This window comes from Gouania willdenowi, chromosome 5 (genome assembly GCF_900634775.1).
Source record: "Gouania willdenowi chromosome 5, fGouWil2.1, whole genome shotgun sequence".
NCBI classification, from domain to species: Eukaryota; Metazoa; Chordata; class Actinopteri; order Blenniiformes; family Gobiesocidae; genus Gouania; species Gouania willdenowi.
The window spans coordinates 39,869,891-40,014,069 of NC_041048.1; the positions used below are offsets into that span (position 1 = coordinate 39,869,891).

Here is a 144,179-nt window from a genome sequence, read left to right on the forward strand (position 1 = left end):
AAAAAAAAAAAAAAAAAATTATAACATTTTTTTGTAGCAATAGATGTAAATATGCCAGATTGTAGCAAAAAAAAAAAAAAAACAATAATAAAAAAAAAAACAAAAAAAAAAAAAAAAAAAACAAAAGACTGTTCTCATTCTATTAGATCTAAGTGCTGCATTTGACACTGTGGACCATACAATTTTGTTGCACAGATTGCAATCGTGGGTTGGACTAAATGGAAAAGTACTGCAAGTTATTTTGTGAGCATTGGAAACTTTGAATCTGACAGATTATCAATGTCCTGTGGGGTTCCTCAGGGCTCTGTTCTTGGACCTCTTCTGTTTAGCCTTTATATGATTCCTTTAGGACAAATTTTACAGAACTGTGAGGTTGATTATCAACTATGCAGATAACACAAATCTATGAGTGAACCCAGATTACTATGGTCTCATTGAGGTGATTTGTGACTGCTTAGAAAAGCTAAACTGCAGGATGAGTGAAAACTTCCTACTAATCATGACAAGATGGAGATGAAGTCAGCATCCAATGTGAACATTTTAAATCCAGGTTAAAGGCTTTTCTTTTTCTCTACTGAGAATTTCTCTATTGAACCATTTTATTGTTGATTTAGTCTTTTAACTACTAATTTTAATGTTCTTATTGAGTTTCAAACTGTCAAATGTTTTCTGTTGCACGTTTTAATACTGTAAAGCACTTTGAATTGCCTTGTGTATGAAATGCGTTATAGAAATACATTTGCCTCGTCTTGCCTTGCATAAAAATGCTCATTTGCATCCACAGTCTGGAGGTAAAATATAAACTTGGTAATAAGACCAAAAAAAACAAGGTAATAAATCACAATGAAAATACATGACAAAACTAAATCAATAGATCAGTAGATGAGAAACAATGGAACAGTGGTAAAAAAATGTAGAAAAAAAGAGTAACTTTTATAAACTGTAGAAATTGACTCTTTTCCCTTCGCAAAACTACTGAATAAACTAAAGTTACTTTTCCTCCTAAACTGGTGGAAACATAATATGAATGTGAGGACTGATTTGTGCCTCTGTGTTGGTTTTAGTTTAGCCATTAGCAATGACGCGGGAGGCTAAAAATATGACTACAAAAGAAGGGAAGAGGTTGAAATGACACGAGGGTCGTGGAGTGTTCTGATGGGCTTAGAGAAAAAAACACTTGTGCTTCCTGTGGAGAGACTTTAGAGTGGGTTTTATTTTTACATCCATTCACAATCAGTTATTTGTAGATCTTTACACAAAGAAACACAAATTTGATAGAAATGGGCTAATATGTTTGTAAAAAGAAGCAGTGTTGTAGTAGCAGAGCAAATCTTTCTCTTTTCTTCATTTCTCATTTGTTTGGAATTAACATTTTTAGTGTTTTTGTGCTCTGTGTTGGTGCTTGTTACTTTTCCCTAAAAACAAAACTTAATCTCAATGGTCACAAAATGGGAAACTAATAAAAACCAAAACTGTTCAAAGAAAATGGGTTTTTACTTTTAGGAAACAGAGATTAATGTTATCTCAACTAACTACCAAAATAAAAGAAATAAGAGTACTGGAAATGCTTTACTAAAACTATTTTCTCCCACAACCCAAACACAAAGGAATCAAACTGGAGACAAAGTTCAGCTCATCAGAGACGCTTCGTTCTCCTCTATTTCTTGACTCTTCACCAGCTGATCCTCATCATATCTGAGCTGAATAATCAGAAGTGTCTGTAATTAGTCTGAAGAACCAGGAGAAGCTCGATTTCAAAACCTGATCAACTCACATTAAAAGATTTTAACCATTTAATCTATAACAATACATTTAAAAAGTAACTAAAGCCCAAAACTATATATTTGTTTCTGCTGAAAACAAATATATTAGCTATAAAGTTGTGTTGTTGATTAATTATTGTCCAATTAAAGTATTTGAATAAAAATATACTAGTGACTTCCCTCTACAGTTTTTAACCTTTTTATGACGTAGGTGTGGGACGATAATTTCACGAAACGAAAATAACGATGGTTTTATTTAACTCATATTAACATATACTCTGGGTATGACCAATTCATCTCAATAGGAATATATGAAAAACTGAATAAACAACAACATAGATATTTCAAGTGTAAAAAGCGCCACAAAAACAGAAAATGACAATTCATGGCAGTTTGAAATTTAAACCAAATCATGTTATCATCATAAGATTCTTCAATAAAGTATTTCTGCCTGTGCATGTACCTTGAATAACAAGGTTTTTTCAAAACGTCAAACTAGAACAGTCGATACTGCCCAGATTTAAGATTTAAATCAATTTGCCAAAGTACATGACACGGAAGTGAAGCGTTACACATTCCGAGATATCTTTAGCTCTGCAACACTTAAAAGTCTCTAAATCCTCTGAAATGTCCGTGAGGAGGTTCTGTGCCCAACACCAGCTAAAGCGAAAAGGACACGTTTCTGATGCACAGTTGGAAGCAGCGATCTTGTCATGCCAAACTGCCATTAGCATAGCCGTTAGCGTAGCCGTTAGCGTCGGATGAGAGTAAAATGGACTAAATGGACTTGATTTTATATAGCGCTTTATCACCACACTGAAACAGTCTCAAAGCACTTTACATATCAGCTCATTCACCCATTCACTCTCACATTCACACACCAGTGGGACAGGACTGCCATGCAAGGTGCTAGTCGACCACTGGGAGCAACTTAGGGTTCAGTGTCTTGCCCAAGGACACTTCGACACATAGTCAGGTACTGGGATCGAACCCCCAACCTCTCGATCAGAAGACGACCCACTACCACCTGAGCCACGGTCGCCCTTACACTTCCTGGTCAAGTACTTTGGCCAAACGGTAATGGAGAAAACGAATAAAGGGATTTGTTTTTCCGTTTTTTGTTTTCTGTACCGATGCAAAAGAGCTTGAATTTGAAAAACAAGGCGTTTTCTGATTTTTAATTGTGGTTTTGGAAACAAATAATAATAATAATAATAATAATAATTAGTGTTTTTTTTTTGTTTTTCACATTTTTGTTATGTAATGAAAAACTAATGAACAAATGAAACACGGATTCACACTGCACCCTGCGCCCCTCTACGAAGTGTGCACTTGTTATAAGTGCACGAAGGGTGCGCACGTTACAAGTGTGCAAAAATTGCAGAATTGGGACAACGCGGTTTACGTCATCGACTTGCGCTGCTGCGCCATATCTGCGACATTCTGCCCAGGTTTCTGACACAAGCACATCTCTCTGAACATGATTACATTTAGTTTTATGATTAGAATTTATTTGTTGTGCAGTTTGAGCGTGAAATTTCAATACTGTGACAAAAATCAAATCAAATATTAATTAAGTAGGGATGCATATTTTGTTCAGTTTGTTTATTGAATTAAATGGTGATCATACTGAACAATTATCGATAAAGAAGTGGTTCACAGTTTATTTCATTGTACAAATTATTTTATAGATTTTCTACAGGTAGCAGCAAGTCAGATTTAAGGTTTTAATGCCCGACTGTTGTATTTTTAATGCCAAAAATAAATATAAATTTGAATAAACATGATGTAAACATTCCATCAAGCAGAGGAATGAGGACAATTTCAATATTAAAAAAAAAATTGTAACAGAAAACTTTGGAGCAAAAAAAATTGTACAATTTCAGCCAAAAACTGCAGCTTAAACATCAAATATAAAGATACAGTACATGCACTTATCATTTGAAAAAATAGAAAAAAGCCTTTATTACAGGGTCAGAAATATTTAAAAGTACACCAAATAAAATTGAAGACAATTTCGTCAGGCCCTGTGGGGAAAAAAGAAGTAGTTAATATGAGTTGATCCACACACATTAAAAGAAATGCATATTGGTTATTAGTCATTTATTTGAGGTAGCTACATAATTTTAATTTTAAATGTAGAGTAGGTAACTAACTGGTATCTGGTAAGTTTTATGTTTTTATAGTTTAGTTTTTATACATACTAAGTTTATTGTACAAGTGTAAAGTTTAAATTGGATGTTATATGAATGATTGCACAAAAAAAGTTATGAAATTGTTTGCATAGTTACCGGTACATAAATCACCATCATGCTTCATCAGATATTTATGCTTCTTTCCAAGGAACATAGCAAACCTTGATTGTATTTACACATATAGAGTAGGGATGTAACGATTCACTCAACTCCCGATACGATTCGATTCACGATACTGGGTTCACGATACGATTCTCTCATGATTTATTTTACGAAATGAGACTGTAGAAAAATGATGACTGAAAAATATTCCTTTATTTTTTTGGGGAAAAAACTATAAAAAACTATACTGTTTTCCTTTTATTTTTCATCGTCAAAAGAATCCCTTGACAAACTATTCAAACAATGCAATTTAACTAAAAATAAATCATGAATGAAATAAATAAAGGAATAATACAAATGAAGAAGCCTATTAATACAAATTCTGGTTCTATAAACAATGCAAAACTGTATAATAGTTAGTTTTCTTTTTAAAAGTGCAACTGAAAATGTATTTTGTGTCTTAACAATTGGACTTTAAAAAAAAAAAAAAAAACAGTCATTTCACTGTATTTAGGTCAGATATCTGTTTGGACCAGCAGAGGGCGCTGGTAACCCAGTGGCCGATTGGCATGCAGATATCTTGCGGTAAAGAAGAGACGCTATGCTAGCAGACAGAGCTAATAGAAAAACGTGACTTTTACAAATATTCACGGCACAGGACCCGCAGATGGATAAACAAAACCCACATGATATCAGTGACGTTGGTGCAAAACCTCTGTACCGCAAAGAATTATGGGTAATATGTTTCGCCAAAGTCCGCTTAGATGCAGGCTTTGGCAAAGTGTGGATCAGAGGCGCATAATGGGCGTGGCGAAAGACAACTCTGGAAAACTGAGACAACCTACGCACTCGCACCCTCATCGGGAACGCGCAAATGAGGGGCGCAAGGGTGCAATTGTGAGTATTGGGACGGAGCCTTTGCCTCCTGAAGCTAAAAATATATGTTCGAATGGGACACATTATTATAATACTACTCCTCGTATCATCAACGATATCTTGTGTCATTTTAAAATTGCAATATATCGTCATCACCCTTAGAATTTTTAAATTTTTCAGGCAACTTTTGTCACAAACCACTATTGTTCATCTTTTGGCCTTCGTACAGACAGCAGGACTAAAGCGAGTAATTACTGTATGAAGGCATCTCAGCTCTGTAAATATTAATTCATTTCAACACCTCACTCTCCTTCCATTATCCACTTTCCACTCTGTCCTCCACATTGGCTGCTTTATTTTACCCTGCCGTTCCTCCTGGGATGCAGAATTATGACTTTTATCACATTTCAATGATGTAAAGGTTTGATAAATGTGACCGAGCCGTTAAGACACACTGCAGAATATTGGATATGCATCAGATTTAGGAGCACGTATGAAAGTGGCCGAGGCTGGATTTAAAAAGATCAGATTGTGTTGTTTGAACTGTCTTCAGCAGAACAGATAAAGAAAAAAGAAAAATTAGATTTGGTCAATGGGTCACATTTGCCTTCAGTCTCACTGTAGTTTAAGCAAAATATTCCACTGGATGCATACAGTAACTGCAGCTCATCTCACAGCGATCATTGATGGTAAAACTGTGTTTCTGAGACTCAGGAATGTGGATTTAGAAAAACTTCCTCTTCCATGTCAGAGAAAAGTGTGGAGATGTTTTAATATGAAGACAATGTGCATATTTCTCCTGATTCTGAAACTTTTATTGTTGCGATGCAACAGGAACAGGGAAGTAAAGGAAGAGATTCTGCTTCTCCTTCCTTTTCTTTTCTTTTGATCTCTCGTACGTTGGCATGAGATTATGGCTGTTTTGAAATATCCACGATATATCTGATGCATCTTTAAGTAAGTTTTCAAAGGAAAATGTCTGTGTGTAAAATTAAGAGGAACTCCAGATATCACAGCAATCCTTTGTGAGTCTACGTTCTAAAAATAAACCGCAATAGGCGAAACCCGCGAAGTAGTCTTTTCTAAGACAGGAATTAACATTTCTCTCTTGTTTAAACATTCTCAAAGTTCAAACCTTCGTAGATTTTAAAACATAAACCTGTTTTCAAACATACAGCACTTCAGAGTCACACTGCTAGCGATCAAACAATGATGCCAAATGCATTCAGAGTCTTTGTTGACGATGAAGTCAGGTCGTCAACACTGACACCGGCCTGTTCACCCATTCAACCATGGAGTAGAGCTGCATGACACAGCCTTTATAACCGGGAATGAACTAGGAAGGATTAGGCGCGGAGGAGAATCAGTGAGGAGGTGGTAGTAGCAGGTAAAAGTTCTCTCTGTAGCACTGAGCTAGGATAACATTAGCTGCTAATCACACCGGCCTTTTTCACTGATGGTTTATGTTCATGAGAGGAGAAAAAGGAGCACAGCTCCTCGCTTCAGCAGGCAGTGAAACTCACTGAGTTGGATGTGTCGCTGGTGGGTGAACGCAGCATTAGCCAATCAGGACGCAGAACACAATGCGCGTTCATACGCTGTAAAAAAATCCATCCAAAAATGCACTGTAAAAAAATCCGCGAAACACCGAGGCCACAAAAGGTGAACCGCGTTATAGCGAGGGACTAGTGTATACAGTATATTTAGGGGCACTAAAAAACTAAGAATTGACAGATAAAAGTCCCTGCAGGAACTTCACTTAACAAAGTCTTTGATTTTTAAACAGATTTTTGTCTAATTTACAGAAATTCAAATGAGAATTGGCAGAATTTTAGAAAAATTGAGAGTTTTTTCCACAACTTGCAATAAAAACACATATAAATAAATAAAAGAATGAGACAATTACAGATATTTTGTAGTTTTATTAAATTTGAGACTGAAATACCTAAAACTGAATTATTTAGTAATTTAGAAATTATTCATGTTTTCTCTGTCATTTTTATTCCCTCATGTGGGACAAATCGAATGTTCTAAAGGGCCCGATTTGGTCCCCGGGCTTTGAGTTTGACCCATGTGAGGTAAAAGTAATATTAGGTGAAATAGACATATCTACTGCTGTGCTTTCTTTAATTATTTGAACCATTTTAGTGAATAAATAATAACTCTTTATGAAACAATTATCCCTCAATCACTTTCTTGCTGTTGATGCCTGCAGCAGTTACATGTTCTCCTTTGGGATCATCTCCATACATGATGATGACTTTACATCCTACAAAGACGAGCAGAGGAAACCATTCATGAACCCGTACGTCCACGTTTTCCACAAGCACAGGGTATAGATATTACTGTAACAACAACAGATTCAGTCGCCTGAAATGTTGTCATCGCCCCAGGGAAAGTAATACTATACTACCCTGATGATTATAAAATAATCCCCCCCCCAATCATCATCATCTCCTCAATATGTTCAGAGAAACACAGAAGAAGAACCCCTCTGATAACTGGTTGCTATAGCAACCCCAGTTTAGGCTGTAGCTGCTCACAGTGAAACAGCAGCACATTTAGTCTGACACCAGCAGGACCTGGCAACAAAACAGTAGACGAGAGTACAGATAGTACAACTCAACTCAACTTTATTTATATAGCGCAGAATACAACAAAGTCATCTCAAAGCGCTTAACAATATAAAATATATAAAAGAAAGAAGGAACCCAACAAGATCCACATGAACAAGCATTTAGCGACAGTGGGAAGAAAAAACTCCCTTATTTTGTTGTTATAACAGGAATAAATGTCGGGCAGAGCCAGGTTCAGAGGTGGCAGTCATCTTCCTCGACTGGTTGGGTTCAGTGAACAGAAGGACGTTCAGAAAACGATAGAGGGATAGACCATCAGAGTGTCTAAGACTAGTTGAGCCATGAACCATCAACCAGGAACTGCCGGATCCAGCATCAAGACACCTGAGAGAGCGGAGGGCGAGGAGAAGGCACAGACTGCAGGAAAAACATGATACGCTATGATACACTCGTTCCTAGTGGTTAGGTTAATATTAATATTAAACACCACTACAGACGAGGTTTCGTCTTGTACTGGTTGCACGTAGTGATCACGCAATCACTACAGAGGAATGCTTGTCCGGTTTAATTATCGCAATTATACGGTGTACGCTTTAGTAAATAAGTAGAATAACGATACCATGTTTGTTTAAGGTTATTGCAGAGCACAGAGAGCACAGAGAGTAAAGAGAGTACAAAGAGAGTGCAAAGAAAGTATAAAGAGAGTACAGAAAGTTAAGAGAGTAAAGAGAGAGTACAGAGCGAATAAAGAGAGTAAAAAGAGTACAGAGAAAGTCAAGAGTGTACAGAGAGAGTACAGAAAGTACAGAGAGAGTAAAGAGAGTAAAAAGTGTAAAGAGAGAGTACAAAGAGTAAAGAGAGTACAGAGAAAGTACATAGAGAGTATATAGAGAGTACAGAGAGGGTAAAGAAAGAGTACAGAGAGTACAGAGAGAGAGAGTAAAGAGAAAGTACAAATAGTAAAGAGAGAGTACAGAGAGAGTAAAGAGAGTAAAAAGTGTAAAGAGAGAGTACAAAGAGTAAAGAGAGTACAGAGAAAGTACATAGAGAGTATATAGAGAGTACAGAGAGAGTACAGAGAGGGTAAAAAGAGAGTAAAAAAGAGTAAAAAGAGACTAAAGAGAGAGTACAGAGAGTAAATAGAGTAGAGTACAGAGTACAGAGAAAGAAAAGAAAGTACAGTACAGAGTACAGAGAGTAAAAAGAGTACAGAGAAAGTAAAGAAAGAGTACAGAGAGAGTATAGAGAGAGACCGTGGGCGACCGTGGCTCAGGTGGTAGTGGGTCGTCTTCTGATCGAGAGGTTGGAGGTTCGATCCCACTGTGTGTCGAAGTGTCCATGGGCAAGACACTGAACCCTAAGTTGCTCCCAGTGGTCGACTAGCGCCTTGCATGGCAGTCCTGTCCCACTGGTGTGTGAATGTGAGAGTGATTGGGTGAATGAGCTGATATGTAAAGCGCTTTGAGACTGTTTCAGTGGTGATAAAGTGCTATATAAATCAAGTCCAGTCCAAGTCCATAAAGAGAAAGTACAGAGAGTGTAAAAAGAGAGTACAGCGAGTACAGAGAAAGTAAAGACAGTAAAAAGACAGTAAAGAGAGTACAGAGAGAGTAAAGAGAGGAGAGTAAATAGAGTACAGAGTATAAAGCGTACAGAGAGTAAAGATGGTAAAGAGAGTACAGAGAAAGTACATAGAGAGTATAGAGAGAGTACAGAGAGGGTAAAAAGAGAGTAAAAAAGAGTAAAAAGAGACTAAAGAGAGAGTACAGAGAGTAAATAGAGTAGAGTACAGAGTACAGAGAAAGAAAAGAAAGTACAGTACAGAGTACAGAGAGTAAAAAGAGTACAGAGAAAGTAAAGAAAGAGTACAGAGAGAGTATAGAGAGAGACCGTGGGCGACCGTGGCTCAGGTGGTAGTGGGTCGTCTTCTGATCGAGAGGTTGGAGGTTCGATCCCACTGTGTGTCGAAGTGTCCATGGGCAAGACACTGAACCCTAAGTTGCTCCCAGTGGTCGACTAGCGCCTTGCATGGCAGTCCTGTCCCACTGGTGTGTGAATGTGAGAGTGATTGGGTGAATGAGCTGATATGTAAAGCGCTTTGAGACTGTTTCAGTGGTGATAAAGTGCTATATAAATCAAGTCCAGTCCAAGTCCATAAAGAGAAAGTACAGAGAGTGTAAAAAGAGAGTACAGCGAGTAAAGACAGTAAAAAGACAGTAAAGAGAGTACAGAGAGAGTAAAGAGAGGAGAGTAAATAGAGTACAGAGTATAAAGCGTACAGAGAGTAAAGATGGTAAAGAGAGTCAGAGTGTATATACGCCCACTCTAAAACAAAGTCCTGAGGACACGGAGACACACACACACACTTTAGCTTTAGCATAGACAGAGATATTCTATAGGAGTCACTCACTCCTGTCTACCGTCCACCACCAGGACCTTCTGACATAGCTCACTGCAGAAGCAGCAGCACATGTAGCGTTAGCTCGTTAGCATTAGGTGTAGGTAGTCACCCAACGTGACTACTGTCGCTTAAATCGGCCGTGATGAGTTGTTTGAACAGTGTCGCACTTTTTGGTCTTTTCATCGCTCCAGTGACATGACAACCATGGAATAGTATGCATAGTATAAATAGTGTGAATAGTATGAATAGTGTGAATTGTATGAATAATATACATAGTATGAATAATATAAATAGTGTGAATAGTATGAATAATATGAATAGTGTGAGTAGTGTGAATAGTATGAATAATATACATAGTATGAATAGTATAAATAGTGTGAATAGAATGAAGTGTGAATAGTGTGAATAGTGTGAATAGTATGAATAGTGTAAATAGTGTGAGTAGTGTGAATAGTATGAATAATATACATGTATGAATAGTATAAATAGTGTGAATAGTATGAATAGTATGAATAATATGAATAGTATGAATCATGTAAATAGTGTGAATAGTGTGAATAGTGTGAATAGTGTGAATAGTATGAATAATATACATAGTATGAATAGTATAAATAGTGTGAATAGTATAAATAGTGTGAATAGAATGAATAGAATGAATAGTGTGAATAGTGTGAATAGTATGAATAGTGTAAATAGTGTGAGTAGTGTGAATAGTATGAATAATATACATGTATGACTATTATAAATAGTGTGAATAGTATGAATAATATGAATAATGTGAATAGTGTGAATAGTATGAATAATATGAATAGTGTGAATAGTGTGAATAATATAAATAATATGAATAATATGAATAGTGTGAGTAGTGTGAATAGTATGAATAATATACATGTATGAATATTATAAATAGTGTGAATAGTATGAATAATATGAATAATGTGAATAATATAAATAATATGAATAATATGAATAGTGTGAATAGTGTGAATAGTATGAATAATATGAATAGTATGAATAGTATGAATAGTATGAATAATATAAATAATATGAATAGTGTGAATAGTGTGAATAATATGAATAGTATGAATAGTATGAATAATATAAATAATATGAATAGTGTGAATAGTGTGAATAATATGAATAGTATGAATAATATGAATAATATGAATAATGTGAATAGTATGAATAATATGAATAGTGTGAATAGTATGAATAATATAAATAATATGAATAGTGTGAATAGTGTGAATAATATAAATAATATGAATAATATGAATAGTGTGAATAGTGTGAATAGTATGAATAATATGAATAATATGAATAGTGTGAATAATATGAATAATGTGAATAGTATGAATAATATAAATAATATGAATAGTGTGAATAGTGTGAATAATATGAATAGTATGAATAGTATGAATAATATGAATAGTGTGAATAATATGAATAATGTGAATAGTATGAATAATATGAATAGTGTGAATAGTATGAATAATATAAATAATATGAATAGTGTGAATAATATGAATAGTATGAATAATATGAATAGTATGAATAATATGAATAGTGTGAATAGTATGAATAGTGTGAATAGAATGACTCAAAATATACTTAGAATTTAAGACTTATTGAAGGAGTTTTCCACTTTCTTTTTGGCCCAGTAAGTCAAGGACATGTACAGTCCTCTCAGTGCAGCTTCAGCTGTACAGACAGTGATGACCAGGGGAGTGATGGAGAGAGAAACTCTTTACCGATTGGATGATGCGACACAGCATTACTCGATGTTGCTTGAAAAGTTCACATTTTTCAAGTTTGAGCGACTTCCAGCAACTCAGGATGAACAACAAAGTTGCGAGAATCGCGCGAGTCGCGTCGCTTGAAGGGAGGTCGCGTAATCATTTACATTGATTTTGAATATAATCTAGTCACCAGTCGCTGAAGTCACGTTCAGTGTGAACGCATCTAATGGCTTCACTATCATGTTAAAATGAAGTATCATGTTTAACCACTGCTTATTTACACTTGCACTTCATTTTTCACGTTAATATTGTCTTATGTTTATGTATAAAAACAAGCAGAAGAGTCAAGTAAACCTAATATATTGATGTGTTTTTATTGAGAATGAGAGCAGAAAAGTGAACATTCTGTTCATTTAAACTGAAGTGTTGGTTGGACTTTATTCAAATACAATGTGAATACATTTGTCATTAAATGTTGTTTACTTGATTGTTTACATCCACAATTAATTAATAGATGATTCCCTTACAAGAAAAAACAGGAATCTATTTCACTAAATTTATTTCACTCACACTGGTTACATTATTATTTTGGTTAAAAAGTCACTGAATCATTTTGGATTGAATCCTTTTAAATGAACCAATATCATTCATGAATCGTGATGCGAATCGAATCGTTGTTCTAAAACGAATCGTTACACCCGTCATAGATATCTACAGTATAAAATGTTAGAAGCCATTCTTCATAAAACAGGTGAAACCATTATCAGTAGAAATGAAGATGAGACCGTACTGGAAACAACATGGTGACCCATTGACTCCACCATCCCTTCGACCCCCCCACTGTGAGCTCCATCACTCTTCCACTGCACTAATGCACGTGTGACCCAGCCCGACGGGCGCACTGAGAACAGCTGAAGATTCGCGCTCCCAGTTGGCAGGATGCGTCAAAACTGCCAGTATGGCACAGTGTTTGCATATGGTGCACAGCAGCATGGGCATCAAGGGTCCATGTGCTCACTGCCAACGACACGCCTCATCATCGAGGCTTGGACGTATGGAGAAAAAACATCAATGTATTAACAGAAACGATTCATTTTATTGTTGTTTTGATATCTTATGTATTATCTTATAGTAAAAAATGTGGAAATAGTGAAAGAAATCTTCTAAAAACCCATTACAGTCCTGACAGACGAGCTGCCACTCACTGGTTTTATTAAAACTTCAATAAGAAGCAAATGAAAATCTTCAAATCAAGTAGTCATTCCATTTCATTTCAACAAATATCCCACGCACTTCAGTCTAAAAAAAGTCTGAAATTTTTACCAATTGTTCCGTGATTATTCACTTGCACACACTGTAAATTTTTGGTTAGATCGGATGAACACTTTGAGATATGGGGGTTCTTATGAGTCCCTATTTTTCTTCCATTTTCAGCTTCCAATATCTCAAAAAATACATAACATAGGAAAGATAAATGTGGTATAGTAATACAACTCCACCTACTCTCTCAGAATCTACAAACAGATCTGCTATACATCCTATCAGCTAGACATACCAATTATTCAAAAGCTTGAGTTTGGGTCTGGAACATGTTTGGGCCTTCAGTAAACAATTTAGCATATGGTTCAGCTCCCTGTCATGTGATCAGCTTAAGCTATGTACATAGACTGTTCACATCACTAATGATTAGTCACATCTATGCATTGGTTCTTGACTCATACGCTCTGGAAATCATTTATTTTTAATTTTTTCATTGGTCCATAACTGCATGTGGGAATGTAAGACAAAATCTGATCTCTGCTTTAATTTATCATATAAAGATGACTCTTTCTTGGGACTTAAAAAGTTTTTTTTTTTTTTCATGTGACTTCATTTTTATTTTGAACCCCAACTTTGCATTATTTCATAGGGAATGTTGCAAATCTTGCATATTTTATATTCTGAGAGAGTAGGTGGAGTTAATATATATATATATATATATATATATAATATTTCAGTTTCCTGTGATTTAGTTCCTGAGATATTAGAAGCTGAAAATGGAGGAAAAATAAGGACTCACAAAAACAAAAATCGACACATACCCCCTCACTGAATTGTCCATATCTCAAAAAGTATTAATCTAATCAAACTATACATTTACAGTGGGCCTATTTAATTATTGAGGAACAAATGCTAAAAATTAAATTTGTTATTTTATTTTTTTGACACCAAAGTGCTTGGGATGCCCTGAAAATGTGTTAAAATGACATGGAATGACGTATTAATGTGTTTGACCACTGACATTTATTTTTCTGTATTTTTGTGTTTGCTTTTTGGGGGCCGTAAAAAATGAGACCGAGAGCCGCATGTGGCTCCTGTGCCGCATGTTGCCTATTGTATTTCCATTGAGCTGAACTATAGTCACATGTTGATCGTGTTTAAATCCTTCACTCGCAGACGTATAAAAGGAGAAATCCTATTGGTTTAGAGTTGCTCCACAGTGACGCAAGGTGTGCGTGTGTCCAAACCTTTACTCTTTCCCCCAGCCGTGCGCCCCGTGCACCGCCCTCCCCGGTCCTCAGTGCGCGCGGGTACAACAGATGGTAACAGTAACGGTAACAGTCACAGCCACAGGCAGCGGGAACGGGAACGGGAACGGGAACGGGAGCGCATGCACGGATCTTTACACGAGCGTCCGTCTCCATCTCCAAACTTCACCGCACGGACACCGGGAGTCTGACACGGCTCTACTGTCCCTGAACCTCACGGTTTTATCCACACTTTGGACTCACGGTAAGTTCCCATGCTTTATTTATTTATTAAAAACATGCGCGTTGGTTACGCATCCCTTCACTTCGACTGATTCTGATTTTTCTCTCATTGATTCATGATTCTTTGTGCATTTTTATAGCTTTGTATAATTTTAGTCACATAACAACAAAAAGAGCCACCGTTTGAGTGTAATCAGATTACAGGTGAATACTCATCTTCTGTGATAGAGAGAAAACGAAGCTCATCATTCCCTCAAAAAAAAAAAAAAAAAAAAAAAGTTCTACATAACATTTGTATTTGGATTAAAAATAGTTGTCAAAGTTAGAGTGTGTGTGTGTGGAGGAGGAAAAAATCAGAATGAATGGAAGCACTCCTTCATGAATCTGCTCCTCATCTAAATAAATAAATACAAATAAAACAAGACATAGTTAAGTGATATGGACCAAAACTTATGTCTACATTTTTTCTGAAGGTGAAGTCAGACCAGAAAGACAATTCTGGGTTAAATTTACTGATGCAAAATACCACACAGGCACATTTATTAACAAAATTCTGCACAACATGTGACACTTTACTATTTTCCTCCTATAAGGGACAGCACATGTGAGTGAGTTCTGTAGTTAGGCTTGTTTAGGGGAAGGTCTGGGTTAGAACGCACTCAGAAATCTGTGCTTTTCTGAGAATTAGTGAAATCAGCAACTCCTAAAACAAGTATTTTCATACAAAATAAGATGTAAAATTAAAATAGATTAATATAGGCGATATTGTAATTTTCAATATCATCAAAATAGAAAACTTGATATATCTTGAATCTCGATATGTTGTCCAGCCCTATTGTTTAAGGTTGATTTCCATTCTAAAAAGTTCCTACACAAACTGCAGCCACGTACAGTAACAGTAGAGCAGAGCTCCATGATCGTTATCAGGCAGAGGTTCTCAAACTACGACCTCCAAAATAAAGGTTCCAGAGAGTGGGGACCCCCTCTGTAGCTGAAGGTGGTTGAACACAGACATGAACATTGAAGAACAGTCATGAGGAGACAGGATCATCTATCAGGGAGAATGAAAGTGTCAATACTGGAACAATTAGATTAAACTGGCAAAAAATGGGCATGACAAATTGAGAATGGGGTTGAATTGGCAAGAAAAGGGCATGAAATATGGTGAAAAATTACAATAATGGCTCAACATATGAGAATAGGTGGAAAAGTGGTGGAAAGGGTTTATAAGAGCTGAAAATGTGCACCATAGTATATAGTTATATATATTTTAAAGATGTAAATCCTCATTTTTATCAGAAATAAAACTGGTGAAAAGTGACCAAAAAATGGTGGAAAAGGTGGTGAAAATGGATTTAAAAAAACATAGAAATTGATTAAAAGTTGCAAATTAGAGCGGCCAAAAGCGGACAGAAAAAGGGTTGAAAGTGTCAATATTGTAACAATTAGTTTAAACTGGCAAATAATGGGCATGACATATTGTGAATGTGGTTAATTTGGAAAAATAAGCATGGAATATGGTGGAAAGAGGTTAAAAGTGACAATAATAGGTCAATATATGTGACATTAAAATGTCTTGTAAGTGGAAAAATGTGCAGAAAAGACATTGACATTTGATGTAGAAGTGTCAGAAATGGGAGTAATGTAGCAAAACTACATTAAAAGGAGCAAAAATATGGCAAAAAAAGTGATGAAAATAGGTTAAAATATTTAGTAGTTGCAGAAAAAGGGTAAAATAAAGCAAAAAGTTTGCTGTTTGATTTGTTTAATAAATATTCATAGGTTCTTGAGGTTGAGATTCGCTGATATCAGGGATGGTGATGTGTGTGTGTGTGTGTGTAGCCTGCTCTAAGTTTTGCCTGAGAAGCTGCAGCACGTCTAAGGTCTGAAATGTCACTGTGACACCTTGTCTGATGCTGTTATTCATGCACCAAGGAACCAGACTCACGTACTGCTCGTGATGCACCATATTTAATCCCTGCTTTCACTCCCAGTGCGTGTGTGTTCTTTTGTTCCATGTGATTCTTCATTTTTTTCCTTCTATTCGCAGTGAAACCCGTGTTTTACTGCATCGATGTTGTGAGTTTGAGCAGATGAAGCTTTTTATTACAACCTCTGTCACAGCGACTCTAATCTCCAACGAGCCCCTGCTGCTTCTCAATCTCCCAGTTACACTCAGAATAATTAGGCTTCTGTCTACGTCTAATATTAATATTCTACCTATAGAGCCACTAGAGCCCCCTGACTGTGAACCACGGGGACCATACAAAGAGTTCACGATACGGTAACAAGATTTTTTGGAAATGGAACACAATAAGAATGACATGAATAAGGGTGTACTCACACTGGCAACCAGGGCCGTTCCTAACCAGCTCTGTGCATGTGTGAAACCATGGGGGGCCATTGTCTGGCCTGCGTAGGTGTGAACTGCACCGCAGGGGGGGTTAACGGCCCGATGGTCCTGCTGGAAGAGGTGGTCCAAACAGCGTGCCAGACTGGCACGGTTGGCCGCGCATGCGCACGCACAACTCAACTCGACCCGCGCGCAAAATGTGATGACGTTGGTACCGCGCGACGCTTTACGGCAGATAAACATCCGCATTCCGCAATGATATCGGTGTCAGAAGTGCTCGTTAGCTGATATACATGAACAACACCACAGAGAAGTCATGGAGGAAGAGGACAACATGGCCGTCAGGACTTCTCTTTGTTCAGCCGATAGCGGGACAGTAACGGAGTGTAGCAGCTCATCATCAGGTCCGGGTATTTCCGAGGGTATAAATTAGGGATGTAACGATTCACTCAACTCCCGATACGATTCGATTCACGATACGATTCTCTCACGATTTATTTTACAAAATGGGACTGTAGACAAATTTTTTTTTTTGGGAAAAAAACTAGAAAATACTGTATTATTTTCCTTTTATTTTTCATTGTCAAAAGAATTTTTTGATGAACTATTCAAAACAATGCAATTTAACTAAAAATAAATCTTGAATGAAATAAATAAAGGAATAATACAAATGAAAATGAAGCCTATTAATTTAAATTCTGGTTCTATAATAAACAATGCAAAACTGCATAATAGTTCTTTTTCTTTTAAAAGTGCAACTGAAAATGTATTTTGTGCCTTAACAATTGGACTTTAAAAAAAAAAAAAAACTGATTACATTGATTTACGTCATATTTGTTTGGACCAGCAGAGGGCGCCGGTAACACAGTGGTCGGTTAGCATGCAGCTATTCTTGCAGTGAAGAAGAGAAGCTATGCTAGCAGACAGAGCTAATAGATAAACATGACTTTTACAGATATTCAAGTAATATTACAGATATTCTTTCGGTGCTAAAGGGGCAATGAATCATTTATTAACATATTTAAGAGTAGAAGGCGGCCAGAAAGAAAGTATTAGCAGACTCCGCCCGCCGCCTACACTTGTGGATAGCGCCCTCTGCTGGTTAAAAAAATACTGCGCTTCAATTTTCAGAAAATCGATATCAACCTTGATACCTATGAATCGATTTTTAACTGCCTTACGATTAATCGTTACATCCCTAGTATAAATATACATACAAACACATATTACTGGTATATCAATCAATCAATCAATCTTTATTTGTATAGCGCCAAATCATAACCAATGGTATCTCAAGGCACTTTACAGTAGAGCAGTCTTAAGGACGGACTCTTCATTTTATGGATACACACATATGCATATATACGTATATACACATACATATGTATCCCACACCCAACATGAATTCATCATGGCGGCAAGGAAAACCTTCTGTTAAGCAGCAGGAACCTTGTGTGGATCCCATTCCTATGATGAACAGCCATCCACGTTATGCTGTGTTGGGTGTGTGCAGAGAAAAGGGTGGAGACAGAGCCGCTGAGTCTCTGTAACTCCACACTGAGGATCCCACGGACCTGCAAGACAAAAGCCAGAAGGAGTACAGGAGCAAACACACAAGGGAGTAAGCAGACATAGAGGGAGTGTTTGAAAGAGGAATGGGACCCTCTCCGGTCCCTCTCTAACCTAAATGACCTCTCTCTTAACGCCCTCTCCAACCTCTCTCCAACCGAGCATGCCAGACCCCCCCCCCCCGGCAGTCTATGCCTATTGCATCTTAATTATGAGCTATGAGCTGGTTCCTAACTAAAAGCTTTATCAAAGAGGAATGTTTTGAGCCTAACCTTAAAGGTAGAGAGGGTGTCTGCCCCCCGAACCGTGGTTGGTAGATGGTTCCAGAGAAGTGGGGCCTGATAACTGAAAGCTCTTCCTCCTATACTACTTCTAGAGACAAATGGAACAACGAGTAGTCCAGCATTTTGAGAGCGTAGTGTTCTGGGGGATTGTATGGCACTACAAGCTCCTTGAGATAGACTGGTGCCTGTCCATTTAGGGCTTTATAAGTGAGAAGAAGAATCTTGAATTCTATTCTATATTTTATGGGAAGCCAATGCAGAGAGGCTAATACAGGAGTAATGTGATCTCTTCTCCTAGTTTTAGTCAGTACACGTGCTGCAGCATTTTGAACCAGCTGAAGTGTCTTAAGCAACTTGCTCGGGCAGCCTGCTAAAAGAGAATTACAATAATCCAGTCTAGAGGTAACAAAAGCATGGACTAGTTTTTCGGCGTCGCCCTGAGACAGGATAGATCTGATTTTAGCAATGTTACGGAGATGAAAGAAGGCAGTTCTTGAAGTTTGTTTTATGTGAGAGTTGAAGGATAAGTCCTGATCAAATAGAACCCCAAGGTTTCTAACAGTTGTGCTTTGTGCCAGAGTAATGCCATCTAGGGCAGTTAGGCTAGCATAGGTTTCTCTAAGGTGTCGCGGGCCCAGTACAATGACCTCAGTCTTGTCTGAGTTGAGAAGAAGAAAATTTTGGTCCATCCAGGCCCTAATGTCCTTTAGACAGGCCTCAAGTTTAGATAGCTGATTTGTCTCACCTGACTTCATTGATACATACAGTTGGGTATCATCAGCATAGCAGTGGAAGTTAACAGAGTATTTTCTCATAACATTACCAAGGGGGATCATATAGATACAGAAGAGGATTGGACCTAGCACAGAGCCCTGAGGAACCCCGTAGCTTACTTTAGTGTACACAGAAGACCTATTATTCACGTGTACAAACTGGTACCTATCAGATAGGTAGGACTTAAACCAGTTTAGGGCAGTCCCTGTGATTCCAAGTAATTTCTCTAATCTCTCTAGTAGAATATAGTGATCTATAGTGTCAAAAGCTGCACTAAGATCTAATAAAACCAGCACTGAGAGTCGTCCTTCATCTGAAGCCCAGAGTAGATCATTAGTTACTTTAACTAAAGCAGTCTCTGTGCTGTGTTGAGCTCTAAAACCTGACTGGAAGTCCTCGAACAGGCTGTTGTTTTGAAGAAATTCACAGAGCTGAGCTGCCACAACTTTCTCAAGAATCTTTGAAATAAAAGGAAGATTAGATATAGGCCTGTAGTTTGCTAAAGTGCTGGAATCAAGAGTAGGTTTTTTGAGAAGGGGTTTGATTACAGCTACTTTAAAGGACTGTGGCACGTAGCCTATTGATAGGGATATATTTATTGTCTCCAACAAAGATGGGCAGACTAGGGGAACAACTTCTTTAAACAGCTTAGTTGGGATCGGATCTGAAAGGCAGGTCGATGGTTTGGAGGATGAAATAATAGAGTTAAGTTCCTGAAGTCCTATATGTGTGAAACAGTTTAGGTTAGGCCTATTTACATTTAATGGTACAGCAGGCCCAGGTGAAGGCAGGGAGTGGCTAATTTTATCTCTAATCTTGTGAATTTTATCGTTAAAAAATGTCATAAAGTCCTCACAGCTGAGGGCTAGAGGAATCATGGGCTCAATAGAGCTCTGACTTTGTGTTAGCCTGGCTACAGTGCTGAAAAGGTACCTCGGATTATTTTTATTTTCTTCAATTAGTGAGGAGTAGTATGTAGATCGACTATGTCGTAAGGCTGTCATGTATTTACTATGGCTTTCTTGCCAAAGTATTCGTGACTCCTCTGTTTTATTGGAGCGCCACATTCTCTCTAATTTACGGGTTGTTTGTTTGAGTGTGTGAGTTTCAGAGCTAAACCACGGAGCTTTCCTCTGACGTTTAATAGTTTTTTCCCTCAATGGGGCAATTGAGTCCAAGGTGGATTTTAGTAGACTAGCAGAGCTATCGACAAGCAGATCCAGTTGAGAGGGGTTATAATTAATATCATAGTTATTTATTGGATGGTGCACTGAGTTTAAGGCAGCAGGAATGGCCTCTTTAAATTTAGCCACAGCACTGTTGGATAGATTTCTACTTGTAACTATTTTATTGCACAGTGCGAGATCCTCTAGGATAATGTTAAAAGATATTAAAAAGTGATCTGATAGCAGAGGATTTTCAGGGTAGACTTTTAGTTCATTAATATCAAGGCCATATGTTAGAACAAGATCAAGAGTATGATTTAAACGATGAGTAGCTTCATTAATAGTTTGAAAAAAGCCAACTGAGTCTATTAGGGACATAAAGGCTGAGCTCAGGCTATCACTATCTTTGTCCACATGGATATTAAAATCTCCTACTATCAGTATTTTATCAGAACTGAGGACTAAGTTTGATATAAACTCAGAGAATTCTGATAGAAATTCAGAATAAGGGCCTGGAGGACGGTAAATTATCGCAAATAAGACTGGCTGGCAGGTTTTTGATTCGATATGAGATAAATTTAGAACCAGGCTTTCAAAGGAAGTGTAACTGGCCTTTGGTTTAGGATAGATTAGGAGAGAGGAATGATAAATAGCTGCTACACCACCTCCACGGCCTATGTCTCGTGGCATATGAGTATTTAAATGACTGGGAGGAGTGGCTTCATTTAAACTAACATATTCATCTTGATACAGCCATGTTTCAGTTAAACAGAATAAATCAAGGTTATTTTCTGAGATAAGGTCATTTACTAGTAGAGATTTGGATCTCAGTGATCTAATATTTAATAGAGCACATCTAATGGTTTTATGTTTTGGTGTTTCTAGATTTGAGATTTTAATTTTTTTCAGATTTTTATAATTGATAGCTCTTTTATTTGATTTTATGTTAAAATCATTGTGAAATATGGGTCGGGGGACTGACACCGTCTCCATAAAATAATATTCATCACCATCACAACAGTTGTCATGGCGATGAACACAGCTATCCTGATAGCAATGGGAGGGAAACTGTCCTAAGGCAAGCGCAGAGGGGCGTGGAGGACTCCCCCTCTGTAACATGGTCTCATTCATGAGATGTCATAAATGTGCCATGTTTTCTGATAGTAGAGATGCTCCCTCCAAAGTAGGATGGATTCCATCTCTTCCTATCAGGTTCGGTTTTCCCCAGAAGGATCTCCAATTATCAATGAAGCCCACCTCGTTTTCTGGACACCACCTCGATAGCCAGCGGTTAAATGATGACATGCGGCTATACATGTCATCACTGGTCAGATTTGGTAAGGGACCAGAGAAAATTACGGAGTCCGACATTGTTTTAGCATAAGCACAAACTGATTCAATGTTCACTTTGGTTGCTTCCGACTGGCGACGTCGGGAGTCATTAGTGCCGACATGGAGGACTATCCTATCAAACTTACGATTACTCTTTGCCAGCAACTTTAGATTTGATTCTATGTCGCCCGCTCTGGCCCCTGGGATGCACCTCACAATGCCCGCTGACTTCGCTAGCTTCACGTTTCTCACTATGGAGTCGCCAATTATCAGAGTTTGTTCCCCGGTGAGTGTGTTGTCCTCACGGAGGGGGGAGAACCTGTTTGAGACGTGAACATGGTGGTGTCCCGAGCGGCTTTTTGACCTTCGACTATGCTTACCACGGACAGTAACCCACTCATTGCTGGCCGGGGGGGAGGCTAAGCTAGAGCTAGCACGGTCCGCACCGGCTAGGTCCTGCTTGCTAGCTTCGGTTTTGGTATCAGGGGTGCGGAACCGCTTCTCCAGATTGTTGATCCTCGCCTCCATATCTAACAGTACGCTACACTTTATGCAACTACCATTGTCCCTAAAGGAGGACGAGGAGTAACTAAACATCTGACACACCGGGCAGGAGAGCGGAGGGGAGGAGAGAGAAGCCATAGGTGCTAAATTTAAGCTAAGCTAAGCTAAGCTAAGGACAAAAGGAAGTTTAAAGGAGATTGTACTGCCTATAAGGGGCGAGATTGCTTTTTACTTAACCTTCGTACGTTTAACTGTACGGTAAAAAATTAAAACAAGTGTTTTCAAGGCTAAAATATCAATGACAACAAGTTTGATTAGAGTTAGCAGAACACAGTAGTAGAGCGCTGCAAACAGCGGTAGAGTGTAAACAGGAAATGATCGATACGTCACCACGTCATCACGTCACCAGCATATTAACCCATATAAACCAGAAAATATGGAAATGGGACATTTTAATGCTGCAAATGTGTAACATATTACTGGTATTTTGTGGACAGGACACATGTGGTTGGCTATTATATAACCCAGAAAAAAATGGAAATTGGACATTGTACTGCTGCTGATGTATAAATAATATAAATATATATATATATATATATATATATATATATATATATATGGTGTTTCAGTGTTCTGGGACACATACTCACAAACTCTGTAGAATAAAAACAAACACACTGTCTTGGGGAGCAAAGTGTAGTGTATTAATTTATTCATCTAAATGTAACCAAAAACAGAACGTCACAAATACAAGCCCAAATAAATGAAATGTCTGAAAGAAAGGGTAATAATTTTCCAAACAAAAATCAATAAGCCAGAAATAAAGTGCAACCTTTTGCAAAATGTAACATGAACCTTAAAAACAAAACATTTAAACATTGGAAGTACAAGGATGGGAATATTATGACAGCAGAACCTGGAACAAGACTGCAAAATGTTGCAACTATTTATTTATTTTTAATCTTATTTTATTTCTCTTCTTAGGTCGTGTCGTGTTAGTGCACATGTGGCAATACCAATTTTCAGTATGTGGAGTTCCTGTTAGTCCTGCACAACTGTAATGAATTGCTCAGAAATCTACATGTGTCCTGTTCTCAAAATACCAGTAATATGTTACACATTTGGTTTATATGGGTTAATATACCAGTAATGTGTTTATATGCATGTTTATACCCTCAACATTACCATGGAATTTTGGGTTTTACTCGGACCCCTCATCATCACGTCTCTGCAGAAGAAGACCCTCCGCTGCACCTCAGCACTTTAACAACTCACTAATTTCATAATTTAAATAAACTATTTCTACCTTTGTTTTTCTGTTTGCATGTTGTTAGCTTTGTATTTAATAAAATAGTTTCTCCAACAGTTAAATCTACACATTTATAATGTATATAATGCACATGCAGGATGATGTGTAACAATAATCAGTAAAATTAGCTGTAAACACATTTTGTAGAACTAAATATAAGGTTATGCTGTGAACAGAAAGAAAGGAAGACGAGCCAGATAATTCTAAACTTTAGAATATAATACAATCATAACTTTTAATCATAAATATGACTCTTCTCAAAACAACAAACTTTGATATCTTTGTCACAGAATATCTAAGCTTCCAGTGAATAATTTACAAAAAAAAAAAAAAAAAGTTGACATTGAGACATTGAGATCTCAATGTCACCATCAGTGAACTTTTTTTTTTATTTGTAAATTATTCACTGGAAGCTTCTCTGGTGGTGTGTGCAGTGGTTATTATTATTATTATTGTATGAAGCTGATCATGATTTCATGTATGAAATTAACAGAATGTACTGTCAACAACAAACCCAGAGTCGCTTAATGGTGACGTAACGTCATACGTGTGTCATAAATTAACGTGATGATGTGTTTCTCTGTGGGAACCGAGTTGAGCTGGTGATCACGTCCGTTCTACCGTGTCAGAAAAGGGACAGGGAGGGGGGGAGTCCTGCTGTGAGCTTGGAACGGCCCCAGTTGCCAGTGTGAGTACACCCACATTTTTTCCTATTTAAAGTGAAAAACGATCCAATTAATGCCAGTCATCATCATGTATTCTTCAAAAATGAATACCTACCTGTGCATGTGGTTTTTTAATACGTACATCAAACTACACGTTTGTCCAAAATATTTAGAACAGTCAAATCCCGACTGGGCCGAAAAATACCTTTAATTTGGCCTTCAATGAAAAAAACGATCAATGAGACCTGCCATTGATGATATATCTTGATACGTTCTAAAGGGATCCTCCACCCTTTTTACAAATGTGGCCTAAGATATTTAAAATGTGCTTATTAGTTGATCTATGTCTAACAAAATATTATTTTGCACCATTATTCATTTAATTCTTTTAAAAATGGGACTACTTTACAGTTTTAGAGCCTGTGTTCCTCCATCTTGAAATCACATGATTGATGATGTCACACGGCCCCACTGCCTGTAAACATCCCATTGTTTTCTATTGGAGTCAAACATTCAGCCTGATTTTTAAATCATTTAGCAGTTTTTTTGATCAAAATGACAACTAGTGCTGTTCTAAATCAGGGGTTCTCAACTGGTCTCACCTCAATTTTTTTAATTCAACCAAACAAATCTCAGTTTTTCAAAAATAGCTATTCGAAACACACATATATAATATTTTTTTTTTTTAAACATAAATTTATATATTTTCCTGTGCAACATGTATTTCACAGCATGCCTGTCAAAAGAAAAGTTTCTTTCAAATTAAAAGGCAAGTCCAACATGAGTGACAGACTTTAGTTATTTATTTTTGACCAGCTGTCCGCAACCCACCCAGTACAGGTCCGCAACCCACTTTTGGGTCCCGACACACCAGTTGAGAATCACTGCTCTAAATAATCACAAATAGTTAAAAGATATCGATGTAAACCTCTTTAGTTTACAGAAAGATGATAAAAACAGTTCTGTAAAGATTTGTATATATTTAGCTATTTTTTTTCTCTACAATAGATTTTGGTCATATTTGTTATTCTAATACAAAGAAGCCAGGATTAGTGACACGATTGCGCCACCTCATATTTTTATACTTCTTTAATTTAATTAAATTTATATTTATTTACCTTTTATTTGAATTAGATTCATATTTGAGAAAGTAAAAGTATAGAATACAGTTGTTTGAGATTGTGTGTAGATGTTTTTATTTGAATAATAATAATAATTTAAAAGCATATTTTTATTCAGTATTGTTTTTATCAATTACAAGACATTTTAGGCGACCCCACATGGCGTCATGACCTCAAGTCCTTCAGCATTATTTACTCTCTAACTTCAGCCACCAGAGCATGTCAGCGCACTGTTTAAGGGAGAGTAAAGGTCCCTTAGTAGAGCTCTTCTTCTCTGCTTCAGTGTCTACTACTAAACCACAGAGTTTGAACCGTCACCCCCTGTGGACACAGATTTTCTCCAGTCATATCTGTTTTTATCCTCTTTCCATAAAAAAAGAGGTTTTCATCGACATCTTTAACTTTTTTTGGATTATTTACAGCAACCAAAAATGTTGTCATTTTGACTCAAAATCAATCAACTTTATTTGTCCTCAATAGGGGCGATTAAGAATGCAAAGCTATGGGAGCCTAAAAGACATACAAGCCACAATAAAACACAAGAGTACATAAAACATATAACATAAAAACACATAGCAGTGCAATTTGACCAAATAAAAACACAAGGTAACATAAAAACAATGAGACAAATATAAATATAAATCCAATGAAGAAATGGATCTATTAACTCATCACACTCGTTGAGTTAATAAACGAATATGACGACCATCTTCTTTTACTGGAATTAAGAAAGGAGATGTAGAAGTGATAAAGGAGTGTTTGAATCTGTTGGTTTTGGTCGTTGGAAGTCTGAGACGAGAATATGATGGGAGAAGCTCGAATTGGTGCTAAATGATCTAAAAAGTTACTAAATGATCTAAAAAGCTGCTAAATGATCTAAAAAGTTACAAAAATATCTAAAAAGCGGCTAAAAGAAATACAAAGTTACAAAAAGATCTAAAAAGCTGCTAAATGATGTAAAAATTAAGGCTGAATGTTTCATTCCAATAGAAAACAATGGGATGTTTACAGGCAGTGGGGCCGTGTGACATCATCAATTACCAGATGGAGAAACACAGGATCTAAAACTGTAAAATAGTCCCATTTTTAAAAGTTAATAAAACAAATATGGTGCAAAATAATGTGTTTTGTTAGGCATAGATCTACTAATAAGGACATTTCAAAGGTTTTAGGACACATTTAATACAACGATATCTTGCAGTGAGATACTGTAGATCGTCCAACCCTTAGTTCACTGCTTCATGTCACATCCTCAAAGCTCTTTAAAATGAGCGATGCTGGTTGGGTCACTTCCTGCGTTTCCTGTAATGATTTATTCAATCTTTAGGGAGCATGGGACCTCGGATCAGACCCCGCGTGGCCCAGGGTGGCAGCAGTTTCAGGGGCAACGCACGGAGCAATAGATCTCTGGGGAGAGCCACTGCTACAACAGAGAAGTGGAAGTATGAGGGCTGTACTGACACTGCAGATGTTGGAATGATGAATAACTGGGAAGGAAAGGAGAGTAAATTCTCCTGTCGCATTAGAAAAGCTGTGCCGGTAAAATGAAAAAGTTTGGTTCAATAACAAAGCGTGAGTTCACAGTGTCCTCGCTCTCTCGGGTGGTAAATAAATATGTGTACATGAAAATGAAAATGTTGTGGGACCACTGAGAGCCTTAACGCAGTATCACTGTTACAAGAACAACTCAACAAATTGGCTTCATACTGGAGTCTGAAACGGTTCCATAAGTCAGTGGTCCTCAAACTTCTCAGCCCTAAAATAAAGGTTCCAGAGAGCGGGGACCCCCACTGTAGCTGAAGGTGGTTGAACACAGACATGAACATTGAAGAACAGTCATGTGGAGACAGGACCATCTATAAGGGGGAATAAAGGGGAGAGATTTTTGGGGTCCATCCATAAAGTCAGCAAAATGATGGTCTATTGTTCTATGAATCTGTGATAACCACATTTATTTATTCATCTGAATAATATCCACTGTTATCCAGGAACGTTTATTATTATTATAGTCATCTTAAAGATGGAAATCCTTGTTTTAATCAGAAATAAAAGGGTTAAAAGTGACCAAAAATGGTGGAAAATGTGGTGAAATGGGTTTTTAAAAACCCCAGAAATTGGTTAAAAGTTGCAAATTAGAGGAAAAAGTGGTTAAAAAAGGTTTAAAGTTTCAATATTGGCTTAAAAGTGGCCAAACAATTACATTAAACTGGAAAATAATGGGATGACAAATCATGAATGTGGTGAAATTGGCCAAAATAATCATGAAATATAGTGAAATGCGGTTAAATGTGACAAACATAATATGCAACATTATGTGGGAAAAGTAGTGGAAAGGGTTTATAAGTGCTGAAAATGTCTTGAAAGTAGAAAAAAAATGTGCAGAAAAGCCATGAAATGAGATGAAGAAGTGACAGAAATGGGAGTAAAGTAGCAAAAATACATTAAAAGGAGCAAAAATATGGAAAGAAAAAGTGATGAAAAAAGGTTAAAATATGGCAAGTTTAGTGTAGTTGCAGAAAAAGGCAAAAAATGGCTCAAATTGTTAAAAAATATATAAAATGTTATTTTTATTGAATATATATATATATTCCTAGTTTCATGAAGGCTTCTGTTGCAGATTAGAGTGGCCAAATATAATTAAAATTTAGTTTAAAAAGTAGGAACAAATGGTTTAAACAAATAATGAACACAACAAATTGTGCATTGGGTTAAACTGTCAAAAGTAAGTATGAAATATAGTGAAAAGAGGTTAAAAGTGACATTAATAATAATAATAATTAGGTGGAAAAGTGGTGGTGGAAAGGTTTTATAAGTGCAGAAAAGGCAATGAAATGTGATGGTGAAATGTCAGAAATTAGAGTAATGTAGCAAAAAATGCATTCAAAGGAGCAAAAATATGGCAAGAAAAAGTGATTAAAATAGGTTAAAATATAGAAGTATAGATAAAGTTTGGTGTAGTTGCAGAAAAAGGGTAAAAATAAGTAAAAATTGGCTCAAATTGTTCATAAAATGTGCTTCATTTCTTGAAGGCATCTGGTGACCCCCTCCCAATGTCTTGCGACCCCAAATTGGGTCCTGACCACAAGGTTGAGAACCAGTAATAAATATAAACTCCAGATGAATTTTTGTACACATTTCTTGTGTTTCATTTAGTTTGCACATGTATTTAAACTGTCATTGGCTGCTGCAGCTGTTCATATCATAATATTGTTATATATCCAGTAGTTATATATTTTATTATTGGAGGAACAAATGCATGAATAGGTTCTGGATCAGAGGGAAAGACACAAAAAGGCTTGAGTTTAACAATAAAAGTCATGGACGGATATTCAGGGCTTGGATCTGAAGCTATGAACCCCGTCTGACTCTTTTATGAAGACTTTCCTGTGAACGCAGTCTTTTACTTTGAATAGTGGAATCAAAAGCTCGTAGATTTTCTGAGCCGCTGCAGAGGCTCGGCTGCTGTATTGACTTTACATCACCCGCGTGTAAAATACGCCTCATGAATGCCAATTTTTGTCCTGCAAACCGTCAATTTTATTTACATCTTTTCACAGGGCTTAATGAGCGCGCCTGTGAAGTAAAAAGTGCTTCGTCGCAGCAAAGAGGAAATTAAATACTGAGCTACGTGGTGGCTGCTCGTTAGCAAACATTTCCAAATAGCCTGCAGACGTACTCGCTTTCACTAATGTGATGCTTTTAAACATGATGCGCTTGTTTCATTCAAAACATTACCACAATCTGCAAAGCAAGCACGTGAGTAATGTGGAATTTTAACGTCTACATTTGTTGGAGTTTTGGTGCCAGTGTCTCAGATGTAGAGTTTCTACACATGATGATGATGTTTTACTGCTATAAAACCAACGCCGTCCTCAAACGCTTCCAGCATCTGAGCAGAAACGACCGACATCATGAGGTCAGAGACAGAACGGCACAGGACAAATGGTTTGTTGTAAGACAGATGTGGGCAACTGGTGGCCCTCGATCTAATTTTATGTGGCCCCCAGAGTAAATGCACAAAATGACATGAAAATACACAAAACAAAAGCAAGAATACATGAAAAAAAACATACAAAGAATTACGACATTGCAGGAAAATACAGTAAAAGACAAAGAAAACACAGAAAATACAACAGAAACACTCAAAACTACTACAAAAATGAACAAAATGACTCAAAAAATATACAATAATACAGAAAATGTCAACAAAAGTGCTCAAAAAGACAAGAAAAACACAAAAAAAATTACTCTGCAAAACCACAGAACTAACAAACAACAGAAATACATAAAAAGTACTAAAAAAAAAGCAAAATGACAGCACAAATACACAATATGACTCCAAAAAAATAAATAAATAAATAAATTTTACCGGAAAAATACACAAAATGACAACAGAAATGTACAAAATACATCATAACAAGCAAGACAACAACAAACATGCACAGAATGACAGAAAAACAGACAATTATTATCAAAACTCATTGTTGTTTTCTGTGTTAATGCTCAGATTGGTCATTATTCTAATGCTGACATGAATGTTGATCATGTGACCCTTTGATCAAACAAACACATTGCTGTGATAGATCTCTGATGTAATAAAAGGTAGATTGATATGTGTGAAGGAATATGAGGAGATTCACATTGACTGTAACACTGAGGGAAGGTTTTAAGTTTAGTGCATTGGTATTATTCAGACATGTTGTCAGGCTCCATGAACGTGAAACAACAACAGAATGGAACCCATCTGTCTAAAAAGATGGGTTCTTTTTAGACAGAACCCATCTTTTCTGTTTCAAAATGTTACAAATTCTGTTTCTGGGTTTTCAAACTCAAGGCTCGGGGACCAAATCTGGCCCTTTAGATCGGGGTTCTCAACTGGTCTCACCCTGGGACCCACATTTTTCCACGATCATTAAATGACGACCTACATTTTTTTTTCTAATTAAACCAATTAAATTTAGTTTTTCAAAAATAGCTGTTGAAAAAACACATACAATCTTTTTAAAAACACAAATCTACATATTTTTCTGTGCAACATGCATTTCACAGCATGCCTGTCAAAAGTTTCTTTCAAAATAAAAGCAAGTGCAACATGAGAGACAGTAAGTATTTATTTATTTTTGACCAGCTGTCCACGACCCACCCAGTACAGGACCTCAACCCAATTTTCATATATACAATATAATTCCAAGTGCTTTACATCATTAAAACCTCACATACAATAAAAAATACTCATCCATCCATCTTCCTCCACTTATCCGTTGTTTGTCACGGTGGTAGCATCCTTAGCAGGGAGGCCCAGACCTCCCTCTCTCGGCTACCTCATCCAGCTCCTCCGGGGGATCCTGAGGCGTTCCCAGGCCAGCTGAGAAACATCTTCTCTTCAGCGTGTTCTGGGTCTATCTCAAGGTCTCCTTCTGAGGAAAGTGTTCTGAGCGCCTCACTGGGGAGGCGTCCGGGGGGCATCCTAATTAGGTGCCCGAGCCACCTCATCTGGCTCTTCTCAATGTGGAGGAGCAGCGGCTCTACTCTGAGCACCTCGCCCTTTCTCTAAGGGAGAGCCTATAAACTCATTTCAGCCACTTGTTGTAACCATGATCTTGTTCTTTCTGTCATGATCCAAAGCTCATTACCACATGCAAACAATCCACAGGAAACACCACAATAAAATGCAGCTCAAAGAGCGCTCACAACACAAACACCAAACAGAGCATCCACCCCGTACAAACACGTCCACCGCACACAGACACACAGGTTCAAATAAGGACAATGGCACAATGGCAGGGCACAGAGGATCTGCACCAGGAGCAGGACACAGACCACGACCACAAGACAGAGCAAAACAGAGGCCACAGTCCCCTATGAACCTCATTTTTATTATATTTTTAATGTGACGAATAAACGTGAGCTCAGGTTTTTAACTCGTATAGAGGGAGTCACAGAGTCGAGAACTAAACTTCAGTTTTGTCCTGATTGAGCTGGAGAAGGTTTTCTGCCATCCAGAATTTTTTTAATCTAAAATACAGTTAAATAACATGTAGCGAACTGGATTAAATGGAATTATGGTGGAAGTAGACATACAGTATTTGCCCATTTGTCAAACTTTCTCATCATTCACATGGAAAATAACGTATAAATGCAAAATATTGTCCCAAAAATGCAACGTTGGCATTTGTGTGTCATTATGGGGCAGATATTAGATAAAGAGAGAGGGGTTGGATTGATTTTTTTTTTTGTTTCAGAACTGTAATTCAGTTTTTTTGTCAGTTTTCTAGGTCCTGCATTTGCTCATTTACTCCGTTATTAACTCTTTTCTCTCAACACGAAATACAATGAAACTATAACATAATCAATACTGTATTTACTACAGACTAAGAGGATGGAAGGAGTGATTATATATTCCAGTATTGACTGAAGCCTTTAGCCACACAGACACAAATAAAGGTTAAAATAAGAACTCACATAAGAACGACTGCATTAATGATTGGATTAAACCAGACTAGAGTGGAAATACATTATATTTCTATTAGGATTATGAGGAAAAGTGAAATAAATCATTACACGTTCTTTTTGGGTGTTGGTTTAAGTATAACTCAGGAGATTTGAAATGTGGGAAATGTTGATGAAATGATTGGGAAAGAACTGCAAGTTTACGAAGGCATAAAAATCAAAGCTTTGTCAAATGTGTGTTTTTTTAGAGCAAAAAGTCGACAGCCTGGAATGGCTTCATTATAATCACCTTTAAACAATTTTAACTCAGATTATTAACATGAAAATATGTGTTAAATGAAACTCACGACATTTATTTTAGTGAGTTTCATTTAACACACGCAAATGCCAATAATGTGTTTGCTTTACTTTTTAAATTTTCACTGAATTGTTGGTTTCGTTATCGCCTCGTTGGTGTCTTATGTGAAATGGCGACAATGCGCATTTTATTGGACAAACTTGTTATTAAACTTTGTTGACTAATCTCTTACAATCAGCTTTAGGGTTGGGCACCGAGAACTGGTTCCAAATAGGAACCGATTCCTAACGTCAGGTTCTGGAACCGTTACGAAGATGTTTGCATTTGGATTCTTTTTTTTCATTTCTAAATGCCCGCACTAGTTTGCATCTGCGGCTTGCTCTGTTTGTTTACGCGAGGTGTGTGTAAGGTACGTTTAGAACGTGACTGTAGCGACCGCAGTCTGTGTGTGTGTGTGTGTGTGGCTACGTTTTCGGTTTGTACCGCGGAACTAAGCACTGGTAAATAAATCCCAGTAAAACAATCAACAGGAATACATATTTTCTCCCTGGTATAGACAGTAGCTCTAACAACAGGTAAAATGATAAACTTAGTGATATTACAGGCTGTACATACAGTACGGGGACTCATTTACTCCGCCTCCAGGTCCTAGTGCTAGCCGTCCGGTGAAGCCTGTATCGTTAACCGTGTTTACCGAGGTCCGTGTGTGTTTAATAAGTCTGTGTGTTTCCGTCTGCATGTTTATGCCTCTGTCCATCCACTTTTTTCATTATATCCAAGGCTCTCATTAAATAGTCTGGGCTGGAGTCCGGGCTGCCGCCATCTTGGATTATGTCATCACCAGCGCGTCATTGCCACAAGTCGCACATTCGCAAAACGATACTAATTAACTTAAAGCGACTTTAACCAAGTTAAGTGTTTACAAGAAAGAGGAATGATTTAATTTGGAATTAAAAACGGAATAAACCAGCCACCTAATTTGGAATTAAATTAGCATTAGGAATTATATGTTTACTTAAAAAAAAAAAAAAAAAAAAAAGGAATTGTGTTTACAAGGACAGGTTAAAGAGGAATTCACTTTTATTCTGCTTTAAAGTGGAATTAAAACTCCTATGTAAACGTGGCCATTGTATCCAAGTCTTTTAAGGCTCCTGCGTCATCGCCCAAATTAACCTAATCTTTCTCAACAAGAACTGTTGATTGATTTGTCACATGACTGTTCAGGGTTTGAGTTTGTTTTATTTAGTTTCACATCTACCTGTAGCTCTTTGGTTTTTAGACTGACGACAACTTCTTTGTAGTTTTATTTTAGCAACTTTCAGTTTTACAGTTACCGTTTTTTTGGACCTTTGTAATTGAATATCCTAGTTACATTACAGCAACCAAATTAAACTGTACTAACTAAGTAAATTAATAAAAATTACCTGTGTAAAGGCTTTTTCACATGAAAAAATTTGATTTTAAAAGCTCCGAAAATGAAGTGTGCATGTGTGACTCTGTATGGATTCTCGAGCTGTGAGATCAGCTAAAATCGGTACTTGCAGGTCAGACTTTTAAAAAATCAGTGATCGGTGGTGCACCCGTAGTTTCTAGGTTTCTTTTTAGTGAGCGACTGCTTATGTCAGCATTTTGAGCTTTGACTAAACATCAGTTCTTGTTGTAAAGATTCAAATTGAAATGAACTCTTTTCTTCATTTAGTCAAATCATTATCAACGACTAAAAATGTGTGGTTTTTTTAGTTCCACATTTCTTGTAGTCTGACATACTTCCTATTGTTTGAATTATTTTTGATGAATATTATGAACGTGATTGATGTGTAAATCATTAGATATTTGTCCATTTGTGTGACACAGTGCACTGACACCACCTCACACTGTTTGTATGTGTCAGAGCTTTTCTATTTTTGGCCACATGTTAACATCCACAGACCAAGGAATGTGCCTTTGGAGCTTTGAATCATTGTTTATTCTGGTTCTTCTTTCTCTAGGATGTCAGTCTCCCTATAAAATATTCTCTCTTTCTGGTTAAGAACGTGTTTATTTTTTCATTCCCTGTTGGTTGAGGCTGCTTGTTTCCACATGAAACGAGTGAGTGACATCAGTGGCAATCCTCTCTGGGCCACATCAGCCTTTGAGCTCAGCGCTGGCTCCTGCTTTTATGGCGGGCGTGTGGAAATGAGTTGCTGACACCGACTCTGTCATCAGCCATTACAGGTTGTATATCAGAGGAAACAGAGGAGTAGTTATCTTTTAATGACACCAGGAAACCTGCGCTGTTTTAGGAAGAAGAACCAGTCCAGGTTCCACTATGTGTGTGTGTGTGTGTGTGTATAGAGAAAGAGTTAGTGATGCAGCTTTGAAGAGTCTCACACTCACAAATAGAACATTTGAAGGGGAATTTCAAATGAAAATGGATGAATATTTCACCTCAACATTGATTCTACTTTCCACTGCAGGCGTTTTCAGCTGCCACTGATTGGTTAATGCGTTCAATGACGTCTCCATCTTGGCTCATCCAGTGCTTTCTTTAATACATTAGAACTTTAGTCGCCTGCTTCCTATTCAGAAGATTGCTTTCATTGTCATCTAATTCATCATCTAAGCAGCCCCGTGTGTAATTTTCCTGTTCTCAATGAGGCTCAGGATGGTGGATGTTAATGTGGTGATGAACTGAAGGCGCCGTGATCGATGTGTCAGTGTTTGCTGACTTGGTTTTAATGAAAGTGACTGAACACACACACACACGCACACACACACACTAGCTGCGTTTCCATTACTCTTGGAAATGCGCAAAATCTAAATAGCGCAATAAAAACTGATGATGGAAACGCCTACAATTCGAAAAAGCACTCGATTATCAAATAATAAATGTGTCGCAAAAGCGCTACGGAAACACTTTTTCCGCAAACACACGTCACAGAACGTGACGTACCTGGTCACATGATCATTTCTCTCCGAGAAAATATGATACGTGAAAACAAAAGAGGATCCCGGGACATTTCTTAGTGTTATACTTTTATTACTGCAACATTAGACGTGAAACAACAAAGGAATGCAGAGTGTTCTAAGGAGGTACGTCTTCCTGCGCCGAAGTCTCGCAGGATGAGATTTCACGGGAGTTGTGAGGTTCCAGCCCAAAACAACGTTCAACGTGCAATTATACTTTGTCAACATTTAGAAATATCGCTTTTATTTTGCAAAAATCTGAAACCCAGCTTAACTTTATGTTGCAGAAATGAAACAGATTGTCCATGATTGCAGAAAATGGACGACAAAACCAGTGTTGATTTTGTTAATGAGGACGAAATTATTTCATTGACGCCCATTTTTCCACGAAACAGTATCTTACATCTTCAAATTGTTACACATCTCAGTTTACATTAACACAATGTTATATAAGTAAGTATAGTTAATGTATTTGAAAGGCGACAAAAAGTAACATGAATTTGATAACACATGATCATGTGATCAACACATGTTAATTACTAATTTCTTGCCACACATAAAACATACATATTTAACCTGTACATTGGTGATTAAATAAATCTGTTCCCACACAATTAAAATCTGTATTTTCTTCCAGAAATAGTGTTTTTGTTGGTTTAGTTATCTAACCAGGGATTTAAAACTTAAGGTTAGTCACAGGTGTAAGTAAAGTTGATGGTCTGTAGATGTTGTAGGAGGTGAAGTAGGAATGTGGAGTTAGGGCTGGGTGATATTTTCAAGCTATATTACTATATACGATATATGTCTGGATGTTTTGTCCTTGCCCTGAGATGATGCTTTGATGCATAAAATTGAACCAGAATGACAATATTCAATATATATTCATGTTTTCTCTGTGATGTAATTGGGGTTTAACTATTACTAACTATTATTATGGCATAATTAGTTTCATTTTTTCAGAGGAAAACCCTTAAAATAAGGAAGGTCAGTTAAAGCTACATGTCTAATGTCACACAGGGACCTTTAGTAACACAAGTATAGAGAACAATATCATAATTTATGTGCATTTGTGCACATTTTAAAAACAACTTCAGCTGATCACAGTGCTGTGCAGTTTTTTTTAATTATTAACTACAATTATTTATTTACTATTACTGACAATTGTGAATATAAACAGTTGCCACTGTTAACAACCATGGTAACGTAACGTCAGAGTTGAGTCAGATCTGCCTTCTTCCTGATTTGTGCTGAGCGCACGAGCACAGAATGTTACTTTTCTGTTTCCGTCCCGTCTGAAACGACAGAGCGTGAGAGAGGCGGGGTCAAGATAGACGGTGGAGAAAAAGGCAAACTGCTGTGTAGGGAAGAAACTGTTACGTGAATTATATCAATATTACGATATAGTCCTGTCTTATATCTCTTCAATAAATACATTCATATTTATTAAAAACTCGATATATCGCCCAGCCCAAGGCAGTCATTGCATTTCTTGATTTTATTTGTCATTAATTATTGATAACTTCTGTAAAAAAATAAATAAATAATTTTAATAGTTTTTTTTAAAGCTATAGGGAGCCATTTCAAAAAAGTCAAAGGGCCACATGAGGCTCCAGAGCCGCAGGTTGCAGACCCCTGTCCTGGGAGAACCACAGCTGAACATCTGGCCTGGTATCATAGTCCATCAGTTCTCGTCCCTCCGTGCTGATTCTGATGAGCGTGTACGCTCTATTGCTGAGCTCGGCACGTTCTTCCTTTTTTCCTGCTGCTCTCAATGTGAGCGCGCACTCAGTGAACGGCTCGTTATGCCTGGCTCCGTTTGCGAACCGCGCGCACTCCAAAGGAGCACGTTGGTGTTAATGCTCATTCACCGTTACATTACCCGCAGCCAAGTTGCGTGAGCGCGCACCGTCTCCTCACCTGCAGTGCGGAGTGTGAGAGAGAGAGAAGTGTACTCTGTGGGACGTGACGGGGCACTCAGCCGCTCCGTCACAAAATAAGGTCACCATACGCGCTCTCACAGATGCGACCAGATGAAATTTTCACTCGCAGATAATGAAAAAATACTCGCGTGGCATATGCGACCAATTTAGTCGCAATGTTGAGCCCTGCACTACAAACAGCTCCACAGTTGTGAGCGTTCACAAGGATTGCAGTGGATTTCAAACAGGGAGGGGTGGCTGGAGCAAGTCTCGTGATTCTACATACTGCAGCTTTAAGCACCTTTACAGGAGGAAGAAGAACCAATGCTAAAACTAAAAGATGGGAATGTATTTGCTAAAATAAATGTATAGCATGTTGTAGTTCTGTCTCAGCATCTTCATCATCTTTAAAGCTCAAAGCGCTGAAGCTGCAAAGATGGAGAAAGTGTTTCTTTCTTTACGCTCGACTTTACATTAGAAACATTCTGATACTGTGCATGCTCCAATAATTAGAATAAATTTTACTTTAATGAGAAGAAGACATTCACGTTGAATAAAATCAGTGTGTGTGTGTGTGTGTGGACAACAGCTGAGGGAGCAGGTGCTCGACATGAATGATCCGACTCAATACAGATCATTGCTAACAGCGTTAGCGCTGGCACGAGATGCACAATAGCAGCACTGAGACGTGCTCTAATGCACATTAATGTTTCATCTTAGAATTGTTGCTTTGTGACACAAACGTGCACATGCACACACACACACACACACACACACGCACGCACATGCACACACGCACACAGCAAAAAATATTCTAAATTTAGCTAAAATCATGCAACATTTAGCCTATAAGTGGAGCTGGGATTTGCATGACTGCATTGAACGAGGTTGGTACGTTACTGTACTATGATGCTGCCACACCGACTTTGTAACCATGGCAACCAACAACAGGCTCAGTGAATGGTCAGATTAAGAGTGCTGAAGAGAGGGAAAAAAGAAAGCTTTATTAATCACAAAAACACACATGAACACACATTAAAATGTATAAACACAAAAAAAAACACACATGAACTCTCAAAAACACACAAACTCAGAGATACACTTATAAACACAAAAGCACATAAACAATGAACACACACAAAAAATGCATAAATATACATGAATGCACAGCATTTTTATAAACACACAAAAGCAATGAACACACAATCACACACAAAAACACACACAAAAACACACAAAAAATACATAAACACATACATGTGTTTATGTTTATGTACACGCATAATCACAGAGAAACACTTATAAACAAATAAAAACACAACGCATAAACACATGAACACACAAAAAAAATCACAAAAAATTACATAAACGCACAATCACACACACATAAATGCACAAACCAAGCATAAACACAGAAAACACACAGAAACACAAACACAGCCTGTAACTGATTTGCATGACTGCATTGAACGAGGTTGGTACGTTACTGTACTATGATGCTGCCACACCGACTTTGTAACCATGGCAACCAACAACAGGCTCAGTGAATGGTCAGATTAAGAGTGCAGAAGAGAGGGAAAAAAGGAAGGTTTTACATCCATACACTTCAATAAACCACTTCTCCTTTAATGCACTTCTCGTTGCATTACATGCATCTCATCAGGTTTCGTTCCTGCATAAACTAAACCACATCCTGATTTCTGCAGGGATATAAATGAGATTTTTTTATGCAAAGGCACAAATTCACAAAAGAATATTTAAGCTGGAGCTGAAGAGGATGAGATGAGATGAGCTAATCACTGAGTTGAGTGAAAGGAAAAAAAAAAAGAGCTGTTTTGTAGGTGGATGCTTCCATTAGCGCTGAGGATTCACACCTCAGTCATTCATCTCACCACCACCTCCCACTGCGTTGACCCCCCTCATCACATGTTCTCAGCCACTTGGCTCCTCTCAGCATGTTACGTGAGCAACACGCTGCATGTTGTCCACAAACTGAATCCCCGCCTAGACGAAGCAAGACAAAAGAGCAGAAGTATATTTAGGTTCAGACTGCTACTATTGACTGGAGATGAGCTGCACTCGTTCACGTGGGAGGAAAAGAAGCAGGAGTCCAGCCTGGTGCTGGTTGATAGTAGCTTTAGTAGAACAGTCGTAGACATTAGCTCACAGAGGAAAAGGCCAAGCACGCTTCACAGAACTGAACCCATGAACTTTAAGTGTTACAGAACCTTTAACCCCAACGTGTCTCTGTAATGGACCTTCTGTCTACGTCTGTTCACGCTTGTTTTTGTATTTATTCAATACATCACGAGGGCAGAAGAAGATGACGGATCACATTATAAACATTCGTGTTAGCATTTAGCATAATGTGAGCATTAACACAGGAAAGAACAAAGGGTTTAGTCCGTTTATGTGGTTGTTTTATATATTTTTCTTTCATATTTCTATATTTTTGTTGTCCTTTTGTGTAATTTTTTGGAGTAATTTTATGCATCTGTAGTAGGGTTGTAACTAAATGGTCAACTCGCGATACAAAAATACGATATATGGCTCACGATACGATATAAAAATGACAAAAATTCTCAATGAAAGGTAACAAATGTGTAAAAAATATTTGAAATGAAAAACAGTTTGACTGCAAAAGTGTGAGACAGTGTGTGGGAGTGTTTAGCTTCACAAGTAAAGAATGAAAACAAATGTACTAATCTAACTGTTTTTTTCATTTTATTATTATTTCTCATTTCTTTAACATTAACATTTTGAAAGCTGTATTATAGACCTACCAAAAAAAAAACAGAATCCAAAATACAGTTTGAAATGTTCCATGCCATGTTTTCTCAGAGAGAAGTGGTCATGTGACCAGGTACAACAGGTCCTGTGACGTGTAATTGCGGAAAAAGTGCGGTTTAGCGATACATCTAAAAACCTCCTCATCAAAGCATAAAAACAAAATTCTGGTGTTTCCATTACCAGTTTTTATTGAGATATTTATATTTTGTGCATTTTCAAGGGTAATGGAGACAACTATTGTTGCCCTTTTGTGTATTTTTGTTGACCGTTTCGTAGTTATTTTGTGTATTGCATTTTTCTTCAGTGTTCTATGTTTTTTGGAGTCATTTTCAGTGTTCATGTTGTCGTTTTGTGTTTTTTTTTTTGGGAGTTTTTTGGTAGTTTTGTGTGTTTTCTGGAGTTTATTTGTGCGTTGGCTTTGGGGGCTGCACAAAATTGGGCCGTTGGTTGACCATGTACGATTATACCTGTTGTTCACATAAATGTATGAATACATCTACAAATATTAAAACAGTTAATACAAATGTACCTGTATATGTCAGTGCACGAATGAAGCAAAGACACATTGACATTTAAAGTGTGCACACTGACACACATTATAATATGAATAAAAGCAAAGTTTGGCAGAGTGACTCACACAACTGTGTCTTAAAGCCCCAAGAATAAAAACCTAGCTCATGAATACGCTAACACCTTCCCCAACGCAACAACTTCTAACACTTTATGAACAGCAGAGTCTGCAAACACCCATAGTTGTTGTTGTTGTTGTTGTCTCCTTCCTTTTTAAAGGGGGGAATGGAGGAGCTTTTACTGCCTCACAAATGATGCGGTGTGTTGTTGAGCAGCAGAGACTCAAACATATTAGAACTGAACATTGTTGTCTGTTTGAACTGAATTATTATTAATAATTTTAGTTAAGATTCAAGATGTTTATTGTTCTGCACACGGGCCACACGAAAACACACAAAAAACACAAACATACACATATGAAAACATAAAAAAACATACATAAATACATAAACACACACGGGGGTATTTCGTCAAACCCAGCTCAGGGTTAAGTCCAGGTTAAACCTGAGAGTCCAGCTCCGTTAAGGCTGGTTCTAACTGGAACAGCGGTTTCATCGACGAGAAAACATCTTGGTTACCATAGCAACACAGTCCGTGGGTCAAATCTGCTTCTGACCAGGTTTAAGCAGCAGGCTTGGCTTAATCTGCTGATTCACTCTCATGAAACCACGTCATCATTATTAAAGAAGTCATTTAGTGATAAAACGCTCAATAAAGATCTACAAAAATGAGTCAAAAAGACTTCTGTTATACGTTTTATTTTTTTAAATACCACTTTAATACAGTATTTAAAAAGAAATTAAACAGAATATATTACAATTTTTTTTTGTTTTGTACATGCCGAAAACGGAGACGAGAGAAGCAGTTTGCTAATCTAAGTCCCGTCCCCTGTTTTGAAAATTTACATCAAAGCTTGTCTCTCTGGTCAAACATTCTTAGGTTGTTCTGAACACAATATCATTTCTTTTTTTTTTTTTTTTCTTTATAGAAAATTAGAATATCATGGTAAATGTTTTAATATGATTTTAAATCCATACAAATGACGATATAATCATAGTTTTGTTACATGTTTAATGTGTAGCGTATTTTTAATGCCATAACAGTCTCAATGTGTTTAAACCATCAGTAATAATATATAAGCATATGTGCGTATCCATAGACTCCATTTACCGCACGGTCTAAATGTGTCCATTTATTGATCAGAGATTAATAATGAGAAAGCTGTGTATATACAGAAAGGGAGGGGCTTCAGGGACAGTCACAGGGCGGAGCACCAAGGTTAAATAAAGTTTCCAATGACAAAGATACACTATTGCTTTTTGGGATCAACGCTGACACATGTTAAAAAAATGTGTGTGATCACAACAGGCTTCAGTTGTTTGTTATGATAACTTGACTAAATAACATCTTTTATTTATTTTCACTGCTCAGTAACAGATGACATCACGTCCTGTTGGTCTCAGCATTGGTTCCTTTTGGCTTCTCATTCATCGTAAAAGCTGCAGTGCATGCGCCGTCACTCTTTAATCATTAAATCTGTGATCAATCTCGTGGGTCTGATGATGATGTTCACTTAAGATAAACACTGTCAGCTGATTGGCTGAGTTTGATGAAATGGTAAAATCCAGCGTGGTCACGGACGGCTTCGATGAACCAGGTTTAAAACATAAGCCTGGCTTTACTGAGAACACTTTGATCAAATACCCCCCTGAACATACAAAAGCACGTAAACACACGCAAACACACATTAATAAACATAATGTGTTAAACATATAAACACACAAAAACACGCTTAAACACAAAACACAAATATGCATAAACACACATTAACACACACAAACAAAAACACACAAAGCCACATAAATACATAAAAACACACAAATAAACATATAAATAGACAAAGAAAAACACACAAACATGTAAAAACGCATAAACACACAAAACCACATACATAAACACATTAAAACACACAAAAATATTCACATAAACACACAAACACACAAAAACACACTTAAACACAAAAAACATGTAGAAACATGCATAAACACACACAAAAACACTCACATAACCACTCAAAAACACACACAAACACATACCTGGACAAACAAAAACACACAATAACACGCTTAAACACAAAAAACACACAAACAAAAAACACACAAAGCCACATAAACACACAAACATAGACAAAGAAACATGTATAAACACACACAAACAAAAAACAAAGCCACATAAACACATAAAAACACACAAACAAACATATACATAGACAAAGAAAAACACACAAACACAAAAAACATGTAAAAACGCATAAACACACAAAACCACATACATAAACACATTAAAACACACAAAAACATTCACATTAACACACAAACACACAAAAACACGCTTAAACACAAAAAACATATAGAAACATGCATAAACATATACATGGACAAACAAAAACACACAAACACAAAAAACATGTAAAAACACGCATAAACACACAAAACCACATACATAAACACATTAAAACACACAAAAACACGCTTAAACACAAAAAACATATAGAAACATGCATAAACACACACAAAAACACTCACATAACCACTCAAAAACGCACACAAACACATACATGGACAAACAAAAACATGCATAAACACACAAAAAAATGCATAAACACATGAAAACACAAAAACGTATAAACACACAAAACAGGAGGTCAGAGACTATTTTAATTTTCCCTCTTATAAGCACTGTAACCATGGAGACCACACCTCTGCTGTGATGTGACAGTAAATCAACCCCAGTTCACCAATGTAACCTGAATATTTTAAAGCCATGATTAGTTAATGTTTGATTCATGGGAGTAATTCACCTGCAGAGATGCTGTGCTGCACTAATGTGAGTAAAGCAGCTGAAATATGTGCTGAGTCAGCTTCTCCCGTTAATGCACAGCAGTGACCTGTTCCTAATTTCCCTGAACCTCATGTCAACAGAGATTATTATTACATTCCTCGTCCCACTGGGTTTCCTCCTCCAGAGAAAATAGCTTGTAAATATAATTGGGCTCAGACACATATTATAGAAGAGCTTTAGTTACATAATAAAATGATGTTGGTTTTAGTCAATAATTACAGACAGAAACTGAAACTTGGGGTTCTCAACCTTGGGGCCAGGACCCCATTTTGGGTCGCAAGACACTGGGAGGGGGTTGCCATATGCCTTCAAGAAATTAAGAATATATTTCTTTTACAATTTGAGCCCATTTTTATTTTTTTTTTACCCTTTTTCTGGAACTACATTAAAACTTGCCAATATTCTGACCGATTTTTATCACTTTTTCTTCGTGATGTAGTTCCTGAGATATTAGAAGCTGAAAATGGAAGCAAGAAAAATAAGGACGCACAAAAATCAACACATGCACCCTTCAGTGAATTATTATATTAAGTATTTATCAGATGAAACTAAAAATTGACAGTGTGTCTATTGAATGATCACGGAACACATTTTAGAATTTTTTTAAACTGAAGTGCGTAAGATTACCTGAAAATGTGTTTAAATGACATGGAATGACCCGATTATTAAGTATTTTGTAGTGACCAATAATCTGTATTCATATGTGGGAGGAGCTTAAATAGAGTTGTCAATTATGGCCAAATGAGTATGTGTTTGAAGGTTGGACGTACAAAGAGGTGTACATACTCTGTACTCTGTAGTGTTATAAAGGGTTTATTTGTGGGTGCAAAATAAAATAGCCTGGGTTCATTCTATGGGACATGCGCATGATAAATGTGTGTTTTTTTTTTACTCATTTACATATTTTTTGTTTGGTGTATTTTTCACCAACTCTCTCTGTGGGCGTTCAGCATGTACATCCAAGGTGCGCATTAGGTTATATAGCACGTGGTGAAAATATCTGTTTATGATGCTGTATCTGCAGAGAAATTTGCATTTTTCGCCGTTCACTTTCAACACAGCTGCGACCATTGCCCGCCATTAACCTCCCGGTCCCGTCCGTCTGGTGTAAACAGCGAACGGTCAAACAAACATGAAAATAAACGTTTTGAAATCACCAAATAAATATAAAATGATGCATGCACACACTAGGGCTATATGCAAGCTGTTCATAAAGTTTCAGGTCGAACAAACACCGCTCCACAAACACACACACACACACACACACAAACACGCAGACCTTTCTTGCATTATAGAAAAACGTTTTCCCCATATTCGTTTAATATGAGCGTCTCAAGCACCATCAACTATGGAGGACATCAGTAGAATCGATGCTCTTTACCGTCTGTCAAAATGCTTAACGCCGACGTTCCTGGATTCACCAGCTTAACCAGCGACGCACCCAACTCCATGAGTTTCACTATTTTCTTCAGGATATGCAACAAATCCTTCCTGGTTCGGTCCCGGTAAAAAAAAAAAAAACAGTCCGTGTCAGAGCTCCGGGTGGTCACACACCGCCGCCATTATTTTCTCCTCCATCCGCGAATGGATGAAAAGACCGGTGTCCATGTAAACATCCTGACGTCATTGTCAACAAGGACTCTGATTGGCTTTCGCACCTGCGCGTCACACAAAACATTTGCTGGAGTTGAATATTTTCAACTCAGGTGAATATCACGTAAAATCAGGAGCGCCTTGGCGCGTGGATCAGACGCGATGCCCAACAGTAGAAGAATTTGCCTCTTACCGCGTCTATCCCATTGACTTTGTATGTAATCTGGTCGCGCAAACATTTCATGACACGTCCGGTGTGAACGTAGCATTAGGGGGGTGTAGAGTCTACGTCTAGAGACACGCCCACTGGTGCAAATACATGAAGGCCCCAAAAAAGCCTGTTTTTAGAAGTGGTCTGAAAGTGACTTTTCAGAGGCTAAAACTCTGGAAAACAGGCAAGTTTGGGAAAATAAACCTCAAATACTATTAGGGTTGGGTACTGACGCGGTACCAATATAGCACCGGTTGCGATAGTAACCAGACCGAATAAGAACAAACATTTCGGTGCCTCATTGACGTCACGTTGTTGATTGTGACGTCAACGTCGCTACTCATCAGATTCAGCACACCTGTTGCTCATAACTGATAGGATAAAAGACCACATGAAGTTTACTTAAAAGCCGAACAATGCAATGTGTTTGATAATCTACGTGAAACGGAGCCAAGCACGTCAACAACAGCAGCAGCCAGTGTCGGCCCCCTGCGAACAAATTGAAGTGAGTCCCGCTCCCAGCGTTGCCAGTGTGTTGGACATCATCACAGATGTTGACAGCAGTCTTTCCTCTTTAGGTAAAGTCTAGTAATTTAATGCCAACTAATGGCAGGCTAGCAAACACCGTTGCCAATGAATGTGTGACAACATAATGAGCTATGTCTATACTTCAACTCAGTGTTCGCTGACCATTTAAAGGTGCAGTCTGCGACTTTCAGATCCCTCTCTCCCCCTCCGCTGCTCTCTTGACCTGCCTCTAAACTCTCCCTCCCTCAGAGGAGCTAACAAGCTAACATTAGCCTGACAGTAACATCACAGTAATATAACATGCACTGTATTACTGCAGCGCTTCTCTTTCTCAATGTGCACACACCAATCTAGCAGCAGCAACAACACAGTGTCACTTACAGCAGCCCAAACGGAGGCTGTGGTGAGAGCAGCGCGCACACAAACAAACACATGCACTACAGAGTTCTAGTGTAACAATTACAAATCAAACACAATGTAAATGAAGCAGCAGTAATTACCTTTCAAGCAGAAAATTCCATCTTCTACTCCTCCTCGTCTGTTTTTTTTCACACAAACTGCTAGTTTGATGTAAATCTGTCCTTACATAGTGACAACTTTAGCAATTATGACACTTTTATAAGTGTTACAGACTGCACCTTTAATGTTAAGCTCATAACAAGTCATGTTTGTACACAAAATGTTGAACTTAAGCTTTAACAACAGATTTAAAAGGCACAGTTTTGCATTTACACAGGAACACAACAGGTTGGCTAGCTCAGGGGTTTACTGCAACCTGCGGCTCAGGAGCCTCAGGAGACTCTTTTGAAGAGGCTCCCTATAGCTTTAAAAAATATATATTGAAATAAAGAGGGTTTTTTTTTTTTTTTTTTTTTTTTACAGAGGCTGTTAATGATTATTAACAATTAAAATCATGATAACAATATTCATATCCAGTATATAGTTTATTACAATATTGTTTTATTCGATATTTAAATGTTTTATTATTACTTCCATATGTTACTTGTATATATATATTATTTAAGGTAATATTGTGTTCAATTTGGCCCCTAAAATAAAAGAGTATTGTATTTTGACAAAGTGTTTTCCTTTATTTATTTATTTTTTTAAAGTACCAGTTTAAGCACCGTTTAAGCACTGGAACCGTTTAAAAAATACAGAGTAGGCACCGGTATCGGACCCTAAATACTATGTTGTTTGGGTTCTTAGAACAAACGGAGACAGGTGAAAAATAGAATTATACTGGACCTTTAACACAACTGATTGTGAGCACATGGGTGCAATCCAGCATCTTTTCCTCTGCTGTAAGTTGAGAGGAGGATGAGATCAAAGTGATGGTGGCTGTCGTTCAGGTGATGTGTTGATGGAAATGGAGTTAATGAGACAACCATGGAGGCAGTGTGTGTGTGTGTGTGTGTGCTATTAGTGTGTCAGGTACAGGGACTTATTACATTTAAACCCAAGTGACTTCTAAAAGATGCATGAATAATGCTGTTGTTGTGACTCCCAGAGAGAAACAACAGTGTGGTGGTATTCTTTATAGTCTTTATACTCTGTGCTATTTAAAGCAGCTCCTTTTATGAGCTACGCTACATGCTAGGTTTTATATTGCAACGTTTGTCAAAGTAAAATGGGATGAATGTGAGGGAATTAGCACATGGAGCCGTTAATAGAGCTGTTCACTGGCTTCACTGAGACACAGTTTCATCTCACAGTATAGATCACATCTCTGTGTGAAGCCGTTATCAATAGAAGTCTGCTATCACTTTCATTTAATGACTTTTGTTCAATTGGAATCATTTGCATCTCTGTTAGTTCCTCTATTCCACTGTCAGCACTTTAAATGAGTAACAGTTTGACATAAAACCACCTTCTACTTTATTTATTCTTGTTTCAACCTTTGGGTCAGGACCCCATTTGTGGCCGTGAGACACTGGGAGGGGGGTCACCAGATGCCTTCAGGAAACTAAGAATATTTCTTGAACAATTTGAGCCCATTTTTGATTATTTTTACCCTTTTTCTACAACTACACCAAACTTTCCAAACTTAAAATTATTTTCATCACTTTTTCTTTCCATATTTTTGCTACATTCAATGCATTTTTGCTACATTACTCTTATTTCTGACACTTCTCTATCAAATTTTAATGCCTTTTCTGCACATTTTTACCACTTTCTAGACATTTTCAGCACTTATAAACCCTTTCCACCTAATGTTGCACATGTTGACCCATTATTGTCACTTTTAACCTCTTTTCACCATATTTCATTCTTATTTTTTGCCAGTTTAACCACATTCATGATTTGTCATGCCCATTATATGCCAGTTGAAACTACTTTTACAATTACATTACCCCAACCCCCATTGGTTTAATAGAGTCAACAACTGTAATTAGTCTTATTTGATTCAGATGATTAAACTGGGAGGTTTACGCTGAAATTATGTGGAATTATGTCAGTCTGACATGTCACTTTGCCATACTTGGAACCCATTTTATGGGAATAATACCAAACAAGCTGTCACTCACCACACTGAATTTTCATGTGTGGTAACCATTCCAAACTCGTGATGTTTGCCTGTGTACAATAATAATAAAATCTATCTATATGTGTGATACTGTCCATACTGTCCACAGAGCCATTTCCATTTTTGCATTAAATCCCGCGCAGAGTACGATTACGTATTGTGAGATTTTAAATGAGATTTTGAGAAAAATGTGACGTATTGATGTTCAATCACCTGTTTTCCAGGGAAAACTAGTGTGTAAATGTGTGATATTGTCCAAAAATACTGCAATATGAGGTAATTCTGCTTTTTGTGTTCTAGAATTTAGCAATTTCCATCTGTTTTCCACGATGATGGAAAATCAGAGTCTGTAGTTGTGTGAATCACAGCCTGGACAAAGCCTCAGTGTGAGCGTGGAGACAGAACACTAAACAACACTAAAGTGTGATTTACATCACCATCCAAATACCAGTAACTCATTATATCATGTGGACGAGTCACTGAGGACGAGAGATTTAAACCATCTCTGAACGTAATATGAAGTTATTTCTGTATTTAAAACTGAGAATATAAAAATGCGAGTGGAGGTGTTTAACTATCACAACTATTTCAACGAGAGTGTTTCTATTAACAATCACAGAAAAAACTGAATTAACTCACAAGTTTGGTGTTAATTTGTTTTTATTTTAATTAGCCTTTATGTCAAGTACCGTTTAAGAACACAATTAAACAAACAAGACAATCCAAAAACACCATAAAAATAGATGTATACTTAAAGTGTGTGTGTGTGTGTGTGTGTGTGTGTGTGTGTGTGTGTGAGGGGGGGGGGGTTTAGAAAGAGATAAATAAAGTGTTTAATGCTCATTATATACTTAGATGACTGATTGTTTTGGCTGCAACACGTCATCATCTGTGTTAATGGCAATAAACCTAAATGTATGCATGTGTGCATGTGTGAACGTGCGTGTGCGTGCATGTGTGTGTGTGCCCATCTGTTGCACCTCTCACTGCATTATGTCATCTAGGGGTGTGAAAAAATCGATTTCACGATATATCGCAATTTTTTGGGTACCGATTTTAAATCGATTTAAATTTTTTTACTACTACTTAAAGGTACACCACATACTTTTTGACCTAAAGAGTTGAGTACGAGTTATTTTAAATGATTATTCAGGCCAATATACAGCGATTGACAGTATCAATGCTCTGAGCGGGGGTTTCCTCTTCAAATACCGACTATGTAAGTTTGAAGAGACGGACCGTCTTTTGCCAGGTCATGTGACCCAGAGAATGCCTGGAGAATGTCACGTGACCACAGGCTTTGGATTTGGCCTGAGGCTTTTGCTACTATTTTTCCGCCTATTCGACTCCTGGTTAAAAGACGCCGCTTAGACCTGGCCCCCTCCGCCGACCCGCCCTGCACCAGATACCGCGCACGCTGGGTCGCCTGTCCCCTGAGAACGGCGGCGAGGCCAGGGAGTCGGGGGCGAGGAAGCCCGACCGCCAGGGCGACGGTTGCTCCTCCAGCCCCGGTGCGAGCCCAGCCCCACCGACCCAGCCCTGAGAGCCAATCATCACGAAGTTCCTGGTCAACGACTGTCTGCACACACAATCAAAAGACGAGGCTTTTTGAAACAGTGCTGCAGCGCTTGTGGGGCGCTTGGTGTGAAAGTTACAGGTCTAGCGCCCCTAGTGGCCAAAAGCTACACAGTGTGCCTTTAATCAATAATTACTTTGAGACTTCTACACAGTAGTTTCAGTGAAAATAAACTTGCTACACTTTATTTTATGATGGCAGCGTGTAACACTGCATTTTCGTTTTTTCAGTGAAAATGTGCAAAAACACTAATAATAAATAATAAATAGGATGTTTTGAAGCAAATAGTTTTGACTTAATTTGTCCTCTGAATGATCAATATCTTCTGATGAACATATTCAACAACTTGATTTTTCATCTCTACGTTTCATTTTGATATTAACTGGGTAGAATATCGCAATGCATCCTGATATCGTATCGTGATACTTATTGTATTGCAACATTCTTGCTAGGGCTGTGTATCGCCTGGCATCTGGCGATATGATTTGTATCCCGATACATAGGTCACGATACGATACAATACGATATATCCTGATATTAATGTATAAGGCGATTATTGCCATTTATTTATTTTTTTAATATATGACTTATGAAACAACTAATCTGTAAATTTGTACACCTTCATGAGAACATTCTGTATGAAATATATTTTATTGGCATATTTTTTAAAATAAAAAATAACACAATCTGCCGGTGGCTTTTAAACCAACTTTGACTTTAGTGCAACTTAACAGGTTTATGTTTAGAACAATAAATAAATGTAGGAAGTTAGAACTTTATTTTTAGATTTTATTGAAAAAACACAAATTGATCAACATGTCCAGGTTTTAGTACTTCTTTGTGTAGTTACAATGTCTCCTGTAGTGGAAAAGACTTTCCTGGTTAAATAAAGGTAAAAAAAAAGTTCATTTTTTTTTTTTTTTTTTAACTAAAAAAAATTGATATGGATGCATTTCGAATCAATCCGAGAATCGTGCGACGTAACATTGCGATATATATCGCCGAATCGATTTTTTTCAACATTTCCAAAATATTGGAGCATAAAATAAGAAGCAGTTCAGTTTAACAGAACATCAAAAACTCACATTTATGAATATCTGTAGAACTTTGTTGCAGAACAGGGACAGGAGGTTTTCTGGATAGAAATATTAGCATTTTTCTTTTTTTTTTTTAAATTTTGTTTAAAGGTATATTTTTGGCCGATCTGTGTAATGTCAATTGATTCTGATTCTGTCTTATATCGCTAGCACTATATAAACCCAGTCCATTATTATAGTTATTTAATGCTGGGAAAGGTAACTATAAGATATTAGAAGCTGAATATAGAAGAAAAATACCACCAAACATACCACCCTCACTAAATTATCCATATCTCAAAAAGTGATTATTCAAACAATTGGTAAAAAAAAATCAGAATTTTTTAGACATAAGTGTGTTGAATGTCCTGGAAATTTGTTGAATTGACCCATTGTTTTGTTTTTTTTCTCAATCAGTGAAATCATCAGAAATGTCTCTTTTGCAGTGATTTGGCGACACACTGGCATCATTAGTGGATGAGAAGAACTTTAGGATGAAATAAATGATATTTATCATCTACAGCAGCTTTAAATTTCTGGTGTGTGTTTAGTGTCATTATTATTTAACCCCTTCAGGGTCTTATAGTGTGTGTATCCGTATCATGAATATCCACAGTTCAGTGTTCTCTGTATGGATTCATGTTGTATCGTACATGTGCACGTGAGCACTGAGGCGTGCACTCCCTCAGGTCAGACTGTCTGCGTCTGTTTTATCAAAACAAGCTCTCACTGGTTCACCACACGCACGCACGCATGCACGCACACACGCACACACACACACACACACGCACACACACGCACACACACGCACACACACGCACACACACGCACACACACACACACACACACACACACACACACACACTCCATCTGCAGGGAAAGAACGAGTCACGAGCCTTCTTTCATGCAGTTGATTTACAGCAGGGGGTCCAGGGCCCTCTGAAGGCCCCTCAGGCAGCCATAGTGGAGGTAAACCATGGGCCATGATGTAGGAGGACTAATCCAGTGTAGGAGGATTTATTTATCTGGTTCAAACCGTCTGTTACTTTGATTTTCTGTTTGCTTTTCAGAGACCGTGGTTAAAAACCTGGTCCTGTCCTGTCGATCTTCTTTTGTTTGAGATTATTGTTAATAATAGCCACGCCGAGCACCTGAAGAAAGCTGGAGATAGATGGAGGTGAAATGGATGGAAATACCATCCACCTTGAATATGGAGTATTTTATTTTGAAAATAAACTGAATACCTTATCTTTGCTGAATTTATGCGTCTGTGTGTCTGTTGGAGGGCTCCAGACTGACAGACTTGTTACAGTGACGGATCACATACGTATGTGGTGGAAATGGACACATTGACTTTAATAGAAACGTATCAGCTCCGTTGTCGTTACGCTGCAGTTCCATTGGAAATTGGTTGTTAGCGATGGGTGGGCTTTTATATAATCTTTGCTGTCTGGAGATTTCCTTCAGTTCACTGAGTCACATGACACGTTCCCCGCTTTGGTTTAGGTTACAGTCTTTGGTGAACTAAGGCCAAAGAATCCAACACACGTTATTTACTGTAATAATCAGTCATAACAAAGATTTGTTCCTTGATTTGAACCCTATCGTCCCTTACCGCTATCCTCCCTCTTTGCCACTGTTTTCTCCATAGAGACGAGTAACAAATGTGAGAACTTTGTCTTGTGTAGGGCCCTTATTAAATCCATTTTATTTTTTCCCAAATTCTGTGTTTTCCACATTAACTTTTTTTAATTCCGTACATTTTTTTTTTTTAGAAATATTAATAATTTTTTCAGAAAATATTAGTTTTTAACTCCTGTGAGGAAACAAAACAAAAAGAAAACCATAATTAAACAAAAATGTCAAAAATGAAAATTGTATTTAAAATAATAAGTAAAATACAATTAAAAGGTAGATATAAGTTGAAATAGCGAGAACACGCTTGACTTCAATCGAGCAGCCAATAGTATTGTCCAAAGCAGCTCATGGAGCACTTGACTGGCTGAAAAGTAGTGTCACGCTCCTTGATTTCTAAAGCTCAAATACTGTGTATTCAGAACACTTTGAATTACAGTAAGCTCAAAGGTGATTATAGGTTTTGGACCCAATGACGCCCAAAAAAAACTTACATACTGCAGCTTTAAGTGTTGCATGCTGTGCATGACGGTTCGTTTTTAATAGTAACTGTTCTGTGTTGCTTTCCACAGGGTTCCCACACTTTTTTTACAATGATTTTTCAAAACATTTCCAAAATATTTTACCAAATTACCGTGACTTAGTTCTGAAGCACTGAGATCTTTTTTTGCGTATGTATTTCCTGGTTTTTAACGTACGCCAGATGAAGTGATCTTACATACGGACAATTTTAAAAAATGAGATGGGGAGTGAATTTGCACGAAATTGTGAGATCTTGTAATTCCCGCTCAATTATTACAATGACTTTCACTTCACGCTTAACATCTTTGGGGTTTAACATATTTTAAACATTAACATAAAATAGGCTATATTTCCAAAACAGTTAAAAATATTCCATGACTTTTCAAGACAGGAACTTAATGACGGTGGGGACCCTGATTCCAGTCCTGCCACACCCCCATTGGCTAAATATATAAAAACGTTTACATATATTTACACCACAAATGTCCAGAGTCTGAAATCACACCATACCACAAGCTTTTTTCACAAAATCAAACATAAATGTGGTTTCAATCTAAAAATGTGAGGCTGAACTCACAAAGTGTTAAATAAGCTTTGTGATTTTTTTATGACTTTTTGTGATCGGACAAAGAAGCTCGAGGAGTTAATTTTCTTCTTTTAGCATTTCGTAGTTAAGCTGAGAAATGAAAGTAACACAATCGAGATATCACACCTTAAAATATCTCAGGAAGTAGATATTGAAAGGCAGTAATGATGTTTTTCCCTCAGGTCGAACACGTCCAGCTCTCTGTTGTGCTTCTATCACCAGTTCTAGAGTCAGTTCATGGAGCGTGAACCACTTTAAATAATAAATGAAACCAAACTCCTGCAGTCTCAGCCTTCCTCTGTCCTCAGGATTTACAGCTTTAGATGGTCGGACCATGAATGCATCGCAGCAATCTGTGTGATTGATTTTTATGATGACGTCCAGTGTCAGAGGGTGAAGAGTGATCGTTTGTTTTACAAGTTTTTATGGCTACGTTATGGTTGTTGGCCGTCGTGTAGTGATGTAAATCCTTATGATGGCTGTGGCATTAAGTCCAGACCGCGCTGAGTGACTTCTTCCATACTTTAACAAACCAATAAAACAACATATCATTAAGTTGATGCAAATTAACATAGGGATTGTACTTTAATATACCAATTCAGTTAAATCTGCATTTTTGAGAAGATTTAATGGGTTTAAAAAAAGTTTATTAGGATTTATAAATTTCCTGAAGTCCGTTTTAGAGTTTACCCATTTATTCATCACCTTCAGTGATGTGCCGTCAGGGTAGGCAAGGTAGGCAGTGCCTACCCAACCCTAGTGGTCACGGCCCGTCACTGATCACCTTTACCTTTTTAGATGACTTTACTGGCTTTTAAAACTTCCAGAAAACGTACCAAACATGCTAGATATGGTTAATAGATTTGCTTCACATGATTTGGATGGTTAGGATGGTTACGCTGAGCTTTAACGTTTGATCCTCACTAACCCGTTTAAAGGGATTCTCCACTGTTTTTACAAATGTGGCTTAAAACCTTTGAAATGTTCTTATTAGCAGATCTATGACTAACAAAATGAATTATTTTGCAGCATATTTGTAACTTTTAAAAATGGGACTACTTTACAGTTTTAGAGCCTGTGTTCCTCCATCTTGAAATCACGTGATTGATGATGTCACACGGCCCCACTACCTGTAAACATCCCATTGTTTTCTATTGGAGGAAACATTCAGCCTGATTTTTACATCATTTAGCAGATTTGTCAGTCAAAATGACAACTTGTGCTGCTTCTGGTTGCTCTAAATCACGTGTAAAACTCCAGGCCCGGGGGCCAAATCAGGCCCTTTAGAGCATCTAATTTGGCATGCAGGAGAAAGTAAAATTGAAAGAAAAAACATGTCATTGGGTAAATTAAAAAATAATTCAGTTTTAGATATCTCAGCCCCTCCAAATACACATGAATACAAATTTTAAATGTTCCCATGCTTATATTACATGACGATGGCATTCATTTTTTTTATTTATTTTTTTTAATCTCATATTGATGAAAAAACATCTTGCAAATTTCCTCAAATTATTCTACTAAAGTAAATAGCAATTGTTCATAATATCAAATGTAAGTGAATTTAAGTTTACTGTCACCTAATGCTTATATCATCAGAGTCATATACTTTAAATGTAATTTATAGCTGGAAGTGCAAACTAGGACACATTACTCTTTTTTCTGCATAAAATCTGTGGCCCACTAGAGATCAAACTGGCCTGTATTTGGCCCCTGATCTAAAATGAGTTTGACACCCCTGCTCTAAATAACCAGGAAAAGTTAAATGTCGATGTAAACCTCCTCTGTTTACGGAAACACGATAAACAGCTGTGAACCAAAAAAATAATCTATAACTGCACGGGGGGGGGACAGTTCCAACTCTGTGGTTTGGTATTAGACAATGAAGCAGAGAAGAAGAGCTCTCCTAGGGACCTTTACTCTCCCTTAAACAGTGCGCTGACACACTCTGGTGGATGAAGTTAGCGAGTAATCACTCCCACCCAAAAGGACTTTTATGGTGGTTTTATGATCTGTTGGTGTGAACTCATCCTAAACCAGATCATTTTCAGATTTGAATGCTGACATAACAATCTGAACCAACACATTAAAAACACACTTCAGATGAAGCTCTGCATTCATTTTCAGTCTCAGTATAACATGATTATTACTTGGAACGTAACTTGTAAATCAGAATTTTGAACAGAATTATTGGTGGTAATTTGCCAAGTTTAAAACAAAACAATACAAGGAATTTGACTTGGTAGATGGAGCGAAAAAAGTATAAAAAGCAAGAAATCTGTATGTGGCTCAAATATCTCTGTAGTTCAGGGACAGACAGAGCTGAGACTTTCAACATGGCTGCTGCTTGGTTCAAAGGTGTGCAACATCGGATTTGTTTGGACTGCAATGAAACCGCTCATGAGTTATATCAAAATTGTCCACCGGGAGCGAACAATTTTATTAAATTTTAGAATTGATGACATCTTTACTGTGGATTGAGCCTTTGCTGGCTTTGATCACGCGGCACAGTTGGCCAGATTAGAGGCAGCCTGTGGGCGCGCCAGAGCCCCTCACTCTGTGGGCAGCGGGGTGGACGGTGTACGACCTTGCATGTCAGTCATTTCCGTGTCATGTTGAGACCTGATTTTAAAGAACCCGGGAAAGATTGTTTGGTTTTTTCCATCTGAGAAGATGAATTCTGTTTTTTATGTTCATTTTTCCACCATCGTGGAGAATCAGAGGCCGTAGTTTAGGAGCTGAACGTCTTCACTCTCCACACTGAGACAGCAACACTAACCATGAGCACAAAGCTTCCCATTAAACACTGATTACCAACTATTACGGTCTATTGTTTGGGATAAATGTTGAAAACTGCAATATTCTGTGTATAAAGTGTGTAGTTAGTGGCGCTGCAATCGTGTTGGAATGAAAAAAACTCAAGCAATACAAAAGGAAGTGGAGGAGAATCAATGTTTCTCATCTGGCTGCACAGCAGTATTATTCACTTCCAGAGCGAGGATGGAGTGAAACGAGTTCAGAGGCATGTTACACTACCATTACTGTGTGATTGATTACAGTGTGAATACAGTGGAATGAGGAAGGTTTGACTCAATAAGCCTCTACTAAATCCTCCTTTAACGTACGATACCTAAATAAAGTAGAAATAGTGTGTTGTTTAGAGCAGGGGTTCTCAACCTTAGGGTCAGGAAACTTTGAGCTCCTTTTTCCCTTTTTCTGCAACTACACAAAGCTCACCACCTTATTTTCATCACTTTTTCTTGCCATATTTTTGCTACATTACTCCCATTTCTGACACTTCTCCATCACATTTCAATGTCTTTTCTGCACACATTTCCACTTTCAATACATTTTCAGCACTTGAACCCTATCCACCACTTTTCCACTAATGTCACATGTTGACCCATTATTGTCACTTTTAACCTCTTTTAACCATTTTCACAATTTGTCATGCCCATTATTTTTCTGTTTAAACTTTTTCTACTACACCAACCCTCATTTCTGCCACTCTTAAGCCAATTTATCACTTTTCTGCCTGTTTTTGTATTTATGTAGTTTTTAAAATCCCATTTCATCCATTTTCCTCAATTTCTGGTCACCTTTAACTCATTTTATCTCTGATTCAAACAAGGATTTACAGATGAATCGATAAATGTGGTTATCACAGATTCATAGAACAATCATTTTGCTGACTTTATGGATGGGCCCCACCAAACTTGCCATATGTTAACCTATTTTCATCCCCTTTTCTTACCATATTTTTGCTCCTTTTACTCCTTTTAATGTATTTTTGCTACATTACTCCCATTTCTGACACTTCTCCATCACATGTCAATGCCTTTTCTGCACTTATAAACCCTTTCCACCACTTTTCCACCTAATGTTGCACATGTTGTGACTTTTAACCTTTTTATTTTATTTTTTTTACCATATGTCATCCTTATTTTTGCCAATTTAACCACATTCACAATTTGTCATGCCCATTAATTGCCATTTTAAACTAATTGTTTCAATATTGACACTTTGAATCTTTTTTTTTTAACCACTTTTTTTTGCAACTTTTAACCAATTTCAGTTTTTTAAACCCCATTTCACCAGCTTTTCTACCATTTTTGGTCACTTTCAACCCATTTTATTCCTGATTAAAACAAGGATTTACATCTTTAAGATGACTATATACTATAGGACGTAAACAATAATAGTAAACTTCCTGGATATTATTCAGATAAAAAAATAAATATTGTTATCACAGATTTTTAGAACAATGAACTGTCATGTCACGGGCTGAAAATGTTGAGAACTACTGTTTTACAGCAGCACTGTGTGTGTGTGTGTGTGTGTGTGTGTATGTGTGTGTGCGTGTGCGTGTGTGTAGCTGAACCTGAGCTCAGAATGTGAGCGTTGGGGGAGAAGAAGCTTGTAATTACTATGTCGCTAAATCTAAAGCTGCTGCTTCACTCGTAGCAGGAGCCTGGAGACGTTCCTCCATACAAAATAAGAGAACACACACACACACACACACACACACACACACACACACACACACACACACACACACACACACACACACACACACACACACACACACACACACACACACACACACACACACACACACACACACACACACACACACACACACACACACACACACACACACACACACAAAAAAAGACTGCTGAACATGAATAATTTACTCCTCTGCGTTTGCAGAAACTTGGAATAAACCTTTCCCATCATTCCACACGTGCTGCTAATTATTACACTTCTGTCTCTTCCTGTGTTTTCTCCGCTCCTCTGGCTCACCGTATATACGCTGATAAAAAACTATAAATAATGCAAGAAAAACGAATCCCAAAGGGACACAGCATGCAAAGTTTTATGTCCACGTTTTCCAAGAGTAATTTTCCTGAAAGTTAAGTGTGAAAAGCTGTAGTAAAGCAGAGATACTGTTGTTAAATTATGTTTTCCTTACTCTAATGAGTCTGTGGGAAGATTTTCTATCATTACACATAAAGAGAAAAAAGTGATCCACACTAAACTAATGTGTTACGTTACGTTCCATAGTCATCCCAGCTACTGGTGAACGATCATGCAAGATTTAGTATTGATCCAATGCCAAGTAAATACAGTACTTTTTAATGTTCATTGCAGCCCGATTCAACAAGCATTAATAGAGAAGTACTCATTTAAAAAATGGGGTGCCCCCGTGGCACATACGGAGTAATGGGCCCATTCATATAATTGTATGTGTCATTGATTCGGTACCAGCAACTGTTGCAATATTTGACTCAAAAATAAATGAGAAAACGACTTTAATGGAAATTGCCCCTTATGAAATTGTGTGAGGCATATTCATATTCTACGTTGAATTACCTTTGAAACGATATATCACACGACTATGTTCCTATACATTACGAAAAATACAATAAAACAAACCAATTCACCTAATTAAAATCATTGTCCTAAAATGAAAAAAAGTGATAAAAGATCATTTAAGTCAGGGTACTTTTTAATTTTTTTTAAAAATGGACACAATTTATCAAACTGGTTCAAGTACAATCAACATAAAAAAAAAAACGCTGATATGTTCTTTTAGTCACACAGTATTTTTACTTTGTTTAACTAAAGTGGTGTAGCATTAGCATTAGCATTAACAACACTTACTACATAACAAGGCAGCAGATCAGTATAGTGATTTCTATTTGTTATTGAGGTAACACAATGTTAATAGAATCCTACTTTAAACAGTCTTTTGAACGCCTCATTTCACACAGTTTGGACAATCATATCCTTTACAGGATAAAACGTTACTGCTTTGGTTACAGTAGACCTGCATGATATGAACCAATATTCATATCTCTATATTTTTCCTCAAAATGGTGGTATAAACTCAAACTTGTGATTTGTCGAGAAAAAACCCTTTGGATGTGTTGTGTATGGGCTACAGACATATGACAGACACGGCACCGCAAGGGTTAAAATGTGAACGACAGACGTTCTACGATCTCCGTGATTTGGCAGATCGTCGTCATGTAAAACCCTAACTCTGAGTATGTTTGGGCTCAAATGAGTGAAACTCTGAGTATCACAGTCCTGAGGTATGTTCTTCTATGAGTATGTCACCATGGTAACATTGTTTGTGAACTAAACCTGCTCGCTGGCAGGTTTTATTGAAAAAACCCGGGGTTTCTGCCTGGCTCCGCCCACCTGAACATCGTTTCCCAGGGAACACTTTTTTTTACTTTAACTTGACACTCTTCTCTGAAACACATTAGTAACATCACGTCATTACTAATGTGCAATCGTTAGTTTTCTTTCCAACATTGTGGATACAGATCATTAAGTGAAAGACACTGAGAGGTTGATCTGCATTAAAACATCTACTGACGTCTGTAGTAAAGTTCCCTGAATACAAACCTGTGGATAATGTAAAAGAGGAGATGATAATTTAAATGAATCCACATGTATGGCACAATTGTTGTTTCATACTGTAATACAGTTTGATCTATAGACCATGTAATTTTGAAGTTATGGTGCCACTGAATTATCACACCGCTCTTTGAAGCATAGGGTCACGGGTTGGCGTTCCGCTTCAATCTTTTTTCATGACATGTTTTGGCCGTCGAGATGATTCTGGCAACAATATTTCATTAAAAAACAATATAAATGATGTGATATCAAGCGGCAGTCACTGTGTTTATATCCAGTGTAACAGGAGGACTCTCTATGCAGACATCCTATGATGCTGCCACGTCTCCTCAGACACATTTTATTCATATTATTCACCACTCGTCACGTCACTAAAGCAATAAAGTGATGAAGTGACTAATCACGGGTGATTTAATCCACTATAATCACTGAAGGTGTGTTCAGTGTGAACGCAACTTTAGAACAGGCTCATATTCCTCAAACACTGGCTTATTTCACCCATCAGGGTGAATAAATCACTCTCCCCCGGTTGGTTACCATGGTAGTTCGTGAAACCTTCGATCCATTGATGATGGCTTTTTAATCGCACGCGTGCACGTAAGTAACCCAAGGTTTACATACTCAGGGTTGATTGACCCACTTCATACCAGCTGTAATGGAATCAGATACCCAGAGTTTTCCATTGCGGGGTTTGTTGACCCAGAGTTTATGGATAGACTCAGAGTTTCTCCTCAGATCATCCGTTGGTGACAATGTCTAATCCTCAGATAAACAAAAAAAAGGGAAATTGTGGCTCTCTTGGTTAATCCAAAGCAACTGTGATGGAGGAATTAAAGTGTGTCCACCAGATGTCCTCCAGGAGATGGAGAGATGAAGAGAGACTGAAATGATACTAGAGGTGATACCAGATATGATACTTGAGATGGTACTAGAGATGATAATACCAGAGATGATGATACCAGAGATGATGATACCAGAGATGATGATACTAGAGATGATAACACTAGAGATGATAACACTAGAGATGATAACACTAGAGATGATAATACTAGAGATGATAACAGAGATGATGGTACCAGAGATGATAATACTAGAGATGATAATACTAGAGAAGATGATACCAGAGATGATAATACTAGAGAAGATGATACCAGAGATGATAATACTAGAGATGATGGTACCAGAGAAGATGATACCAGAGATGATAATACTAGAGATGATAATACTAGAGATGATAATACTAGAGAAGATGATACCAGAGATGATAATACTAGAGAAGATGATACCAGAGATGATAATACTAGAGAAGATGATACCAGAGATGATGATACCAGAGATGATGATACCAGAGATGATAATACTAGAGATGATGATACCAGAGATGATAATACTAGAGATAGCCACGCTGAGCTTCTTCAAAGCACAATCATTCGTTTAATTTAAAACACTCCAAAGTGCCTCAAGGCATCCACTGAGTTTGACTCTCAAGTGTTTTTCACTGAAAACGAATGTGTCTGCTGTCGATTATTTTCCTCTAAACTTCATATCTTTCCCTTCGTGTATATTTACAGGAAAGGTAACAAGTGTTTGTTAAAGGTTCAGATAATCAGGACGTTCTAAACGTCTTCTGATTGAACACAGATTTTAGAAAGCTTGTGTAAAACAAGGTGTTGTATTATTTTAGACTAGGGAGGAATCCTGAAATCTCAAAAGGACAAAGATGATTTATGTGATTAAATATATCCCACTCACTCTAAGGCACCATTAAAAAATGCTACTTCATTTGTGTGTGGACGTGATGTTTTGACTCATCAGTGTTTTAAGAGAAGTGAGCCGTAAGTTAATGTTAATTCCACCGACCGTCAGCAGAAACCAAACATGTGAACACGAACTGAGCTCTTTTCATCTCTCTAGAGCATCACATGTTGGTGCGTTATTGGTCTGTAATGTATAATAAAGAGCAGATAAAATGATTTAATACTGTGAGCACAGTTTGTGTGTAACTGTTGGGGCTCAGCATCACTGTAAAGCCAAAGACGACTACAAATATACACAAAAATGATTGAAAAATATATAAGATGACAAAGAAAATACATAAGATGACACCAACAAGAACACATAAAAATGATGAAAAAATACACAACAGGACAACAAAACATACAAAATCACGAAAAAGTATCACAAAATACACATATTTAATGTAAAAAGACACATAAGAACTACACATTTACACAAAAAATGAAAACATATACAAATGACAGAAAATATACAAAACTAAAAAAATACAAATAAATGACCAAAAACAAAAGTATACAATATGACAATGATGAACACTTACATAACAGGACAACAAAAATCATTCAAAATCACAAAAGAATACATAAAAGGACAACAAATATATACAAAATAACTAAAATATGTACACAACTAACTCAGAAAAGACACAAACCACCACCAAAAAATACAAGTAAATTAATTATATGCACAAAAGGACAACAAAATACACAAATTTACTTGAACAAGACGACTACGAATATACACAAATATCACTGAAGAATACACATAACGACACCAAAAATACAGGTAAATGACTCCAAACATGAAAAATTAGAACAAAAATAAACAATATGACTCCAAAAACCCACAAAATAATGAAAGAATACATAACAATACAACAAAAAACATACAAAAATCACAGAAAAATGCATAAAAGGACAACAAAAAAACAGATTCACTCTTAAAAACTTACAAGATGACAAAAAATATATACAAAAAAACCTGGAAAATATAACAAAAGTACACAATGACTCCAAAAACACACAAAATGGAAAATTACAATTCAAGTAAATAAATCAACACAAAATACAGAAATGCAAAAAATTTAAATATACAAGATGACACAGAAAATACATACAACACCAAACAAATGACTCCAAAACACACAAAATGATGGAAAAATACACAACAGGAAAACAAAAAATATACAAAATCACAGAAAAATACACATAAATACACAAATTTACTTTAAAAAGTTACAGGATTACAAATATATACAAAATAATTTAAAAAAAATTAAAACAGAAAATGCACAAATCAACACCAAAATTATACAAATAAATGAAAATACACAATATGAAAAAAAATACATAACAAAAAATAGCAGAGAACCTTTTAAAAATGATGTATTCTTTGATACTGTGCAGGTAAACTCTATGTGAGCAGAGAGTGTGTGTGTGTGTGTGTGTGTGTGTGTATATAACTAACTGTTGGGGCGCCGCATCACTTGGGTTCACTTGAGTAAATGTGCGACGGCCTCCAGTCAACACGAGTATGATGCATGAGGGCTGAACTGTGTATTCTCATTAATGCTTTCCACAAAGAATACAAAAGAAACAGAGAGAGAAAAGGAGGTAAAAACTCAATAAAAAAGGAAAGATTTCTTCAGACAAGGGAAGACGATTTATACCTTTGAGGCATTTCATGGTGAGGAAAGTAAAACATTTACTACACACGTATGTCATGAGGGCGAGTCAGCATCACAGACACAAATTTCCCCAAGGTGTAACTTTAAACTACAGCACACAGGCAGGTAAAGTAACGGGTGTAATAATAAAAAATAAAAAAAAACAGAGTGTCGTCCTAAAATTAACCTAGGACGACTCAAACTTCTTCATTGTTTTTTCAGCCGACACAAACAAACAAGGAGTTCTTCCTCATGTTGGCGAGCTGGAGGAGGCAGAGTTTTTATATAAGAAGCCTTTATCACAACCAATCTGTGTCAAAGGAAAATATTTTTACCTGAACAAAAAAATAGCTTAAGGTCATCCTAAGACAGCAAACATCCTCCAATCAGGCAGATAACGTTCAAAAGAAGGATTACACAGGCTCTGGGGCCACGAGCGGCCCTCGGGTCTATTGTGTGGCAATAACGTCTAATGTAAACACACAAACTGACAGAAAAATACACAACAGGACAATAAAAAACATGTACAATGACAAAAAATACACAAATGTACTCAAAGAAGACACAATATAACTACAAATATACACAAAACATAACTGAGAAATACACAAAACACCAAAAATACAAATAAATGACACCAAAAACTAAAAATGGGAACAAAACTACACAATGTGACTCCAAAAACCCACAAAATACACAAATGTAGTCAAAGAAAGGATGACAAAATTTATTCTAAAGCCTATAAATGACTACAAATGTACACAAAAATAACTGAAAAACATATAAGATGACAAAGAAAATACACAAAATGACACCAAAAATACGGAAAACACACAAAATGACAGAAAATACACAAAACATAAAAAAATACACAACAGGACATTAAAAAAATCATGATAAGTGCACAAAATACACATATTTACTGCAAAGCCAAAGGTGACTACAAATACACAATAAAATAATTGAAAAATATACAAGATGACAAGAAAATACATAAAATACACCAAACATACAAATAAATGACTCCAAAAACAGAAAATTACAACAAAATACACCAAATTACTAGAAGAACAAAAAAATCACAAAATAAACAGATTTACTTTAAAAAGACACAAGATAACGATAAATGTACATAAAAAACTGAAAAATGTACAAAACAACACCAAAAATACAAATAAATAACTCCAAAAACAAAAAAATGACAAACAAAAGTAAACAATTTAACTGCAAAAACCCACAAAATGATGGAAAATACACAACAACACAACACCAACTTACAAAATCCCAGAAAAATGCACAAAATAGACAAATTTATTCTAAAAAATTACAGATGAATAACAAAATACACAAAATAATTGGGAAATATAGAAAATTACAGATAAGGACAAAATGACTCCAAAAAGCACAGAAAACATGAAAAAAACAGAAACTTTGTTGTTTCCTGTAAACGTTCATTATTTTAATGCTGACATGAATGTTTGATCATGTGGATATTGTGAATGTGATGCACAGTGAACGAATATCTGCTACTTTATTAATATTATTATTTCATTTGTTCTTCCTCCATGCTGGTGCATGTTTTTATGACACTAAACTTCTACAGTGTTTTGTTTATTTTACTCCTTAGTTTGTGACGCACATCATAATTATATGAATATAATCTTAAAGCAGCAGATGTTATGAATAATGTCATGTGTGCCGTTTAGCAGTATTATAACAAAGAGTAAACAGATGTTCCAGAATAAAATTAATTTGAATTCAAGCTAGAGGTAAAAGTTATTCAGAATGGAAATTTAAAAAAAGGTGAAAACATACGCCCTCTTTGGCAGAAAAACACTATTTATTTTTGAACAAACTTCTGCCATGTTGATAAAACCTGTTTTTCCCTTTCTTTGTGTTTCTGCTCCTGTTTATTCACATTTAGCAACAACAGCTGTTTGACCATTTATTTCTATTTACAATGATTTCCTTTATTTATTCCAAGAACTCGTGTTGTTACCTCAGACATGATGTAGAGCACAGAGAAATGGATTAGAAAAGGTCAGCCTCACTACACAACACTACACAATATATGCTACACAACTCAATGCTACACAAACTCGGATGACAGAGAGAAGTTCAGCAAGGCCCCTGTTCACTCATCTATTAGTGCGCGTGTGCATCTGTCTGTGTGTGTGTGTTGCTGCAGCAGCGTCCACATTTCTCTATGTTGATGTGTGTGTTTTTGCGTGTCCATGTGTTGTTTTTTGTGCGTTTATGTTTTTTGTGTTCTTGTGTGTTGTTTTGTGTGTTAATGTGCGTCTTTGTGTGTTATGTGTCGTTTTTTGTGTTTATGCGTTGTGTGTTTATGCTTGTTTTTGTGTGTTGATGTGTTGTGTTTGTGTGTTCGTGTGTCTTCATGTGTGTTTTTGTGTGTTTACAGTATGTTGATGTGTTGTTTTTGCGTGTTAATGTGTGTTTTTGCGTGTTAATGTGTGTTTTTGTGTCTTCATGTGTGTTTTTGCGTGTTAATGTGTGTTTTTGCGTGTTAATGTGGGTTTTTGTGTCTTCATGTGTGTTTTTGCGTGTTAATGTGTGTTTTTGCGTGTTAATGTGGGTTTTTGTGTGTTCATGTCAATTGATGTGTTGTTTTTATGTCTGTGTGTTTTTTTGTGCGTGTGTGTGTTCATGTGTTTTTTTGAGTGTTTTTGTGTTTATGCGTTTGTGTGTTTTTGAGTGTTTGTGTGTGTGTGTGTGTTGTCTGTTGATGTGTGGTTTTTGTGTTCTCAGTTTTGTGAGTTCATGTGTGTGTGTGTGTGTGTCTCCTGCATTGTTTTAAATGGATTGTGACTCCACTGAACAGATTGCTTTTCCTACACAATGTGAAATGTTTTCCATGTGAACATCAATCACACACAGCGTGCAGCAGACGGTTGTTAAAGATGGAAATCACTAACCTACATTACATTCATCTTTAGGAATACGTGCTGCCTTTACCACTTATTCACATGTTTTACCTAAGGAGCAGTAATCAGGCCCACTGCTAGTTTTCAGTTCCAATGTTAACAGACACACAAAGACAAATGCAGTGGTTCCCACGGTCCCTTTATCCCAAAATAATAAATGAACCTCGTTTCAACAGGAACGCTGCACCGCAGACTCTTTGATTTCCCAGTTTTAAACTCAGTCCAGTTTTTTTCTGTAGCTTTGTTGTCGCACAGTCTTTGTGTAGCTTTCTCTAGATAATATAACACAGGTATGATTAATCACCCACAGAGTCCATCCCTGAATCACCTCCCCCCTATCCTCACTGCCTGCTAACACGTTATTGTTCTACCATTCTGAAGTGTTTCTAATAAGTGTCATGTTTAAATGCCACATGCGAAAAAAAAATAATGAATGCATTACAAAAAATTTGCCTCAATTTAATGGTGTGTGGACCCCGAAGAAAAAGCCTAAAATGACAACGAAACAATAAAAATACACATGACTCCAAATACACACAAAACTACAATAAAATGACTCCAGAAAGCAAATATTACAGAAAAAGAAACAAAATGGAAGAAAATGACTCTAAAAAAAACCCCACACACGCTAAAATAACTCTAAAAACACACAAAATTGCAACAAAACCACAAAAAATGTCATGTATGTACCGGTATGTATGTAACAATAAAGTGATCTTAAAAAATAAACAAAATGCCAATAAAAATGCAAAAAAACACTAAAAACAGACACTGAAATAACAGACACAATTGCAACAAAACCCAGAAAACGACTCACAGAATGAATTTCATGTACGTATCAGTATGTATGTGACCATAAAATTAAAACAAGCAAAATGACTCCCACGACGCAAAAATTACACAAAAAACTTACATTGCAGAAAAATACTCAAAACTGTAACAAAAATACACAAAATGACTCCAAAAACATCCAAAAATGAACGGATAAAATACAAAACCGTGACTAAAACACTCAAACTTTGTTGTTTCCTATATTAATGCTCTGATTGGTTATTATTGTAAATGCTAACTTAAATGTTGATCATGTGACCCTCAGATCAGATACAATCACGTCTGTGATAAAAGTAGCATAAATCTGCTTTTTTATTCAGAACAAATAAACTTTTCTTCTTCCTTTAACTTTACAAAGGTTGTATTTTCTAATTGTTCACCCAAAGCCTTTAGTGTCTGAGTAGTTTTGTTGTGTTGATTCCAAGGTTTTTATCTAGATTAAAAGAGCTTTACTTGTTGCTGGGTTTGTGTTGATGACTTTAAATGTGGTTTTTTAGCCGTGACGTCTTTGTCTAGACAACAGAACCGTTCTAGACTTTATATTCAGAGCACACTGCAGATATCTTTTATCTTTAGAAGTTTTAGTTGTTATAAAGGCAGGATCATGAAGAGCAAAGTTTCACTCGTTGAAGTGGAGTGACCTCAGAGCTCTCACTTTAAAGAGCTCGCTCAGCATTCTGGAGTAATCCTTTACGACCGTAGGGGGGTTGGGGGGGGGGTCCACCTCTGTGTCAAACCCTCAGACGTGACGTGTTCCGTCTCAGTGTGGGGCCAGGCTGAGGAATGAATCATCTCACAGGTGTAGGTAGTAGTTCTGATTCTCATCTTTTCCTCCTTTGTGCTTCTTGTCTCCACGCAGGGCAGAGGTGGCCATGCCATTTGGCTGTTTAACGATTCGGGAAAAGAAGGATTACCACAATCCTTCAGACGTGACGGATAAATATGACATGGGGCAGATGTTAAATCGTGAGTATTTGGACGTTAACTGCTCATATGAATGATACCTGAAGGCCACGGGATGAATCATTGATTTTATTTTATATATTTTTACAGGGAGGAGTTCTGTGAGATTTTCAGAGCCAAGGACAGAACATCAATGAAAATGTACACGTGTAAAAAGTTCCTGAAAAAGGACGGGAGGAAAGTACGCAAGGCCGCCAAGAATGAGATTCTAATCCTGAAAATGTAAGTTTATTACCTTTATTAGTCCATATTTTAACGACTCTGCAGTTTCATCTGATCAACGGAACTTTATAAAGACTGTATGACTTCCCTTCATCACAAACACCAAATAAACCAAAATAACTCAAAGAAACAAACCATCACAAACTGAGAAACAGTCACAGCAACAAAAAGGTGGGCATTCCCATGGCAACGCACCAACAAAAACACTTAAGAAGTGAGGGTAATCAGTAGGATGGGTCACACCAAAAGGGGATGTTTGATTTTTAGCTACATGCCAACTTTGCACGCTTGAAAAATGTCCCCATATAGTCTACACCTGGGTTTTTCTGGCCTACTCAATCTTTTATACTATATACTATACTATCTATGAGGTTTACAAATACAATTAAAGGTTCTAAAACCAGCACAGAGACAGGAAGAAGTAAACACAAAATAAACCAGGAACGAGAATAAAACCTGATTATAAAACACAAACAGCAGAAAACAAACTCTTATAAGGGCTGTAACTAAAAACTCAAATAGTTGCTTTTTGCCGATATTAACCGATACATACAAAGAACCCCTCTCTTTTGATTTAGGGCCCAGGGGAGCACCAAGGCGCCCCAAAAGAAAGTCAAATATTACGACGGTTGGTGGTACCAAACCATTGGCACATACCAATATATGAATGGGGCCCATTACTACGTATGTGTCATGGGGGCCCCATTTTTCAAACGCCTACTCTTCCGTTAATGCTCGTTGAATCGCGCTGTAATTTGACATTGATATTCTATGAGCGGATGTCTAGAGCCTCTCAGAAACATTTTTTTACTCTGTGGAACCGAGTCATTTGAATGAATTCTCAGGAACGTGGAACGTACTATTCGGTGCGGAGATGTTCTGCGGGCCCGGCCGTAGTTTCTCTACATTACTAACGTGTTAAGCCAATACTTTAAATGTGATGTGGATGTGTTCCACTAATAAACATCATCTCTAAAAAACCAGTATAAAGGAAACAAATGTAACTAATCCCTTATCCTATAAGAAGTAGATTACTTAGTCAACTTAAAGTTGAATGATAAAACTGCTATATTTTAACTTTTTTGTCTCAAACAACAGTTTTATGGCAGATATAGGCCAATAATATTGATGAGCCGATAATACCGCCCATCTTTAATCACAGCTTCAATTTTCTCATTATTTTCCATGGAGACCAAACAGATACAAAATGTACTTTATACACCAAAAAACAACAGTTGTAAAAAATATTAGAATGTAGATTTTTATTTTGTGGCCTAAACTAAAGAAAATGTTCAAATTATTTCAATAGAAATATGGATTGTTTTTTTTTTTATGTAATCTGTTTAGTATTTCTATCCAGTTACTGGTTCTTGTTTAACGGCTGCTGTGGCTTCATCTTTACATTCCCCCCAACACTGAAGAAACATCCTAAACTCATGACTTCCTGTGTTTTCTCTGGTTTCCTGTGTTTTTCCTCCAGGGTGAAACATCCCAACATCCTCCAACTGGTGGACGTGTTTGAGACCAAAAAAGAATACTTCCTGTTCCTGGAACTGTGAGTTCAGATGTTTCTGATCCATGTTTTCTGCTTGTAGCCCAAAGCACGACCATGGACTCAACTTAAATTATTCAGTTTATTTCCTGTTTGCCCCATTTTAATAAGCTAGTGTACTCAGGGAATGTTGTGTATTTTCACATTAAAAGCTAAATAGAGGATACTGGTCTCATACTTTAGGAGGCTGGATAGAGGGTGAAGGTGAATTCTAAACATCTAAATTGAAGTATATTCATGATTAACATTATGTCAATTTGGATTCAGGGTATTTAGTGTATGATATTTCTTTATTATAATCTCATTTTTTGGTTGTATTTTGCGCCTGTTTGGGGTTTAATTCAGTTTAGATTAAAATATTTGACATGTATTATTATTTGATTGCAAATGTATTTCTTTATTATAATCTCATTTTGGATTTTGTCAAGTTTCAAAGTACTATTTTTTACTTCTCCAGTACATTTTATATTTGTTTGTTCTCGTGCTGTGTGTCTTTGTCTTTTTGTGTGTTTGCATGTAGTGTTGTGGTTTTTTTTGGGTTGTTTTGGGCATTTTCTTGTGTATTTTTCTTGTCCCTTCAGTTGTTTTTAAGTCATTTTGCATATCTTTCGTTCTTTTTGCTGTCGTGTTGTGTGTTTTTCTGTCATTTTGTGTGTTTGTTTGTTTTGTATATTTTTTCTCAATTTATGGCTTTTTGGAGTCATTTTGTGTATTTTTTGTGCCCTAATACTGTAGTTGATTTTGAATCATTTTGTGTATCTAGTCATCTTTTATGTTTTTCATTCTCGTGTTGCGTTTCTTTCTGTCATTTTATGCGTTTGTGTGTCGACTTGTGTTTTTGTTTTTTTTTTACATTTAGTGTATTTATTATTATTTTGTGGGATTTTGAGTTCATTTTGTGTATTATTCGTGTCCTTATAGTTGTTTTTGAGTAATTTTCTAGCTTTTTGGAGTCGATTTCATATTTTTCGCATCTTTAAAGTTGTTTTTTGAGTCATTTTGTGAAGTTTTAATTTTCACCTCTCCAGTACTAATGTAAACCATTTCAACCTTCTTCCAAAAACTGTCGAGGTTTCTTTTAAAGTTGAAGAATAATCCAATTTTCCACTTTCAGCAGCAAATGTGTGACCTTTGGGGTCCTGTGGTTGTTTTTGTGCAGAGCAACAGGCAGAGAGAATGTGTTCGACTGGATCTTAGATCAAGGATACTACTCAGAGAGAGACACCAGTAAGTGGTGCGCCAGGTGTTGGAGGCCGTCGCCTACCTGCACAGCATGGGCATCGTTCACAGAAATCTCAAGGTGACCTCTCCATCCATCCATCCATCCATCCATCCATCCAACTCAAAAGTCACACATCTCTATACCAGAGATGGACAAATTTTATCACAGTGGTGAGAATTCACATCACCATTTAGAATAATGACCAGATTAATACTGGGATTTTTGTAGTTGTTTTGACTGTTTCTGGTGGCCATTTTGTCTAATAATCTCTAACTTTTCAATTTGTGTATTTTTCTCTCATTTTGAGTTGAAAATAACAGAAAAATATAGAACGACGACAACAAAAACACACAAATGAGGGAAAAATACCAAATAACGACAACAAAAACACATTAAATGAGATTAAAAATATTGAAAAACGTGAACAAAAACACACGAAATGAGAGAAGAGAAATACACAAAAACAAAACATTTGAGAAGAATACACAAATTACATAAAAAATATACAAAAATTACATAAAAAATATACAAAAATTCCATTATAAATATGGTCATTAAATAAAATAAATATTCGATCAGTCAATCCTATTTTCAGTCACTCATCTCTACTGTTAATGGTTTCATTGCTCGTCACCAGTGCTGCTAAAACAATAAATGAACAAACTTCTATCAGATATCACATCATTTCTTCCATCACTGTGACTTTGTGTAGCTGGAGAATCTGGTTTACTACAACCGCCTAAAGCACTCCAAAATCGTCATCAGCGACTTCCATCTGGCCAAGTTAGAGAACGGACTGATCAAAGACCCCTGTGGGACTCCAGAGTACCTGGGTGAGCCTGATACCTCAACCACGTGCACATCACTTCCTGTTACGAAGCTGATCTTCGCTCTCTGTGCAGCTCCAGAGGTGGTTGGTCGACAGCGCTACGGCCGACCCGTGGACTGTTGGGCGACGGGGGTGTCATCGTTTGTACATACTGTGAGTGTGTGTGAAACGTCTCTGTAGGTGTACTGTGTCTTTAAATCTGTGCTTTACTCTCTCAGGCTGTCAGGAAACCCTCCCTTCTACGATGAAACTGATGATGACGATTATGAAAACCATGACAAGAACCTGTTCCGAAAGATCCTAGCGGGAGATTATGAGTTCGACTCTCCATACTGGGACGAGATCTCTGACTCAGGTACTGTGTCAGGATAAATCTGAACATACACGGACTTGGTAAATAATTCACTTTTTTGCTTAGTTTTTCTTCCGTTCTGTGCTCGAGAGCGTTCAAACACTCGTCTGTACATGAGTTCATTGTGTTCACTTTCCTCTGACAGCAAAGACTCTGGTGTCCCGTCTGATGGAGGTGGATCAGGACCAGAGACTGACGGCTCAGGAGGCTATCAGCCATGAATGGTACGCAGAAAAACATTACCTGAGAAATCAATAAACATAAAGCAGAAAATACGAGGAAACGTATGTTTTTAATGCAGTCATTTTGTGTGTTTGTATGTAGTCTTAAGAATGTGTTTTTGAGTTGTTATTGAGTCATTTTTCTATATTTTTTTTTAAAATACTTTGTTATTTTTGAGTAATTTTGAATATTTTTGGTGTCCCTTTAATTTTTTTTGCGTAATTTTGTATATTTTTCAGGACCTTCTAGTTTTTTTTGAGTCAATTTGTGGCTTTTTTAGAGACCTTCAGTTGTCATTTAGTGTATTTTTCATGTCCTTTTAAGTTTTTCATGTCATTTTGTGGCTTTTTTTGAGTAATTTTGTGCATTTTTCTGGTCCTTTTAGTTGTTTGAGTCATATTGGGCATTTCCTGTCATTCATGTTTATTTTTGCTGTCCTTTTAGTTGTTTTTAGTCTTTTTATGTATTAATCTGTCATTTTGTTTTTAAATCATTTTGGCCATGTCTGCAGTACATTAACAGTTTTCTCAGCATCCTTTGTTTGCAGCCCATTGACACTTTGAACACACGCTGAGTGTTACATGATGAACCAAATGAGATCTCTTTTTCTCTCTTTTTGTACTACAGGATCTCTGGTGGTGCAGCTTCAAACAAAACATCAAGGAACACGTGTGCGCACAGATAGAGAAGAACTTTGCCCGAGCTAAATGGAAGGTCGGACCTTTAAATACCTGATATTAGTGAGTTTTTACAGATCTGTATCAGTATCAGACGTGGGTGTTTGTTCTCCAACAGAAAGCAGTGCGTGTTACCACCATCATGAAGAGACTCAGAGTTCCAGAGCACAGTGAGTCCAGGGCGGCCAACCCTGGAGGTGTAACGACCCCCGACCCTGCAGGCGTGACACCATCCGACCCTGCAGGCGTGACACCATCCGACCCTGCAGGCGTGACACCATCCGACCCTGCAGCTCCACAGGCCACCGCTGACCCCCTGCGTGCCTCCCTCTGCTGCGGCCTCCGGAGAGTTTAACGGTTGAGATGGTCATAGATGAAGCTGCAGGGACTGAGGCCGCAGAGCCCGGCCCACCCCTGCAGGTGGCCGAGCCCACGCCGCGTTCTGCAACGGCGAGGCCTTTGCTCCCCACAGCAGTACAACGATGGAGGAGAAGGATGGAGACGGGCAGGGTTAAAACACCCTGGCATGCACACCCCCTCCCTGACTCCCATCCACTCCTGCTTACCTGCTTATTGTACATTCGCTGCCAGCATGGTGACACTGACTCTGCTTTGCTCTCACTCGCAGCGTTAGCATTAGCATTAGCATCCTCTCCCCAAGTGCTGTGTTGAATCGGCTCGTTTCTTAAACACAATGGCCCTCATTTAACAACCTTTGCGTGAAAAACGTGTGTAAGGGAGTTCACATTGTGTCGTACGACAGGACCAATGTTTGATTTATGAAACATTCGTATCTGAACAAATCCCAGCGTAGGTGTGATAAATGCCGCGGCTGAATCTGATCGTCATTAACATGTTACACCCTCCTGTTTCAGAGGCCCCACCCGCTGAGGTCAAACAAGAAAAAAAAACTTTTCCAAAATGAAAATCAGCATCTTCACATCTGAGGTGGAGTAAAACAAATTAGACACTGTGAAAACTGGACTTAATAAGAGCATTTAACAAAGAGGATCAGCTACATAGCAGGTGAAGTCTGCCCCCCTGTGTGCACTGAGAACAACTTCACAACAGAGATCCTGGAGACACACCGATATGACGTTTATATCAGCCTCAGTTTTCACATTAAAATAAATTAATGATTGAAACGCTTAAAATAAGCCTGAGCACTGTATCTCAATTTGTGGCCAAGTTATAGGGAAAAAAGTGTTTTTTTGTGACATCATGAACTTTGACCCCTACCAATCTTTTTACTGGTAGGTCGTACAGCTTTGGTCCGATTAAATAAAACACTCCACTTGAGATGAGCTTTTCATAAATGTAAGCATCAAACTTGTACAATAAATATTTGTAGAGATATGGGAACATTTGTTTTTTGACACTCAACGTAACCTTGACATTTTGGCTCCAAAAAAGGTCGACTGCACATCGTTAACATTGTCCCTATGAGATGACATACGTGTCGTTAGTGCTGCATTAATAGCCCTGGAGGAGTTCCAGGTCAAAGGAGTTGCGGAAGAAAAATAATAAGAACTCCTACGATAATGTATTGGCAACTTTAATTTTTTTTACAATATTCTGAATTATCAATTCTGCGTACGTTCACGTCAGAATTGATAAATACTGAAGGTTATGTGAATTTAGTCAAACGTACGTCGTCCGCTCAGATCTGAACGTTTTTAACGGTTGATAAATGAGGACCAATGTGTTTTTTCTGCTTGTGTTTCATTGTATAAACCCACATCTATTCCTGCATTTGAATTTCAGCGGCAAAATGGCTTTACTGTCAAGCTGTGGTTTTAAAGGGCCAAGACTTCTTTTCTCAGAGTAATGAGAACATGAACATGTGAGGACGTTTTTTGGAGCTCCAACGTCTTTGATTCTGTTTTTAATGAGCCAACTTGGGAAACTTTTCCCTGTCTGTCTTTCTATTACACTATTTATTCTTGGAAGCCATTGAAAAACTTTTGCCTCTGAAATATTTAGGGTCCTTTGTTCTCGACTGTTTAGTGTTTAGTACGAGCTGGCCTCACACATGGGAAAGTTTGGTTTATTTTCCTTCAAGTTCTTTTTGTCTTCTTGAATAATATGTTATTCAGACAACTTATTTTTTGTTGCTCTCCTGACGTGTCCTATATCTAATTTTGATTCCTTTTAGTTGTTTTTGAGTCATTTTGTTGCTTTTTGGATCATTTTGTGTATTTTTCGAGTCCTTTTAAATGTTTTTGAGTCCTTTTGTGTATTTTCTGTTATTTTGCAGTTTTTTTTTTTGTCATTTTGTGTAATTTTTTCGTGCCCTTTTAGTTGTTTTTGAAACGTTTTGTGGCTTTTTGGAGTCATTTTATGCACTTGTGTGTAGTCTTGTTTCTTTCTGTTATTTTGTGGCTTTTGAGAGTAATTTAGTGTATTTTTTGTGTCCTTTTAGTCATTTTTGAGCCATTTTGTGCATTTTTCTGTCATTTGTGTTGTAGTGTGTTTAATGTTTTTTCAAATTCATTTTGTGTATTTTCTGTTATTTTGCAGCTTTTTGGAGTGCTTTTGTGTATGTTTGGGTAATTTCGCCACTTTTTTCAGTCAATTTTGTAACCTTTTGGATCATTTTGTGTATTTTCGTGTCCTTTAAGTGGTTTTTGAGCCATTTTGTGCATTCTTCTATGATTTTGTGTGTAGTCTTGATTGTTTAGTGTTTTTTTTTTTCAAATTCATTTTGTGTATTTTCTATTATTTTGTGGCTTTTTGGAGTCCTTTTGTGTATTATTTGTGTTCTTGTAGTTGTTTTTAAGTCATTTTGTGTATTTTTCATTTACTTTTACTTGTTTTTCAGACATGTTGTGCATTCTTCTATCATTATTGTTTTATGTTGAACCTTTTAGTTGTTTTTGGAGTATTTTTAATGTATTGATCTGTCATTGTGTGTGTTTTTAGAATCAAAGCGATCAGCAGACACCCTCTGAGGTAGACTGGCAGTTGACAGTCAAAACATGTCAGGAGATCAAGAATTATTCCTTGTAGAAGTAATAAACAATGTCTGAATAAATAAAACCTTAACATATTTTCCTCACGTCCAAAATGTTTCCATCTCAAGTGTCTCTTCATGTCGATGCTAAACAATATCTGTGGCTATACTGATGATGATGATGATGATGATGATAATGATGATGTTTCTTTGCCAAGTTCCCACTCAGGGAAGTGTATAGATTGTGTAAATATACAGAGACTCTTTGTAGAAGTAGCCAAACATAGCATGTTGTCGTTCAGTGGGTAAAAGATGATCCAGTGCCAAAGCTGGTGAAATGTAGGTCACGACTCGTCTGCTAACGTTTACACGTCACGGCAAAGCTAACGCTTACACGTCGCGGCGAAGCTAACGTTTACACGTCGCGGCGAAGCTAACGTTTACACGTCGCGGCGAAGCTAACGTTTACACGTCGCGGCGAAGCTAACATTTACACGTCATGCTGAAGCTAACATTACACGTCATGGCGAAGCTAACGATTACACGTCACGGCGAAGCTAATGTTATACGTCACGGCGAAGCTAACGTTTACACGTCACGGCGAAGCTAACGTTTACACGTCAAGGCGAAGCTAATGTTACACGTCACGGTGAAGTTAACGTTATATGTCACGGCGATGCTGACGTTTACAAGTCACGGTGAAGCTAACGTTACACGTCAGAGCAAAGCTAATGTTACCAGTCACGTTGAAGCTAAAGTTTGTGTCAAAAAGCAGAAACACGACGCTGTACATTGTGTTTGTTTAATAGCATCGTTCAAGTAAATGATCCATTCATGCGCAGCAGCATCTATGCAGTCACATGGTTTCTGTCCGTCAGCCCACAAACACTTAAATTATTTATTTTATTTTGTTTTTAAAAAATACTTCTGTTTTATCATATGACGAGTTGTATTACAAAAGTAGATGAGTCGAATCAAAGTTAAAAATCATGACTTAACTTGATTATTAATAACAATTATCTGTTTTTGTAATTGAACTCTTCATATATATAATTAAATATTTGTCATCATATATTAATTGAAATTTATAACGACAAAAATACATATTTTCCCAAATTTTATTTAAATTTAAAGATTACATGACTGTGTCCTCAGGGTTTAACTAAAGGATCAAAATAACAAATTAACTAAATAAAATCAAATAATAGATACAATGAACAGAGCTTCAATTAATTTAACTTAAAAATGTGAAATTAGCTGGCGTATATTAAATAAAATATGGATTTAATCAGTGATCCGTAATCCGGATCCAAACTTGATGAAACTCGATGAAGTAATTGAGGAACAAATTTAAACATAACTTAGTCAAATTTCGTTAATTATGAGCCGAGATATACATTTTTTTTTCAATTTTGCAAATAATAGAAGATCTGAATTTTTTTTAGATTTTCAAAATGATCCAGAATCAATATATTGATCCAGAATCTTCCATGGTTTAAGTCACAATGTCAAACTCAAGGCTCACGGGCCAAGTTTGGCCCGCCAGAGCATCTAGTCCGGCCCACAGGAGGATTGGTATTTTGGTTTAAACTAAAAATTACAGCAAAAACATGACTTTTTGTAAATTATCATATAAGTTGTAGATAAAATATGATGGAGGTTACAGTACTACAATGTATTTTTTTTATTTCAGTTGATATTTGTTATTTATTAATGCATTTTTATTTAAATTTTATTGTATTTATTATTTTAGTATGATTTATCATTTATTGTATTATTAATTATTAACCGCATTTATTATTGATTATTTACTGTATTATTTATTATTTTTGTAATATGTATCATGTGTGAATTATTATTATGTTTGTAGTATTTTTTGTTCCCAACAAACAATATTTACAGTAATATTAAATTACAATTATTATCAAAAACGCAAATTATCCCATAGAATTCTGACAAAATTACGTTGGAAATTTCCAGAAAATTAGTGCAAAGTCAAGGAATTTTGACCAATCACTGAACATTCAGGTTTTTGTTTTAATTTGTGCTATTTTTTTTTTTTTTTTTTTTTTTTGGGGGGGGGGGGCATTCAGCCCACTTAAGGTCAAATTTGGCCCTTGAACAAATTAGTTTGACACCCCTGGTATACATATATAGACTCCACATCCCACAATGCAATACACCAAACTTTTCCAACAATAATTAAAAAGTTATATTTCTAGGTTAATCTTTGGATACAAATTAGTAGAAATCAGTTCAGTACTCTCAACGTAATCCTGCTAAAACTAAACAAATAAATAAACGCTGGCAAAATTATTTCCTCAATAGAAAAGTTAATAAATGGTTTCCATATTTTCTCCAAAAACATGCTGTTTGGCTCTCTGGATCTGTTATTTTTTCTAGTGGGCGTGTTGAGAACATCTGATTTATCCAATGGGTGGCACTGATTTTTGTTATTTATATTTCCAATTTTGCTGAGAGAAAAATGTTGGGATCTATTATTATGTGTTTGGAAATGATCTTTTCACTGATATTTTTATTTTCCAACATTGGATTTGGTACGTTTTACACATTTTGTCTGTAATATTCTTCTTGTATTTGTTGAGCTTTACAGGTGTAATTTATATACGCATTATTCGGATTTTAAAATGTAATATTAATAGACATTGTGTGGGTTTTTAACACAAGCCAGTGCAGCTCTGTGACGATAAGTGACAATTATTCATGCCATGATCATTTCAGATTCACATCCACGTCCTACAGAGTTCTGAGTTCTTCTTTGTCATCATATTATCGTCCACTTGTGTTTGTGTTCTTTCTCATATTTTGTGGAGGCTGCACAGCCTAAAAATATACCGTACATCCGCTGACCCCATGTTTCGTTGTGTTTACTTAAACTTCTCTGCATGCGTTTGCCAAAACTAAAAAGACTAATAATCATTTGCTTTTTTTTATATTTTGTATCCACTTGTTTTGCATAGAAACTAAACTTTTGGGGATGCTTGTATAATTTATTCTTTTTTTTTTTTTTTAGCAGTTGACAATAATTTTTTATCATAATTTTTCAAGCTATACTTGATTACCAGTGGTTTATTTTTATTACTGTTCCCTTTGAGCGTTTATAACGGGGAAAAGACGGAGATCTGCGAGGACATTGAGCAATACTAAATGAGCTGCCAGAAACTGTGATCCTGAGTGTCCTTTTGATACAGTCCTGTATTAGGTGTGTGTGTGTGTGTGTGCGTTGTGTGTGTGTGTACGTGGGCAGTTATGAATTAAATTCTTCGATAACGCCCTGAACCATCCTCTGACCACTTAGATAAAGTGTTGTCGGCATGAAGTGCATCTAGAGCCTCCGATTTTCCGTGACTGTTGAAAGTTGATGGAAAAAAATGAAAATTCACGTTACAAAACGGGAAAAAAACAATGCGAACCGTTTCTTTTTTCTCTTATGTTTTAAAACTAGACCCAAATATGACACAGAAATGCCTCACATGCATGTTTTAAGACAAAATCACAAATGTACACACCATTTGTTACGGAAAAAACGGTGAAATATTGTCGGATAATCCATTTCACACTCTCAGAAATCTCGCTCCCGTCCAGATCTTGCGCGTGAGGTCAAGACGTATAAAGGCTGACTGTGCAGGCAGCGAGTGACCCTGCAAAAGTTAACCAGGTCGCGTATGCGCAGTTCCAGACTTTGCAAAGGATTATTGTGCTCATAATCCCCACGTCACGGCAAAAGCATCTACAATCACGCAGCTACGTGGGATTTATGCAAACGTTGAGGGTGATTCGTTGCACAAACGATGAGGATTAGAATTCCTTCCCAGAGCATGTCAGCGTCCCTTAGGCGAGCTCTTCTCCTCTGCTTCATTGTCTACTACCAAATCTCAGAGTTGGAACTGTTGCCCCCTGCGGTCACAGATTTTTGTTTTGCTTCACAACTGCTTTTATTTTCTTTCGGTAAACAAAAGAGATTTACATCGACATTTTTTAACTTTTCCTGGTTTTTTAGAGCAACCAAAAGTAGCACAAGCTGTTATTTTGACTGAAAAAGCTACAAAATGATGTAAAAATCAGGCTGAATGCTTCACTCTAATAGAAAACAATGGACGTTTACAGGCAGTGGGGCCCGTGTGTGACATCATAAACCACGTGATTTCAAGATGCAGAACACATGTTATAAAACTGTAAAGTAGTCCCATTTTTTTTTTTTTTTTTTGACATAGCACATTTTAAAGATTTTAGGCAGAACTTGTGGAGGATTCGTTTAAAATTTCCCAAATAAAGATTTTAGTTCATATCACACATTTTTATGGGATTTTACCAATGAAACACGTGGCAGAGGGTTTAGCATTGTGGCTAACGTTGCCCTAGCGATGCTATTTTGCTTTTAATCTAGCGTAACCATCACGTGGTTGACTATTAACTTGATTTAGCATGTTTGCTACGATTTCAGGAAGTTAAATATCAAGTAAAATCATCTAAACATGGAATGAAAAAAAGTAATGAAACGGAGAATCGGCGGCTCTATGTGAACCATCACACCAGGCCCGTGAGCACCTGATTTAACTTTTAATTCAGAGCAACTTTTCTTTTAAAAACAATTTCAAACTATTTGAAAATACATGTTACGTTGTCTTTGTTTGTGTCCGTGATTTGACACAGCACTTACAGAAAAAGCTCCTCTCTAACCGTCCTGGTTATTTGACTTTTTTTTTAAATCACTGTTTAAGTATTGCTCCACGTTTTAAAGCAATGATTTATTACACACCATGAGTCTCACTGTATATTGTTTCCTTTGCCAAACACTCACAGGTACATGTACAGTATGCGTAACATGTTGGGTCCTGTCCTGCATTTGTGAGCTCTGTGATGTACTTCCTCAATGAGTTCAAAACTTTAATGATAATAAAATTCACTTCACCACTGTCACTCATTCCTTATTCTTCCAATAAGTCGTCAGAAAACTGGGGGAAACCTGCCAGTGTCATCACATATCACTTTCTGGAGTAAAGCATCTGTTTTATATGCACTCAGTTAGCACTAGCTTAGCGCCCATGCTTGTGTGGTGTGAAGATTCCCATCAGTGCCATTTAGTAGCACTTTCCAGGCTATTTTCCATAAATCCCATCAAAACTGTAATGGATGAGCAACTGTGTCCGAAATGCAATTATCAATTATCTTAAAATTAGTTTTAATCAGTCTTAACTGAAATAACTTAGTTTTAGTCTACATTTAGTCATCAACACTATGACAGTTATAGTCTCGTTTTAGACATTAAGATTTTAGTCGATTAAATCCGTTACAGATACTGAATAAAAAAGCGTAATTTTTTTTTAGAACTTTTTTGTTTTTTAAATCTTCCATTACCATTGATCAACCTAATATGGGATGGTATAAAGCTTTTTTTGGTGTCATTTTGTCAAAAATCTATCCTAACCTTAACTAACATAGCGACCACACAGTTATTTACAACGGAATATTTAGAGATTCACTTCCTAAAATGAAAATATCGGTATTTATATAATCATCTTTGATTGTTTTTAGAACAAATCAAGCAGCAAAATTGAAATCTGAGATTGATAATAGTCTCATATGCATGTTTTGGGAAAATGTCACAAATTTAGACGTAAACGGGTGGTCGGAGACACAAAAAAGCCCAATTCTTGTACAAAATACGACATAATATGACAGACTTCAGCTTCTGGAATGGTAATATCTCTACAACACAAACTAAACTTTAGGTATGTATATAACCCCGGTTCTATGAGTAATATGAGTGAGATGTCTCACTATGGGATACACACTCCCTGTATCCCTCCGAAGCACTTTTCTCAATCCGCCAAGCCCTGATTGGCTGGAAAGAACTTTCCATCTGCCAGAGACACTCCCACCCTCTATAAGAGGGAGGTGGATATACAGTTCCTCATTCAAAATAAGCACCTCTTCTCGTCGTTCGAGCAAGAAGGGTTGTCTGGTGAGACATCTCACTCATATTACTCATAGAACCGGGGTTATATACATAACCTAAAATTCTATTTCATAATATTTCGTGAGATGTCTCACTATGGGATATGGCAGCTCCCGTAGTGCAGACACGCTTGCGAGCAAAAAAACCAGCCCGCAAGACAGAGTTCGTTTAAACACCAGGACAGCAAACAGTCCAACATGTAAACCCAGACAAACGTGAGGGGTGAGGACCAACTCGCCACTGTACAAATGTCCTGAACAGGACACTCCCCTGAGCAAGGCCCAGGACGTGGCGGGACATTGAGTCGAGTGTGCTTGTAGGCCCTCAGGCAGCCGCAGACCCCAACCCTAATAGGCCCAAAGCAACAGCCCCCATCGCCCCATGAGCAACACCTGTGACAGATGCTGCTTAGCAACAGGTTTCTCCCTGTGGGAATTAGCCCAGGAGACGAACAGCTGATCGCTCCTCCTAAGGCCCCTACATGTCCAAGTATGTGCGCAATGCACAGACTGAACACGACAAATTAGACAGCTGCTCATCCTGCGAGGCAGGAAGGCCAACAGGTCAAAGGGAGATGAAGAGTCCACCACCATCGGCACAAGGGCCGAGTTGGGTTCCAGAATCATCCTCACATTGCCTGGGAAGAGCTGAGCGCATGACGGGTGAACCTAGAGCACACGGATGTCACTAACCCGCTTAGCTGAAGCCAGCGCTAGTAACAACACAGCTCACAGAGAAGCAACCCTAAGGCTAGCTTCCCCCAGTGGCTCAAGGGGAGGATGCTTAATATATCTAGGTTATGTATATAACCCCCAGTTCCATGAGTAATATGAGTGAGATGTCTCATATTATGAAATAGAACCCCCCCCACACCAATAATAATCAATAACTAAAATAATTAATTATTATTAAGTTGTAATGAGAACCACCACCAGATCCCATGGTGGGGAGCCCGTGTGCTCACTTCATAAAAACGGCTGATTAGCAGGAGCTGACTCAACGTTTTATCCCCAAAGCCCACATGACAGGCTGCGATCGCCCAAACAAATACACTTTCACAGTGAAACAGGCCACACGCTTGTCAATCAGGCGCTGCAGGGATGATAAGATCACTCCCCCCCGGGCGTGACAGGGAGGGTGACACCCCTGGGGGAACCAACCCTCGAAGTATTTACATAACCCCGGTTTCATTAGTAATATGAGAGAAATGCCTCACTCATATTTATGACAAAGAACCCTTCGTTTGCAATCATAAAGAGCTCGTGGAGGAGGCCCGGGCGCGCTGTAAGCTGGAGACCACACACTGTGAGGGTCCCACCGCTGACAGACGGAGCCATTCAGAGGCCAAGCCCACAGACCGAGGCCCTCTGAGTGTGGGTGGAAGATCGTTCCTCCTGCCTGTGACAGCAGATCCCTGCGCAGCAAGGAGGAGCACACAGCAGTTGGTAAATCTCTGCCAGCCACTGTATGGCTGGCCAGTGAGGGGCCACCAGGAACAGTCCCTCACCCTAGACAGAGTGGGGGTATAAGAGCCAACGGGGGGAAATGCGTAGTAAAGCAGTGTGCGTGGCCAGACGTGCGCCAGTGCGTCTACGCCGAGGGGAGCATCCGTGCCATGCAGGGAGAAAAACAATGCACACTGCATGTTTTTCTCAGCGGAAAACAGATCCACCTCGGCCCATCCATAGCGGGCCCACAACTGTTGCCACCACCAGCGGGCGTAACCTCCATTCCCCATACACCAGCGCACCCCCTAGACAGCCAGGTCCGCGCCCACGTTCAGGACCCGGGAACGTACGTCACTCTCAAAGAAAGGAGATGATCAAACTCCCACAGGATCAGCCTGCGTGCCAGCAGCAGCAGCCGGCAGGAGTGGTAAACCACCTTGGCGTGTTTTGATATACGCCACCACCGTGGGTACTGTCAGTCCTCACCAGGCACATGATGTCCCCTGAGAGCCGGAGGAAGTGGATCAGCAAGAAGAACACGCTGACAACTCCATTATGAAATTTATGTGACAGCATCGGAGGTCTGCTTCCCAGCAGCCTCTCACCTGCCACTCCACCCCAGCCCATCAGGCTGGCGTTCGTGGAAATCACCTTCCTGGACGTAACGGTCCCCATGGAGACACCACACGTAAGGAAATCTGAGGCCCATCAGCAGCAAAGGGCTGCGCTTGCATAACATATCCCCCGGAAAACACCATTATGACGGTGGGCTACGGGATGGCGAGGCCTTGCACAGCTCCACAGAGCCTAAGCTTGGGAGAGAGGAGGAAGGCGTAGAAACCGCCTGCATATATGCAGTATAAAGATACATGCCCTGGCACATATTGGGACGTGTCTCTGAGGTCACCAGAACTTTATGATATAAAAATGAAGTCATGACCCTAAAACGGTCTGGAACCACCGATTTAAAACATCAGAAAAGCTTTTGAGAAAAAAGTTGCTGCAAACAGCTTCACAGCTGTGCACATTTAAGAGGATACCAGTGGATCAGAAACAGGGAGGGAGGGGGGTTGATTCTATTACAGTCTCATGATTCTACATACTGCAGCTTTAAGGCTTGTCTCATCTTCCATGAAGCTTTTGATTGAATAATTTACAAAAAAGAAACTTAATTCTGATTGGATTTTGGACCATGTAGACATTTTACATGGTTACATGTTTCTAATTAATTAATATTGTCCCCTAAACAAATACATTCAACGGAAACTATAAAGAAGAATTTAAGTGTTGAGAAATAACGCTGCAGTTGTAAAAGCAGCCGACACAACATCTGAGCACTTCATCAAACAGATGCTTTAAGGTGTGAATAATTGATCAGTGATCAGGTTCAGTGTTGGGTCAATAAAGGCAGAGGCTAGTTACAGATTTATCATTTAGACTAAAGTAATCAACTATAGAACGTTAGAGTGGTTGATGTTCTATCAGGTGCTCATTCTTCTTCTACAGATCTTTATTCTGCACAGGCTGCAGTTTTATGATGAGCCATGAGGACATTCCAACGCTGCAGCTGATTGGTCCAGAGCAGAGACGCACAACTACGATCACAGCAGGGCCACAACATGTGATTGGATCTGAGCTGAGGGTCACATGATCAACATTCATGGCAGCATTAGAATAATGACTAAAGAGTTTGTTTTATTGGAGTCATTTTGTGTGTATTTGTTGACACACGCGCGGACGCACGCACGCACACACACGCACACACAGTTTTGTTCTTCTATTTGTATATCTCTTTGTGTATTTTCTATTATTATTTTAGTCATTTGTCTTTGTTGTAGTTTTGTGTGTAATTGGAGTCAATCTGTGTATTTTTGTTGTCTTTTGCATATTTTTCTGTGATGTTTGTTTGTGGCGTAAATTAAAGTGTTTTTATTGTAGTTTTGTGCATTATTGGAGTCATTTTGTGTGGTTTTTATTGACAATTTGTGTGTTTTTTGTTGCCATTTGTGCATTCTTAATTTCCTTTTTATTTATTTTTGAAGATTACTTTATTGTCACATCCATACTGGTATACTGTACACATGCCATTATTATATTTTTTTTGGTTGTATTTTGTCCTTTCATTTTTGCGTCATTGTGTGTATTTTTTGTATCTATTGTATTATATATATGTATCATATTTTTTTGTGTTTTTGGAGTCATTTAATGAATTCTACTGCCATTTTGTTAATATTACTTTATTGACACATACATACTGGTGCATAGGTGAAATTCTCTGTAATTTTGTGTGTTTATGGAGTCATTTTGCATATTTTGTCATTTTTGTACTTTATATATATATATATATATATACATAAAGGTAGAGCTAAATGTTTTTTGACCAATTCACAAATTTAGTGATTAAAAAATATAATTCAGTATCGAGATGCTGTAAACCCATAAATAAAGTTACTGTGAAAAATAAATCAATAGTGCACAATAGTTACCTGTACAAATAAAAGATATTTATGTGAACTGCATAAAAACGTCTGCTTGTGGCATAAAGAGAGTAAATACTGCCCCCTGCAGGAAAAGAAACAATACAACAAATAAACTAATATTGATCTAATCTCGTCACACACACAATTAGCCTTAATTTCCTCCTGAAAATCTAAAGTTCAAAAGCGTTTAATCCTCATTTCCAAAAACCTTGCAAACGAGCTCCAAAAATAAAGGTTAGAAAACATTGTTCCACGTCAGCCTCTCAAAAAAAATTAACAAAAAAACACTTTGAAAGACAACGAAACTGCACAAAAAATTACTAGAAACACAAATAACAAAAACGCACAGAATGAGAAAAAAAAAAAAGACCAAATCATTCGTTGTTTCCTGTGTTAATGCTCAGATTGGTCATTATTCTAATGCTGAATCAGATGTTTGTGACTCTGTTATGATAAAGGTTGTCATCTCTGACATAGAATAATCACAAATCTGAACATAAAAGAAAGAAACAAAGGTTTCAATGTTATTTTGTTGTCATTCATTAGGTGTCAATTTGTATATATTTCTCTTATTGTATGTATTTATGTAGTCATTGTGTGTTTTTGAGTATAACTGATTATTTTAGTTGTCTTTTGTGTATTTTAAGTGTCATTTTCTGTATATTTCTGTTATTGTAAGTGTTTTTGTAGTCATTGTGTGTGTGGGGATTTTTTTTGATTACATTTTTTATATTAGTGGTCTTGTGCATTTCTTTTCGACATTTTGTGTATTTTAGTTGTTATATTGTATATATTTATGTTATTTTCTGTATTTTTTTTTTGTCATTTTGTGTGTTTTTTTAAGTATAACTGATTATTCTAGTTGTCTTTTGTATATTTTAAGTGTTATTTTGTGTATGTTTTTGTTATTTTAAGTGTTTTTTTTCCACGTAAAATCTATTATATTAGTGGTCTTTTGTGTATTTTAAATGTCATTTTGTGTATATTTCTGTTATTTTAAGTGTTTTTGTAGTCATTTTGGATGTGGTAAAAGTAAAATGTATTATATTAGTGGTCTTTTGTGTATTTTTGTGTATTTTAGTTGTCATATTGCATATATTTTTGTTATTTTCTGTATTTTTTTCGACATTTTGTGTTTTTTTTTAGTATAACTGATTATTTTTGTTGTCTTTTGTGTATTTTTGTACTCATTTTGTGTCCGTGTAATTTTGTGTATTTTGGGAGTCTTAATTTGAGGGCCACGTGTGGATTTTTGTGAGTCAACAGTTCTTTAACTTTACTGTGATGCTACATCGCCATCTGCTGGTTGAACAAGGACAATGCAGCTTAGATGATTTTATTATTTAATGAAATGCTACATATTCTGTGTTCTACGTATTTGAATGAGAGGTTTTATTAAAAGAAACAAAAAGATGTGTCGTCACAACCTGATATTATTGAGCGTTAGTTCTGGTATTTGACCTCTAAGCTCTGCTCTAACAATTAGTCAGTGTCTGTCAGTCATTCACATCAGTCAGTGTTTGACTCACAGAAGATCAGACTGTGATAAGAAATACACGTCATCAGACAGTGTTAATGATGCACTGACGTGTCACACGAACACAGAACCACTGATTGTGTTTGAATGAATAGTTTCCATTGAAATGATTTATTATCAGATTAGTTTGTGTCCGTCCTAATGGCGACTATAAACTAAAGTCCAATTTATTTAACGGATGTATGAACTTTGTGACAGATGTGATGAATAAGAGCGAGTATTTCTGATTATTCACACTTTATTAATCTGGAATATGCATTTAATTCACAGCCTTTAATCATACAATAAGTCACAATGTATAGGCATTTCGTCACAATATTGTGACGAAACGTACAATCCGGATCCGATCCAGATGAAACTTGGTGAGGTAATTGAGAAACCAACCTGACATAACTGAGTCTAATTTCATAAAGATCGTTCAATAATGAACTGATATGACGTTTTGAAATTTCACCAATAATGACAAATAGGTATTTTGAGATTTTTCAAACTAAATCAGAATCAATATTTTGATCCAGATCCGCTCCAAAATTTTAATTAATCTTTCATGGCCTATAAGGCATGTTTTTCAACCTTGGGTTTGGGACCCCAAGTGGGATCGCCTGAAATGTCTAGTAATTAGTAAAAAAAAACAGGTAAAAAATTACTTAAAATTATAACTATGTTTTTTTTCTTCCAAATTAATAAAACACAATATATAACAAACAACTGTTTTCTATACTTAAACTCTCTCAAATAAAAATATCTGAGGTGCTGCATTGTGTCACTTTGTGCATTAATCCTGGCTACTCCGTGTTTGTAAAACACTTTAATTAACATGATCAAAAACTAATTCTGGATCAAAAAATAAATGAAATGTCTCTGGGCACATTTATGATTTGAAAATGGGGTCACGACCCAAAATAAGATTGGGAACCTCCGTCTTAAGATCTGTCTAAGGTTAAATATTTATCAAAATCTGTTCTTACAAACCAGGGCCAGCTCTGGGCATAGGCGAACCAGGCGGTCGCCTGGGGCACCGTCTGCTGGAGGAGTGCAAAAAATGTATTCTCAAAGTGAAATAAAAAATATATAAATAAAATATACAAATAATACATTTCAACCCATCCTTCACATTTATTTGACACATTTTCTTTTAGATAAATAATAAAAAGAACAGAAAAGCTCGATATGAAAAACCAAAGTGCTGACACCTTGAATATATTGATTATCGCGATAATATCGTTATCACGGGCATTAAATATTGCGGAGGAGAAAAACATAAAAAAATCTACTCTTGCCTGGAGCACCATATTACCCAGAGACAAACAAACAGATACATAAATAAACGCAGGTGAACATATGAACTGCTTGGTTAAATTAGAAGAACCCAACATGTTTACTGGTGAACTAGCAAAAGTGATTTATCCACTAGTTAACTAGTAAACCAGTGGGGGTGAAAGTACAGTATGTACTAAATTACTAGTGTAAGAAAAATATAGCACTAGTTAACTAGTAACAGAAACAATTTCAGTAAAAAAAATAATTAATAAATAAATAAAATGGGAGGAGCCTGCACATTGATTGAAACTGGACAATCAATGAAAACTCAGGATTTTGTTCTTATCCCAGCTGCTTCATTTCCACTGTTTCACGAGTAAAAACAAAATTAATCAATGACGTATAAAGATTTCAACAATATTTAATAAAATCTTCATCATGGGGCAAGGTTTGCATGAATATGATGATAGAAATAAATATAGAAATATTTTTAAATCTTATACAGGATTATAATATAAATAAAATAAGACAGAGAATACATTTTGAATAAATTTAAAATAATTTTAAAGATTCTTTTTCAAAACAACAGTTATGGCCAGAGAGTCGCACAATGTGATATTTTGACACTTTGATTAACAGAATAAATTACAGAAGTCATTTAATAAGTAACATTTAAAAAGAAAAAAATAAAGTGAGCACATATTAAGGTACTGCATATTTGGAATATTTTTATGTATTCAAACCCTTTTTAATTAAAAGAAATGCAGTATTTAGGCGTCCACATGTGTTAACTTATGATATTAAGAATACATAATAAATACTCATTGGTTTTTCCATCTCAATGTGTTTATAACTGTAGGACGTGAACCGTACGTTGTGTTCATGCTGCTCATTGATGCTGATTGAGTTCAGACACTGTCAAGGATAAGAAGGTACAGAAGTTACATAAACATCTTTTTTTTTTAATACCATAAACACAAATTACTTAATGTATCACATTTTAAAGACAAAACTACAAACCCACATAGAACGTACAGGAGACATCTTTATTTTTTTTTTTAAGTCACATTCTGAGAAATTATTTTTTAAATAATTTTATTTATTTACATTTAATTCTCTATTCTTTTTGTCCCTTCTCTATTTTATTTTGTAAACAAATATTGATATATACAGTATATATATATATTGTTCCTTTCCCCACATATTTGACCATTAATAACTTGTTATTGTCTAGAGCAGCGATTCTCAACTGGTGGGTCGGGACCCAAAAGTGGGTCACGGACCTGTACTGGGTGGGTCGCGGAAAGCTGGCAAGAAAAAAAAAAACTAAAAAAAAAAAAACTTAATCTCTGTCATGTTGGACTTTTCTTTTGACAGGCATGCTGTGAAATGCATGTTCCACAGCAAAATATGTAGATTTATGTTTTTAAAAAGATTAGAAATGCGTGTTTTCAGAAGCTATCTTTGAAAAAAACTAAATTTGTTGGTTGAATTCTAAATTAAAAAAAAGTGGGCTGCGATTTGATGACCGTGGCAAAATGTGGGTCCCAGGGTGAGAAGTTGAGAACCCCTGTTCTAGAGGTGTCCCGATACGATATTGATATCGGTTATCGATCCGATATCAGCCTGAAAATGAATATCGAATTCAAATTTCCGTTTTTTTCCTTCTTTTTTTTCTTTTTGCAATTATTTTTTTGAATTGATTTTATTCAATTGTAGAATACTGTCGATATTATGTTTAAGGTTAAAACATATGTAACCAATTGGTTAATAATAAATGGGTAGGTTTTTCTCATCTCCAGAGTAGAAGAGAGTCCAACCCCTGTCGAGAAGGCTGGTTCCAGAGCCCTTGTTATGTGTCGAGGTGAGTCCGAACTTATCCACCTCGCACACAAGCTCAGGCTCCTTCCTGGCCAGAGAGGTGACATTCCATGTCCCTTACGCTAGCTTCTGTAGCCGGGGATCAGATCGCCAAGGTCCCCGCCCTGGACGACTGCCCGATCCACATTGCACCGGCCTCATATGATTCCTCCTGCGGGTGGTGGGCCTACGGGAGGGCGGGCCCATGTCGTCCTTTCGGGCTCTGCCCGGCCGGGGCCCGTAGGCAAAGCCCCGGCCACCAGGCGCTCGCACTCGACTTGGAGCCAGCCCCAACCCTGTGCCTGGCTCCAAGGTGGGGCCCCGGTAGTGCCAATCCGGGCGACGTGAACTGCCTTTGTTGTTTAATGTACATATTGAACCGCTCTTAGTCAGACCCGTCACCTGGGACCTGTTTGCCTTGGGAGACCCTACCAGGGACATTAAGCCCCCGACAACATCGCTCCCAGGATCATTCAGGTACTCAAACCCCTCCACCACGTTAAGGTGGCGGTTCATGGAGGAGCTAACCAGAATCTACTACACATAATGTGAGTTTTTATCATCCAGTGTCTGTGAATTAAACTCTTTGTTCTTCTCATCACTGTGTGATTCTCTTTGTGTGTGTGTGTGTGTGTGTTGCAGGGATCAGATAAGACACCAGAGGAATGTTCTATGAGGTTTGTGAACGCCGTCAGCCTCTGGGAATGTCACGATAATGACTTTGTGACAATCTGACGTCTTGTCTCTGGTTTCCTGAACCAAACAGTCATGTGACACGTGTCACTGAAGGTGAAACAAGAACTGTAGTAGTGTTTCCTTATCCAGATGTGACTCCATCAAACACCATCTGGATTTTATTTATAATTAGAAAACAGGTGGGGTTTAGTTTATGATGATGCATCATTTTATCACATCACATTTTGCTACGGAGAAACAGATCTGTCACACATGGAGGCACACATCTACTCCCTCTGTTCACTGCTGGAGACAAATAAATATAGCCATCATTTAGGCTCAGATTAAAATCATCTGCACACAAAAATAGATAAGGTTGAAATTGCTGCTTTAAAGCTCGTTTTGATCTCCAATGTAAATTATTCATATATTGACATTGTTGAATAAGTGTTGTGCATTGCATTGTGGGATTTAGAGTCCCGTAGTACCATGCATAAAGTACCATGCAGTGTTTTGACTAAAGCTGGGACATTATCGTGAGTAATTACAGTAACAGCTAGCACTTTCATGCTAACCATATAGCAGCTAGCAAGTTAATGCTAAACATGTAACAGCTAGCACCTCAATGCTAAACATGTAACAGCTAGCACCTCAATGCTAAACATGTAACAGCTAGCACCTCAATGCTAAACATGTAACAGCAAGCACCTCAATGCTAAACATGTAGTAGCTAGCACCTCAATGCTTAACATGTAGCAGATAGCACCTCAAAACTGAACATGTAGCAGATAGCACCTCAATGCTAAACATGTAACAGCAAGCACCTAAATGCCAAACATGTAGCTGCTAGCACCTAAATGCAGCTAACACCTCAATGCTAAACAACAGCTAGCACCTCGATGCTAATCATGTAGCAGCAAGCACCACTCAACCACTCGGTAGCCCCGCCCAAGATGTGGGCGGGGCTAGAAGCGCTGCTACAGATAGCATCGTCTGACCCAACTTATCAGCTGCTATGTAGAAAGACTATTTCAAACTAAATTCATCATCTTCATCAGTTGTTCTGTTTATTTCATGATTTCCACAGACATTTTAACTTTTTTACACTGTTCAGTTTACACTTTTCTGGAATGTTCTGTACTAAGTGCTGTTTTTTTTTTTTTTTTTTTTTAAATTTTAATACTAAAACACATTTGTTTTAGAAAGTTTACAAAAAAAAATCCAGAAAGACCTGAATATAGTTTAGCTAAACTCAAGTTTGGAGTCATTTGTCACAAAGTTTGTGCTTTGTGAACAATGCAATCATAATATCCTTTATTCATATTACACATTACATTAACACTGCTTTACAAACATTTATTGAACAGTTGATAAAGTTGAGCGCATGCAATTTGACAAACAGTTTGCTAATGTTTGCTTTAAATTAAAACTCACCATGAGGTTTAGATGTGCAGTTCTCCAACAGCTCCTAAAGGAAATGCACTGCCCAAGATGACCCCTTTATAGAGGGCGGAGCTAAAGTGGGTTAAACCACCTCATGGACCCACTGGGGGGAGAGTAAGCTGCAATCTGTTCTTTATATTTGAGTGTTTTTTTAGGAATATATTAAATTCTAGTTTAGCTTTTATTTGGATGTTTGATTATTTATATGGTTTCATTTGGATAATTTGTTTAATTAGTTTAGTTGTAAATATTATAAATGATTAAGTTTGTATTCCCCCTTTAATTATTTGTTAGCTGGCCGGTGCAGATATAAAGCTTTACCCTGTGTCATTATGGAAGTCTGTTAGAATGAATTAAGTTCCTGGTTTCTTTAAGTTAGCTTCAGTTTAGCAATTTTTTTGCGTTCCTTTTTCACACTGTACTGTATTTGTTTATGTGAGAATCAGTAAATGTTATGTATTTTATGATTATGAAACACAGCGACACGCTACAATTGCCTCATGTAAAGGATTTTCAATATTCACGAATAGTGAAATAACCTAAAGTTGTGGTCCAAAATAAAAATGATTGTGTTGCATAAAGAAAACATGTTTTATATTGAAACTTTTATACTATAAATTAAAACAGAGAACTTAAAACTTAACTTTTTTTGAAAATAGTAAAAATTGTGACCAAACTTCAAAGAACAAAAATTTAAAAAAAAAACAGTGATATACTTTGAGTGCAAAGAAAAAAATAATCTATTTTTTAATACTTAATACTTTGCAAGGCCACTCCCGTGCCCCCAGTTTGAGAACCTCTGGTTTAATGGGTTTGTTTAAAGATTTTTTTTTTTTATTTATTTGTTTCACATCAATCAAACACAAAGCTGAAGAAACCCATTGGACGATTCTATTTTTTAACTAATATACACAAAGGTTCGTCTTTTTTTTTTGGCAGTTTCAACTTTATTCCAAGGATCCAAAGAGTTCTGGGCAGAACATAGAAAACATCCAGCATTAAGACAATCACAATGAAAAGGTGAGCATTCCATTCTTATAAAATATAGAGCTTTCATTTATTAGTCACAACAATGAGAAAAGGAACACTGGAGCATTTTTTTTGTACACAAAGTCATTACAATAACATCACCTCTGTGCGTTTTGTAGTTTTTATTTTTTCCTTTTTTCCCCGACACAGGTGGATGATTTAAAAAAACAAAACAAAACAAAACACAAAAACTACATGTTTTAAAAAAAAGATTTACAACCTTTGAGCATTCTAAGTTCCTTTTCGCTGCAGAATGAGATCATCAGAGGTTTGGATGTTTGCCACATTTGGAGAAAACACGGAAACCAATGTTTAAATTATGAATTATGGACGTGTTTTACCAGTTTTTTTGCTGATGATGATAAAAAAAGTTGATAAATTGTCACTAAATTATATAAAATGCATTAAAGAAATAGAACCAAAGCTTATTTGAGACCTTGCCGTGAGACTTTCTCTCCAACTCGACATCATGATATGTTTTGAAGAATAATCAGGGTGAGTAGTGCTAAATATTGCTGAAATAATCCATATTATCGACTTGTCCGAAGCCCTTTTTACATCTTAAAATCAGGCCTGTGTGCTTAAACCTCCAATGGCGTCTTTAAAGCATCCACTTTCTCAACGTCACTGACTCTACACCCATTTAATAAAGTAAAGAAAACAAACAAAAAAAGCACGTAGAATTACAGTACAAACACAGGTTCATGCACACAATGAAAGCCAGCTTTTGGATACTTAATTATTTTTGGTTCGAGTCACAACATTGTTACACTGTTCTGTTGATGTTAGCTACTAAAACTACCGCTGCCTGATTCACGCAGATCTTCTTCAGATAAGACTGGAATTCATCGTTATTGGTAACATTTCCAATCCAAAAACCAGCTGCGTCTCTTCCTGAATGTGCTTATACTTTTTGTTGCTTTTGGCCCCATTCGAGGGCCCTTGAAAATAAAACAAAACACAATAATGCCCTTTGTACAAAAGCCTTGACACTTTTATTGCACCTCAGTGTCACTCTGAACAACGTTTAATTCACTGTTAACATCCTTTTTCCATATTTTTCCTTATTACCTGTAGTGGAAATGTATAGAACAAAAATATGTTTAATGTTTTACCAATAAACAAAATATGTATTTTTTTTAAAAAACACATCAAAAGGACTTTTTAGAACAATTTTATACCTTGTGCATTGTGGGAGGTAGAGGTGTAACAGGTCTGTTTATATTGTGGGAAGTGTAGTTTTCCTGTAACCTGCCCTTCAGTGATAGTTGTTAGCAGCAGAAACGAGCCATGGCTGAGTAATTAGGAGTTGGAAGTGCACAAATATGATTAGCAACTACGATGAACGCTGCGTGAAAGGCTCAATATCTGTTCATTGACGGGACGATGCTGCACTACCTCTAAGTATCAGCACCTGACAGCGTCCGAACCAACAGGTAAGTTCTCCTGACCGAGTTCATCATTTAGCCACAAAGAAATAAGAGGGAACAAAGTGGTGGGGATGCGGTTAGTACCATGACACCCCACCATAGTATCCCTGTAAGCAGAAACCTAGTAGAGCTCTGAACAAGTATGTCACGTGTCAAACTCAAGGTCTGCGAGCCAAGTTGGGCCCGTTACAGCATCTAGTCCGGCCCACAGGAAGATTTTGTTTGAACTAAAAAAATACAGCAAACACAGGACTTTTTATAAAATATCATAAGTTGTAGATGAAATACGATGGAGGTTGCAGTACTACAATATTTACAGTAATATTAAATCACAATTATTTTCAAAAACCTGGAAAAATCTGAAAAAAATATCCCAGAGAATTCTGGCAAACTTCCAGAAAATGTATTGCAAAGTCTAAGAATTTTGACCAATTTTGGGGTTTGGACCATGTAAGGGTCAAACTGGGTCGTATGTGGCCCTTGGACAAAATTGGTTTGACACCCCTGAAGTATGTTTACAAGCTGCATTGAGACTTTCTGTGAAGGAATTCTGTCTAGTTTCAGACATAACTCTGGCTTGGTGCCCATTAGCTTAGCCTAGACTATTAGCTTAGCCCACAGATCCCTCTCATAGCAGCTCAGCTTTATGTGGTCCTCACATACTACCCCATATCTCTGACTTTGTGTCATTATTTGGCTTAAAGACACAAAATAAACGTTTCTGCTGGTTTTTTCTCTTGTTGTTATAGCAACCATTGGCTTTACACTCCACCACTGTTCAGAAACTGGACCACAGGAAACAATGAAAGTGTGTCATATCCTGACCAAAATGGCGACTCTCCATAGTTTATGTCCCAAGGTATGAAATAGTTCTAAAAAGTCCTTTTAATGTGTTTTTTGTGTACATATTTTGCTTGTTGGTAATACATTAAACACATTATTTGTTATACACATTTCCACTTAAAGGGTACTTGTACCCTTTAAGCAAATTACGAGTCATAATTAGTGCCACACGCTGGTATGTCGCAGTATTTTACATTTTCTCCTTAAAAAAAAAGAAGCATTCAGAGGGAGAATAACAAACAGCAAGCACCATTTATCCAACTGCAGCAGTCCCTTGTTCAGCCCCCCCCCCCCACACACACACACATACAACCTTGACCATGTCCATAGTCCCTCAGAAACGGGAAATCTATTTCCACACGCCACGAGGAAGAGGCTGCATCTCCTCGAGTGTCCAGAGTCAAGTCCAAACATCAAGTCAACGCAAGCAAACACAAAAAAAGACCCCGTCACCTTGTACCATCCGCTCATTTCCCTGCGACACAAAGCTTTTTTCAGCCCCCGCTGGCCAGAACGCCATCGGCTGTCGTCACGTGAGTAACAGCAACAATAAAATTAACAACATCAATAATGACAATATTTGCCCCAAAGGTACCTATACACAAAGAGCGTTTCTTTTCTTTTTTCTTTTCTGTAAGTACAAAGAAATCCACAGAATGGTACTATGTACAACCTACAATAAATACTGGGTGTTGTTTACTTGTTGTTCTGACTGGATGTGGAAGCCTCTGGTTTTCAGTTCTTTTTCTTACTGGTGTGTAGTAGATTTTTTTCTTTTAATGATATCAAGTCTTTCCTAGTTTCTATCGGAGTAGGGGGCGCATGACAGGAAGACACACACACACACACACTGGGGGGGGGGCTTCTCATGTCTCATCCTGGTCCTCATCGTCGACTCCGCCCCCGTGGTGGTGCCGGCGGTTCCGAGGCTTCTTTTGCTCCTTGAGCTCCTTGAGGTCGTTGGCTTTAAGGCTTCCCAGCAGCGGGTCTCCGTACTGCCAGTAGTCCTGGCAGTACTGGTTGATCAGGCTCATCTCCGGCTGGCTCAGGATGGTAAGCAGATCCTTGTACTGGCCGGCGCTGGGGGTCCACTGGGAGGAAACCAGTCCTCCGTTCTCCACCAGCGCGCCGTTGACCGCCCGGCTGGACAGAACCACCAGCTGCAGTTTGACCAGCGTGTGTTTGAAGTTCTTCTCCGTGGCCGTGCACTGGTACATGCCCGAGTCGGAGAGCTGCAGAGAGCGCAGGAGGAGGCCCTGCTCCGTCTTTAGGATTCGACCGTCAGAACGCATCTACAGAGAGAGGAGAACATGTGGAGAAAGTCATTCATGTGCATTTGGAACCAGCCTCTTTGTTCTCATCACTAGCTAGGTTTCCATTACTGTTGGAAATGCGCAAAATCAATATAACGCAATAAAACTGGTAATGGAAAAAAATATATAAAAAATCGATAAAGAGTTTTTACCCTTCCAAGAGGAGGTTTTTCAGACATTTCTATGTTGAAATGTGTCGCAAAACCTCAATAAAAAGTTTTTCTGCAATTATACGTCACATAATGTGACGTACCTAGTCACAGACTTTTCTTAGCATTATACTTAAAAATTATTAGTGAAACAACAAAGGAGATTTCACTAGAGTTATCAGGCTCCAAAACAACCTTCAATGGAAACACGTTCAAAGCGCAATTATACATTGTCAACATTTAGAAATATTGCTTTTATTTTGCGAAAAACTATAATGGAAACGCAGCTAAGGTTCATTTTTTTGACTAAAAGTGTTGGTCAGTAATCGTTAACTACATTTTTTTAAGTGACTATAACTAGACTATGGCTAATTTAGAAAAAATTCGACAGAACTATAAGGTTGATTATTAGCTACGCAGATGACACAACTATATCCATTAGTGAACCCAGATGACTGTGGTCCCATGGGTTGTGTGAGTGCTGAGAAAAGCTAAACTGCTGAACTAAATCATCTTTGTTCTCACCACGGTTTGTTTTCTCGACTAAAAATTTTTATCAGTTTTTGTTAAGTACATTTTTTTAGAGACAATAACTAGACCAGGGGTCACCAACCTTTCTGAAACTAATTTACTTTACTTTTTTGCTTGCCCTGGTTTTGCGAGATCCTTCATCATTTTTTGCCTGTCCCTTTAGGCGTTGTGTACAAACGGGTTGTTCCTGGTTGAATTTTCTTCTTAAATCTATTTTGTTTGTTGTATAGCTTGCCTTCATTGGCCAAAGCAGCTCCACCTACTGTTAGAACCAGAAAGTGCAGTCACAGCACATTTTATGTTTGGAGCCAAGTTTTTCTAAACTTCTGCGTGGGCCGATGGATGGTGTGCCACGTTTTGGACACCTCGGACCATGATAAAGCATACATGTCAACTTGGAAAAATGCATTTTGAAACATTATTAGAGACATAAAAAAGCTAAAAGTGAGAATGTGTGCTGTTAGTTCTTTTTGTTGTTGAATAATAAAAATAAAATAATATTTTTAGTATCTCTCCTCACATCCATACCAGGACTAAGTAGAAGTCTATTTGAGTTACTTTGCTTATTGATTAAATTAGAGAATTAAAACATATCCTACACTTTGTAAGTGCATTTATTTTGTAAGAGATGAGTAATAAGAGATATTTTTCAGCATGTAAAGACATGGTGAGTGCAGCTCACCTCTTTCCTGCGATCACTGTTGTCTCTCTGCAGGATGCCATTTGATGAGGGCGTGTGGAGAGCGGGCCTGACACTCCAGGAAGGTGCTGCTCCCCTCCACGCCGTACTGCACCATCTCCAGAGTGTTCTTATTGGCTGCAGCGCAAAGAAAAGAAACCATTCCATGGCAACCAACACCTTTAATCCTATGTGCTCCTTAAAAGTCAGATTACAATCGTGGCAAATCAAAGTGCGTTTAGCTCCAGAGCTAAACTCTCTGAGTTCATAGAGAAGGTGAAGGAATGGTTTTATTACCGTTAGAGTTGAAACCTCTGCACTGACGAATAGATTCCCATACTTCACGTCCTGCCTCCGGCTCCGTCTGAAGGGGTCCGACCAGTGGGGCCGAAAAGAAAAGAAGAAATGCATAAAGCAACCGCAAGCCATTCAAAGCCATCCAGGATTACAGAACTCAACTAGCATTAATTTAGCTTAAGCCCGAACAACAATCCACCACCGTTATTTATGGAGTCAAATTATTTGTGGTTTGTCAAATGACACCAAGTTTTACTAACGCACAACTATTCTTTTTGTGGTTTGTCAATAGAAAACTAATGCATTTGATTTTGCTAATAACACATGTACCAATCAAACAAAATACAGCATGTTTTACACATTACTTCAAGTACAAAAAAAAAGAAAATCCTGCAAGTAAATAAAAAAGATATTTAGTAGAAAGTTTACTGGCATTTATTTGTGGTGGAAAATCATTGTCAAAAGTGAAGTTTTTTTTTTTTTTTAGAAATTGTTTCCTTCGCCAAGGAGATGTAATTTTTTCACTGGCATGTATTATTTAGTTATTTATTTGTTTGTCTATTAGCAAGATTGAGTCAAAAGTACTTAACAGATTGTGACACAACTTTAGCCAAAGATAGAGCTCAAGCCATGGAAGATTCCATTACATTTTGTAGAAATCTAAATCAATAAACTGATTCTGGATCAATTTAAAAAACAAAATAAAAATAATAATTTTTTCTAGTCATTGGCAAAATTAAAAAGTTCATATCTTGATTGTCATTGACCGACCTATCTGAAATTGACTCAGTTATGATGAGTTTTTTCTCCAATAACCGCACAGAGTTTCACCAGGATCAGATCCATATTATGCATTTTATTGCAATTCTATAAAGTTGTCCATACATTGTGACCTACTATATGGTTATTAATGGGAATAGATAGTTCTTCCAAGCCTTTAAAGTGTGAATAATGATATACCATGATCAATATCATTGATCCAAATAACTGACAATATCAGTCAAAGAGGAGATTTGGTGCTATGAGCAATTTTTCTACTTTACTTCAGTCTAAACCCGTTTAATTGCTGTGGTCAATTTTGCACTAGTGTTTAGGGTCCTCAAAATGCATTGAATCCAGAAAAAAAGAACTCAACATTGGTGCTGTTGGTGCTATTGGTGCTAATGGTACTTTTGGTGCTGTTGGTGCTATTGGTGCTGCTGGTGTTGTTGGTGCTATTGGTGCTGTTGTTGCTACTGGTGCTACTGGTGCTATTGATGCTGTTTGGTGCTAATGGTGCTGTTGGTGTTTCTGGTGCTGTTGGTACTATTGGTGTTGATGGTGCTATTGGTTGGTGTTGGTGTTGTTGGTGCTGTTGGTTGTTGTTGTGTGGTGTTGTTGGTGTTGTTGGTGTGTTAGTGGTGCTGTTGGTGCTATTGGTGTTGTTGGTGCTGTTGGTGCTATTGGTGTTGTTGGTGTTGTTGGCCCAAGTGTTGTTGTGGTTAGTGTTGTTGTTGTTGGTGTTGTTGGCCCAAGTGTTGTTGTGGTTAGTGTTGTTGTTGGTGCTATTGGTTCCTCACCTCTTCTGGGAGGCGGCAGTAACGTGAGCAGGATTTTCCGTCCCAGGCGCAGTATGGATCTCTGGCCAGACAACAGTCAGCGCACGCCTCACCGTACACGTCACAGCGATGAAGAGCCAGCTGGGTCAACCCACCACTGAGGACACATACAGCTGTTGCTGTTGGAAGAAAGGATGGAAATCAGTGTTAAAAACAGTTATAATTAGAAGTGACCTTTAACCTCTTAAGCCCTAGTTATTTTTCTCAGAAAATCACGTACCCATAACAAATAATGTATTTCAAGCTTCTACATCACCTACACGGATCATTTTTGTTCAGATTAAAGTAGGATCCTTAGTGGTTACAGATGATGTGAAATTTTTTGAAATATATATATATAAATCTTGTTTTAAATACAGAAATCTGTAGTCCACCCAAATATCAAATATAAAGCCCATTCTCAGTATGGAAGGCTAAAAAAGCAGAAATAATTGCAATTGCAGCAAGTGTGGTGATAATAATAAACACAACTGTGCCAAAGTTTTCCACAAGTTTAGAAACATAATCTTCTGTATAGGAAGTTTCCTGAAAACAAGATGTAAATGAAACCTTAACATATTAGTCAAAAGAGAAAACATAATAAACTTGCTGGTATTATTATGAAGAATTTGACCCCACTTATTATTACTTGATCTCATTAACATACATTTTCAATATTGGTGTTTGTATTAATTTATTACATTATTTATTATATATTTTGTATTTCTTTTTTACTATTGTTTTATTAGTATTATCTATTTGTTCATGTTATCATTCCAAATGCTACTGTTGTCCCTTTACCACATTCATGTTACCCAATGTACTAGAGACTTAATTTGGGTTAATTTATTTCTAATTTATATATAAGAAACATGCATAAGAAAATTATATATATATATATAATTTTCTTATGTATGTGTGTATGTATATGGTTATGTATGTTTGTGTGTATGCATATACATTATTAAAAAATATTAAAAAAGGATAGGCAATGTGTATTATCTTTATGATTACCATTGCATTGTATTGTAAATTATAATGATGCATTTTATTTTATGGGCGCCTTTCAAAAAACCCAAGGACACCTTACAAGCAGAGTTAAAAAGCAACAATAAAAACATAGAATTACAAAGCAGTAAATATAATACATAAAATTTGAGATTTAAAAAGGATGTAGGATTTTACAAAAACCAATTATAAAAAGAAGTTTTGCAGTGTGGTGGATGGAAATCAGAGTGAGTGGCTTGTTTGAACATGTGGGTTTTGAGACGTGATTTGAGTTTAGTCTTTATTATGTTGGTCGTACCCTTTTAGATGAGATCTTCATTGTTGTTATAGGTGTGGGAACCTGAGGAAGGAAACAGTATATAATATATATATATATATATAATAGATAAACAACAAAAACAGAAGAAGCTGGAGTGACTGATTTGAAAGATCTGACCTTGAAAACTTCTACCTCCTCCAGAACCAGTTCCTCAGTCTGAAGGTCGTCTCGAGGCAGCACGATGACCTTCTGAACCGTCCCCTTGTCTGTGACACACACACACACACACACACTCATCATCTCCACCTATCAGCAGCTCCTTAGAATCCCGTCTCACTCTCTCATCGCTCTCTGACTAAAGGATAATCCTCCAATCCACAGACTGCTCTAGTCTTCATTTCTGTCTCTTTAAACTCTTCACTTTAAGTCGATGACGGCGAGTGTTCAGTGCGTTCAGCAAAACTCTTCTGACGTTCACACCTTTTAGACCAAATCTCAAATGGGGGTGTGTGTACCCCTAGGGGCAGGGTCCCTTATGATAACAGGCCCTAAATCAGCTGTAAATACACTAAAAACAAATATTTCTTCCCTATCTATTGATGACCTTGTTAGGGTTCCTAATCAATGAAAATATAGGTTTCAATATTTTTGGGGTGGGCGTTTGATCCTTTTTTGTGTCAGTATACACTAGATTTAAAAAAAAAAAATAAAATAGTAAAATGTGGGAAAGCCTGATATGAAACGTATTTTAATAATTGTTAAACACATATGAGTAGAATTGTACATAGAACTGAAACATGGTTCCCCAGTTTTGCATTAAATTATAATGGACCATTTTTAATACAATTTTCATGGCAATTAAATTTACAAAGTCAATTATCTAAACTCCATTACAATTTAACCACAATTAGGACATCAAGAGATTTTTAAAATTATAATTACAATTATAATTACGCCATAATTGTAATTAATTATCAATTATGCGATTGCAATTATAATTGACCCAAACCCAGCCTAAGAGTACGCGATGGCACTACAGGGAGAGAGAGAGAAATAAAGTATCAGTCTTGTCCCACTCCAGGTGTGAGATGAATGGAAATAATAAAAAAAATGATAGAAATCAATCTATTCAGGAGCCACTATATCAGTGTTGTTCAACCTTGGGGTCGAGACCCATGTGGGGTCGCCTGGATCAGTCAGTTTATTTGTCAAATACAGTTTAAAAACAGTACAAGGAGTTTCACTTGGTGGATTAGGTTGAGATAAATGTCTGTTTCAATGATTATTCTTTTTCTTAAATTAAAACAACACAATTTAAAAAAAAACTGCATTTCTATACTTTCACTTTGTGAAATATAAATGTAGCTCAACTAAAATACAGTAAAAAAAAAAAAAAAAAAAGAAAAACCTGAGCTCAAACATGATCAAAAAAACTAATTCTAGAAAAAAACTGTCTTTGGGGTCACCATAAATTCTTCATATCAAAATGGGGTCACGATCCACAAAAAAGTTTGGGAACCAAAAATAAGATTCTTTGAAATGTGTTATCACTCACAAAATGTAAAAGTCGTACAAAGGGGGGACTTGGATTCAGCAATAAAGAAAAAGGGGACTAGAGCCAAAAAAGTTTAAGGACCACTGGTTTAGACGCCGTCAGACATTCTGAGACCAATGATTAGAATGAAAGAGCGACACCTGAGATTTATTATGACTTTAAGTGTGAATGGCTGCGTCTGACAGCAGCTGAATGGACGTACATTCCTTCACAGTGGCCAGCGTTGAACACACGCCCATCGTCTCCGCCCCATAACTCACACATAAACAAAGACAAACGTCATTCAAACATGTCAGAGCGGCACACTGTGCACACACATTAAAGGATCCACACACTCGTCTTTCTCAGCCCAGCGGGAAAGATGAAGGTGATGGATATGGTAATTATAAGCCACGCCCCTCTGCTACCCCTGCTGCTGATCCAGCTTCTTATGAGCAGAGATAACAGATTAAAAATACTCAAATGACTGTAACTGAGTTGCTTTTATGGGTTCTGTCAACTTGTGTGTTTTTGTTGGTATTTTGTGGATTTTTGTGGTATTTTTCTTTCATTGTGTTTTTTTTTCCTTTCTTTTTGCTCGTATTCCAAAAGCACACAAAATGACAACGAAAAAGTTTCGAAACAACAACAAAAAAAACACAAAATGACAGCAAAAAGCGACAAAACAATAGAAATGACCACAAAAACACACAAAATGGCAACAAAAATACATAAAATGGTAATAGAAAAACACAAAAAGGCATTAAATGACCCATCAAGCCCAATACAACACTTAAAATACACAAAATGACTCCAAAAACACAACAAAAACACTAATGACAACAAAAGGGTACAAAACAAAAAAAATAAACAAAAGGTAAAAAAAACACAAAATGGACAAAAAAATACAAAAATACTGCGAAAAAAGGTAAAAAACAACAAAAATTACCAAAAAAAAAATACACAAAATGACCCATCAAGCACAAAACCACAATTAAAATACTGTACACAAAAACGCAACAAAAACACACAAAATGACAACAAATAGGTACAAAACTACAGCAAAAATGCACAAAAAAACAAAAAAGACACAAAATGGCAACAAAGATACACAAATAAAAGCAAAAAGATACAATACAAAAATGATGACAAAATAAAATATTACCCATCAAGCACACATCTACAATAAAAATACACAAAATGACTCCAAACATACAAAAAATGGCAACAAAAACACACAAAATGACAACAAAAAATACAAAACAAAAACAAAAATGCACAAAATGACTCAAAAAACATACAAAATGACCCCAAACACACACCAAATTACACAAAATGAAGCACAAAAGTACAATAAAAATGCACAAAATGACCCCTTAAACACAAATAACTCCAATCATTATTCTTTACACCTCTGCTCGTGAGCGGCCGAGACACAAACTCTGATTGGTTAAATTTCCACTTGAGAACAAAAGGCAGGAATGCTTTTCTCTTAATGATAAATGACCCCCCTCTCTGTATTATTCAGCCTCCCACTGACTCCGTCCCTCCCATTCATGAGCTCATCAAAGGCTTCACAGGTTGGTTCTGACTTTGTGAACACGCTACGTGATGGAGAACCAAACTCACCGGTTCCCAGGAAGAGAACCTCATAGTTTCCGTCTGCAGCCGTCACCTGGTCCACGGTGATGGTGGTGAACTCATAGTCCACGTTGGTCCGCACCACCAGGGGGCGCTTGTGCACTGGGTACACCGCATTGTGCATGGCGGGGTGATTCCTCATGAAGTTAATCACTTCATCTGGGTAGTCTTTGGTGGACTTCATATTGGGAGTGAAGGTTCCTCCTGGACACTGGGACAGAAACATCTGAACTTTAACATTCCTCTCAAACATCAGGGGTTTTTTCACATGTTTTCAAAGCAGATAAGTCAGTATTTAATCAGGGGAATTCCTCTGTGAGGGGTCACAGGAAAGTGAGGCTTACAGTTCCAGGTCTGGGGTAGGGGATCTTCCCAGTATAGGCCACCCACTGGTAACTGGGACCCTCTTTGTGGGCAAAGGGTCCATTGAACACCATGCGGATGTCGGCCATGGAGGTAGACACACACCGCTGAGCCTTTGAACACTGAGCTGCATTTGGAGTGAAAATCAAATAAAAGCACAGCAAGAATAATCAGTAACTTTAAACCACAACTAAACCAGAAAAAAGAGCAAAAACAGTAAATTATGAAATGACTGACCCTGAGACGGAGAAAAACTCCGTATATGACGGGATTCTTAATGTCCTGTGTGGGCTGAATGTAAAATCCTCTGTCGGAGCAAAGAGAGGCTGGTTAGAGAAACATTTCTGATGACACAGCACGGTCTGTGCACCATTTCATACAAAACTACAAATTAAAAAAAAAAAAATTAAAAAAGGTTTTTTGTTTAATTTGCATATACATGGATATGTTTGATAAGTGGATGATTTGAAGAAGAAGAGGGAGGAGGTAAAGCCACACATTAAAGAGATCAACCACTGTTTTTACAAATGTGTGAAATGTCGATCTATGTCTAATAAAACACATTATTATACACATATTCATTTAATCATTTAGCAGCTGTTTACAGTCAAAATGACAACCTGTGCTGCTTTGGTTGCTCTAAATTAGTGGTTCCCAAACAGGGGTACATGTACCCTAAGGGAGCAGGAGCACATTGCATGGGGTACTAAAGATTTAACAAATACTCTGGAAATATTCCTAGTTCATTTTTTAGGCATTTAACAAATTCACCACAACGAACAATTAAACTATTGTTTAATAAAATACTATATTTTCTTGTAATTTTTAAAAACAGGATTATTTAATTGCTTAGAGGCAATTTTTTCACACTCCTGACAATAGGAGACAATAATTAGAAACTATTAGTAATAACAACTAATACTTGAAAGGACATTAATTGTTTTGAATTTGTAGATTACACCTAGAGAAACCAATGTTGAGACAGTTAGGGGTTTAGGAGAGTCTGATGTTCCACAAATAAAAAAGTATATTATTTATTGGAGAGGGTATAAGATATGAAGAGGAGGGTACCCATGATATGACCAAAATACAAAGGGGATTGGGAAGCAGTGTTCTAAATGATTTCATGAAAACACATTATTATGCACCATATTTGTTTAAAGCCTGTGTTCCTCCATCTTGAAATCAGGTGATTGATGATGTCACAGGGCCCCACTGCCTGTAAACATCCCATTGTTTTCTATTGGAATGAAACATTCAGCCTGATTTTTAGATAATTTAGTAACTTTTTAGATCATTTGGCATCTTTTTAGATCATTTAGCATCTTTTTTAGATCATTTAGTAGCTTTTTAGGTCCTTTAGTAGCTTTTTAGGTCATTTACTAGCTTTTTAGATCGTTTAGTAGCTTTTTCAGTCAAAATGAAAACTTTGTGCTGCTTTTGGGTACTCTAAATAAGTCTATGATTTACTCGCTAATTTCAGTCATCAGAGAGGTCAGCCGTGCACAGTTTAAGAGGTAAAGGTCCCGGGCGGTGTGTGGCTCAGTGGGTGGAGCGCCCGCCCCATGTACGGAGGCTGTGGTTCCTCACCTGCAGCGGGTCCAGGTTCGATTCCCGGCCTGGGACCCTTTCCTGCGTGTCATTCCCTGCTCTCTCTGACCCCCTTCCTGTCTAGCGGCTGTCATATGGAGGCCACTAGAGCCAAAAAAATCCTTTAAAAAAAAAAAAAAAGGTCCCTTAGGAGAGCTCTTCTTCTCTGCTTCATTGTCTACTACCAAACCTCAGAGTTTGGAACGTCGCCTCCTGCGGTCACGGATTATTTTCGGGGTTACAAGTGTTTTTATTCTCTTTCTGTAAACTAAAGAACTTTACATCGACATCTTTAACTTTTCCTGGTTTTTTAGAGCAACCAAAAACAGCACAAGTTGTTATTTTGACTGAAAAAGCTTCTAAATGATCTAAAAATCAGACTGAATGTTTCACTCTAATAGAAAACAATGAGATGTTTACAGGCAGTGGGGCCGCGTGACATCATCAATCACGTGATTTCAAGAAGGCGGAACACAGGTTATAAAAAGGTAAAATTGTCCCATTTTTAAAAGTTAATAAAACAAATTTGGTGCATAATAAGTGTTTTGTCTACTAATACTAATAAGTACATTTAGAATAGTTTAGGCCACATTTGTAAAAACATCCCTTTAAAACACTGATTTTTCTGGTGAGTTTCTTCAAACATCCAAACGAACCTTCACCTATTTACTGATTTTTGTCTACATATGAGCTGGTTTAATGTTTTATGCTGTTTTATAAACTTGACTCGTGCTACAGCTGTGGGAGAATTGAAGTTTGGGCCAAAAACCAACGCTGTAGATTAGAATTTACTTGCCTGATTTGTGATAGATATATCTGGTTTGCTTGTTCACATTGAGCCACAATGAAGCTTCAAACAAATCCCAGAGCGTTAAAACGCTCCAGGGTTCGCATCCTGTGTCACCTTGTCGCGAGCAAGTGATTTGAATTCACACACAGAGCAATTTGAGAACGAGAGTTCTAGAGTCTAGACTGGAACCACATGTGGCGAAACCATCTGTAAAACCCAGTGGTGCAGCAATTCATGTTCCCCACATTAAGGAAAAGGAAATATTTCTTTCCTTCCCAAGAAACATCACTATATACGTTTGAATAGTCGGAGCTGAAAAGCTTTACATCAACAACCTCCACATTCACAAGTGCCGACAATGGACTGAATCCTTCTCTCTGTCCTGAGTGAACGTCCACTGAAACAAATGGGAACTAAACCCATGACAGGTGATTAGTCTTCCTGCTGCTCCGCTGTCTGACCTAAATACACGTCTGAGGAGGGATGGTCACAGCAAACACCAGACCAAATACCTCCTGGAGAGAAAAAGCTTGTTTCCAAAGTATCACAGAGTAAAAAGGTTTAGTGTGTGAGAAACTTTATAGATTAACTATTACCGCTCAGACAGTGATTAAGTTAGAAAAAAGTAAAGAAAACAAAGAGTGTGCTCCAGTCCTATAGAACAGCAGGAGAAATGAGCTGCACAGCAGACGTGCAAATAGAAGAAAACAAAGATAAGCAATTACTCCACATTACTGTAGACATTCAGGCTTTCTTTAGGGAAATATCTGCAGCCATGAGTTCATTTCCAACGTAACACTCCATCAAAAAGTTGTGGTGTCACAACAACAGGAATATTAGCCAATAGCTGCACAGTGTGTGATACCAACAATCCTTCTACTAACATCTAAAAACAACTCAATATGATATCGCCTCTTCATTTACCACCAATAAAACTTCAGCTTAAGCCTCCATCTAACTTATTGTGAACCCCACCCCCAATTATAAAACACAAAATGACACAGAATGGCAACACAAATACACAAAATATACATAACAAACAAACAAACAAACATAAATGACTACAATAAGACACAAATGGCAGTAAAAAATACACAAAATAAACAGCAAAAAGGTACAGAAACAACAAAAATCACAACTAAAAACACAAAATGGCAACAAAACTACAATGAAAATACACAAAATTGACCCCTCAAGCACAAAACCTACAATACAAAATGCATAAAATGACTCAAAAACAAACAAAAATGGCAACAAAAACACACAAAATGACAACAAAAAGGTACAAAAAAGATCAAAAATCGACAAAATGACCTAAAACACACAATATTGCAACAAAAATACACAAAACGACAGCAAAAAGGTACAAAACAACAAAATGACCACAAAAAAACACAAAATGGCAACAGAAATACACAAAACTACAATAAAAATACACATAATGACCCCTCAAGCACAAAACTACATTACAAATGCATAAAATGACCCAAAAAACAAACAAAATGACAACAAAATGGTACAAAAACGATCAAAAATCAACAAAATGACCTAAAACACACAATATTGCAACAAAAATACACAAAATGACAGCAATAAGGTACAAAACACAGAAAAAGGCAATATAATTACACAAAATGACCACTTAAACACAAAAAACAAATAGAAATATACAAAATGACCCTTCAAACATAAAACAACAACAGAATACACAAAACTTATAAAAGGTGAACAAAAACTCACAAAATGACTCCAATAACACAACTACAATGAAAATACACATACATTACAGAAAATCCATTAAATGACAAAAAATATCTCCAAAAACATACAAAACAAAGAACATGCAAACATGAGAACATGAGAGAAACAACACAACCACAAAAAGCCTTTTTTAATTTCCTGTATTATTGCTCAGATTGTGTATTATTCTAAATAATGACATGAATGTCGATCATGTGACCCTCTGATCAAATACAATCACATTTTTGTGGCCTCGTGATAAAAGTTTCCAATCTCTGATTTACACCAAGCCTAAAAAATATCCATGTGTCATTTTTAAGTCCTTAAACTTTTTGTCAGGATTAAACACATCAACAGTAAATGTTTTAAATGAACATTAAATGCATATGATGTGTAATGCAGCAGCTCTATATTATTAGTATTATTATTATTAATTGGCACTGACTAGTGCAGCACTTCCTTCACTCTGGGGTCTGTCTTGGTAGTCAGTTTCTTGTTCATTCACCACATGTTCCACTACTACACAACTTATAACCACATTCAGCCAATAACCACAGATCTAGCATCACTGCCAAATACTGACGACTGTCCAACCCTCCCAAACACACACACTGTGCACTACACCTGTGTTAAACACTGAGCTAATAGTGAAGACAGAGCACTCGTTTGTAAAGATTCAAGACTCAGAGCTGCCAGAACTTTCATTAGTGCAGGTGTCGGTACATGCTAAGTTTATATTTGTGTCTAAATTTAAAAAGAAATCTGACTCAATTTCAACTGTAAACCAGCAAAAATGATGTTAATTATGGATTACAGTGAACATTTCAAGCTCCAGCATCTTCTCCAAAAACCACATTCCCATAACAAATAATGATTTTCAAAGTTTCTACATGACGTACATGGCTGTAGTTCGCCTAAAAAAAAAAAACTAAAAACCCCAGGGATTCACATCAAATAAAGCCAATTCTCAGTAAGTGAAGGCTATAAAAGGCAGATATAATAAAACTAATGTATGGACATTAACTGCAGCATGTTTGGTGGTGATAACAATAAACAATAGGCCAAAGATACAGGTTTTTATAAAAAAGTTCAGGCAGAAACCCACTGTTCCATAACTGTGCCAAATTTTTCCACAAGTTTAGGAACCAGTTTATAATGTAATGTCAGTCAAATTGATTCCAATCCTTTTTAGTCTTATGTTTGACCACTAGATGGTGCAACTTGGCTTGAAATAAACTTATATTCTCCATATTTATCCAAGTTTGTGCTGTTCATGCGTAATGCTATTTTTTGTTCCACTCTTTGATGCCGTTACGCGCGGGTCTAATTCAGCAATGCTTTGACCAATCACAATGATTGACACAGCGTCGTAAAGCGAAAGTGATTTGAAAATTGTGCCAAAACAATTACGGATGTTGATATTGTGGCTTCCATAAAAACACTCAAATACGGCTCAAATCTGATGACTCGTGTAGTGATAAACAAATCAGAACAAAAATGGAATCAAGCGAATCACTTTGCCTCTTGTCTGGCAAAAAAACTAAAGAAATCACAGTAATAATGAAGTGAAAACATTTCTTAAACATAAAAAAATGCAACTTCGAACATTTGACACGATTCCCAATCCCACAGTTCAATACTTGAAACTTTTCTGAAGTTCAAATCACATGACCGTTTGTCGACAAACCGACGATTTAAAAAAAAAAAAAAAAAAAGTCAACTAAACACAAGACAGGTGATTAGTCTTCCGGCTGCTCTCTGTCTGACCTAAAAGAAGAAATACCTAAATAAAGCAATTATTATGACTTTATCATTGCTAATCTATATGACTGCACATCTTATGCTTTTTTCTTTTTATTTTTAATGAGTTTTGGAGAAGAAGAATCACAAATTTAAAGATTCACACTTCAAAGGTGACGCAACAGAAAAGATGCGAAATCCACTGGACAAATCAGACGGTGACAAAAGACAAATACTAACATACGAAAAGAATGTGCTGAACAGCATGAGTTCAAATACATGATAACTCAACAAAAATACACAACATTACAAAATATTGCACGTAAGCACAACAAAAACACACAAACATATTCTAAAAACACATATGATGACGAAAAATATACACAAAAAAAACAAAAACAAGAACAAAAGTGACTTCAAACACAAAATCACAGCAAAAATACACTACATTACAAAAAAATTGCACAAATCGACAACAAAAACTCACAAATTTACTCCAAAAACATAACAAACATAGACAGAAATAACAGAAAAATTAACAACACAAGAACAAATGTGACTTCAAAACACAAAATCACAACAGAAATACACTACATTACAAACGATTGCACGAAAGCACACAAAAACACACAAACATACTTTAAAAAACACGACTAAAAATATACACAAAAATAAATCAAAATTAACAACACAAGAACAAACGTGACTCAAAACACAATATCAGACAAAAATACACTACATTACAAAAACTCACAATTTACTCCAAAAACATTACCACATAGACAGAAATAACAGAAAATTAACAACACAAGAACAAACGTGACTTCAAAACACAACATCAACAATAAAAATCCACAAAATGACTCCAATATCACACAAAACAAACAACAAAGCATGGAGCGAGGGCAAACCTCCTCAAAGCTCCAACTCCTCCTCTTTTCTAGATGTTGTCAGTTATCTGGATCATTGATCCTGAATCATGTTTACCATTATCAATCACACCTTAAAGGCTTGAAAGTCATTTATATTCTCATTCATAACCATAAGTAGGACACAATGTATGAACACCACCAATTTATTATTATTTTTTAAAATAACGATGAATCGTGCAATCTGGATAAATAAAATATATTAATTTTCTCCAATGATGAGATTTTTCTAAACGATCCAGAATCAGTTTATTGATCCAGATTTCCTTTAAAATGTTAAGTAATCTTCCAAGGTCTAATGTCTATGTTTGATTAAAATGTAAATACTTTAGATGTAATCCTGCAAACAGTCAAACAAACAAACCAATAAACATAGGTGAAAATATAAGCTCGTTGAAGGAGGTAACAATGTCAAGCGAAACATAAAGCAAAATTGTTTTACTATCTTTCTACGAACATCTAAAAAATGTTTTTTTTTACTGTGATTTGCTTAATCCCTTTTTTGTTGTGGTTTGTTTACAGTGTTTCTCATAGTATAATGTCACTTTATGAGGACATGAATGCAGTCAAAAAACAACTTTCAACCATTGGCAATTGTTTATGAGTAAATTGTAGGGATGTAACGATTAATCGTAAGGCAGTTAAAAATCGATTCATAGGTATCACGGTTCACGTCAATGCTCTGAAATTGAATCGCAATACTTTTTTAAACAGCAGAGGGCACTATATATTTATCCTCCTCGTCTAAAAGTGTAGGCGGCGGCGGAATCTGCTACTACTTTCTTTCTGGCCGCCTTCTACTCTTAAACATGTTCATAATGATTCCTTACCCCTTTAGCACCGAAAAAATATCTCTAATATTACGTGAATATCTGTAAAGTCACGTTTTTTCTATTAGCTCTGTCTGTTAGCATAGCATCTCTTCTTCACTGCAAGGATATCTGCATCCCAACCGACCACTGGGTTACCAGCGCCCTCTGCTGGTCCAAACAAACATCTGACGTAAATACAATGCAATGACTGTTTTTTTTAAGTCCAAATTATTAAGGGCACAAAATACATTTTCAGTTGCACTTTTAAAAAGAAATAGAACTATTATGTGGTTTTGCATTGTTTACTATAGAAACCAGAATTTAAATTAATAGGCTTCTTTCTTCATTTGTATTATTCCTTTATTTATTTATTTCATTCAAGATTTATTTTTAGTTAAATTGCATGTTTTGAATAGTTTATCAAGGGATTCTTTTGACAATTAAATATAAAGGAAAATAGTACAGCATTTTCTAGTTTTTTACCACCAAAAATAAGTCTAAATTCCATTTTGTAAAAAAAAATCGTGAAAGAATCGTATCGTGAACCAGATATCGTGAATCAAATCGTATCAGGAGTTGAGTGAATCATTACATCCCTAGTATATTCTCCTGTTTTTCTGAAGAATACCTTTAATTTATTGATCTACGAGGTCTACACTGTGTCTTTATCTGTGCTATAAAATTAACCAGTAGAGACCTGATGTAAGAGGAACCCACAGTGTGGGCTACATAATGGGACTGAGCTTTAATACCTGTGTGTGTGTGTGTGTGTGTGTGTGTGTGTTAGCAGAAGCACATTCTACAGGTGCAGGAGGTTAAAAACACCTCTAGTCATAACATGGAACACATGGTCATGTATGATTTAATTAGTTCAGCACAAACCCAGACATTTCCTTTTTTCTCAGTCATTTGAGAACAACTGTCAAAAAGATTAACTGCTTTTACGCAAAATGGTTCTTCACTCTAGATGGATTGTAAACCAGATTTATCCGACACCGGTAATTCTAGTTTCAACAAAGTTTGGTAAATATTTTTCAAAGTCATTGATTGACACACTAATTAAAATTAAACGCACTTTTCTCAACAGTCAAAGACATTTTACAGAGTCCAAATAAAACAACAACAACAATAACAATAAAGTAAGGGATAAAGTAGACCAGAGATGGCTAACTTTTATCCAACCAGAGGGGTGTTCCGTAAGGAGGGTTAACAAACTCTGAGTCTATCCATAAACTCTGGGTCAACATACCCCGCGATGGGAAACTCTGGGCATCTGATTTCATTACAGCTGGTATGAAGTGGGTTAATCAACCCTGAGTATGTAAACCTTGGGTTACTTATGTGCACGCGCGCAATAAAAAGCCATCATCAATGGATCAGAGATGACTTGAGCTGCCATGGTAACCACCCCGGAAGAGAGTGAGTTATTCACCCTGATGGTGAAATTAGCCGGTGTTTGAGGAATATGAGCCTGTTCTAAAGGTGTGTTCAGTCTTCAGTGACTATAGTAGCTTAAATCACCCCGTAATTAGTCACACTTTTGGTCGCTTCATCACTTTATCGCTTCAGTGACGTGAAGAGCGGTGAATAATATGAATAAAATGTGTTTGAGGAGGCGTGGCAAGCAGCATAGGAATGTCTGCATAGAGAGCCCTCCTGTTACACTGGATATAAATACAGTGAATGCCGCTTGATATCACATCATTTATATTTATTTTTAATGTAATATTGTCACCAGAGTCATCTCAACGTCCAAACAAAGTCATAAAAAAACACTGAAGCGGGACGCAAACCCGTGGCGACCCTATCGCTTCCAAGAGCAGCATCACAGTTCACTGCGCTGTATAACAATATAAAACAACAATCGAGCCTTAAAAGTGGATTTATTTAAATGATCATCTCCTCCTTCATATTATCCACAGGTTTGTATTCAGTGAACTTTACTACAGACGTCAGTAAATGTTTTAATGCAGATCAACCTCAACCTAATGATCGACATCCACAATGTTATAAAGAAAATTACCGTTTGCACAAAAAAAAAAAAAAAAAAACATAAAGCAACACAACATTAGTAATGATGTGAACACGTCTGTGGTGTGTGATGTTATATATACTATATATATATATATATATAGTATATATAGTAATTTGAGTATATGCACATAAATGAAAACATTCATATATATAGATCCACTTTATTAAAAAATATTTAACATATAACTCATCCAAACTGACAGAGAAAAAAATAAATAAACTTAATGGTTTTCAACCAATTTTAGTTCATTACTGCGACATTGCTTTTCCCCTGAACTATAGAACAAACCCTCTGTAAAGGAATTTGTTTATTCTATCATATATACAGTAACTTTAAAAAAATGTCCACTGCTGCATCAAGCACAAAATAATAAATAAAATCTCTAAAATATGCCTTTTCATTGTCTGTTCCAGTCTAGATTCACAGAAGTACCAACAATGAAAAGGCAGCATGTTTGATTGACAAAGAAGCATATATGCTAATGAGCCCCGCCCCCACTCAGTAACCTCCACTAAACATGAATAGAACCTGAACGTGCGCTCTGGCCTTTGTACTCACTGAGCTCATCAAAGTGCGTCTCCATGCCGTCAGCAACCGGGTACGGAACAGATGAGTCTGGCCTTCAGGAAGGTGCTCCACTTGTGACCAGACAGCAGTGACCCCCGTCATCATTCTTTAACACACACACACACACACACACACACACACACACACACACACACAACACACACACACACACACACCACACACACACACACACACACACACACACACACACACACACACACACACACACACACTATTGAGGATGAAAAACATAATTTTTTGTACTTTATTATCATCATTCAGTAGATTTTAACTCGTCCTACACGTTGCACGTCCCAAAATACAAATTACAATTACACAATGTTTTAAACGTTTCTGGTTTAATTGGCAAATTAAGATAATTGTAAACATAATAATTAGAACCTATTGAAACTGAGAGTTATAATGACTCACAAGGATTATGCTAACTCCTAGAGCTAATGCTGACTCCAAGAGATTATACTGAATGCGATAGGTTATATTGATTCCTCAGGGTAGTTTGAGGGTTTATACTGATTCTGAGGGGTAATTTTGACTCAAAGGGTTTATACTGATTCTGAGGGGTCCATTCTGACTCCAAGGGTTTTATACTGACTCCGAGGGGTAATTCTGACTCAAAGGGTTTATACTGATTCTGAGGGGTAATTTTGACTCAAAGGGTTTATACTGATTCTGAGGGGTAATTTTGACTCAAAGGGTTTATACTGATTCTGAGGGGTAATTCCGACCCCAAGGGTTTATACTGATTCCAAAAGGTTATGCTGATTCCAAGAGGTAATTCCAACCCCAAGGGTTTATATTGATTCTGAGGGGTAATTCCGACTCTTAGGGCTTACACTGATTCTGAGGGGTCATTCTGACTCCAAGGGTTTATACTGACTCCGAGGGGTAATTCTGACTCCGAGGGTTTATACTGATTCCGAGGGGTGTTTTTGACTCCAAGGGTTTATACTGATTCTGAGGGGTAATTCTGACTCTGAGAGGTTAAACTGACTCCAAGGGTTTATACTGATTCCGAGGAGTAATTTTGACTCCTAAAGGTTATACTGACTCTGAGGAGTTATAATAACTCCAAGAGTTTATACACATTTTGAAAGGTTTTTCTGTCTCTGAGGGCTTATACTTAGACTTATACTTACTCCCTGGGGTAATTCTGACTCTGGCGAGTTATACTGATTCTGAGGAATTATACTGACTCTCAGGGGTTATAATTAGATGGGTTATACTGACTCAGAGGAGGTTTAGCTTATGCATCCTCTTGCATTTCCTTCTGGAGTTCCAGTTTTTTTAGTTTTATTGTGTTGAGACTAAAAACGTATAGCAGTAAAAACATCCAGATGTGTGTAAAGTGAAGTCCAGATGACAGGAGTGGAGGTTTTCTTTCTCTCTGGAGGCTTTGACACAACCATCTGAGCCCAGGGATGGGTGTTTGTGTGCCGGCTCAGGTCCTGACCTCCGCTAATAAATACAAGGATGGACAGCTGAGGCGACAAGCCGCCATTTTTGTCACACATGACCCTGCTAACACACAAAACTTTATGAGAAACAGACACGCACGTTTTACACTTTTTGTGTTTTGCTTTCTCGTGCATGTCTTGATTTTGCGTCACAGAGGAATTTGGTTTAGTAAAATATTCGTAGAAATTCAACCGTTGGTGCGATCTGGACCGTTCAAACGCTGTTGGTAAGGGCAAAATCAGGGCCATAAGCATGTAAAATGGTGTGTTTTCTGCCTAAAGCAGTGATATGAAATATTACTATTGGCCAAGAACAAACAACTGAAACATATCTGTAAAAAGTTAGAGTGACAGAATTCTTTGTAGACCATGGGTTGCGTGTATGAAATGTCGGCCACAGAAAGCTGATTACGGAGACGTAGGTTTCAGCCTCCTCGGATTTTCCTGTGATTTCTTGTAATTTTTGAAAATTTTGTGCAAAAAACATCTCATGTTCACAAGTAGGTGGCGCTGTGTCTGCAGTCAGTTATTTGTATTTGTATGTAATAGTTGTTTGGTTTGAGAAAAGGATTCGTTATTTCAGCAATGTACGGAGAACCGAGGAGGACCCTGAGGTCAAAGGTCAGTGTGCGACCCCTCGTAGACAGAGGCACACATTGTAAGCAGAACGGTTAAAGACACACATGTGGATTCCAGCATGTTAGCGTTAGCCAAACACGAGCCCCCGAGCCTGTAAACATTCATAGACGGTGGTCGACTGACTCCAGCCTTTTCTCTATTGATGCTGTGAGCTTTTCCTTTTTGTTGTGATTACAGCCCAACACAAACACACTCCTCGCTGTGTACACACCAGGCAGATGCGTCCGATACGAGACTGGGTGACAGGCGTCTGACCCATCTCTGACGACTTCTCACGGAAGAAGAAGTAGAGCTTGTCGTCATTTCTCTCGGCGCTGTCGGGGATCAGATGGACTTGGACGAACGTGGGGTCTGTGAAAAAAGCGAGGAGGGGGCGGGGCTTAGGGAGTGTTGAAAACCTTTCTAAATATTTATCATCTCCTGTGTATTCCTCAGTGAGAGATTCAGAGCTTTTACCAACTCAACGTTTTCTGCTAGATAAATAAGTTGAGTATAACTATGGTGTGAGTGGTAAACATGGCAGATACCATTGAGCCATCTGGAATTGTACTGGTCCGTCCTCATGGCCGTCTTTGTCCCCAGGGTACGGAAAATGGCCGAATCCGTCCCCATGAAGTCAACGTAGACGCCAGCGTAGAGTTCTCCATCTAAAGAACAGGAAACGGTTTGTCTTTAGTGGGATTCTGTCATTCTGACGTTACACTAGAAACACCCTTCCCTTGGCACAATAGCATGATTTTTTTTTAATGTTCAAAACTATCTCAGGCTTTCATAACCATGTCATCATCATCATCATCATCATCATCATCATCATCATCATCATCAATCATCATGCACACTGCTTTATTTATACAAATGATCCAAACAAAGTTCTAATGAAACATGCAGAGAAAAGTTTCCCTTTATTTTCTCCACATTTATCCTTTAGTAATGCACTATTTTAAGTTCTATTTCAATCGCGCTTTTATTTTGACATTGAAGGATGTCACACATTTGGAACAATTTGCCAATTTGCCTGAAAGACATGCCAACTTTAGGCATATTTAATCATAAATCATGTTTCTTTTTTACCAATCGTAATGTATATTTCATGTATTTGTTTAAATTATTCGTTGATGTAATGATAACATGTCTTGATGTACCTTTTTATGTCATGTTGCTGTATATGTTTAACTGTACTAGAATCTTGATTATTTTCTTACAAACACCAGGAATATTAGCAACCACAACGGTGGAAGCTAATGGGTATCCAATGAACAAATACACAGACTCCAACTCGAGACCTGTGGGTCAATACAGGCCAAAGGGGAAGCTCTGTTGGGCCGGATTTAGCCCACAAGCCTCAAGTTTGACACCCATGTTCTATTTTCATAATTATGTTTTTGAAATTTGCAACAAAAAAACATGAATCATAATATAAATCATCATCAATCTTAGCTCCAGATACCTCAGTCCCTCCTATGGTTGTCAAAAGTATCAATATACAAAAAGTATCAAAACTAAACCGTTGTATATGGATACAAAACTCATTTGTAATAGTATCAATATTAAACCACCTCACCCTCTCTCTCTATCGTCACACACACAGCAGCATCGTACCGTACACACACCTCCCCTACCGAATATTTAGATAAATTACACAGAACTACATACCTTAAAATATTATATTATATTCTATAATTTTTGTTTATATTATAAAAATGTTTTCTCTCGGGATGATCTGAAAATTGTTATGATAGTTCAATTTTCGTTTCTGCACACCTCTATAATAATTATTATATTATTATTATTATTTTATATATTAATATTATAATAATAATATTATTATTAACAAGGAATAATTATTATTATCCTTGTTAATAAAAGCTATTCTCGTCTTAAATTTTGGGGCCATTTGCCACCCCGTGATATTAAAATAGTATTGAGTAAGGATATTTTTCTGAGTATCAGTATCGAGGTTAAAAATGTAGTATAATGACAACTCTCGTCCCTTCAAATTAAAAAAGAAGACACATAAAATTATATAAACGTGGGGTTATAATTTCTCTCATAGTTACGTGACTTTCTGTCATTTTTAATCACAAATTGCTTATGAGAACTTTCTTCTTTTTTAAACCCTCCCATAACTCCATAATATCTCTCAAATGACATTACAATGTTGATAATGCACAAATCCTGACATCTGAGGTATGAGATCCTACAGTTACTAGATCAGGGGTCACCAACACGGTGCCCGGGGGCCCTCAGTCCTGTTCTAACAGCACCACTAGTCACCACTGACCAAATCTGATTCACCTTCCAGGATTCAAACCTACAAACACAATGTAAATGTTTGTTTTCACTGAAACAACAAGACAAATGTGTTCAAGCATCACAGATAGGATTTGAATATAGACAACGCAGATTTGGTTATGAAATCTTACACACCAAGAATTGTTCAATTGTAAGAACATGTTTCGCTTAGTAAATGAGTCGTTAGTGGCTAATAGAATAAGAACATGATGATTCCCTATGAATGTTACAAAGGTGGTATTTGAAAATGAAACAATGACATTAAGAAAAAGTACGTTTTTTTTTGTTTTTTTTTAAAGTAGATGCAAAGTCTTCCTTCATTATCTTCCCCTATAATTAAAGTGAAACCGGTGAATTGTAGCATTATTACATCGTGTAGAAAGATATAGATAGATAGATAGATATATACAGTAGATAGATAGATAGAGTAGATAGATAGATAGATAGAAAGATATATAGATAGATAGATAGATAGATAGAGATACAGTAGATAGACAGAAGATACATAGTAGATAGATAGATAGATAGATAGATAGATAGATAGATAGATAGATAGATAGATAGATAGATACAGTAGATAGATAGATAGATAGATAGATAGATAGATACAGATAGATAGATAGATAGATAGATAGATAGATAGATACAGTAGATAGATAGATAGATAGATAGATAGATAGATAGATACAGTAGATAGACAGATAGATAGATAGATAGAGTAGATAGATAGATAGATAGATAGATAGATAGATAGATACAGTAGATAGATAGATAGATAGATAGATAGATAGATACAGAGATAGATAGAGATAGATAGATAGATATAGATAGATAGATACAGTAGATAGTAGATAGATAGATAGATACATAGATAGATAGATAGATAGATAGATAGATAGATATAGTAGACAGATATAGATAGATAGATAGATAGATAGATAGATAGATAGTAGATAGATAGATAGATAGATAGCTAGATAGATAGATAGTAGATAGATAGATAGATAGATAGAGAGATAGATAGATAGATAGATAGATAGATAGATAGATAGATATAGTAGACAGATATAGATAGATAGATATGTGCAGCGTGAATGAGTTTGCTTTTTGTGTTTTGTTGTAACTTTAATAAAATACAATTTAATGAACATATTTTATTGTCTTCTCATCAACTCTAACCACTGTGTTTTTTAATCTAAAAAAAGAAGAATCTATTGTAGCTGTCTTGCACAGAAACTTTATAGAAATACAAAATATGTGCATACGCATGTTTTCTGTCAAATGTTTACAGTTTTCTTCCTGTTTCTCAGCAGGTGGGACCCCCCCCCCACCCCCCCACCCCCCCAACCCCCAGGTAAAGAAAGGAGAAAGCAGAGACAGTTTCTACCAGCGTTATGATAAACTTGAGCGTCCCCAGCAGAGCTATAGGGAGATTGATGATGTATCATTAAAACGTACACAGCTGACAGGCTGTGTAATGTAGTGTAAAACCCAGAGCCATTGTTGGTGCTTTTAATCCTGATCAACACTAATAACCGTGTCCTCCGTAGGGTGCTAAATCCATCTTAGATGACAGTGCTGGTGCGTGCACGCTGGTCAGCTGGTGCCGTGCTAATGTGGGAACATTTCCTCTGTGCAGAGGGAGGATCAGCTTTCACTGTGTGACTGTGTGGTCTCATCAACTCTGACTCTGACTGACCTTGGACAGATGGACAGAGGACGCTGCCTTCATCACACACAAACCACACTAAACACTGAGACGTACCAAAAAGTGCAAAAAGTGAAATCTTAAAAAGTAACTCAACCCCAAAACGTTTTTTTTGTCCTGAAACTATTTCAATTTGTTGTGTTTACTGTAGTTGTAACTGCCCTTTATGGGTTGAAACCTGGCAATTACAATAGATTTTTGCCATTGGCTGAGAACTGTGATGTCATTAGACCATCTTGTGCCACAAACAAGCACTTTTAGCCCCGCCCCTTCTATTAAAACTAGGTTGGATAGAGAGAATTGTGAATAGAGAGGTATATTGAGTAATGAGTAGCTAGTTAGCATAGCATAAATTGTTCATTGGAGATTTTATAGCATAGACTGGGCGTGTCTTAACTGCTCCAGGAGCCACGCCCACATTCATGACATGTTTTAAATGTCCCGCCTAGTGGCAGGGTCAGCAGAAACCAATTAAACTTAAAGTGTAAGTTCAAAAAACACTTTTTTCTGCTGAATCCATATATGATCAGGTATGAAGTAATGTCATTTATTGATCGTAGTTCCACTCTTCACATATTAAATAGTATTTAAATGTGTTTTTAGTTGTAAAATGTCAGAGTGACTGCCCTCTATGGGTTGAACGCTGATATTAAAATACAATGTTTCTATTGGCTGAGATTAGATCAGTGACATCACCGTTGGCCCCGCCCCTCATATAATAGCTGGAGGAGGGACTCGGTTTCCTCAGTGAGCATTGATTGACAGCTCCATGCGGAACTGTGCAGCGCTGTGAGGGTGGTTCTGCTGTGATTGGGCGTGTCTTAACTACTCTAGGAGCCACGCCCATAATCAAGGCATTTTATGAATTTTCCCCTTAGTCACAGGTCAAAACTAGGGGCTGACTTACACTTTAATAAGAGGAAATATATTAAATTAAGGAAATATACGCTTATTTGTTTTGCCTGATAAGATATTTCTCATTAAGAAGGTCCTGGGTTCAAACCCTGGGGTGGACACTTGGGTCGTTTATTTATGAAGTTTGCATGTTCTCCCCATGCTGCGTACTACAGCTCCTCCCACAATCCAAAAACATGACTGTCGTGAGTGTGAGTGGTTGTCTGTCTGCGATGGACTGGTGCCCTGTCCAAGGTGTACCCCTGTCTAACGCCCAATGAGAGCTGGAGATAGGCACCAGCAGACCCCCACGACCCTGAAAAAAGGAGCAAGAGGGTCTGAAAATGGATGGATGGATATTGTTACAGTGTAAGAGCATTTAATTAAATCAATATATTTTTTAATATATTTTGACTCATTTTAAAACACGTTGGTAAGCCATAATATCCTCTTCTGTTGGCAGATATAATAGGTAATAAAATACTTCCCCAATTTCACTTATAATAAGCAAAATTATCAGCCAAAAATCACAAACATTTGGATTACTGTACCTAGTTTATTTTTTTAAAAAGATCTTGACGTAAATTATCCTACAAAAAACTGCAGTAACTGGTAAAAAGAAATATATTATCACAAAAAATTAAGTATATATTGCCTTCATTTAGGAATCTTATTAAGATTTGACTGCAAAGCTGTCAAAGTGATGCATATATGATCAGGCACTTATTTTCATGCTCATCTCCACCCATGGAAATAATGCTGAGGATTTAATGATTAGCCTCATTAGGCTAAGCTACTCACTGTGGGAAACGAGCTGAAACTCTAAAAATGAAGGCGATTTATTAGACGATACTCACTGATCAAAGCCGACACACTGTTGAGTTTGGGGTCGTAGGAGCATTTTCCTTTTCCCGACTCCACCTTCCCTGGCTCCAAATGGAAGATTTCCTCCTGAAATGTGAAAGTCAAAGATAAGTTGTGCTGCACAGTGAATCCTGTTGCTGTGATTCCCTTGAGTCAGGAGAAAAAAAAACTGAAAAAAGGGCTGCAGATGTGATGCGTCTGTCTCCCGTGGGACCTACAGGGACTGACAGTGGATGAGGAATTAGAATAATGAGCATGTGTTCATACAGAAAAATGCATGCAGGGGAACGTGTGGGATATCTAATTTATCTATCTGCCGCTGTAGCAGGAAACAATGTGTCCTCGGCTTCTTCTCTAGGAATAATGAGCTGTAAGGTAACTATGTGTCAGCCTCACGGTGCCTACAGGAGTTCCAGGACTAATGTTGACACCTGTAATCCAGGGTAGCAAAAACAAGCCTGAGATGGAGGCTGGATGACGGATGCTCTCTGCTCGTGGCGTCTCAGTGTGAGAGGTGAAAGGTGATTGGAGGGATTTAGCAAATCATGAGACCAGAGAGAATGAAACTGTGGCGTGCAGCGGCGTGTACTGTATCCTATAGACTCACAAACCAGCACAAAAACCTCAATAATTCACTTCTAACCGGGACAGACGTTAAGAAAATCCTATTCTCCATCAACAGCAGTCAGGGAGGAGAATAAACAATGAATGCCTCGTAGATCAAGAAATTAAAGATCATTTTGCTCAAAAATGGTGAAATTTACAACTCAAAAGTTTCAGTTTCATCTCCACCGTAAATACAAGCTCTGTTTCCATTCCCCTTGGGAATGCACAATATGTAAATAGCGCAATAAAACTGGTAATGGAAAGACCTGAATTTCAAAAAACACTCATGAGGAGAAATTTAAGGCATTTCGATATTACAATGTGTAGAAAAAACTCTACAGAGACACTTTTTCTGCAAATGCACGTCACAGAACATGATGTACCGGGTCACATGACCACTTCTCTCAGAGAAAACATGTAAACAAAAGAGGAGACCCAGACATTTCGTAACATTATACTTTCAAATAATTAGTGCCACATTAAATGTGAAACAACAAAGGAATGCAGAGTGTTATAAGAAGGTTCGGGGCGTCCATCTTTCTGCAGTGACGTCTCACGGAATGAGATTTTACGGGAGTTACGAGGCTCCAAAACAACCTTCAATGGAAACACGTTCAAAGCGCAATTACACTTTGTTGACATATAGAAATATTGCTTTTATTCTGCAAAAATCTGTAACGGTCAGTGTCTTATTGAAATTTTCAAAAACATTTGGTGCATTGCATTTTGGGATGTGCAATCTTGTAGACCACATGTGACCCTTTGGAGCATCCAACAGGAGAAAGTAAAAATCATAAATCATTGTGTAAATGAAAATATTTACAGGTGCTCACAGTTTGCTGCCAATATCGCATGATTGCAGTAATTTTTTAGGGTAAATGGATGAAAAAACTCATAATTCTTACAAAATCCTTCAATTTTCCTCAAATTATGATTTTCCTTAATTACAGAGAAATTGTTCACAAAATCTAGGACAATTAAAGTGAAGATCCTGCTGGGTCTGATATCTGTCACTTATTGCTTGAATATTGTCAGTTTCTTACATATTTTGTATTTTATGTATACGTAGAAGTGTAAACAACGGCACAATAATGATATACTCATTTTCCTGCATAAAATCTGTGGCCCACTTGAGATCCGTATTGCTCCGTATTTGGCGCCTGAACTAAAATGTGTTTGAAAACCCCTGTGTTTTTACTTCATTAATCACATTATTGTTGATTTAAAGTTTTTACTGCTGATTTAAAATGTTTTTACTGCCGATTTTAATGTTGTTATTGATTTTAAACTGTTAAATGTTTTAAGTTGCACTTTTTAATCATGTAAAGCACACTGAATTGCCTTGTGACTCTAATGCAAAATACAAATACATTTGCCGTGCCTTTCCTTACTGGGATTTTTTGTATTTGCCCCAAAAACTCTGACAAAGACTTTCTGGTGTTTTCACTGAAAGTTGCAACAAAACAATATTTTAGGGTTTACACTGAAAGATCCAAATCTGGACAAAACTCAATGTCTGGCGGAGTGAGGAGATGATGGATGAGTGACGAACTAGAACAAAAATGGAGTCAGGCCAATCACTATCATACTTCTTTGGAGAAAAACACAAGAAATCACAGTAAGAAGGAAGTAAAAACACTTTAATGAATCCGCTTGCAGGACTCCACATCCCACAATGCAATGCACCAAACTTTTCAGACATCGTCAATAAACCGAGTGTTTACAGTTCAGATTTAAAAAGAACAAACTTACGAGCACCAATTTCAACCTTTTTACATCTTTTTTTGAGCAAATGATCTTCGATAAATTGATTAATCAGGCCTACACTTAGAGCTGGGCAATAAATCAAGATTTAAGATATATCGAGTTTTCTAATTTGGTGATTTAGAAAATTACAATATCAATATATTTTAATTTTTTAGCTAATTTTGTATAGAGATATTTGCTGTAGGAGTCGCTGCTTTTGCTTCTTCTCAGAACAGAATGAAAAGCTCAGTTAGATGGATTTCTGACCCAGACTCTCCTCTAAAAAAGCTACAATATAGAACAAGCCAAAAGTGTCACATATTGTCCAGCTGTTAGTTCATAAATGTACCTGTGTGGCATTTTACACCAACAAATTCAACCCAGAATTGTCTTTCTGGAAAAAATATTGAGATTGATATCGTATATCGCCATTTTGAGGAAAAATATTGAGATGTGAGTTTTGGTCCATATCGCCCAGCCCTACTTACACTGTCCTTATTTGATAAAATTGTTTAAATGAATCCGAACATGACCACACTCATCTTTGTATTTTGTGTAACTTTGAAGCATATCAGCAAATCAGACGTAGTCAGAGATGTTTGCAGTAAAACATTAAGCAAAACTTTCTTCATATATGAAACAACATTTGTGGTTTTCCTGGAGTCTCACTCGACGTCCATCCACAGCCCCCCTTTCAGCTTTCCAAACTACTTGGAAAGCTGAAACAGTGAAGACACGTTTAAAGTATGTGACTCTTATTTCTGCTGCCATAGCTAGTTGGCTACAGATGGCCAGTGTTTGCTCTGGGCCAACAGTGGGAGTGGGTCAGATGCTGACTCGTCTTAAACCGCCTCAGTGGAAGAGGCTGAGATACATTCCTACACAAGGTGGAGGACTGTTGGGGGGGTTGATGAGTGGGAAAGCCAGTAAATGACTCTGACCAAGACAAATGATGTCAGTAGCTTAGTAGATTTAAGGACATGCTAAATCAAGGCCATGCAATGAACAACAGTGCCATGCAAATGATTAATGATTAAAGACAGACATGAATGAACATAGCCCATGGCAGATATGTCAAAAAGATGTTTCACTTTTGGAAGAAAGCATGAAAATATGTACATGGGGGATTATGAGTCCCATGTTTAATGGGATCCATGTTGTAAAGCCAATGGTTCTCACTCGAAATCAAAACATCCAAGATGGCCATCATCCGTTTTGCCAAGTTTGGATATTTTGTCATAATTCAGATATCTACATCAAAGTTTAATCAAACTAATACATGTTGGCAAAATAAACACAATCAGATTAATGCTTATACATGCACCAGCATCACAATGGATATAATTCCTGAGAAATAAATGAAAATAGATATATTAATTATTGTTTTGATGGGGATTTCAATAAAATCGTTCACCCTTGAAATGACATCTTTGTCTTACACAGTTATAGCTGCAAAAAATTTGCAATTGCACCCTTTCTATGTGTAAAGCATTGTGGTGACCATCTTATATCTCACTCTAGATACAACTTACAGTATTTTAAGCTATTTCATCACAATCCTTGTCCTCAAAAACCTACATTTTGCCACAAAGATCATGTTTCTACGTCTAACAGAACCAAAGTTATGGTAAGTTAAAATGCACAATACAGATGGCAGCCATCTTGGATCTTACACTGAGCACAATTTATGGTATTTTAAGATATATTATTGAATTTCTTGACCCAGAAAATCTATAATTCACTACTGAGATTATGCTTCTATGTCAAATAGAACCAAAGTTATGACAAAATGTCCAAATTGGCAATATTGATGACGGCCATCTTGGATTTCTTGATTTTGATTGGGAACCATTGGTTTTCCAGAGTGGATCCCATTAAAAATGGATTCAGCATACTCATGTACAAATTTCCATGCTTTCTTCCAGATGAGAACATCTTAGCCTAGCCTGCTACATATCTGTTAGGCTAAGAAAATGTGTTTTAAGGTTAAAGATGCTTGGACACAAACAGAGGGAGCTTGATGTTTCTGACCGGGAGCCCATGACTCCACATCGCACCTTCAGTCCGAGAGTCTCGTGCACCGTGATGGGATCAGTGGCACGGCTAGCCCTCCCCCTGGCCTGGGCCATCTGCAGATACATGGACGTCTAAAAACAGATAAAACAGCAATACATTCCCAATGGTTACGCTGCTGACGAGGAAGACTCCGCTCACGCTCTTCAGGAATGTTCTGCTGATTGCATTGGCCTGTCCAAACTTCAACACACAATGAGGAACTCCAAACTGCCGAGGTCAATAAAATGCATGTGCACAGGGAAAATATACAGATTCTACAGAGGGTGGGTGCAGCTTTATTTGACCAGATGGTGGAAAAAAGGCAACAATAATAGCTCACTAACCCGTGGTTGAGTCAATAAAGGTGCTACACGCATTAGCCTAAAGGCTGCTGCCAAAGAAAAACTATTAGTTCTTAAAAGGATCCTCCACTATTTTTACAAATGTGGCCTAAAACATTTGAAATGTCCTTATTAGTAGATCTATGCCAAACAAAACACATTATTGTCCACCATATTCATTTTATTAACTGTTTAAAATAGGACTACTTTACAGTTGAAATCACATGACTGATGATGTCACAAGGCCCCACTGCCTGTAAACATCCTTTTCTATTGGAGTGAAACATTCAGCCTGATTTTTAGATCATTTAGCAGCTTTTTAGGTCAAAATGACAACACATGCTGCTTTTAGCTCCTCTAAAAACTCCAGATAAGTTCAATAGGTCGATATGAACTTGTTTTTTTTAATCGAAACAAGATAAAAAATAGTTGTGACTCGAACAAATATGTCATAGTAGACAATGAAGTAGAGAAGATGAGCTGTCCTAAGGGAACTTTACTTCCACTAAAAAAGTGCGGCGCTGACAGGAGTGGGGTCAATTACATTTTCAATTACAATTTCATCTTCAATTATAACTCAATTACAATTATATTTAACATAACTTTTTTCCAATTATAACTATTAGATTACAATCATTTCCCCCTGAAACTCAATTACAATTACGTTCTCAATTACTAAAATTCAATTACACTAATTTACAATTACTGAGCCTTTATTATATAAGCCCATAAATGTTTCTTTCCTCTTGTGTTAGCTTTCTGTTAGCGTCTCTAATGATAACGGGTCAGTTTTGACTCATGTCTTAAATCAGCTGTAAAATACGCTAAAAAATAATATCTATCAACCAATTTATTTTTCAATCGCTGATGGCTGAAGTTAGAGAGTAATCTCAGACTGTTAAAGACACACAAACCCTGAGAACAGAAGTCATTTTGGGTGCGAGTCCTTTAACAGTCCATGATTTACTTGCTAACTTCAGCCACCGAAGCGTGTAGGCGCACTGTTTAAGGGAGAGTAAAGGTCCCTAAGGAGAGCTCTTCTTCTCTGCTTCATTGTCCACTACCAAACCACAGAGTTGGAACTGTTGCCCCCTGTGGTCACATGTTTTTTAGGGGTTACAACTGTTTTTTATTATCTTTCGATAAACAAAAGAGGTTTACGTCAACATCTTTAACTTTTACTGATTATTTAGAGGAACCAGAAGCAGCACAAGTTGGCATTTAGACAGAAAAAGCTGCTGAAAGATCTAAAAATCAGGCTGAATGTTTCACTCCAATAGAAAACAATGGGATGTTTACAGGCAGTGGGGCCGTGTGACATCATCAATCACGTGATTTCAAGATGGAGGAACACAGAATCTAAAATTGTAAAGTAGTCCCATTTTTAAAAGTACATTTTATTGGCATAGATCTTCTAACAAGGACATTTCAAAGGTTTTAGGCCACATTTGATCAAAAATGACCAACACTGTGGAAAATTTTGATAGAAATGAAAAATAAAAAAAAACAACTGTAGTGATTGGAGAATAACAAAGGAAAGGTGCTTGGGGTACGACTTGGACTTGCTCCCTCATTAATGGACTAGAACTGGAACATTCCACTCACACCCCATAATGGGAGCTCCAACCTCCAATTATCCGTCAGTCCCACGTGTTGGATGCTGACGGGTGGCCTTCGTGGATGCATGGAGGACGTGCATGGATAGGCAGGTGACTGGATGGAAGCCCTTCGTTAGCGTAGCAAATGCACTCAGCGTGTTGTTAAAACGTCTACGTGATCTCCAAGGAGAGCTCAAAGAGAAATAAACTTTAATATTTATTGCTCTTTATAAGAGTCCCCTGGACGTGATTAAGGAACAAGTGCGATATTGAAAAGAAGGAGTGAGGTGTTGGAGGGAAGTACGACGGTGAGGCAGAGAGGTCCCATTAAAGACGGAGTCTAAACAGAGTGTGTTTAACAGCTCGCTGGAGACAACAGCTGTGTGAAGGTGACGCTGCCATATGGAGAGGAATGGTTCCGCCATCAGCCCTAATGATGGAGGGCAGTCATCATAAACAGAGCCTGGTGGAAGGTGCATGGACGTAAGAACGTGAGTAGGACAAAGAGGAAGGAAAAGTGAAAGCTCTGGTGTTAAAGCTCATAATCATGGCCTTTTAGTAGCGACCCAATCACCCTCTGGTACGAACAAAAATGTATTGCATTCAGTTGAAAAAACAAAAAAATAATAACTTTTTTCTGAATAATATTTCAGTTTGTTTTTTGGCAATTTTTTCAGTTTTTCGGACAATTTTTTTCCCTGTATTTTTCAGTTTCAGCGTAATATTTTTCTGTTTTACGGAGTATTTTTGCAGACTAATTTTTTTCTTTTTCTGTTTTTCAATATAATTTTTTTCTTTTTTTCAGAGAAAAAAAACAAAAATCATCTGTTTTTCAGTGTAATTTTTTCCTGTTTCTCTGAATATTTTTTTTTTTTTCATTTTTTTGTGGAAATTTAATTTCTTCTGTTTTACAGTGTAATTTTTTTCCTGTTTTTTCGGACAAATATTTTCCTGTTTTGCAGTGTAATTTTCTGTTTTTTTTCTGAATTATTGAGCGAGAACGTCCATCCTTACTTCACGCTTCAACTTTCTACCCATTCCGGGTATTTTCAGCAGTTTTTCTCCTGATTGTATCTTTAATGACCACTTAGCCAACCTGAATGAACTTCAAATACATCATTTTATAACCATAAATCATCCCATATCTGTCCAACTGTTCAGAATTCTATTTGAATGAAAAACAGAGAGAAGCTACTCCATAAAACAGAAGAAAAAAATGTCCAAAAAACATGAAAAAATAGCCAAAAAGACTATTAAACAAACAAAAAATATTCATAAAAAACAGATTTTGTTTTTCAATGCAATACGCTTCCGTAGGCGCGTTCCATGTTTTTTCACACTTTGATTCTGACCTGAGGTTTGCGTCCACGGTTGACGAAGGTACAGACTGGATTGTATGCTCCAGTCCCACAGACGTACAGCTGGGTACGGTTCCAAGGCTCGATTAGACGAATGAAGTTAGCGCACTCCTCCTATAAAAATAAAACATTACAATTACCATGTCATAAATTTACACATTTAGCATTTAATATCTGAGGAAATCCACGAAGAAATGAATCCAGGCTGGTTACTATGTGTGTGTGTGAATTTATATTATATTTTATTATCCCGACGACAAAGAGAAAAGTAACTTTCTATTAACTTTTAGAAATTCCTTCTGTTGTTCATCATCAGAGACACTTTAGTGGAAAACAAAAGCACTCAGAGACACAAACCTCCACCAAACATCTGCTCTTTTCCAGATGTTGTCAGTTATCTGGATCATTGATCCTGATCATCATTCACACTTTAAAGGCTCAGAACAAGTTTATATCTCCATTAATAACCATACAGTAGGTCCATAACGCATAAGCAATGCTAGTTTTTGGGAATGAAATCTTTATCCGATCCAGATGAAACTCAGTGTGGTAATAGAAGAACCAACCCGACACAACTGAGTCTAATTTCGCAAAGATCGGCAGATTACAAACCAAGATATGAATCTTTTAGATTTCACCAATAATGAGAAATTGGGATATAATGGAAACTGTGATAATGTTTGATAAAAATTCAGTAAAAAATCTGTTAAATACTTTGACGTAATCTTTGCTAAATAACAAAGCCAACAAATAAACGCTGGTGAAAATACTCTGTATGACCTCCTTGGTGGAGGCTATAAACAAAGAACACACTCTTTATTTAATGAAATGACTTTATTGTCATTTATTCTATTTTTGTCAAACAGAGAATGACACAAAATTTTTCCCGCTCAGCTCATCTAATAGTATCTGTTTTCCTGCTGATTCAGCAGTTTTAAGCTCATTTTACAATGTTTAACAATTCCAGATTTGACTATTTGGTTAAAATAAAATAAAAAGAATCTGTTCAGCATGCTGTACATGTAAGCATTTAAAATGAAACACGGTTATAAACACAATTTTTATACAGAATATATTGATATTTTTGAATTTATGATTTATTTTAGGATTACTGTTAATACAAAAGCTAATATTGTTTTAAGATTAAAAGTTTACCATTTACTCTGACAACAGTTTGACACCTGAAATGTTCATAATTTAAAATGTTGTGATTACATCATGAAATTCCATCATTCCATCGTCACACTAGTGATTAGAAACGCTTATAAAGACCATTAGGAATGAAAATAACCACATCTCACGTCCTCTACTGAACATATGAATTAACAGGATGGTTCTCAATCTTTATTCAATCAGATTCATTAAGACGTAAGATTAAACTGTAAAGAACTGTTTTAATTATTTATTTCTCTTTTTGGTTAGAAAAGATAAATGTCGTTTATACATACACAAGGCAATTCAATGTGCTTTAGTTTACATGATTAAAAAGTGCAACAGAAAACATTAAATACATTTAAAATCAATTACAATATTTAAAACAATTATAATGTTAGTTATTTTAAGCATTATATCAGTCCCTGCAGGATCTTCACTTCAATTTCCCTAATTTTGGGAAATTGGGGACATTTTGTGAAATAATTTGAGGAAAATTTGCCAGATTTTGAAAAAATTGAGAGTTCTTTCAACAAAAAAATACTGCCGTCAAATTCAAATATTGTGGATTTTAATAGATATCTATAACTGAATTAGTTGATCAGTTAACAAATGTTTCATGTTTTTTCTGACATTTTCACTTTCTCAAGAGGGACAAATTTGATGCTTTAAAGGGCCGGATTTGGCCCCCGGGCCTTGGGTTTGACACCTGTGATTCACTGAAACCATGTGGTTGTAAATGTAATGAAGGACTTTAAATCATCGTAGTTTACGACACATTTTACTAGAGCTTAAAAAGAAAAGAAATGACAAGAAATCACCATATTAGTTTATGAACCTCTGATGAAGACTTTTCCACTGTTTTGTATTAAATACGTTACGTTCATAATACATGATATTTGGAGCACACTGAGCCACTATTCAATAAATCAAAATCACTTACATTATTAGTAATTGTAGCTTTTTAAACAAGTCAAATAGCATTTACAAAAACGTATTCCTGAAAATGATTTATTAAAATAGCTGAGACTTAACTTAAAAGATAAAATGACCTTTCGCTCACTACACACACGGACAACAACAAAAGAGCTTTAGTGTGTCAGTAAACGGTACCAGGTTATAGAACACTTTGTGTGTTGAAATAAAAAAATATGTTTGAATTTAAAGCAATTTAAACATAAATACATAAAGTTTACCTTCTTGAAGTATGAGTGTTTTTATAAATAGGTGTGTATTTACTTGTGTATGTGTGGACAAATGAATGTGTAATATATACTGTATATATATATATATATATATATATAGTGTAAATACAGTATGTATATACTACAAGAAGATTACATGAATAGTTCTAAGGGATAAGATCTAATAAGCCTATTCTTCCTCCAACTCCTTTTCGAGCAGGATTTTTGTACCATTTGTTTTCTCTTTGCCTTGTTTGATTTATTGTAATTTCTTAATTTTTTTATTACTATTATCATTATCATTATTCATTTTTTTTCATCGTGAGATACACTGCTGTTGTGTTCATGTTTGAAATCAAATCAAACTTAATTTCTGGTTCTGGGGAAAAGGGAAGCAGTGTTTTATTTTGAAATGTTTTTTTTTTTTTTTTATTCAAACCAATGGGGAGAATCAAAGCAGGTTTTGGGCTTTTAATAAACAAATGTGTAATAAATGTATTTGATAATGACGTGAACACTTACATTGGCGTCTTTCCCACTAACGAGACACTCCCTCCTCCTTTGCTCAGACACTGGCCAGTGGATCTACAGGAACCAAACACATTCACATCACTGACATTTATTGGATATTTGGGCTGAAAACTTGGATGTGATATTATCCACCCAGACTAATATTAGTCCTGCAGGCATCATTAACACAACCCTGTTTGCTTGATTTAATGAGCACATGTGGAGTGTACACAGGTCAAAGGTCAGCAGTGGAAAAGTCTTACAATATGTGGCTCTCTGTTGATGTCGTGCAGGTCCAGGGACAGGACGTGGTCTTTGCTGCCGATGTACATGCGGTCGTGGTCCTCGTCCATACGAAGGATCCGGTAATCAGACGTGTTGAGGAGGTACGCAAAGTGGTGGGCGGTGCCAGTGGATCTCAGCTCTGTTTGGAGAAAAAGAAACGCATCTGTTACTGAAATACTGTAGTAGTAACTTATTTACACTAAACACAGCTAACGTAGTCCTGCTACACATCATATGGAAAAGTAGCGACACATTCTGAAACTAGGTCTGGGCCAATAATCGATTAATCAATTAACCGTACGGTAAATGAAAATGAACTCCATAAGTTTGCCTGCCTTGGTATATTTTCATATTCATGCTTATTTGGTGGCGCGTCTGTTAGCAACGGATATTAAACAGCAGATAACTCAGTCAGTTCTAATAATTTCTCAGTGAACCTGCAGCGTACACATGTCCAAAGTGTTTTTTATTGATTCCATCAATCATTAGTCAGAGGGTGATTTACTCCTTTCTTACTACAGGGTGAACACAAACACCTCACTACAATTTGATGACACGTTCCCACTTTGATGACGAATTTGACGCGGCACTGAGCTGGAGAAGCCACGCCTCCAGGAAGCTCTCTGCCGTGATTGACATGTAAACAGACACGCCCACAAAGGTGAGCATTTCACACAGTGCTATGTATGTATTTTCTACAGTCTATGTACAGTATGTACAGGTGAACGCCCCGCCCCCATGCTCATGTCTCGTGTTTATAAAGCAGCATGAGCTCGGCTACGGAGTGGGTGGGAGGAGGGCGGGCCTACGTCACCGTGAGGGGAGGAGGAAGTCAGTGTCCCATCTATAGACACACCCACTCATGAATATGCATTAGTAGGACGTAAATCAGCCTGTTTGTGGAGAGTTGGTCAGAAAGTGACTTTTTTAGAAGCTAAAACTCTGGAAAACAGGAGAGTTTCAGAAAAAAAAACCACAAATACTATGTTTTTAGGGTTCTTAGAACAAATGGAGTCCATTTTATTTTAATTGTTTGTTTTATTTAGTTAAAATATTTCAAAGTTCTTGACATTCCAATTACAATGGTAAAAAATACTAAAAGTTGTAAAAGTTATTACATTAGTGGTTAATTTAGTGTAAAAAAAAAAAAATGTCAACAATAATATAGTTTATCGGCAATAATTTGTGGGACAATATATCGGCCCAGACCAAACTGTCCAAGAAGTTTGTTTTCTTTCAAATCAGGCACCAAAATGACATGTAAATACCTCACATGTATGTTTTGGGACCATATCACACATATTTAAAAAATCATGAGATTTCTCATTTCTCCTGGCTTCTTGATTCCAACGTGTTCTTTTTGTCTTCTTTTTTGAACAATATGTTAAGGTTTCATTTATTCAGACAACTGTTTTTCAGGTTTTACATGTTTCGACTGTCAACTGTCTGTTTTCTTCAGAGGCGTCTGCTGCTCGCTTTGATGTGTCCTTGAGTTTCGTGTAATAATTCCTAGAAGTTCTTCAGAAGGAATTTGAATAATAATATATTATTAAAAAAGAAGACAAAAACAACTTGCTGGCATTAATACGTGAGTCACTGACCAAGTTAGTGAGCTAATCCACCTGTTGTTCCCCTTTTCTTACAAATGACAATATCGAATAAGACGTCCAGAGTTGTATTATCGTGTCAGCAGTGAAATGAGTTCCTCTGTCAGAGCTGATGCGGGTTGGTAAGTCGAACCTTGAAAAGACGTGGTTGACTAGCAGAAATGCTGTCATCATTGCAGTATCTTTTGGTGCAGATCCACGCTCAACCCATTTTGTGAACGCGCATGTCACTGTGAGGAAATATTTGTTTCCTCTGGTTGACTTGGTTAAGGGTCCGACCCAATTAATTTGGATAATGGTGGATTTGAAAATCACAACGATCTCCTTAGAGGGGTTCTGGCAAAGTATGTTGGTAATACGGTTGTGTACTTCCAGTAAGGGTGTCGCGTGAGAGTGAGACCTAGTTTTCACAGTGTGGCAGAGGGTTGGAAGAAGACCTGGGAGCAGTCAAGGCTTTGTCCCGGTGTGATAACCAACCGGATGCGCACATTGGAAGCTAGGGGTGGCACGGTGACATTAGATTCGGTCATGACTCGGCACACTTCCGAGATAGTTTGACCGCAGTTTAAATTCAGTGGCATGGCATGAGCATGCGGTGGAGCTGGCGTCGTCAGTGACCATAAGACACTGTTCACTGTGTCTAACTGGACACCAAGGCAGACTAGCATTTCACTTCCGATACATGTTGAGTGTGGCAGCTTTGGTACAATTAGGAAGTGGTGGGAAAATTCTCTCCCATTCCACGACACCTTGAGGACGCAGGTGCTCGTTGACCTAAGGGGGCTGCGGTCAGTAAGTGTGACGAGGAATCGGTCAGAGTGTTTTTCCCATTGCATGGTGGGGGTGAGACCAACCATGAGGTCGAATAGGTCTTGCCTGATGGCAGACCTGTCGGACCACAGGAACAAGGTTACATCATTGATGCGTTGGTTCTGAAGCATAATCACGATAGTTGGTGTTATCTTGGTACCGTTTTGATTTGGTACCGTGGTATGGTTGCTGGTTGTACCACAGAGGGGGCTGCGGTGCTTGCGGTGGAGGCTCTTGAGGAACGTCGGGTGTCTTTTGAATGCAGCGAGTGGGAGTTATTTTTCACCGGGAGCATTTTGCGAGGTGAGGATTTGGCCAAATTTTGTTTGTACAAGAGGTAGCCTCTGACGCGAGATCGCAAAGTTATTTTCTGGACATGGTGTAGGGATCTGCTGTGACGCCAAGGTGTGTACTGGTGAAGGTTTGTGAGGAACAGCTTTTTGAACTGCTCCTTCTCTTCCATGCATGCATCGTTGCGATTAGTTTGCCTGCAGTAAAGTGTGGTAATATTGTTGTGGCAATTTGTTCTTTCCCTTTTTGATTGTATGGACGTAATCGAAGCCTGTTTGGAAAAGTGCGTCGGAAAATTCGTTTGCAGATTCAGACGACTTACATTTTGTTTGCGTCGACCAAAATACTAGAGTTTTAGTGCTCATCGGGGAAGCTAAGTCCTAGTTTGCAAAGTCTCTATGTACCTTTACGGGCTTTTCCCAATTCTGGCAGCTTGGAGCGGTTTGGTTCACTACATCATAAATGAATGAATGAATTAACTTTAGAATGAGCCACTCACTCAAAGGTAAATAAATGCAACGTCACCCTTCAGTAAAACGATGACAAGTCGTCTCATGTCAAGTGTAAACTAATCTCCTCAAACAGCCGATCTCAAGTGTTTGTTTAACATTTATTTCTAGGTTCACAGAGACCATGTGTGAGGGGAGTCAAAAACCTGCGCCCCACCATGAACAAATAATACACTCCTTTACAACGATCTCACCCTCAACAGGAAAGTCCCATTTCACTGTTTCATTGTTAAACTTCGATTCGTCACATTTTGTGTGCGTTTTCGTTATTGTTATTCATGCGTGTTTTTGGAGTCAATGTTCCTAGTTTTGATGTAATTTAGTTTTTTGTAGCCATCGTGTGTATTTTTCTGTCATTCTGTGTAGTTTGTGTAGTTTTCTTTTCTAGTTTTGTGTATTTTTGTTATTGTAATGTACATTTTAGCCTTTTATTGAATTGTGGAAGTCATTATGTTTGCTGTTCTCTTATTTAGTGTGTTTTTGTTGTGGTTTTATGCATTTTGTTGTTGTTTTTTTGTCCATGTTTTTGTGTATTTTTTTGTATACAATTCTGTGTATTTTTGTATTTATCTTGTGTATTTGTCTGTCATTCTGTGCATTTTTCTTTCCTAGTTCAGTCTATATTTCTTTCATTTCGTGTGTTTTTGTTATTGTAATTCACATTTTTATTATTTTGTGTTTTTCATGTAATTTATTTATTTATTTTTTTTGATGTTTCTGTGTATTTTTGTAGCCATATTGTTTATTTTGTGTTGCCCTTTTGTCTATTTTTTCATTATTTAGTGTGTTTTTGTTGTTATTTTGTGTTTACTTTATGTAATTTTTTTTTGTATTTTTGACGTCATCTTGTGTGTTTTTGTACGTTTCCTTTGCACCAGACTTTGACTGAGCTTTCACACCAATACGTAGCGGACTATCTAACAAAACGGAGCCTGGTGATGCTTCAACCAAAAAGTGTTTTTTTTATGCGAAAGCACCTTAAAGTGCTACACACACCATTCATGTTCTGATTAAATATCATTTATTTATCAGATGATATTATGAATCGATAACACTTAACAATAATAGCATTGCATTATTTATTTATCCATAGTTTGACCTGTGGCCTGTTTACGTGTCTGTGTGATTGACAGCTGTCACGTTTTATTTTATTTTTTTGCAAACCAGAACCAACACGTGGCAGAGCCTGTGATTATTTGTGTTGGACTTTTAAGATGAATGATGAGTCCCAGAGTGTGTGTGTGTGTGTGTGTGTGTGTGTGTGTGTGTGTGTGTGTGTGATAGACTTAAACACCCAATAAGGACCCAGTCTGACATAAACACACACACACACAAACAGAGTCCTTCCTGAAGGAGGATGTCAACGACTCCTCAGTGTGTGTGTGTGTGTGTGTGTGTGCGCGTGCTCTCAGGAGCCATCTGTCAACTCTACGTTACACACACACAAACACACGTGTGTGTAACCTGCTCTCAGTCATGGGATAACTTTGGTTATTTCCGCAAACGAAGCATTAACACTGAACTCACACACTTTATCCACCAGCCTAAATCATGACATCGTCTAAAAAACACAGACGGACTCAGAACTCACAACATATTCATGGTAACAACACATCACAGGACTCACATTTACACTTGTTTTTTTTCTAATTCTGCAGAAATAAACAGTTGAACTTTCTGGAACTAGTCATTCTAGATTAAAGATCGGGTACTTTTATCACAGCGAAGCCAAAAAATGTGATTGTATCTGATCAGAAGGTCACTTTATCAACATTCATGTCAGCGTTAAGAAAAATGATCAAAGCGAGTGTTAATAAAGGAAAGAACAAGGAGTTTTGTGTGTGATTGTACTAATTTTATGTATTTTTCTGTCATTCCGTGCACTTTTTTGTAGTATTTTTTGTTTCTTTCATTTAGTGTGTTCCTGTTGTAATAAATTTATTTGTTTTTGGTTTTTTTTGTAGTTTTGATGTCATTTTATGTTTTTTTGTATAATTGTATGTATTTTTCTGTCATTCTGTGCATTTTTCTTTTTGAAGTTTAGTGTATTTGTCTTTCATTTAGAATGTTTTGTTTGTTGTAATATACATTTATTTTGTTATTATTATGTGTTTTTGGAGTAATTTTTTTGTATTTTAATGTTATTTTGATATTTTTCTGTATTTCTAAAGTCATCTTGTGCGTTTTTGTTGTCCTTTTGTTTAATTCTCTCTTATTTAGTGTGTTTTTAATGCTTTTTTGTTGTTGTGCATCTTCATGGACTAATTTCAGTATTTTTAATGTCATCTTGTGTGTTTTTGACGAGGTTTTGTACTTTTTTCTGTCATTCTGTGTTTTTTTCGTTCGTGTTTTGTGCATTACGAGACATTTTGTGTCTTTTCATTGTCGTTTTGGCTATTTTTGTCATCTTTATGTATTTTTTTATTCATCTTGTGTATTTTTATGTCATTCTGTGCATTTTTTTTTAGCTTTGTGTATTTTCATTTCATTTAATGTGTTTCTGTTGCTGTAATATGCATTTTTGTTGTTGTTTAGCATGTTTTAGGAGTAAATCTTTATAGTTTTGATGTCATTTTGTGTTTTAGTTTTTTTTTTGTCCATTTTGTGTATTTGTGTTGCCATCTTGTGAATTGTCTATCTTTTTGTTTATTTTTCCCTTATTTAGTGTGTTTTTGTTGTTGTTTTTTATGTATTTTTGTTCTTAATGGACACGTTCATATTTTTGATGTAGTCTTGTGCGTTTATGTTGAGGTTTTGTCCTGAATTCTGTCATTCTGTGTAGTTTTTGTTGTTGGTTTTGTATATTTTTGTCATTTTGTGAGTTTTAGGAGTTAGTTTGTACATTTCTTTTGGGGACCGCACAAATTCAGACTGAGTGCTGCACATGGCCCCCGGCCCGCCTGTTGCCCACGTCTGTTCTAGCTACTAAACATCATTCTCCTTTTTTTCAGCGCCCTCCTAAAGTCGTGCTTTGCCTCGGGCGTTTTAGAGTTTGATTTGACAGAGAATGCGTGGTGGCAGCGGGGCCGGATAAGGGCTTGGGTGGGGGCCACTTTACTCTGAAGGTCAAGCTCACCCAGCGGGTGTCAGGACTGAATCTGGCACCCGGCACGCTGCCAGTCACTCGTAGCCTGGGAAAAAAACCCCCAGCAAAGTCACTGTGAGATTATTTAATACTCAAGCTTAAGCCACATTCTTAATGTCACAGAATAAATGTAAAGTAAAAAGCTCCATCATTGTTGTTCAGACTCTAAATAGGACAGATTACATCAGCTAGTGACATGTGGCCCTTTATCAGCCACGTTAGACGATGTCCACACAGCGACTGATCCTGGAGATTTAAAGGTTGGAAGCAGAGAGCGACGAGCTTGTCATTTAAAGCCAGATCGACTCCGAAAGTAGCTCATTACAGCGTGTACGGCTTAGGGTCACTGTGGGGGGTCTGACACACACACATGCACATACACACTCTGTAAGATGGTAGAAGAACCTGATCTTGCCTCCATAACACAATCCGAACATAAAAAATGCAGAAATGAATCTGATTTTTGTGTCAAAGGGTTCTCAACCTTGGGGTCAGGACCAAACTAAGAATATTTCTTGAACAATTTGAGCCCATTTTGCCTTTTTTTTACCCTTTTTCGGCAAACTACACCAAACTCACCATATTCTAACCTCTTTTTGTCACTTTTTCTTGATATATTTTTGCTCCTTTGAATGTATTTTTGCCACATCTCTCCCATTTCTGACACTTCTACATCACATTTCAATGCATAATCTGCACACTTTTTCTACTTTCAAGACATGTTCAGCACTTATAAACACTTTCCACCACTTTTCCACCTAGTGTCACATATGTTGACCCATTATTGTCACTTTTAACCTCTTTTCATCATAATTCATCCTTATTTTTGACAATTTAACCAAATTTCTGAGTCTTTCAAGCCTTTTGTGATTTCACTTCCCTCTAAACCAGTGGTTCTCAATCTTTTCAGCCCACATGACCCCCAAAATAAAGGTTCCAGAGAGTGGGGACCCCCACTGTAGCTGAAGGTGGTTGAACACAGACATGAACATTGAAGAACAGTCATGTGGAGACAGGACCATCTATAAGGGGGAATAAAGGGGAGAGATTTTTGGGGTCAATCCATAAAGTCAGTAAAATGATGGTCTATTGTTCTATGAATCCAAATCAATTTTATTTTATTCATTTATTTATTTTTTTAACCTTTATTTAACCAGTAAAGTCTTTTTCACTACAGGAGACGTTGTAACTACACAAAGAAGTACTGAAACCTGGGCATGTTGATCAGTTCGTGTTTTTTCAATAAAATCTAAAAAGAAATGAATAACTTTCTGCATTTATTTGTTGTTCCAGGCATATACCTCAGTATATAGTTCACTAAAGTCAAAGTTGGTTTAAAAGCCACAGGTACAGTAGATTATATGTTATTTTTTTTATTTTAAGTTGTTGGCACATGACATGTTAAAGCCAATGATTTGAGTGTAAAATATGTTTATAAAATATATGTCATATATAATGAAGGTGTACACTTACAGATTAGTTGTTTCTTAAGTCATATACATATATATATATATATATATATATATATATATATATATATATATATATATATATATATACGAATCGTATGCCAGGCAATACACACCCCTACTGAATAATATCCACTGTTATACAGGAAGTTTACGATTATTATAGTCATCTTAAAGATGTAAATCCTTGTTTTAATCAGAAATAAAATGGGTTAAAAGTGACCAAAAATGGTGGAAAAGGTGGTTGAAATGGGATTTAAAAAATCACAGAAATTGGTAAAAAGTTGCAAAGTAGAGTGGATAAAAACATGAAGTAAAAAAGTTTCAAAGTGTCAATATTGGAACAATTATTTTAAACTGGCAAATAATGGGCACGACAAATCGTGAATGTGGTTTAATTGGGAAAAAATAAGCATTAAATGTGGTGAAAAATGACAATAATGGGTCAACATATGTGACATTAGGTGGTAAAAGTGGTGGAAAGGGTTTATCAGTGCTGAAAAATGTGCAGAAAATGTATTGAAATGTGAAAATAAGGGAAAAAAGTGATGAAATCAGGTTAAAATATGGCAGGTTTGGTGTAGTTGCAGATAAAGGGTAAAAATAAGTAATATGTAAAAAATATTCTTAGTTTCTTGAAGCTACGTATGTGCTAAATCAGTGTCCCTGTTTTCTTCTGTGGTGAAAACACAATCCTCTCTCCTCAGCATCTCCAGGCTCTGCTCAGCTGTAACTCCTCCCACATCTCAACACCTCACTTATGCAACACCAAGAATGTCACCAGGGTCACAAACACAGAATAAGATGCTTTCTATACACTCAAGTAAAAATGCCTGATTATGTAACTAAAAGTGTCAGATCTTACAGCAGCATCTATAGTTGTGTTGTGTGCCCACTCAGGGTCACTGCACTGAAACAATCCTGACACATTATTATCACATGAAGAACAGTTGCTTACATAAATACAAAGAGCTGATTATAATAAGATAATAAGCTTTTTACATTACTGACTATGGATATAGATCAAACAGATCTAATTATGTAAAAAACCCCAAAAGTAACTGTGCAAAAGACAACAAAAAACACAAGGCAGCTACAGAAAGAAATTAGTAAAAAAATAATATAAAAATATTGTATAAAAATATAAAAAAATGCAACCCAAACAAACAAAATAACAAAAACACGTAAAGCAACAACAGCAATAATATACAGGATCGACTTTCAACACACAGAACAAGAAAAATAAACAAAAATAAAAGGGAAATGTGCAAAACAACAAAGAAAACACAAAATGATTCAAAAAAAGACAAAATCATTTCAAAAGAAAACACAGAATTAAAACAAAAACACACAAGGCCTCAAAATAATACAACAATGATAAAAGAAAAACTACCTAAACAAACAAAATGACTCCCAAAACACAAACATACAAGATTGCTACAAAATAATATCAAAATAGCAACTTGAACAAACAAAATGACTCAGAAAACCACACCAATATACAAGAACGCCTCCGAAATAACAAAAATAAACAAAAAATACAGGAAAATATACTAAATAACTCTAAAAACACACAAATCAACAACAAACTCCAAAAAACACACAAACACACAAAGGGACAACAAAAACATACAATACGGCCACAAAATTACTTAAATTTGCTATAAAAATATCAAAAAAGTAACCTAAACTAATAAAAAAAAATAAAATATACAAGAAAGACTCCAAAAACACATGCTCTGATTAATGCTCCGATTGGCTAATATTGTAAATGCTGACATTACTGTTGATCATGTGACTGATATTGATCAATCAGAGAAGAATCGGTTCCAAAAAACATTGTATATGTGAATAAAATAACAAAGATGAACAACGTTTCCATTGTACACATG

The 144,179-nt window shown here is 36.9% G+C and overlaps 2 protein-coding genes across 2 annotated transcripts in view; one reads left to right on the plus strand and one right to left on the minus strand.

The window, feature by feature from the left end:
- Positions 1–14,182: 14,182 nt before the first annotated feature.
- On the plus strand, positions 14,183–74,470 carry LOC114464101 (caM kinase-like vesicle-associated protein). Its single transcript, XM_028448171.1, is given in 13 exon segments — positions 14,183–14,424; positions 68,138–68,248; positions 68,332–68,463; positions 69,944–70,018; positions 71,175–71,242; positions 71,245–71,315; positions 71,950–72,070; positions 72,140–72,227; positions 72,285–72,421; positions 72,564–72,642; positions 73,268–73,287; positions 73,290–73,354; positions 73,436–74,470. Coding segments are annotated over 12 exon segments (1,191 nt in total). The 5' UTR covers positions 14,183–14,424; positions 68,138–68,150; the 3' UTR covers positions 73,673–74,470.
- Positions 74,471–95,850: 21,380 nt separating this feature from the next.
- The window catches only part of LOC114463009 (semaphorin-3F-like), a 112,700-nt gene continuing 64,371 nt past the window's right edge, over positions 95,851–144,179 (minus strand). The window contains 23 exon segments of the mRNA XM_028446210.1: positions 95,851–97,547; positions 98,931–98,966; positions 98,968–99,065; positions 99,225–99,257; positions 99,260–99,291; positions 100,784–100,800; positions 100,802–100,911; positions 100,914–100,941; positions 102,108–102,149; positions 102,246–102,334; positions 105,232–105,454; positions 105,588–105,698; positions 105,700–105,728; positions 105,840–105,913; positions 115,797–115,834; positions 115,836–115,885; positions 115,888–115,915; positions 118,135–118,274; positions 118,451–118,570; positions 123,675–123,768; positions 131,380–131,499; positions 134,244–134,306; positions 134,495–134,655. Of these exon segments, the coding sequence (XP_028302011.1) occupies positions 97,122–97,547; positions 98,931–98,966; positions 98,968–99,065; positions 99,225–99,257; positions 99,260–99,291; positions 100,784–100,800; positions 100,802–100,911; positions 100,914–100,941; positions 102,108–102,149; positions 102,246–102,334; positions 105,232–105,454; positions 105,588–105,698; positions 105,700–105,728; positions 105,840–105,913; positions 115,797–115,834; positions 115,836–115,885; positions 115,888–115,915; positions 118,135–118,274; positions 118,451–118,570; positions 123,675–123,768; positions 131,380–131,499; positions 134,244–134,306; positions 134,495–134,655 (2,162 nt within the window). The 3' untranslated portion in view covers positions 95,851–97,121.